At 32.3% G+C, this 144179-nt stretch overlaps 16 protein-coding genes across 20 annotated transcripts; 11 read left to right on the forward strand and 5 right to left on the reverse strand.

The window, feature by feature from the left end:
* The first annotated feature begins 10666 nt into the window (after window positions 1-10666).
* Window positions 10667-14377, forward strand: LOC126666796 (uncharacterized). The gene is made up of 5 exons (XM_050359669.2): window positions 10667-10924; window positions 12201-12357; window positions 12798-12848; window positions 13413-13505; window positions 13916-14377. Exons 1-5 carry the CDS (start codon window positions 10776-10778, stop codon window positions 13973-13975), a joined length of 510 nt encoding a protein of 169 aa, XP_050215626.1. The 5' UTR covers window positions 10667-10775; the 3' UTR covers window positions 13976-14377.
* A 613-nt stretch (window positions 14378-14990) lies between these two features.
* Window positions 14991-19573, forward strand: LOC126667204 (condensin complex subunit 2-like). Of its 2 annotated transcripts, XM_050360164.2 has the most exons (13): window positions 14992-15325; window positions 15811-15915; window positions 16095-16212; window positions 16561-16634; window positions 16713-16773; window positions 16857-17057; window positions 17141-17403; window positions 17513-17630; window positions 17704-17960; window positions 18112-18142; window positions 18340-18482; window positions 18825-18935; window positions 19178-19573. In XM_050360164.2, the coding sequence occupies exons 1-13, from the start codon at window positions 15089-15091 to the stop codon at window positions 19391-19393; spliced, it is 1935 nt and encodes a 644-aa protein (XP_050216121.1). In that variant the 5' UTR covers window positions 14992-15088; the 3' UTR covers window positions 19394-19573. The 2 variants fall into 2 exon arrangements, 1 of the variants encoding a protein (XP_050216121.1); XR_007638116.2 differs by lacking the exon at window positions 18112-18142 and having other exon boundaries at window positions 14991-15325; window positions 19178-19270.
* A 14025-nt stretch (window positions 19574-33598) lies between these two features.
* On the reverse strand, window positions 33599-37669 carry LOC126666723 (ribonuclease 3-like protein 2). Of its 3 annotated transcripts, none has more exons than XM_050359580.2 (5): window positions 37041-37669; window positions 36755-36907; window positions 36084-36463; window positions 35100-35296; window positions 33599-33925 (listed from the first exon to the last, which is right to left on the reverse strand). In XM_050359580.2, the coding sequence occupies exons 1-4, from the start codon at window positions 37455-37457 to the stop codon at window positions 35122-35124; spliced, it is 1125 nt and encodes a 374-aa protein (XP_050215537.1). In that variant the 5' UTR covers window positions 37458-37669; the 3' UTR covers window positions 33599-33925; window positions 35100-35121. The 3 variants fall into 3 exon arrangements, with proteins under 3 accessions (XP_050215537.1, XP_050215536.1, XP_050215535.1); XM_050359579.2 differs by lacking the exon at window positions 33599-33925 and adding an exon at window positions 34027-34331; XM_050359578.1 differs by lacking the exon at window positions 33599-33925 and having other exon boundaries at window positions 34760-35296.
* A 4375-nt stretch (window positions 37670-42044) lies between these two features.
* LOC126670364 (uncharacterized) lies at window positions 42045-48527 on the reverse strand. Of its 2 annotated transcripts, none has more exons than XM_050364073.2 (10): window positions 48265-48527; window positions 46641-46712; window positions 46146-46235; window positions 45734-45776; window positions 45454-45560; window positions 45261-45356; window positions 44146-44336; window positions 43923-43992; window positions 42389-42490; window positions 42045-42276 (listed from the first exon to the last, which is right to left on the reverse strand). In XM_050364073.2, exons 1-10 carry the CDS (start codon window positions 48454-48456, stop codon window positions 42241-42243), a joined length of 999 nt encoding a protein of 332 aa, XP_050220030.1. In that variant the 5' UTR covers window positions 48457-48527; the 3' UTR covers window positions 42045-42240. The 2 variants fall into 2 exon arrangements, with proteins under 2 accessions (XP_050220030.1, XP_050220031.1); XM_050364074.2 differs by lacking the exon at window positions 46641-46712 and adding an exon at window positions 46757-46828 and having other exon boundaries at window positions 48265-48526.
* Window positions 48528-49518: 991 nt separating this feature from the next.
* Window positions 49519-60701, reverse strand: LOC126669365 (1,4-alpha-glucan-branching enzyme 3, chloroplastic/amyloplastic). The gene is made up of 21 exons (XM_050362817.2): window positions 60268-60701; window positions 59743-59814; window positions 59492-59556; window positions 58537-59220; window positions 57817-57989; window positions 57640-57729; window positions 57156-57231; window positions 56483-56590; window positions 55507-55597; window positions 54912-55013; window positions 54015-54117; window positions 53004-53141; window positions 52793-52864; window positions 52560-52664; window positions 52182-52259; window positions 51951-52061; window positions 51533-51613; window positions 50917-51021; window positions 50343-50428; window positions 50186-50240; window positions 49519-49842 (listed from the first exon to the last, which is right to left on the reverse strand). The coding sequence occupies exons 1-21, from the start codon at window positions 60576-60578 to the stop codon at window positions 49810-49812; spliced, it is 2739 nt and encodes a 912-aa protein (XP_050218774.1). The 5' UTR covers window positions 60579-60701; the 3' UTR covers window positions 49519-49809.
* Window positions 60702-61837: 1136 nt separating this feature from the next.
* Window positions 61838-64715, reverse strand: LOC126670443 (uncharacterized). Its single transcript, XM_050364176.2, has 7 exons — window positions 64426-64715; window positions 64263-64329; window positions 63557-63603; window positions 63271-63358; window positions 62663-62796; window positions 62374-62472; window positions 61838-62011 (listed from the first exon to the last, which is right to left on the reverse strand). Exons 1-7 carry the CDS (start codon window positions 64645-64647, stop codon window positions 61931-61933), a joined length of 738 nt encoding a protein of 245 aa, XP_050220133.1. The 5' UTR covers window positions 64648-64715; the 3' UTR covers window positions 61838-61930.
* An 8907-nt stretch (window positions 64716-73622) lies between these two features.
* Window positions 73623-76098, forward strand: LOC126669662 (cytochrome b561 and DOMON domain-containing protein At3g25290-like). Its single transcript, XM_050363185.2, has 3 exons — window positions 73623-74355; window positions 75276-75530; window positions 75608-76098. The coding sequence occupies exons 1-3, from the start codon at window positions 73666-73668 to the stop codon at window positions 75926-75928; spliced, it is 1266 nt and encodes a 421-aa protein (XP_050219142.1). The 5' UTR covers window positions 73623-73665; the 3' UTR covers window positions 75929-76098.
* A 5835-nt stretch (window positions 76099-81933) lies between these two features.
* On the forward strand, window positions 81934-82606 carry LOC126670474 (stigma-specific STIG1-like protein 4). Its single transcript, XM_050364213.2, has one exon. The coding sequence runs from the start codon at window positions 81959-81961 to the stop codon at window positions 82505-82507; it is 549 nt and encodes a 182-aa protein (XP_050220170.1). The 5' UTR covers window positions 81934-81958; the 3' UTR covers window positions 82508-82606.
* Window positions 82607-104498: 21892 nt separating this feature from the next.
* On the forward strand, window positions 104499-108111 carry LOC126668118 (uncharacterized). Its single transcript, XM_050361334.1, has 4 exons — window positions 104499-106759; window positions 106829-107146; window positions 107230-107329; window positions 107407-108111. The coding sequence occupies exons 1-4, from the start codon at window positions 104499-104501 to the stop codon at window positions 108109-108111; spliced, it is 3384 nt and encodes a 1127-aa protein (XP_050217291.1).
* Window positions 108112-108266: 155 nt separating this feature from the next.
* On the forward strand, window positions 108267-110156 carry LOC126668119 (uncharacterized). The gene is made up of 5 exons (XM_050361335.1): window positions 108267-108508; window positions 108581-108725; window positions 108805-109098; window positions 109172-109279; window positions 109570-110156. Exons 1-5 carry the CDS (start codon window positions 108267-108269, stop codon window positions 110035-110037), a joined length of 1257 nt encoding a protein of 418 aa, XP_050217292.1. The 3' UTR covers window positions 110038-110156.
* A 7087-nt stretch (window positions 110157-117243) lies between these two features.
* Window positions 117244-117907, forward strand: LOC126669659 (stigma-specific STIG1-like protein 1). The gene has a single exon (XM_050363182.1). The coding sequence runs from the start codon at window positions 117302-117304 to the stop codon at window positions 117812-117814; it is 513 nt and encodes a 170-aa protein (XP_050219139.1). The 5' UTR covers window positions 117244-117301; the 3' UTR covers window positions 117815-117907.
* Window positions 117908-124627: 6720 nt separating this feature from the next.
* LOC126669660 (stigma-specific STIG1-like protein 1) lies at window positions 124628-125331 on the forward strand. Its single transcript, XM_050363183.2, has one exon. The coding sequence runs from the start codon at window positions 124684-124686 to the stop codon at window positions 125176-125178; it is 495 nt and encodes a 164-aa protein (XP_050219140.2). The 5' UTR covers window positions 124628-124683; the 3' UTR covers window positions 125179-125331.
* Window positions 125332-127861: 2530 nt separating this feature from the next.
* On the forward strand, window positions 127862-128476 carry LOC126669661 (stigma-specific STIG1-like protein 1). Its single transcript, XM_050363184.2, has one exon. It carries the CDS (start codon window positions 127959-127961, stop codon window positions 128442-128444), a length of 486 nt encoding a protein of 161 aa, XP_050219141.1. The 5' UTR covers window positions 127862-127958; the 3' UTR covers window positions 128445-128476.
* A 3675-nt stretch (window positions 128477-132151) lies between these two features.
* On the forward strand, window positions 132152-132734 carry LOC130015047 (stigma-specific STIG1-like protein 1). The gene has a single exon (XM_056104461.1). It carries the CDS (start codon window positions 132213-132215, stop codon window positions 132693-132695), a length of 483 nt encoding a protein of 160 aa, XP_055960436.1. The 5' UTR covers window positions 132152-132212; the 3' UTR covers window positions 132696-132734.
* Window positions 132735-135117: 2383 nt separating this feature from the next.
* Window positions 135118-135648, forward strand: LOC126670741 (stigma-specific STIG1-like protein 1). Its single transcript, XM_050364558.2, has one exon. The coding sequence runs from the start codon at window positions 135172-135174 to the stop codon at window positions 135646-135648; it is 477 nt and encodes a 158-aa protein (XP_050220515.1). The 5' UTR covers window positions 135118-135171.
* Window positions 135649-141236: 5588 nt separating this feature from the next.
* On the reverse strand, window positions 141237-141982 carry LOC126667377 (stigma-specific STIG1-like protein 1). The gene has a single exon (XM_050360333.2). It carries the CDS (start codon window positions 141912-141914, stop codon window positions 141456-141458), a length of 459 nt encoding a protein of 152 aa, XP_050216290.2. The 5' UTR covers window positions 141915-141982; the 3' UTR covers window positions 141237-141455.
* Between the last annotated feature and the right edge of the window lie 2197 nt (window positions 141983-144179).

A 144179-nucleotide genomic window follows, 5' to 3' on the forward strand; every position in this document is an offset into this window, starting at 1 on the left:
TTGACTATTGTTGATAATTGTACCAGATACACCTGGGTTTTTCTCATGAAATACAAGTCTGAAGTTAGACCAATTCTGCAGAATTTTGTTACTTATTGTCAGAATCACTTTGATAAAAGTATAAAAACCTTAAGGTCTGATAATGGGACTGAGTTCATATGGCCTGAGTTTTATCAGAAACATGGGATTTTACATCAGACAAGCTGCACATATACTCCTCAACAAAACAGCACTGTGGAAAGAAAACATCAGCACATCCTCAATATGGCCAGGGCCATCAGGTTCCACTCCTCTTTGCCTTTATCTTTTTGGGGATATTGTGTTTTACATGCTGTATATTTGATTAATAGAACACCTTCACCTATTATATCAGATAAATCCCCTTTTCAGATGCTATACAGTAAAATACCTTCATTGAGTCACATCAAAGTTTTTGGCTGTTTGTGCTTTGTTGGAACTAATGATATTCATAGAGGAAAGTTTGATAAAAGAGCTACCAAATGTGTTTTTTTAGGTATACCACCTAACACAAAAGGTTATATTGTGTACTGCTTAGATGATAAAAAAGTTTCCATATCCAGGAATGTTGTTTTCTATGAAACAGTTTTTCCTTTTATCCAACAGACATCCAATTCCACCATCTCAGAGGAGTCCTTTTCTATGGATTACTCTCTTTTACCTGTTTCTTCAACACCACAATCTAGTCCATGGACTGCACCATCCTCACCAATTTCACACCAGTCTTTTGAGATATTTCAGGCCCATGACTTTCCTGAACTCAGAAGATCAACTAGAACAAAAAATCCACCTTCTCATCTTAAAGACTACCACTGTACCTTACCCTCATCTCTATCTCAACAAATCACATCCCCTCATTCTATATCTACTGTTTTATCTTACAGTAATCTATCACCTTCCCATAAACATTTTGTTTTCAACCTCACCACAATTACAGAACCAAAAACATATAAAGAAGCAGTTACACAACCATGTTGGCAAGAGGCCATGAAAACAGAAATTCAAGCCCTTGAATCAAACCATACCTGGACTCTCACAGATTTACCTTCAGATAAGAAACCTATTGGCTGTAAATGGGTTTATAAGGTTAAATATCATTCCAATGGAACAGTTGAGAGATGTAAAGCTAGATTGGTGGCAAAAGGATATACACAACAAGAGGGACTGGATTTCATGGATACATTTTCTCCAGTGGCTAAAATGACCACTGTGAGAACACTGTTAGCTCTTGCAGCAACAAACAACTGGCACTTGCATCAACTGGATATTAATAATGCTTTTTTGCATGGTGATCTTCATGAAACAGTTTACATGCTTCCTCCTCCAGGTTTTGAGGTTCCTCATAAAACTCAGGTATGCAAACTACAGAAATCCTTGTATGGATTAAAACAAGCTAGCAGAAATTGGAATGCAAAGTTAACAGCAGCTTTGCTCTCCAAAGGTTTCCAACAGGCTCATTCAGATCCTTCTTTATTTGTTAAGAAAACAGACTCCACATTTATTGCTTTACTAATTTATGTGGATGATGTTATTCTAGCAAGTGACTCCATTTCTGAGATTTCTTCCATCAAGTCCTATCTACATACTGAGTTTAGTATTAAAGATCTTGGATTATTGAAATATTTCCTGGGTTTAGAAGTGGCTAGATCTACAACAGGCATTCATCTTTCACAGAGGAAATACACCTTGGACTTACTATCAGATTCATGATTTTTGGAGTCCAAGCCTGTTCCTACTCCAATGATCACATCTAAGAAGCTAGCAAAGGATGCAAATGATCTTTTACCAGACAATACCATTTACAGACAACTTGTTGGTAAATTGCTCTACCTATGCACTACAAGGCCTGATTTGTCTTATGCCATTCAGCAACTATCACAGTTTCTTGATTGCCCTACCAATGCACATTTGCTGGCTGTGCATAGAGTATTGAGATATATCAAGGGAGCACCTGGCAAAGGATTGTTTTTTCCAGCCAGTTCAGATTTCAAACTCAAAGCATTCTCAGATGCTGATTGGGCCACTTGTCCTGATTCAAGAAAATCCATTTCTGGTTTCTGCATTTATCTTGGTGACTCATTAGTTTCCTGGAGATCTAAGAAGCAGTCAACCATATCCAGATCCAGTACTGAGGCAGAGTATAGAGCTTTGGCTTCCTTGACTTGTGAGTTACAGTGGTTTTCATTCCTTCTCAAAGACTTACATCAGTCTTTCAAGTTTCCTGCTACTGTTTACTGTGATAGCAACTCAGCAATCCAGCTTGCTCACAATCCAGTATTCCATGAGAGATCCAAGCACATTGAAATTGATTGCCACATCATTCGTGACAAGATTCTTTCTGGATTACTTCATTTGTCTCTTCTGCTGTTCAACTTGCAGACTGCTTTACTAAAGCATTACCTCCTACTGTTTTTCATCTTGCTGTTTCCAAGCTGGGCATCAGTGATATCTATGCTCCAGCTTGAGGGGGGGTAACACAGGTTACCTTGCTTTACAAGGTTTTCAGTTTCAGCTTTGGATTCTTTCTTCTGCATGTGATTGGTTGATCTTTGCTCTCTTCTGATTGGCTGTTGCATATGTCACAAGGATTCAATCAACTTCAGATTCCTCTCCTCAGCTCCTGATTGGTTGTTTTACTCACGTGAACATGATGTTCTCAGCTAATATAATTCTTTGTGTAAACACACTTTAGGTGTGTGTTAATACAGCTAAGCATGAGCTGTATCTTTGTATTAGTATAAATAGCAATGAGCTGTGCTCTTAAGTTGTAATCAAGATATTTCTGATTCAATATAATATCTTCTTCTTCTCTAAGATTCTGATAATTACATAGGTGGTGGGGGGGGGGGGGGGAATGTCTCAGAGTAATTTGCTCTTAATAAAGTAAATTATTCTAAAATCTCCTACAGTCTAATAATTTTATAATTTTTTTTTTAATTTACTTGACTAACACTAAAAATGGATAAAGGAACTTAATTGTTGGCGGAAATAAAAATAGAGAATCAAATCGTTTGAATTTTTAAACAAGATGAAAGTGTGCATTATAACATATAAGGAATCTCAGACCGATTTGCTCTTTAATTAATGTATACATTAAAAGTATAAGATCTATCTTTTAATAAAAATGTAAAGGACCTATATGTATCTTTTAGTAAATATTTTTGTGTTGTATATTATTATTGGGAATTCTGATTGTTAAGCTACTTATTTATGTTGGAAAAATGCTAAAAAAAACAAAAACAAAAGTCTCAATTTCACATTGTCCTGGAGCCCGTGGGACTGGCAATTAAACAAAACATAAAACAAGATCAAATTAAGGACACGACAAAAGGAAATTTCCTCATATGATAATAAAAAAATGAATCTTGCAATTTACATTGTGGATGCAATAATTAATACTTTTGAAATTTAAGGTACTTGTCAAGTCTTAATTGCCAAAGTCATTGTCTTCTTGATTGCGAAAAACAACCGTTTATATATGTAAATTCAAGTTCCTATAAGTATTAAGCAACTACTACAAACAAATAAGAAAAATTAATTGAAAGAATTTCAAAATTAGTGTTGATAGTAAATGAGACATCTAGTCATAGACTAACCTCAATTTTATGTCTAAATTGTGATTAGGTAATGTACGGGTTGGTAGGGGTGAGCAAAAATCAAATCAAATCGCAAAAAGAATCGAACTAAAATTGAGGATACTAGTTAAAGTGGTTAAAATTGTTGGGTTTATCTTATAATTTGAAATAAACTTGTCATTTTTAATTTTATTAATCAATTAAATTTACAAACTCTCTTAATTTAGGTCAACTAACTCCAAAATTGTATACTTTAAGCGGTGATATATTTGAACTCGAGACACAAATTTGGAAGTGATGTATTTGATCCAAAACACAAGTTTTGGAATCTATTAACCCAAAACAATTAAGATGTTTTTAACTTTAAGATAAAAGTTTTAAGGCCGGATTGATCTTTTGTTTAATATATTATTCTATTAAATATTAAATAAATTTGAATATAAAATATGAAAATTTAAAATATACATGGTTTGATCTGTCTCAAATAGTACTAATTTACTAATCCAACAAATAAGGCTGATTTGATATTATAATAAATTAACAAACTCAATTAGATAAATTATTTTTCTTTTGTAATTAAAGTTGAGCTGTTATATATTATTACATTAAATGTTTATAAATTATAAATATTTTAATTATTTATTCATCTAAAATACAATATAAATGAAAATTATAAATGATAAATGATGATTATATTAGTTTGACCACAAAAAGTGGAAGGCAAAAAAGAAACCCCGAACATTAGTTTTTTGTGAAACAAATTAAATTTCTAAATACATCATTGCCACAATATGAAAAACTAGGATTATGATACTTAAAATGAGTACTACTCTTGTTGATACAAAAAAAAAAATAAAGTTCGTATAATTCGTTGCTTCCTGTCAAAAAATTATTTTATTTTTATATTTTCAAATCTCTCAAACGCTAAAAATACAAATGATTCCTCTAAAAACTTCTAAATTTGAAATTTGCCAAAGCCTTCTATTGACAATAAAAACTCATAATATCTTCCGGCACAGTCCAAGCTGCCACCTTGATCTTTTGAGGTAAAAATTTGGAAGTTAAAGAATAGTGCATGATAATATAATTTTCAAATTCCATCATAGAGCAATAAGAACAAAGAAGTTGATCCTCCATTATTAACCTTCTTAGAAAGTAACCAAACAAAAAATTGGGTGATACAGAAGTATTTCTGCTTCCATAAATCAACAAGGGCCAATCTTCACGTCGATTAGGCACAGACATACATGCCTAACTTGTTGCTGAATATACATTTCCAGAACTGATCGAGTAGAATTCATCTTCATGAGTTGGTCGAAAAGAAAGATCGTTTAGTTGATCGCGGATTCGAAGTCTCCGACGCCAACTTAATTGGGTGATACAGACCGAAGAAACAGCAACAGAATCTTCCAATCTCCCTTGTTAATTCAAATCCAGATTAAAAAGAGTCATACGAGAAATCAAAAGAGGTTGAACTTGATTTCGCAACCAAATATCCCTCCAAAACCAAACTGTCTTTCCATTGCCCACTTCATATTTAACATTTGAAAGAAACATATTCCAGCTCTCATTATTTGTAACACATACTTTACGAATGCGACGCCATAAAAATTGTAATTTCCAGTTGTTTGGATTAACTAAATCATGCCAATAAAATAATCCGGAACTGTCACTAACAACCGAGAACCATAATAAATTTTCATCATAAGTCATCGATTTTCAAATCCATTTATATAGAAGACTTTGGATTCTTAAACTTAAAAAGGATATGTTTAAACCACCAAAGCGAGTAGAAAAACATAACGTATTCCAAGCTATCTTATAAAGATCTTTAGATCCCATAGCACTATTTTAAAAAATTCGCCTATTTTACTTTCCACTATATATCAATAACAGTATAACACACACCGCAACAACAAAACTGGACATGGAATAAACATGTAAACTACAGAGAACCGATTTGATTAAAATTACTCGACATGCGGAAGATAAAAGATTATCATTCAAAGGGCCAGTTGATTTGAAAAAAATTTAACCAGTAGAGAAAAATTTATCTAGTTAAAGATACCTTCTAGTAAGGGGCATTCCGAGATAAGTAAATGGGAGTGTTTTAATTTTACAATGCAAAATATTTACAGTTGAGACCAAATCCACATTTTGCACATTTAATCCGATAAGAGAACTTTTATGAAAGTTGATTTGCAACCCAGAAATAATCTCAAAGCAACAAAGGATTCTATACAAATTTCTCACCATTTTCAAATCAATTGGAAGGAGTAACAATTATCGTCGGCTACCTGTAACAACGAGATGGTTTCATGAAAACCATTAATATCAATTCCTTCGACAAGACCCAAATCTTTAGCCCTGTCAATTAAACATTTGAAAGCCTCCGCAGCTATAATAAAAAGCATAGGCGAGAGTGGATTACTTTGCCTAATATATTTTTTCATAAAATAATTATTAGAAGGGCTGTCATTTAATCATATTAATAATTTTATTTTTTAAAATCAAAACCAGTTATAATTTTAAGTTTGATTTGTTGAATTGAAAAATTTAATTTGTTTGATTTGTTTTTACAATATGACAATAAAATCAGACGCGAATTTAATTTTTTAGAATGTGAGATTTAAACTGTAAAAGAATGGAACTAATTACATAAAAATATAAACTTAACAATTATATAAAAAAAGAGAATATTAAAAAGGAAATATTTGAAGGGGCAGTGTCCCTTCAACCTCGAGGCCTGGTAACGCCCCCGAATAGAATGCGTCAGTAACACTGCACTCGTAGGACAAGAGGTGTGATATAGAAACCCTAGCTTATCCAATATACACCTTATCCAGAAAAATAAAAATACGTTATTTCATTCTTATCAATTATATTTTGTAATATTAATAATCTGAAATATCCACATGCTAAATCTGCCTCGGTGATTCTATCTTTTTGCATTTATTTTTGGTTTTGTTTTTATGTGTTTGTTGCATGATGATTTTCTGTGGGTCAAATTATTAAATATTGTACTCATTTGTTCCTTTCCTTGGTTAGCGTTCTTTTCATTTTTATATTAAAGAAAAGGTACGTGTCGTTTTACTGTTCATTCAATTATTTCAAAAAATAAATACCTAATGCCTTAAAACATTTCTTTTCAATCCGACCTCTACGTTGAAAATCAATCAATTTTCATTTTAATTATAGCCTAAAGTAAAAAATTGTCCTTTTTTCATTTGACAAAAATTCAAAAAAAATCTTTAAATTGACCATTTTTGTATTAAATTAACTTTTTATAATAAATTGACAATTTTTGAAGATTTTTTTTTGAACTCTTGTCAAATAAATATAGTTTAATTTTATGTTTTAAGGTACAATTGAAATGAAAAAATTACAAAATAGGATAAACTTAACAAATTTTCAGCGACAGTGTAGGATTGAAAAGAGAACGAAAGGTTGGAATTTTTTTAAGACATTAACAAAAAAATAAATACATATCTTTTTAAACTTATTTATAGAAATACTGTAAAATTTTATAAATTATTCTAACGTTTTTAATATTTTAATTTTAATTTAGTTTTTTGTTATAAAAATAATGTATTTGAAAATATATTTAGAACACACGGAAAAATCCGCCGGAATCGAACGACCAGCCGCCGAAATTAGCAGTCTGCACATCAACACGTGGTCAACACATGCTATGCGCATTGTTGACCAATAGACTGTTAATTTTCGTTAATTTTTATGAATGAATGTTTTTAAATGTTTTTTATGTGTATGTTGAATGCTCTCTTTGGTATTTTTTTATTTTTCAGTGTATTTTCAGTGTTTATAATGTATTTTTGGTGTTCAAATAATTTTTTGGTTTGTGGCATTTTGGTATTTTTTTTTGTATGTTTTAGTGTTTTTTGATGTATTCTTTACGGTGTTTAAAGGATACATATGAAAGAATTGCAACTTCCCAAGGTCGAGGAAAGAAGCAAATTCGGGAAAAAACGTGCAAAGGAAGTTCTTGACGTGCAAAATGAAGTCATGCAACATGGTGAACAATTTCTCTAAAGGTTAAAACATGAATATCTACTGCATAACGTGGAAAGTTAGAATCAAGAGGTTAAAAACTGTTTCTAGAGGTTGGTTTAGACAACTATAATCCAGGTCAATTAAGAATCTACTCGCCGAGTTGTGATTCACAACTTTATTTGCTCTATAAGCATAAGAAGAGCAATTTTTTCTTCTTAAATCTTGTTTTGGTTTTCTATTGGCTATTGATCTTGTAACCATAAAAATATACAAAATGTCGCATAAATACGCAAAAGGTTGAGGCAAAAAAAACTAGAAAATAAATACAATCTACTTTTAACATTCTAATTCTCGATTACTTAGCATAATTCGGAATATTTGTTATAAGGTTTACCAAATCTATAGTCGCTTGTTCGAAGTTAAGTTCAAACGATTGCAATTGGAATTTATTTCCTGACACGTCCGCAATTCGCAATTCACTATTCCTTTCTTGCTAAAATTAAAAAAAATGCCAAACAATTATTAATTAATCTTTAGTTTAACTTTTAGTTAAATATTAAATAATATTAAATAGTTAAAAATATTAATATATTAATTTAATATTATTTGAGCATTATTAAATATATTAAATGATAAAAATGTATATGTATTTAAAAATATAATATAAGTGTAAAGTGATAAATGCTTAAATATAGCAGCGTTGAATGTGAAAATAATAATAATATTTTTTCGTAATAATATAGTGTAACGGATTGAAGTAAAAATAGAGTAATGCTATATAACCCTCCTTTTTAACCCACTTTCTTTAACCCACCTTATGTGGCAGAAAAAGAGTGGATGAATTAAAAGTTGGAATTTAAGATATACACTTTTGCAGGTGGATTTGACGAATTAAATGCTGCCACGTAAGGAGGGACAATGAAGGTGGTACAAAATGTTGGGTTAAATAGCATTTTCCATAAAAATTTTTGTAGAAAACTTAAAGCAATGTGGATTTTACGCTATTTATAGATTTTGGGTTGGATTTTCTTACAAAGGCGGATCTATATGGACCTCAAAATATAACACACACACATATGTATATATAAAGAATTTAAAGTTAACCAAAATTACTTTTGATTTAGTTTTAGTTTATTTTTCGATATTAACATAGTGAAAAAACATTAAAAATACACTAAAAAACACAAAAAAATACCAAAAAACATCAAGAAATATTAAAATACACCTAATAAATACTTAAACATATCCATACATAACAGTCAACAACGTTGACAGTGAACAAACCACGCGTCGGTCATATGTTAACTGTGTTTTGACCATCTGTTGACTGTCGTTGACCGCCACCGGTTGGCATTTCCCAGTCAAATTTTAGCGCCCGGTCACCGGTCTCCAGCAATATATTTTTGATTTTTTAGTGTTTTTTTAAATGCGATATGTTTATAAATAAAAATTGAAAATAAATTTAAAATGTTCAAGTGGTAAAGTATGAAGTGTAATGTTTAAAAGTTTAGAATATTTTTAAAATATTTGTTTTTTAAAAAGTAAATAATATTTTTTTTTAATAATTTTATATTAATCAAACCCTAAATTAATTTTATATTTCTACTCTGATTTTGGCATATTGCTTTTAAAACTAAAATCGACATATCGGACAAATAGTTTTTGACATCTGTTTTATTACAACTTAAGTTGAATTATCTGCACTTCAAAACTATTTCTATCAACATTACTTTTAAAGAGTTTGGGCTTCTTGGCTCAAAAATATGCAGAAGTCAATATCTATTTAATTGTTATGACTATGAACCAATAACCCAAATTAATTACTTGAATCGAATTATAATGACGACTGAAATAATGTATAGCCCGAAAATGAAGTACAGAACAACGCCCTTCATCAGTTGATGCTGTTGTTTTAAGCAACCTTGATAAATGTCATGGAGAGGAAAAACTAAATTTTAACCTAGTAGATTCACTTGGTTAATTAATGAAATCAAATTTATATATAGATATTATAGGTTTAATTAACAAGCAACGTTGATATAATAAAATGTAATTGCATCTGTAGTTGTATGCTAGATGGGTAAATCATATGACCAACACTTATGTGATTGTATTAATTGCATTTGGAGTATTATGAAATTGTAAAAAGGTTCAAAAATGGCTTTAATATTTGTCAAATTAATCCTTCAAGGTCTTTTATTGATAAAAACTTTAAATTAAGGATCAGTTGACACTTTTTTCTTTTCATCTTTTTCTCTTCTCCGACCACTACCTTGTCACTGCTGCCATCCTTCCACCACCTCCGGAGTGTCTCATATGTTCAGATTTTCGTAAGTCGATAATAAGGTCAGCTAGCTGCTTTTCCAATGAGATGAGCCTTCGCATATGTGAAGCCTTGTTAGCTCCACCCGTTTGATCCTGCTGCTCCAACTCCTTCCAGATGTCTTTTTGGTTTACTTCAGCAGCTTGGATTTCAAACGAAGGATTTGAAAAACCTGAGCTACTGGCAGTGGCTCAGAAGCTTCCGACACCGGGAGGAGGGCTTGCTGCGCCTCCATCGAATCGACTTTATCCTCCTCAAACTCGCAAGCTGCGACGATGATGATAGGAATTGAAATGCTACTAATACTAAAGCTATTGAAAATTAGAGCACTATTTCTGCAAGTGTCTCTTTGCTCCTATTCCTCTTATTCCTACTCCCGGACCTATCTCTATTCGCCATAGGTCAGTTTATTTTTTTCTTTCAACTTGTTTAATTTTAAATATTATTTAGTTATTGGTTAAAAGAAAAAAGAGGTGAAAAAATATTAAAATAATAATAAATATTTTATACATTAAATTTAATTTGAACCTTTTCATATAATGTTATGAGAGACACATTAACAATTAACGGTTGTTTTTAACGGTGTTGGACGAAAGAGTTTAATAATTAAGTTTTAAAATTAAAGAGGGTTTAATTGTTCCAAAAATTAGTTTAAGGGTTTATCTTCTTTTGTATAAATTATGAGGTTTGTTTTGTACCTTTTGCCATTAAAAAAAGAGGAAAAGATCTAAACTCGAGTCTTCGAAGTTGGAGCTACGGAAGATAAACCTTAAACGAAACTAAACTCTTTATTACTTGCTTTCACTTCTCTTTGCAAACGAAGTAAAAAGCTCAATTATTTTCTTTCAATGGACGAAGTAATGACAACCGTTGATGCATCCTCCAGCTTTCAATTCTCATCATCATCTCAACCGTCCATTGTTCCCTCCAATACCCCTCTGCTCTCTGCTTTCCTTGCCTTTGCCCTCGCCCAGTTTCTTAAGCTCTTCACCACCTGGTAATGCTCTCTAATTTTTAAATTTCTGTTAGTAAAATTTACTGGGTTTTGATTGGTTACTTGATTACTGTAACAAACACTAGAATTTTGCTCTTGGGTAGTTGAATTTTAATAGTTGTAATGCTTATTTATGTATGCAATGCTAGAATAACAAACAAAACTCATTCTAGAGCTGTTTTTGAATGGCATTAATGTGTTTTAAGTTTGGAATATTAAGAGCCTGTTTGGTTCAGCTGTTTCTTATAGCTGGTGGCTGTTAGCTGATAGCTGTTAGCTGTTGGCTGGTAGCTGATAGCTGATAGACCATTAGTGTTTGGTGAGATTTAATTAGCTGTAGCTGTTTATCTATAAAATGACCGTAAAGGGCATAATTTTTGTTTTTATATATTAAATTATGAATATATTATATCATATATTATTTAATAAAAGTATTAATAATTATTTTTTTTATAAGAAGCAATATTTAGTTTAAACTTATTTAGATATTTTTTTTTATAAATCTGTAATAAATTTTTCAAAAAGTTATTAAATTATATTTATTTTAATATAAATAAAATAATTTTATGTACTTTATAAATGATTAGAGTATTTAAAAATAATTTAAATAATTTTATATATAAAAAAAAAGGATATATTCTAGTAAGGGTAGTTTTGTCTAAATAATGAAACAGCTATCAGCTGTTGGCAAAAAACTCCAAAATGGAGCTTTTCAAACAGCAACTGTTGGAGGTTCAAAAAGCTCCAAAAAGCTCTGAAACATTTCTCACCAAACACTTTGATGGAGCTTTTTGAAAAGCAAAATCAAAAAGCTCCACCAAAAAGCTGAACCAAACACCCCCTAAATGTTTAGTTTTATTTTTAGGTTTAAGTTTGTTCATGTTAAAAGATGGTACCACTGAAAGAATGTTTGCATTCAATTGAAGGGGGAAAAAACTAATCTTTTAGAGTGGAAACCTAGTGAAATACCAATAGTAAATGATCAAGACGGGTACTTGATGCTCAATCGAAGGGCGATTGGTGTTGAAAAATCAGTTTATCATCTATTTTATAAATTAAAATCTCATGTTCTTTGTAGAATGTAGATAATAATTTGGATACTTTACGATTTTAAGGTTTGTAGTTTTATGATATTATTAGCTAATGTTGTGGACAAAAAGTAAATGGTTTAAGTAATGTCATTGTCGACTTTACAAAAGAAAACGAGAATCATGTTTGTTAACTGTTTCATCTTTGTGCATCTGTGCTTTTCCGGGTAATGATCCTTGATAATGTGTAGGTTTAAGGAGAAAAGATGGGATTCTAGAAGGATGCTGAGATCAGGTGGAATGCCGTCATCACATGCAGCAACTGTGACTGCTCTTGCTTTAGCTATTGGTCTACAAGAAGGAACTGGAACAACGAGTTTTGCTATTGCGCTGGTTTTGGCATGTGTTGTAAGTATTTGTTAACCAGGTCTATTTCAGTCATATTTGTCGGCAACTTGGCATGCTTAATTATGCTGAAGTTCATGGTCTTCTTCCGGTGTTTTTCGTCTTTATCTCTATCTACTACGCTCTACATAATGTAGCTTATTCAACTAGAATTTCATTGATGGCGTGGTATTTGGTAACAAAGACATACATCAATACTATTTCAAAGTTATCTGTATCTCCTGGAATTGTAAAAGCATAATGGTTCTTTCTCTGCTTCAACATTCATGTACTTAACAACGCTCAAACAAGTTATTCTTACTACACGAATTGCTATTCTTCCATAAGTGGGATGCTATGTAGTAGTCTTAATTAGTTATTGTCTGTTACATCTGCTGACTGCCTCAGTGTCGTCTATAATTTATCTGCACTCAATTTTACTGGGTAACATGTGCTCTTTGCAGGTTATGTATGATGCCACTGGTGTTAGACTTCATGCTGGTCGCCAAGCTGAAGTAAGACTATTTACTGTTAATTTAATTCGTTGAATACTTAAAATTTTCATGAATTAATCGAAATCGTTGCCAAATCTAGTGAACTTTTATAATGAAATAGAGAATAATGTGAAGAATTTTCTATTCCCATCCGACGACAATTACGACAAAATAATAAACAAACGGCTTATGGTGTTCATGTTTTTGTTAACGGGAACATATACTTTATATCCTGACTTTTCTGTGATATCCCGACAAGTGAAAAAGACAGTGTATAACATACTATCCTGAATTGCTCTGCATCCAATGCTGCACACTTGGGGACTGCTTATGAGTGCATAACATTTTATGGTTCATCCTACCTATAATTACTTACAAGTTCACTCTACTTTTTGCTTGAACATGATACTTTTGTCTCAATTTTGTTTTCATGCCGTGAAGTGGAGCATTTAGTCAGTGCTAAATTGTACATTTGCTATGGTTACTATTTTCATAGCTATATGTGTGATTGTGATGAAGACTGTTACATGCTCAGTCGTCAGTAGTATATTTCCTTAACTAACTTTTATGCATTGGTTATTGCAGCTTTTAAATCAAATTGTATGTGAGTTACCTCCCGAGCATCCTGTCTCCAGTGTCAGACCTCTTCGAGATTCACTAGGTCACACTCCACTTCAGGTCTGTACAATTCCGCTTACCTTAATCCCTGGTCTTAAATCATCGCTTTTCCTTCTAGTAACTGGCTTAGAGACATATTCTGCTGTGGGCTGATGTCTTACTTTAACGGGGCAGACTGATTAATTTTAGCGATAAGTTCCAACTTTCAAGCTTGTTCATAGGAATCAGATGACGCTTACACTGTTGTCATTTTGCATTACCCTTTGTTTGGTTCAATTTTACTCTAAAATTCATTTTATTTGCTTAGCAATTCATTTAATAAATCATTTATTATAGACATGCCTAATTCTACAAGAGCTAAAAAATAGAGTTACTAAATGAATTTTTAAGCAAACCGAACGCAACTATATTCATTTATAAACATAAAATTTTATTCAATTCATTAGAACTATGTTACTGGTGCTGTTTAGGTTGCTGCTGGTGCTGTGCTGGGGTTCGCTATAGCAGTTCTTATGAGAAGTTCCACGTAGGGGGATTATAAGCTAACAATGCCTCTCTGGTCTGGCTAGTCAACACTTAACAGACCCCTTCTCCTCCGGCAAAGCATATCGACTCCATAGAAACAGCAAATTATCTGCTTCTACACTGCGGGGGGCTACTAATTGTAATTATTTTCCCGGGTCTTAACTGGTACGCAGGATAAACCAGCTACCTTCTGTGAATAGATTTAGCCTTGCTTAGTTATCAGATTTCTAATTATTTTTCAGTATGAGCCGTTGTAGTACAATGAGCTTGTTAGTGGTTAATTCTTGCTTGAGAATTTGTAAGTTAACAATGTTTCATTGGCACATATGAGTTCTTTTAATCTTGTATGTTTTAGCTTTATGTGGATTTTAACAGATTGCTGAAATTGTTATGTTTTACAATGTAAATAGTTCCAAGATATTGTCACGTTCTTGACTAAATTGTTCAGGCGGTGTACTATTTATTCTTAATTTTACAATTTTTTTTAAAAATTTAATTTTTTATCAATTACAATAAATCTTTTTAATTTTTATAATTACGTCCAATTTAAAAAGTTTTTTTACAATTGTATCTAATTTCTTTTTAATTCAAATCTTTGTATCTTATATCAATTACGATCAAATTTTAAAAATATTAAATCTATAAAGAGTAACCATGAAAGTTTGGTTGCAATTGATAAAAAAACACAAAGATCTGAATTTAAAAAATTAAATTTAAAATTTTGAATATAATTACAAAAAATTCTTTTAAATTAAATATGATTATAGCAATTAAAAATTTATTGTAATTGATAAAAAATACAAAAATTTAAATTTAAAAAATAGTTTTGCCATGAATAATTGTTTTCTTTTGAAACTGGCTAAAATTAATTCTCTCCATTCAAAATAATAATAATAATAAAAAAAAATTCTCTCCAAAAAAATTCAAACATTTCCACTTAGCTCATTTGCAGTTTGCCTCATGGCACTCGACGACATCAAGCTTGATGTCGTTTTACAAATTTTGAGTTAGCTTGCAGAATAAGCTTCCACTGCCACAAATAGTTAAGCATCATAACATAACCTTCAAAGAGACAAAATCCGTTCCCTCTCAAAATTCAAAATCATCAAACACTTCTTATGAGAGCAACACCACCACCACCGGTGGCAATGGCATCGACGGCGGCTAGTCATTTCCTTTTAGGCTCAAACAATGACCAACTTGAACACGCTCAAGAACCTGCTGCTGCACGCGCCGCTGCTCTCCGCCATGACGCCGCCACATTTGCCTCTCCTCCTCCTCGTGATCCTACCTGTCTTAGCCAAGATCAAATAATGGAGCTGTTTCAAAAATGCATCAAACTTGCCAGTGAAAATGTAATTTTTTTTATATTTTTTTAAAGTTAATTAATTTGTTGTTGTTCTTATATTATATGTACAAAAAAAACTTGGACTATTACCATCCTTAAAATGCATGCCTTTTTCTAAATTTTTTTACATAAAAGTGCAAAACTTTTGAACTACATGACCTAAAAAATGCAGCCTTTTTTGAGTTACATTACCCTAAAAAAGTGTAAGCTTTTTGAGCTGTATTGCTTAAAATAGGAATGCAAACTGTTAATTAAGTATTTAGTATTCCACTAACGAGCATTAGCTCAAATGATATAAGCGCTGAGTAGCAAATTCCTAAAGAAAAAGTATTTAGTATTTTATAGTAATACAAAAAAATGCAATTATTTTGAGTTACATTTATGCCCTTAAAATTTTAAACCTTTTGAGTAACATAACATTGCGTAAAAATGCAAATGTTTTTGGAGTTTGATTGTGTTGCTTTGCTTCAATATGTTTAAATGTGAATGTAGAAAATAAATGAGAAGAATACGTGGGAACTGAAGCTAATAGATCATCTTGGTGAGATTAGTAAAGTTGAAAGAGGAGGAGTTGATGCTGAGCCTAATTTCCAAAAGGTTAGTTTTTTTTTTTTTTTTTTTGAAAATTCAATTAATTGACATTGGAAAGATTTTCATATGTATAGTTATTCTGTTGTTTCTTTGTTAAAACTTTTTAGCATGTTTTGTTTTTGAAGAGTTAGCATGATTTTGATGATTAATAATCTCTTATACAATGAGTGAGGCATGTATTGCAGGCAAGCTGTATACTGGAAGCAGGTGTTAGAATATACTCTGTGAGAGTGGATTCAGTGCATTCACATGCTTATAAGCTTCTTGCCAGGATCAATCGAGCTGGTCTACAAGATTCTGAAAGTAACAATTCTATGTTTTTTTGGTTCTATTCTATATGCTAAAAAATATGCTGTTCGCTTGTGATTTAACGTTCCTTTCAACTTGAGAATATATACCAGAATGTTAATGGAACAGAATACTGGCCAAACTAACAGTCTATGCTGAAGTATGATTGGAAAAGGGTAGTACTGACTTTAAGAAAATGTCTGCTTCCTCTCTGTTATTACAGAACTTGCATTTTGATTCTATTTATGTTTTGAATTAGCCTGTTGATAAATAGTCTGCTATATCGGAATTTTATATACTTGGCATGTTTTATATTGTTGGAATTGTATCCCTTCACTGTTCCAACTTGGTGCATTGGTGTAGAACCTAATATAGAGAGTGAGATTGTCAACAGTCAGCAAGATGAAAGTCAATCTAAAGAAGAATCTGAAAAGAATGTAAATATCATAATATTAGTTTTTCTTCTTGGAGAATTATGCATACATATATAAATATCATACAATTTGTTTATGCAGATTTCGCCATTATCAACATTGGAATACTCACTTGAAGCTCTAAATATGAAGAAGTTTGATTGTAAGTGCATCTCTTCCGCCGTCCTTTGTACATTTCATTTGCTATTCCTTGTCTTTCTTGTAATATATCTCTTGGTTTTCCAGTTGCATTTGCAGCGGATCCTCTGTATCATTGGACACATGCACAATATGACGAAAGTGGAGCCAAGGGCCTTCTTTTGAATAACCTTGGAGTATATGGTGGATGCCAGGTGCTTTTTGATTCTTTTGAAGTGCCAGGGAAGTGCCATTCATGTTCCCACCAAAATGATATCTCAGATGAGATTGATATCTCATTTGCCAAAGGTGTTTGACATTTCGAATAAGGCATTCTTTTTTGATTTATTTATTATGAAGAAAAGTTATAATTGTATGCTGGTACTTTGCAGATTCAATTGAGCACATGATGATGAACATGATGAAAGAAAATGAAATTTCTCCAACTCTTAAGGACATTCTTTGTTATCTTGATGGGGATAATCAAAGATCCTCCGAGATTCTTAATGCATATGAGAAGTCTGATGCTACAACTGATGGGATTGATACTAGTAAAGTTGAAATGGATAATTTTTCATGGACATCCAATCTTGTTGACGAGATGAACATTTTTGAAGAGACATTATGTTGCGATTCTTCTTCAAGTCATTCTGAGGTGCCTCTTTGCTTTGACTTGTAGAATACATGCTTTATGTTGTACTTAACTGAAGGAGGAACTAAGAATTAACAAATGCCACTTATTCAGTTTTGGTGTGATTTTTTAGTTTATTGTAGATCAAGGTCTTGAAAATGTTTCCATGTTTCTGCTTCGAGAATTCGGTATCAATTCAAAGAAAAACATATGGGCAGGTCCTGATCACTGGAAAATTCGGAAGTGCAAGAGTAAGTCTTAGCAAAGACAACAGCAAAGCTATTTTGGTTTGCACTTCTACTTAGTGTGGCATCCTGTCTGTAGGTAGAGAAGATGTTCCTGTTGCAGAAAGTGGATCAACATTCAAAACTAAGAGACAGAAGAACCAAAATCAAGCAGAGGTGGATGTTGTTTTCAGGATATCATCAGAGGAGGAACCAGTTGATATATTTGCTCCACCAAAAAGTCTAAAGAATTTACTTCTACCGGAAAACCGAGCCCCACTTAGCACCACTCTTCCAGAGGATTGCCATTATGAACCTCTGAATCTTTTGAAGCTGTTTCTCCTTCCTAATGTCCTGGTAACATGAGAATCTTATTATTACTCTTAAAGAGTGTTTTTCCTCATTGCGCTTTTTTTAACAACTTATAATATTGTCTCTATATTCAACTTGTAAGATCTGTTGATGTTCTTGAAAATTTTCAATAACTAATAACTTTTTCCCCTTCTAGTGTCTAGGAAAGAAAAGAAGGGAACTACAAGGTATGAATGGGGACTTATGTTCTGATTTCTGTTCTAGGATTTATTTTGGTATATCTACGAGCTTAGTTTAATTCTTAATAGGATAATATTGACACTTCAAAAATGTAATGGATTTTGTAGCCAAATTAACTAACTCCAATTCTAATTTCAGTTTTCTAACTTTTATTGGCTGATTATCTTCATTTTGTGTTTGTTAGGCAGTATCTGTCAGCGACAAAGCAATGACTTTGATGCAGCATTCTCATCATGGGACAATGAGAGTGTCCTTAGCAGTCAACAAAATGATAGATACTTTCAAGTTGTGGAAGAAACCGATGAAGCTGTTTCTAAACCTAGCCAGGTTGGTTTTGTTTCAAGTTTATTTTTCTTGTTGCTGTAAAATTATGGTTCAAATCAAATTAAAATACCGTTTTCAGAAACATCAATACGTTCGGATGAGTATGCTCAATTTGTCTGTGTAGCATTGCACGTGAAATTTACTTTTTGATGCTTTTATGAAAGAAGAACAGTGGCAGGTGGTTATGCAATAGAAATAGCAGGTGGCTTATTCTCTTGACGAGATCTTTTTAGTTACTTGCGGAAGATATTCTTCATATGATTTGTTGGATCAAAGATTTAGAGTTAAGCTGAAATTTAAATGTTATACAAAGTCAATGACTAAATGTTTGTTCTTAACTTTCAGGTGGGTAAAATTGAAGTTCAGTATGAAAATACTATTAAACAAGTTGATGTACATGCATTGAAACAAACACTTTGGGATCGCATACAAGAATCTAGTGAAGCACCTGAAACAGTGAGCATACTGTCATATTTCGGAACTTTTTGTCTAATACTTATATATTTTTGTTTTGCCATTGAGTTAAGAGCATTTTGTACAAACCCAGGTTCTTGACTTCGTAGGATTAAAATTTAAGAGGCTCAGTACCTTCATTACAATTGGCTACTTATAACTTCTTAATATGCTCTAAAAGCTGATAATAAAAAGTTATTTTGTCAAGTTTGGCTTCATGAATGCAATTTTTTTATTTGCTGAAGGGTCGTCCAGACATTGTATCGTTCAAACATGTCCTGGCAGCTTTTCCTGATGAATGTCGATCTACAACAACAGCGGATGTTTCACTACACTTGTGGTTCTTTTGCCTTTTGCATTTAGCCAATGAGCATGGATTAACCATCCAGGATTGTCCCAGTTTGGATGATCTCACAATACATCTTCCTTCTGTGTGGCAGAATGCGGAAGGAATGGCATAGTTTTTGTCGTAAACGAAGATCCTTGGTAAGTTATCAAAAGTAAGCTCTTTCTGCGGATATTTTTGACATTTTGAGCCACTCAATACTGATTAATTTAACACCTATTTTGTATGTTGTACCCACACACAACCTTGTTCCACAGTTTTGTGTATATATTTAATATATCAGGATACAAATGTTTTGTTTCAATGCGAAAAAGTAGAGTTCGACAACTTTCCATGCGGCATAGTATTGCTAGGTTCCATTTTAACAATTTAATGTTGACCGGAAGCAGGGATGTATATAAACCGAATAACTGAACCAAACCAAACCAATTCTTTATGACATCTACTGGTGTAATGTGTAAATAGAGCTCATGACATCATGTGATGCATTCAGGTTGTAGAGTTTGGTTAGAATATTAATAGCGTGTGGAATAGTAGCAATATTAGAGCAGTACATTATTGATTCTTCATCTACTGGAAAATGACCACCAACTGAAAAGATTAGCAATTTGTAAGAAGCGTGATGCTGTAATGCCAAGTTGTAGAAAAACTCTACCAAGGGTTCTCAATTCTTCACCAACCCATTTACTTTTACGTCACCTGTTCAAAACATTATAGTTAGCTACTTGTGCCTTAATGAAAAAGAGAAAAAGGTCATTTTAGTCTATGAATTTATATATTGCAATCAATTAGGTCTAATTTTATCCATTAAGATAAAATAGATCCATTAATTTATAATTTTTTTAGGTTAAAGGAATTCAAATTTTCCTATTATTGTACTTCGATTTAGATCTATTTGCCAACATTTTATAAAATTTTGGGGTATTTACTTTTTATTGATTATTAGATCGATTTAATTTCGCTATATAAATTTATGGATTGAAATGATTGTTCTCTCTTATTGAAAATGGTATGAGTAGGTAGAAGTGTCTAATAACCGAACTAAATCAAAAATCTAAACCAAACTAAAAAAGTAAATTTGGTTCGATTAAAGCTATAGATTTATTTTTTTTGATTGAAATTTCAGTTAAGTTTTAGTACAATCTAAATAAAAAAAAAATTCAAACCGGACGAATGGGTTCAATTCGATTCGGTTTGAAATTTTTTCTATCTCTACAATGCTGATTCGATTCAGTTTAAACTGTACGCGCACCATTATGAGTAGGTAGTCAGCTGCATCATCTGATAAGCAAGGTTAAATGTATTTCACTACTAGTTTGTATACATGTATAGAAACAAAAATATGGAACGTACATTACATGAAAATGGTTGATTTTTAATTTAAAGTGAGGTAACCTTTGGAGGATAAAATATTTGTTTTAAAGGATAAAAGCGAATATTGGACTACAAAGAAGGAAAGTTGCATACGTGGGTTGCTTGGTGAATATTTTATTAGGCAAATAAAAGAGATTTTAGGAATCTATAGCTCTTTTTTTTTAAATAATGGCTTAAGTCATATGCTTGATCTTGCCTCCATTATAGATCATTTATCCAATTATGTGACCCCTCTGATTTGTGGGTCATTGTGTTTTGTGACTGAAGATTATTAATTTAATTTCTTATAAAGGGTGTGAAAAAAAAGAAAAAGAAAAAAGGGTGGCAACAAAATGGATAGACTTGAAATTTGCCCCAAAGAGTTGTCAAATCTTATACTTGGCCTTAGAGTGACTACAAAAAAGTGAAAAGGGAACTTGTGCTTACCATTTTCTTTTTATTGACCCACTTTTCTTTTGGTCATAAATCAAAACAAAAACAAATTAAAATGGAGAAGTTTAATCTCCAAAATTAATAGATAAAGCATTATGAAATTGAAGAACTCATAGAGGCACGAAGAGAGAAAGAGGGCTATGTTGACGGGTCATTATGAAAAGAGCCCATACGGTTTCTTTTGGTCAAAAATTAAATTTCATTGATCGAAAAATAATATGTATAAATATAAAATGACTCCTTAACACTGACTCCTCAGCACTAATAAATAAATTATTTTATAATTAAATGATAAAAACTACAAAACAGTCATCTATAAAAATATTTTTAACAACAGAATCGGCCATCCAATTAAATTCTAATTTTTAAAAATTAAAAAAATAGATCAAGAATGCATGTGTAAATACCGATCGAAATTGAAAAATCAAACTGAATTGAAAAATTTAATTTGATTTTTACTTAAATATTATTATAGAATAATTTTGATGTTTGAATCTGTTTGATTTTAGACATAAAGAATCGGGCTTCTCATAAAACTACCTTAAAAACATTAAAGTTTATAAAAATACCAATAATTAGTTCTATTCATATCATTCGTATCTGAAAAAATAAAAACGTATAAAAAATATAAAGTCACCCTAAACCGACCCATATCAACCCAAAATGATTACCGATCACTTTTGTCCACCGTTACTGCCTTCGACCAGACGCCGCCTCCGGTCGACTTCCCTCCGACCACCACGACTCCCCACCTACGGTCTTCGAGGTTTCTGCCAACCCCAATCAACCGGCACTGTCCGAACACGGCCAACCGCCCTTCGCCCACCACGATTCCCCACCTACGATTGCTGGTGGTTTCTGCCGGTCCTCATCAACCGACGCTCCCCCACCACCAACCACCGACCACCATCTCCATTGACGATCCCCGGCGGAAATCGCCAGGGACCTTCGGCTACCATCAAATATCGCTTCTCCATTGTTCTGTAAATTTTTTTATATGAATCTAGTTCATCATGTACGATTATAAATTAGCCATTACACATTTGACCGTAACATAATTAATAAAAGTTCTAAAAAATTCATGTGATTGTATATATATCTGGCTTGTCTATTTTTTAGACGCGATTTAGGTTATATGGTTGGTAATTTTAGGCCAATTGTAAGGAAAATAATGAAACAAATGTGGAGAAGAACGAAAGCCCCTGGAGATGAAAGGCCAAATATACATTGATTAGGACCACTTAAGCATTACTTAGAGCAAGTATGTCATTTTAGAGGTTTGGCAGGAAATATTGTTCAGGTTGATTTAGGACCCACATCAGATGTGTTTTGAAAGAGTTAAGTGTAATTAAGCATTAAGTGAGAAATAGACCAGAGTTAGTTGTTCAAAGATTAGCCAAAAATGGTGAAAGTTAAAAAAGAAATAATATGCTTTCACCGACCTTATCGACCACTGTCCAATTATGTATTAGTGGTCGCATGTTCTCTTGTCTCCAACCACTGTCTTCTTCTGAGCTTATGTCATCAAATTTGACACTATTTATATTATATACTTTGGTGATACTCAAATAGAATTTGATTATTGTTGCATGCTCGGGCTAGTTGCCCGAGACAGTAACGATAGGAGATTATTCTATTGGATTAAATCGAAATATATTATATATGGGGAGGTAAATGTTGAAGATTGAAGAGTCAAAACAATATATGCAGAAAATGTAAATATTAATATAGATAATTTTAAAAGTTGAGGGGCCAAAGCCCCCAACCCGCCTCCCTCTAACTCTGTCATTGGTTGCAGAACAAGAATTTTATACCACCTCGAATTTTAATCGCTTGATAGTTCAAATTTATTTTTTTTACCCTAAATTGACTATGAATTTTATTTTATTTTTGAAAATTTTCAACGGCAGTCTGTAATTAGCTAGAACTTATCCCGATCTTTTAATAAACACGTCGCTGACCGGAGCGGAACTAAAGAACAGAATAAATGGTCAATTTTACCGTCAGTCACCAATTATTATAACTAGTGCCAAATCAAGTTTATATCTATTGTAATCGCTTGCTGTTATTTTTCAATTTTTTTTCTCTTTTTATTCTATCGCCTTCTATGTACTTCTACTTTCTGGTTTTGTGACTAGTTAGATTTTTTGATTATTTTTTAATTATAGAGACAAATTAATTTTATTTATTTATAATTATGACAAACCAATAGAAATGTCCATGAAAATAATTTGAAAGTCTTGTTCGTCAATTCTTTACGAGTCAGATAATTATATCGAGCAATAAATGAAAAATAGCCATCTAATTTATGAAATTATTCAAGTCTTTAATTAATTAATATGATAAACTAGTCCATAATTAAAAAAAATATAAAAAATATAAAATTTTAAAATTATCTATTTAATTTTGTAATAATACATATGTTATTATAATAATACTTTTAACTTATTATAATCTTGAATATAATTATTTGGACTCTTAAAAATTGATGGATCATAATGTTTAAAATTATTTAAAAAAATATTTATGCAATTTTGGTAAGATAAAATTGTTTTGTCAATTTTAAATATAAGTAAATTACTAAATATTTTGATCTTAATTTTTATTATTAATTAGCTTCAATCACTTTAGATTGGATAACTTTTTTGGATTAAGTGACTCATAATCGATAAGAATTTTTTAAATGGGTTACAGCTAAAAAATTCTTTATGTGATATGTGCTATGATTGTGACTAATGTGCTATATTCACAATTTTGTTTTTCATAAAGATAATGGTTAATCAAATTTTGCTTAGATACAAACCGGATAATTTAAACCGCTTCAAAAAGCATTTGTAAAAAGGTATGCATTCACTTGGAATCGGTCCTTATATTTTAACTTATATCATGGCTACTTTTGCATGCAATAGACACAAGAATATGCTCATTATTTAGAATAGGCTTAATAGCTTAAAACATCATAAATTTTAGCATGTTTTGTAAATTTGATACAAATTTTCAATTTTGATAAATTAATACACGAATTTGCATGAAATAGGACTGTTCCGGTGTTCACTTTAGCATTTTTCTGACAGAAAATTACTTGATATCTAAAATTATAAAAAATTAAAAGTTGGTCTCCAAATTTTTCGAAATTAAATATTCATGTTAAATTTACAAAATACGTTAAAATTTGTGATTTTTTTTAAAGCTATTAAGCCTTTAGAATATATATGTATAAATATATAATCTAATAATCAATCGTAATAAAATATTTTAGATCAATCAGCAATTTTTAATTTGAAGTATTAGATATACATGTAACTGCATTAAAATTTAATAGAAATAATTTGTCATAATTTATAAATTCAGATTAACTGAGACTCTATATAATATCTGAATATGATAGTTCTACCAAAAAAAGAAAACCTAGCCATATATTTGGAGTAGGCTGGCCTAATTAAGGATTTGATAATTCAATGACGAATGAAAATGAAATTTACTGTTCGAATGTCACAATTAAAAACATACATAGACAGCACATAAGATTGATCAAAAAGCTTCATTAACGAAGCTTTTGAAGAGAAAGATTTTTAACCTTTGTAAGAAGAATTAATTTCACGATTTTACACTACAAGAAATTCAGTATTTGGTAGTAAATACTTCTGCAGCTAATTTTTTTATTGTTAAAAAATATTTTGTAGCAATAATTTTGAAGTTGCTGCTGTCATTGGTTAAATTATAGCAGTATTTTATAGCAAATTTTATTACCAATTACATGATGCAATTTTTTTTATTGTTATATGTTAATAGTAACAATTTTAATACTATCAGCAGCAAAAATATTTGTTGCTAATTTTAATATTTTTTGTAGTGTTAGTAAAATTTCATCCAACACTTGTAGAAAAAAATTGATCGCTACGAAGTTTGTCACGCTGGAAAGTTAAAACCAGCACCCTTTCCGATTGCAATAATCTAGTCTAAAGTGCAGTATTTATATTTTTCATTTCTTTAATAATTGGTTTTAATTTGTGGTGGAACTAAAAGGACAAGTTGGACGATCTTTCAAACTAGCAGTTACTAATTATTTTTAGTTGTTATTTTATCCCTTTTAATATTTTTTTAATCATTTTATCTCGTTTTTACTTTTCATGTCAATAACTGTTTTTTTTTCTTGTCCTCTCGATATTTTTTGATTCCATCTCCATATAAAATAAAAAAAAAATCTAGTTTTGCTTTTTGTTAATAGGATATTCACTTTTCTTTCAATTATTTTATGAATAAAATTACATTAAAATGCCACAAGAAGTGGGAAAAGCGCAACTCCATTATTCAAGAGTTTACGCGCACAATAAGAGCGACAAATACTTTTTTAATTTTACAAATTTAATTAGATGTACTCCCTCCGTCCCATTTTAGAAGTCCCATTTGACTTTACACACAGATTAAGAAAACATTAATTATTCTTGTCTTTTCATGTTTTTTCATGTTTTGCCCCTATTAATGATAGTGGAATTTTCCATAAAACTCTTTTAAGATAAATAAAATAAGGGTAAAATGGGGTATTTAATGGAAAACTATTCTAAAAATAGTAATGAGACTTTTTAAATGGGACATCTCAAAATAGAATATGGGACTTCTTAAACGAGACGGAGCGAGTACTTTTTTTGACAGATAAAGATCAAATACATCCATCCATCCATCAATTTTGGCACATTACAGTTTGCATCCATTATCTCAACTCTACACACTCTATAAATATCTGTCCTTAGTACCTCAACTCTTAACTACTACAAACTCTCTCCAACTCTTCAATCTCAAAAAAACCAAGCAACAAATTTCTCTTCAAAATCAAGAAAACAAAGAAGCTGCAATGAACAAATTCAAGAAATCTCAAATTCTAATGCTAACTCTTTTAGCAGCACTTCTCTTCGTAACTCCACTTTTATCTTCTACCTTGAGACCCAAGTATCTCTATTTCATCATTAATCTTCTAATTATAGCTCTCGGTGCTGAAGCCGGCCTTCTTTCCGCAGCTTTTTCGCAGCCCTTAGACTATTATGATCACAAAAAACATCAAGATCATTATCAATCATCGCCTTCTGATCATCATCAGCCGCCGTTGAAAGTCGGAAAAACTAGGGTTGTTGAAAAATCTGCATCTGAAAAGATTGTTGTAAGCCCTAAAGAAGTGGAGAAGGTTAAGAAATGCCCTTCAATGCCTAGCCTTTTCTTTATAGGAAACGGCGACGTAGAAGTAGCCGATCATCATCAGGATTTAGTTCAAGAACATGAACAACTTAAAGAACAAGAAGAAGAAATAATTGGTGAAATTAGTGGGCAAGAATTGTACACTAAAGCTGAGACATTTATAGGTAATTTCTACAAGCAGTTGAAGATGCAAAGAGAAGATTCTTGGAAGAAAATTCATGGGTTTTATCAGAAAGCATTTTAATAAGCACATGCATGCATTAAATGATTAATTAATTACTATATTATATAATTATATATGTATATAATTAAGATCATGTGATTTGATCAACATAGAATAATTTCATTGGTTTAGGTGGTTTTAAGTGACGGGTAGTTCACATAGAGCTAGAGAATGAAAGGGAACAACCATAGCATATTTGATTCATGGGTTTCTTACTTTATGTTATATTATTTATCAGATGTTTTTGTACATTTAATGTGATGATCATTAATTAGTCTTTGGCAATTCAACAAATTTTCATGTGTTGGATGTCAAGGAAATTAGATCTTCATATATGTAAATATTATTTGGATCATTACATAATAATTAATTATAAGTGATTAGAATATTCATGTGTTGTTTTTGTTCTTTATTTTATAACTTGCTATGAGGAACAAAAGTTTATTATTGATGAATTTATGTTCATTTCACACATACAAATTTACGATGATAAATGTCTTGAATTACAATTTCAATAAATTTTAACGGATATAAATATAATTTCTTAGCGATAACTTCAAATAAATGAGGTTATGCTTTTGAAAGTCTAATCAAAACCTAATTAATAAGAAAAATATATAAAAAATGTATTTATGTTTGAATTTTATGTAGTTTTATCAGAAGCAGACTAAATTGAGGCAAAATAGAGAAAGTGATAACAATAAGTGATAATTACTAGCTAGTATAACTCATAATTTTAGGTCATATTTACTAGTTCATATAGAAATAAAAAATGAATTAATTATATTATGATTTTTATATATTTAATTGTAATTTTAACTTTGTTAGTGTCATCAAAGAATTTATTTGATACAAATAAAGTTCAATTTAGCATCTCAAATTATTTACTATAACTAAGTCTAAAATTTAATACATTTATACTATTTAATGACTACAATTTTTAATAATTTAACAATTTAAAAGTTAACTAAAATAATATTATATTGGTGCAATATCTGTAGAAATAATTATTTTAATCGGTAACTAACCATAAACAAATAAATAATGATTAACAAAATCAATTACAAAATTATTACACATGATAATGAAACTAAATCCTATAATTAATTTAGTACTTTGTTGAAATATATTACAACTATATGTTTATACATAAACTTGTATTTAATAACTAAAAATAAAATAATTAATTTAAAAATATTATATTTGAATTCAGTATAAGATGTGATTTTTTTGTTTATTGGATTAATATTGCATATTTGTTTCAATTTTGGAATAATTGATATTATAATGAAATTTAGAGACTAAATTAAACTTTATTTTGATCAATACAATGTTTTGATGACATCATTTAACATAAAGGGAAAACAATTACATAATTTTAAAATTAGGTGGAAGATAATTCATTTTTAAAAATATTTTATGAAATAGTAATCATCTCTAATTTCAGGATGTTATAATACATATACATAACAATATTAAAGCAAAATGATTTTTCTGTCAAATATAATTTTAAAAAATTGGATAATCTAATCCATTAACTTTTTAAATTAGAACAAATATATTTTGAACGTGTTTAGTTCAACGTAAATTACTTACGTGAATTTACTTAATCGGTCCAGTTAGAAAATAAAACTCCACAAATTTAATTAAATTGAAATTTAAATATGATTGTTCTAATTTATAAAATTGAAAAATCAGACTGTCTAACTTTTAAAAGATATATTTAATAAAATGACTAAAATTATGAACATCTTTTCCTAATAATAGGAATAAGGTAAAACCTATATTAAGGTCTTTATACTTTTTATTTTTTAATTTCGTGTCTCAGAATCCTTTTTTTTGTTTGGTCTTTATACTTTTGAAAACAATTTTACGAAGTCTTTATTAATAAAGTGGTGAAATGTGGTGAACTCGCAGGGACCAAGTTTTTTGAAAATAGAAAGATTAAGTAAAAAATTTTAAAGAATTCATAAAACTGTTTTCGAAGGTATAAGGACTATATATAAAAATAAAAACATTTTAAAAAAATACAGACCTTAAAATAGGTTAAGCTTAATAGAAATAATAATTAAGAAGTTAGCTTTAACTTTCAAATGAAAGAAATATATAGCCTTAATTCGTATCATATAATGCAACATCTAAGTGTAGTAAATAATGGATACGTCTCGTAGCCAAATAAGGTAGCTACCTCATATCACTAGCTATTCAATAATGTAAGATCGTAAGAAGCTTGTTTCCTTGTCGTCGGTCCTGCCTAGCTACTAGTTTATACGTAAGAACTTGCTAAGCACATTTCAATAGAATTTATTTTCATGGCAATTAATCTATTATTATCTGAGGTATAATTAGCTATAGGATATATGATTGGAAACGGAAGTGATACGAGTGTGTATGCGGAATTGGAGATTTTGAAAAAATTAGATCGAAAAGTTGGATATATAGTGAAAGTTTTGTATTTCTGTCTAGGTGTCCGTTTTAGACGATTTTTACATCTAGTTTTATTGGAAACGGACCAACGATCGATCTACATTTCGTTCACGATGTCTGTCAGTTTTGGACCAAACTCAATTTCAAAATTGTAATTTATTTTTATACTAATTTCAATGATTTTTGCCTATAAGTTTTTTAATCCAGATTACAGTTTTATTATTTTTGGTATTTCACTGTAATTCTAAGATTTTTAGACACTTTTTGAATATTAAAGAATTGTATATTACTTTTAATTCAATTTTAGTATCCAACTGAATTTATAATTATTTGAATATATGTAATTTTTAAAATTCATTTGAGTCAATAAATTTTAAAAGTTATAAATTGGGCATTTAATAATAAATTTATATATTTATCATTACTTTCACTGCATCAAAGAATAGATTGCGTAATTAGACAATATAATAAAAAAAACAAAGTGGAAAAAATGAAAGAGTACTAGTACTAAGTAGAAGGACAGGAGGCGGCCACCCCGGCTGCTCCGCCCATGGCCCCATTTTATGGATCGCTCCACCCTTATGTTATGTGCAATTATCAGAATTTTATTAATTTTTCTTTGCTAATTAACAAGAGTTATTTAACCCAATAGATTTTTTTTTATTAAAGATGAAAATTTTCATTTTATTAATAATAATAAAAATTACAGAAACAGTTTCTCAAGTTGATGCATAATACATGATGTTCTCATATAAAGGTTGTGTTATCTTAGTAGCCAGTTGAGTGGGGTGAATTTCTAGGAATGTTCTTTGGACCGTTTGTTTTAAACTTTTTCTATGTTTCCCTTCTTTTGTTATAAAAGTTGAATCCCTTTATGTCTCATCACTCTTTTTGGTGGCTATAGATTATCAATAATAAAAGCAACAGTCACATTAAGAAAAAGAAAAATAAAAGAAAAGAGTAGAAATATTTTCCCTTTTCTTTTTTCCATTATTAAATAATAAAATTCCAGTTGTGTGAGGGTCCATTTTGGTGAGGCTGCTTGCAATTTGATATCCATATCTTATTTAAAAATATTTTATGCTTCACTTTGAGATATATAATATATTCCTCTCTCTTTTTTTTCTCATGCCATGTCACATTTCATAGTCACAAATCAAAGACAAATTCATGTTTTTTTTTTGGGAAAGTTCACTTGGAGATAGATGTTTATCAATTTGTATCACTATGATGCATGCAATGATCTTTTTGTTTAATTTCCCAATTTGCCTCTTTTGCTTGGTATATAATACATCATACCATGTGATTCAAAATGGACCTACATTTACCTCAAATTATTGTAACTTGATGAGAAATTATTTAGATTTTTGCATATGGTTAAATCTTTATGAACCCTTGTTATAAGAAGACCAAATTACCTTGAAATCTCTAAGTTATATTATAATTAACAGTTTGGTATCTATTGTTTTAAAAGTCTATTTAATGGTCTCTCAGTTTTAATTACATTAACTAAGAGAGCCTTCCGTTAATTTGAGGGACTAAATCGTTTAACGTAACTAAACTTAGAGACCAAATCGTTTAAAATTGAGGTACCAAATCGTTTAATAAAATTAAAAGTGAAGGACCAAACCGTTCACGAAATTAAAAATGGGGTATCAAATTGTTTGAAAGTAAATGTCAAAATTAACGTAGGAGCCTAATAGTTAACGGAATTAAATCTGAGGAACTATTAAGTAGATTTTTAAAATAAAAAAATATCAAGCTACTAATTATGATATATCTCCAAATAATATGCTCTTATAATAAATACTATATCTCAATGTGTGATAAGACCCTTGCTAATTATATAAGCTCAGAGCTCTTCAACTGTATTATTTTTGTTGAAAATTTTCACAAATTACAAACAATGACTAAAGCTATATTTGCTTAAACTACATAGTTGTTTTTTTTATAGCTATAAACATAAAATGCTAATAATATTTTATTATTATAAATATTAAATCAATTTTTTTAATTTAATTTAATTTAATTTTCACTCAGATGGATTTATTCAAAATAAAATAAAAATATTGAAAAAATTAATTTAAATAATTTTATGTTACCATTGACATTGGTGCATGACTTCACGCACTACCACATTAACAGTTATGTCGATGGGGCAGCACAATAACACTTACAAGTCAATATTCATGTGGCAATCATGCACCATTGATATCACCATTACCGGCGTATGTCTAACACGCACCACCACAATAACAGTTACGTCGGTGTGTATGATAATACTTGCAACATTGTCAGCATGTGGCAGTCACGCTCCACTGATATCACTATCGGCGGCATATGTCTACCACACATTGGTAGTAGTAGATATAATATATAGCTTATAGAATTATTTCTACCCTTAAAATCTCTATATTTAAATTTTAAAATATTTTTCTTATAAAATAATAAAATAATTATATTTTTTTTAAATAGTTTATATTTAGTTAACAAACAATGACAAATTTATAGCTATTTATATAATTCTTTTAAAATATACTTTATTTTTTTTTAAATTCAACTCGATTTCTAAAAAAAGTTAACTAGATATAGTATATTGTAGTTTAGTTCTATTTAAAAATTCTACAATTCCATATTTTTCTCATATTACTTGATTTTGAATCAGACAAAATTATTTTGAACTAAATAATAATATATTTAATTTAAATTATTTGTTGAATTGAAGCATAAAAACATTTAACTAATTTGTTAATATTTTTAAAAATACTTATTTTAAAACTTATTTAAGAAAATGAAATTGGTTATAAAAATATTATGATTTAATAAGCAATTAACAATGATTTTGAGAATCTATTTAATTTTTTAATAATTAACAAATTTATTTTGAAAGAAAAATAAATTTATGGGTCAAATTAAATTTTATTTTTAACAATCAAACTCTTTAATTAAGTCAAATAATTGAGTTAACTAACTAATATAATGAAATAGTAATGAATTTTATCAAACTATAAAGAGAAAATAATTGACTTTTTAGAAAGGGTTATTGTCATAATATATCTCCACCTTTAGCATTTTTTTTTTCGATTTAAGCACTATCTATAAAACGTCTCACCTTGCATCCTAACCTTTTCAAACTTTTCGTCCTATAGGGTGTAAATGAACCGAGTCAAGCTGAATTTTGAAGTATTCATGTTTGACTCGTTTAGCGAATAAGGTGTTCATGTTCAGTTTATGTCAGTCGAGCTTTGAACAAAGTGTTCATGTTCGATTCTTTACATTTTATAGTGTTCATGTTTAGTTCGTGTTCAACTCGTGTTCGTTTGTTTAACCGCTAAACGAACGAGCTCACGAACAAGCTAACTTGATAAGCTCGTGAACAAGCTCGTTCACAAACAAGCTCGCGAACGAGCTCGATAAGTATCAAACGAGCTCATTCACGAGCCCGTTCGTTTAGCGGCTAAACGAACACGAGCTCAACTTGTGTAACCATTAAACGAACGAACACGAATATAAGTTGAATAAATTAAAAACAATACCTAAAAATGAAGAAAAGAGTGAGAGTTTGAGTGAGAGGCGGCACATTAGATTTAGGGTTACTAGTTTTAATTTTAGACTTTTAAATTTTAGTATATCAATTTTACTTTTAGGGTTACGAGTTTTTAACTTTTCTTATATCAAAACTACATAGTTTTGATAGAATATACCAAAACTACGTAGTTTTCTTTACTCTATGTAATTTTGAAGATTATTTAAGATAATTATGTAAATTAATTTAACTATGATTTAGCTCGCGAACACCTAATCGAGTATAAAAATGAGCTTGTTCGCGAACTATATACAAGCTCGTTCACGAACTTGTTCACGAACTCTTATTCGAGCTTTTTCACGAACTACTAATCGAGCTGTTCGTGAACGTAAACGAGCCGAACACCATTATGTTCATGTTCGGCTCGTTTTATTACTGAACATAAAATCAAGCTCAAACTCGATTCGTTTAGAATACGAACGAACACGAACCGAGCTCTTATCGAGCTGCTCGGTTCGTTTTACCGCCCTAAACCCAATGATCGTTTATTCGTGACTTTTCCGCAAAAATGATGTCTTTTTGACCATTTGAATGTCCAAAACGATATCATATAAGGCACTTAAACTATATGTGCCACAGAATAAAAGATTTGGATATACGGTGCTACGTTTTTTTAATTGCGCTTAAATCCAGAAAATGCAAAAACGACAAAAGGTGAAGATATATTATTGACAACGACCCCTTTAAAAATGGTATCAGATTTAATAATTAGATACTCATAGGGGTGAGCATCGGTCGGTTCGGTTCGGTTCGGTTGGAAATTTTTCGGTTTTTTCGGTTTTCGGTTTGGAAAATTCTCAAACCGAACCGAACCGAACTTTTAGTTTGGAGGTGAAAAAACCGAACCGAACCAAACCGAAAATTTCGGTTCGGTACGGTTCGGTTCGGTTAAAACCGAATTTCACCACTTTTTATTTTTTAAAATTTTTTTATATTAAAATTAATTGAAATATTAAATAATTAGAGTATAATAAACTTCCATATATGTTTAAATAACAATTATTAACTTATATATCAACAATAATTAAGATATAAATACAAAAAACATATAAATATAAGTATATATGTATATTATTTTTAAAAAATATATATATTTTATATTAAAGTTCGGTTAATTCGGTTTTTCGGTCGGTTCGGTTTTCAAAACACCCAAACCAAACCGAACACCGAACACCAAACTTTACCTAGAGTAGAAACCGAACCAAACCGTTTTCACCGAAAAACCGAACCAAACATCAAAATTCGGTTCGGTTCGGTTCGGTTTTTCGGTTTGGTTCGGTTCTTGCTCACCCCTAGATACTCATGTCAAAGGTGAAATAATGTTGCAAATATGACAAACTTTGACCTTCATGTCCCAAACTTTATGTTAGAGGAGTTCTGTGCTGAAAAGAAATTTCCACCAGTTGCTCTAAAACCTTCAATTTAAAAGCTGTTTCAGTCGGACAATTATTTTAGGCTACTCTATTGAACTGTAAAATACTTAAGATTGATTTTCTAAACTACTATAGGCAAATGATTTAATTAATCACATCCCTCTCTTAGGAATTTTATTTTTTTGGTGCAGGGTTCATGAAGTTTCTTAAACGGATTTCAATTATAATACAACAACTTTAAACCTTTCACGCTCAGACTAGTTCTAGTTCTTGATGAACCAATCTTATATCTAGCTCTGCAGATTATCAAACTCTCCATACATACAATCAGAAGAACAGAGTTCTAAATCAATTTCCTCTGGTTTATCATATTTAGAAGCTGGTAGCTCATATGACATTCCAGTACGAAAAACATGGCGTAGATCGCCCTAGTGAAAACAAATTCCACCTGAAAATATTACAGATCAATATGCTTCCAGGGATGTAATAAGAAGATTAATGTGACAAGGTTCAGGGACATTCTTGTTGACTATGTTGCAAAAAAAACTTATTTGAGTTCTACATTTCAATATTTTATATCAGTTTCCGACGACATTTCTGACACTCCAAAAAGTAAAAAAATGTTGTTTAGCCATTTTATATTTCAGCATTTCCCGTATCGATATTTCTATTTCCATATATAGTACTCAGAAACTAATTTAATGATAAAGCGAATACATAGATCAAAAACGGCATAAGAACTCATTTTGTAGTTTCTTAATTATATTGTTTGTAAAAATTATATTCTTCCATTCTTAAACTCAAAAAATTTGAATACCAGTGGCCTTTACTTACCAAAATTCAAAAACTGTGCCACATAGTTATTGGATAATGTAATGCAGAATAACTAACTCTTTATAATTAGTGCTTTGTTTTTACAACTTCAAACCTTAATTGCAGGAAGAGAACATATAGATATAATTAGTACATGAAGTTGGCTTCTAGTACAAACACATATCAATTCTCATGCCAAACAGGTCTCGACTAACCGACAAATTCAAGAACTATGCTCTCTAAAATCACTGGCCAATGTGACCATAAAAAAGGAAATGCAACCTGCGGAATCTAAGGACTAAGCATGCGTTGCAGCTCAATATGAAAATGAAACAGCCTAGGGAAAAAAGAAATCAATCCAAAAAAAAAGCAGAGCCTAAAATAAATAGGTACAGAAGCCTACCGGGTTATTGCGGATAACTGAATCATAGATAATTTGATTCTTGCAAAGCTCGTATCATTAGTGAAGCTGCAGAGTTTTCTGCGTCTTTTATTCTCATTTTTTCATCACCCATCATGTAAAGCACGCCATCTCCCGTTGCAATTTGAACCGAGCATTCAAATTTCTTCTCATGCGGAAGACCTTTGTCTTTCTCAATGCTGCATGTTAAAGAAAAGGTGACCGATGTTGAATTTTGATATTTAAAAGACGTATAGAAAGAGCTTGCTGTTTGTACATAGCACAAGTGACTAGCATATAAAACAAGATTATGACGAAGAAAATAATGAGTCAACTTAGCAATAGCATATCTTCACAAATTTTTCTTATCTAACCAGACTACCAGAGTAGCAACATCCCTTCAACATTAATATTGCTATAAACTCGGAAAAATAAGGCGTAATTCATGTTACCAGTCCTTCATCCATCCTTAACTATGTTGCATGGAAACTTGTCGAGTCCTACGTTTTTGTGTTTCGTTTCCATTTTCAGAAACACGTCTAAAATTCCAAGACTTCATATTGATAACATATTCTTCTAAAAAATGTTATTCCGTTTCGTGTTTTACGTTTTTCAGCCTTCTACAATCCCTGAACTCTCTTAGTTTCTATAGTCTCTGCCCGCTTGAGTCTGTTCCAGCAGCAGGCCTCCTCCCGTACAAAAAAGAAAGGTTGAGAATCTCAAGGCCTCACTTATTTACCAAATTACTCTTGCCTAAATTTCACGACTCATTGAACCTAGTAAAGCATATCGTAAGGTCATTAATAGGTCACGGAGAATTGTTTATTGTGGAAAAAAGACACTTAAGGTTGATATCAAAACAGACTGAATTGTGTCTTTTCTTTTTCTGGGCCTTGTGGAAGGCAGAGAACTCAAATAGGTGACTTAAAACATAGTGCATCAAACTTGCAAGAAAATTGAAGCCGGTCGACGAATAGAAATACATACCAGTAGGTCGGTTTGGACCATTTATTCTTGCCACAGAGTTCATGTAACTTACGCTTAGCTTCTTCAATCTCAAATGGTCCCCCGATGCTTTTCAAGGCATCATCAAAATGACCAACATTAGAAGCCAACAAATGAGATAGCTTGTGCAAAGCTCCCTTGGCAGCATTTATCTTCGCATTATCTTTTTGCTCCGAAGAACCAGAGGCTATAAAACGACCATCAACATAAACACTAGCAATACTTTTCACTCCTTTTTTCCAGTGTATGATGTCAACTTCCTTCCCTTGTTTATGACAAACCTCAAATAGCATAGTCACTGGTTGCGGCTGTTGCCGCAAGTCTTCTGGCGTAACAATCGGCTCAAAAAGACTCCTAATTATCTAAAATACGCACAAAGATAACAACAATTACAATCCCTTAATCTAATCACCATATAGCTTAAAAGGTAACAATCTAAGATTGAAAAAAGAAATTAACCACAATCTATGTTGCACGAAAACGAAAAAAACACTGAAACGAAAAATGCGCGAAACAATATTTTTATAAAAATAGGTTACAAATATAAATTTTCCGAGTTTCAAAAAACGAATTGCCGAAAACGTATAACTCGATTCTTGCACATAATACACAGCTCAATTTAGACAAATATACATCTATATAATTATACGCACCACCCATAGTCTTTGAAGATCAAAACCAACATCAACATAAACAGCAGCAGCCACAGACTCCACAATATCAGCAAGAACCTTCGGAGCTTTCACCGCACCGCCATGAGCAACTGCATCATCTTCTTGACTAACAGCATCACTAAACTCTCTAATCTACATTTCAAAGCAAAATTAATCAACTTCATAAACTAATAACATGTAAAATTATCAAAAAGAACACCCCATTTGTTGCATGATCTTAATTATTTCCTTCAAGAATCGAACAAAATCATTAAAAAAACAGAACCTTGTCATCAAGATTAGTGACAGAATGCTTCAAGAACCCAAAAAGCTGATGTTTTAGAGCGACACGGGCGAGTTTCTCAGTGCTGATATTAGCAGCACGCAACAGAGAGAGCTGACCAGGATCCAGACTAGGGAAAGCAAGAAAAACATAGTTGGTGAATGCATGTCCTAAAGCTGAGTCACCCAGAAACTCAAGCCGCTGGTAATTCAAAACAGAGTCAGTACAAGAGGAGTGCGTTAAAGCTTCTTCTAATAATTTCTTGTTTTTAAAGCTGTAGTTCAAGATTTTTTCTACTGCATGTATAGACGCCTCCATTGCACTGTTCTTGTTTCTTGATGGAGGAGGTGGCTCAGCGGTGGAGATGGCGGTGGAGGTGACGGAGGCGGTGGGGAGGTGGTGGTGGTGGTGGTGGTACATGGGATCATGAAGATTTGGGTTGAAGATATTGATTGGGAGTGTGACTGTTAGTAATTAATAATGGAATTGTTTGCTTAAAGCTGCTAGCTTACCTGACATGCCATGAAGAACAGAGGTGGTATTAAGTAAAGTTTAAAGATGCGGTTTAATTTGAATAAATTTCATTAACTATTTGCGGAACAGAGTTGCGGTTTTTGTGGGCGTTCATATTTTGAGTGTCATCTAAATAAGGAATTTTTTTTATTTCGAAAAACAATTAAGGATGTTTTTTTTAACAAATATGGAAAATTAAAAGGATTATTTTTAAATATCTATTTTTGGAAAAATATTTACAATATTTTGATTTACACGCTATTTATTTTTTTAATTTATTTATAAAAATATCCAATATATGGAAGCGTTGTCTCATTTTAGTTTAAATTTTTACATAACTCCTCTTTTTTTCTCTCTTTTCTCTAAAAGTTCTCTCTCTTTTCTCTAAAAGTTCTCTCTTCTTTTTTTTTGTTTAATTTTCAGTTTGTCTCCTTCGGTTATTTTTCTGTCCGTCTTTTCCGTTTGCTTTTCCGTTTGTCTACTTCAGATGGATTTCTCGTCGTTTCCGATCGTTTTTCCGTTCGTCTTTTCCATTCGCGCTAGTCCGTTCGTCTCTTCCGTTCGCGCTATGAATTTCTCGACTCTTTTTAGATTTGTGTCACTTTTTAAGTTTTTTGTAATAATTTAAATATTTTATAAATAAATTATTATAAATTTATAATTTTTTGTTTATAAAAGTGTTCTATTATTAATATAATTATTTATTTTGTCTTTTTTTATTCATAAATTTATTTATTGCTACTGATTTTGTAAAGAAAAAATTAATTTATGGTGCATTTGTAGGAATTTTATAATATATTTACGTTTTAGTATATTTTTGGTGTTTTATAGTGTATTTTTGGTGTTTTTGGGAATTTTGGTGTATTTCTGTCATTTTTAGTATATCTATGGTGCATTTACCGTGTTTGTGTATTTGTGTTTTCATGGTATAGAATATAAAAACACTATAAAATGTCATAAATACACTATAAATACACTATATAAACACTACATATACACTAATCTTACACTATAAAAATACCATAAAAACACTATATATACACTATAAAAAAAAAATCAGGAAACAAATCTATAAAAAAAAGAATAAATTATTAAAAACTGAAAAATAGGACTGTGCAATCGGTCAATTCGGTCGACCGAATCAAAAAAACCGAAAACCAAAATTGAAAATCGAAAAAGGTATTTTTTTTATAAATAAAAATAGTCAGCAAAGAAAAGTCAAAAATTGATAGGCAAAAATGTAAATAAGTTACCGAAATATGTATTTTATAAAATTACCACAAAATTAGAAATGGATTTAAGAATTTTAAATTTATTATAAATATGATAGGTGTAATCACTGATTTAAGAGCTGGACCTGGCGGTGGACTGCAAATTGATAGGTCGTGGCTTCGATTTTCCACAAGCACTTCTCTTTTTCAATTATTAAAAAGAAAAAAGCTGGATCATACGGTTCAATCATTGACCACAAATTGGAAATCAGGTTATTTCGGTTCTTGAATAAAAATTGATTTTATGTTCAACTTATAAAGATCATAAAAAACTACAAAATAAATAAAGAATATTTAAGCGATTAAACGTAAATCCATCTGATTTCTTAGTTAGTTACGAAATGTAGTGAAGAAACTCGGTATATATAAATATTTGATACAAAGAGAGTATATTTTTAAAATTTTAGGTAAATTATTACTCCCTCCGTCCCAATAGAGTTGTCTACTTTGTCTTTATCACACAGTTTAAGAAAAGCAATTATTGCTTATGGATTTTGTAAAAATTTTCTTACTTTTCTTGTCATACTCCTATTTAATATAGGATCCATTTACAATTTACTTTTAATTTATTCATTAGTGGATTTTAAATAGGAATAATATAGTAAAATTGAGTGTAAAAGTTAGTTATCTTTTGAAAATAGACAAGAGTTTTGGGATAAAAGTATTTTTTAAAGTGGACAACTCTATTAGGACGGAGGGAGTACATTATTTGGTTATTTAGTAAAATTTCTATTTATATAAAATATGGAATTTTTTTTCCAGAAATAGACCTACTCTACTTGTTAACAATGTTAGTGGGACTTTATTTATATATTTATTTTTAGTTTAGCACACTACCTGCAGAGGCCTGGATCGACCCAGAACCTCTGAAGAATGCTATAAGAGTTTTGCCAAACAGAACATAACTTTTTTTGTAACTTTTTATTATTACAAAAATATCCATTTGAAAAATATTTTATTATAAAATTAAATTTAACGAAAAGCATGTTATCTGTTCCATAATAGATCATCGAATTTAATTTTTGAATTTTTCTAAAGTTTTTATAAAATATACTCCCTCCGTCTTAATAGAGTTGTCCACTTTACCTTTATTACACAGTTTAACAAAAACAATTATTATTTATAGATTTTTTTTAAAATTTGCCTTACTTTTCTTATCATACCCTCATTTAATATAGTGTCCACTTGTAATTTATCTTCAATTTATGCATTTGTGAATTTTAAATAAGGATAATATAAGAAAACTGGGTGTAAAAGTTGTAACTTTTAGAAAGTGGATAAGAGTTTTGGAACAAATTTTCTTTTCTTTCAAAGTGGACAATTTTATTGACGGAAAGAGTAACTGTTTTATATATGATTCAATAAAATTAAATGAATTAAAAAGAATAAAATTTATTTATAACTGTACTATAGGTGAAATATGGAGTGTACATGTTTATTTTCATCACCCAAGATTGACTTTCCCAAACAATATGTGAAATAAATTTGTCGGAGAAACGCAACTGTCCTTCAGTTTATGTCGGAAACGTGCAAATTCTCCACGAGTTTATGCGTATGTATCTTACTCTTTCCGTCCATTTTTAGTTGTCGTTTTAGACTAGATTGTTAAGATTAAAAAAGTGATTCTTTTATCTTAAATTATAAACATAAATACTAATATAATTCTATTTATAAATTTCACTATTAAAAATTTAATTTTAAAAATAGAGTTACTAACCTACTATTGAATGATTTAGTTTTGAAAATTAAACTAACATTTAATGAAATGATTTAATAAGAAGATCAAATTTGGAATATTATTATAAAAATTACATAGAAATCCTAAAGTGACAACTATTGATGGACAAAAATATTTGCCTAAAACGATAAATAAAAATGGACAGAGGGAGTAATAAAAACATTTTATTCCTAAAAAAAATTATTCCTTAATCCGTCCGTACTAATAAAATTATCCACTTTAATTTTACTGTTTCAAAAAAAGTATATTATTCTATAAAATATTTATAAAAATAATGGCACTGAAAAATATATCTTTTAGGTATTGAAAAAATATCTAATAGAAACACTGAATTAAAAAAGACAAAGAGCAAGTTAAGATTAAACAAATTTACTTTTTGTTTATTTTTAAATTGTTTTTCGGTATTAGTATAAAAAATATACAGAAAGACGCTAAAATAACACAAATAGAACTTTTAAAGTGACACGTAATAAATACTTAAAAAACAGCATGCGAAACAATTAATAAAATCAAAAATATCAAAAAATACACTGAAAATACACCTACAAAACACGAAAAAAAAACACTTAAAAAAACTCTAAACATAACAGTTTTTTTTAAAAGACGGTAAAATTAAAAATAGTGAAAATACAGTGGAAATACTCCCAGAAATCACTAAAAATACGCTTGAAATACACCTAAAAAACTTATAAAATACTCATACATTACAATCAACAAAGTTAAAAGCCCACTAGTTAACATTGAACATGTCATGTGTGAACCACCCTCTTTGTTGACCAAAAAATTGCTAGCCAAATTTCGGAAACCGGTTACCGGACTCCGACATGTATTTTTAATATTTTTTACCCTCTCACCATGCTGAGTCACATGTAGCACCTTGAAAAGCACTGAGGAGCCACTTACATTTTTTTTTTATAAAAAAGAAAGTAAAAATTAAAAAATATTTAAATAGTCAATTATGAAATGTAGTTTTTAAAACTTTAAAGTATTGTTATAAATAAGTTTTAAAAGATGGTGAATAATATACTATACTCCAATTTTTTTAATTATATACTTATTTAATATTATCAACATCTTTAATCAGATTGATAAATTTATCCTTAAAAACAGAATATGACAATCTGATCCATCAACTTTATAACAATAATAAATATATTCAATTTTCATTTTAAATTTATTTTTAAACAAGTAACTCTCATTTTAAATTCTCATAACCTTTTCCAAATAGAAATAAAAGATCAACAGTATAAAATAATCACTCATAAAGATAAAATTAAGTCAACAATAAAAATGAATTTAAAATCAAATTATCACAAATTGTAAAATTAACCAAACAAATTATCACTATCTTGTTTTATAAAATATTATTATTAATCAAACTGGTAAGCCAATTTTGACACAAATATTTTTTTCTATTAATTTCAAAATACAAGTAAATATAGAGAAAACATTAAGAACATGATTCCTCAAAAAAAAAAAAAAACATTAAGAACATGAAAAACCTCCACATAAACAGCTTTAGCTATTTCTATTTATTACAGAAGAAGAACCGCATAATAAGAATAAATATAACATAAAACATAAAACATTGAAATTTTCCTTTTCCCCCATTTTTGATACTACTAAAATTTCTTCTGTAACAAACCTATAGTTACATTAAGCAGAAGATTTGACATGAGAATTAATAGTAAGACAACGAGTCATCGGTCTTTGTCACCTATGTAGCCAAATAGCAACAAACAGTCATTAGAAGAATTGCAACGAACAAAACAATGAACATGATCAGAAGAAACTCGAATGATTTTATCTTATTATAGTTCAGTTCAAACCAGCAAATGCTCAAATGATGCCCCAGCTTGAAGCCCTGCCACCCGACTCACTCCGACGTTGTGAAGTAATTGCTGCAGCCATCGCCTTGTTGTTGGATCTTCCTGCAACAATTACAAATTTAAAACAAACAAATTAATTAAGCATTACGATGACAGTTTCCGCCCTTACCAAATCATGAAATGATATATATACAAATTAATTTGATACTTTGAAATGTTAAACGAGTTTCAAACATTGTTAAAGCTTGTCAATGATACCAATTATTCAAATAAACTGATATTGCAAGGGCTCTCCCTATAGAAACCTCAAAGGCTGAGAAACAATCACCACCTTAAAAGAGTGGGAATTACTTGGATACTTTGCATTGAAGTCCCTCGACTTACTTCGTACTCCCATTATAGTGGCTTTTGATATGTAAATTGTAATAATAAAATTCCTCAACTTTGATTTTACTGAACCAAAATTTCGCGTCATTATCCATTTCCGTTAATTTTAGATAATGTTACATGGACAATAGAAATTATTTTAAACCCACATAACATCATTTCACATATCAAGACCATGTGGCGCCACATCAACGCTACGTCGGATGTGACCCACCTAATCTTAATATGTGACATGACGTTATGTGAATTAAAATTATAATTTCATCATCCATGTGAGCGTCCAGCTAATCATCACATGATATAAATTAACAAATATGGAGCCAAACTGAAAAAAAAAAAAAAGAATTATGATGGAGAAAAGGAAGTCGAGGAACCCAAATGACTGTTCCCTCAAAACAAATTTTCACATAGTAATATATCTGCATGAAATTCAAATCAGTTTCATGCTTGTTCATATATATATATGCACCATTATTATAGCATGAAATTCATAAAACTGGTTTATAATTCCTAAATTCCAATCAAAAATTAAAAAGCATTTTGCCAAATAAGGCAAAATGATTTATTATATCCATAATTTTGACAATTTTTTCAAATATATCCCTAAAATATAATTTGGACATTCTTGTCCGCCAATTTATGAATTGGGACAAATATATCCAAGCCCCAAATTATACCTATTTTTATAATTTATTTTTATAAGTTTTTGATTCCATAAATGATTATTTTACACAATTGATCTTTACTTTCAGTTTAAAAATGATAATTTTGGTTTAGAATGAGGATTAAATGCCTGAAATAGATTTAGATAGGGGGCTGGATATATTTGTCCCAATTTGCAAAATTGACAGACCAGAATCCAAATTATTTTTTAGTAAAATATATTTGACAAATGGTCAAAGTTGTGGATCTAAAAAGCATTTTGCCAAATAAAAACTAGCTAAAAAACGTAGCATATCAGCATCAATAAGCATAAACCTGCAGTATAAAAACTTGTAGACTCCTAACATTCTAAGCAATCAATATCACTATAATCCCACAGGATATAACAGTTCATTTGATTGGCTAAACATCCTACTAGCCCTTTGGCATATTATATGGAGTAGTTTACAGTTTTGACAACACAAATTGCACAAACAGTACTTACACGAAGGCAACTATTGAAGGTGTTGTCTCTTAGCATATCTGGCAAGCAACTCCGTAATGCATCACAAGCCCTGGACTCCAAACATACAGGACATACATCAGGTGAATGGGAGCTATATTATACAACAAACTATAAACAAAAAAACTATATAAACAAAAGAAGGATAAGATGAGGATATATGGCAGATTTCTTGGAGCAACCAATGATTTGGCGGAACAACTACCTTGCATTATCTGACAGACGAAGATAACATCTAATAATATGTTTCAGCAACCGAGACGATGGTTGTTCAGCAAGTGCACCAACCATGTTCCCTAGAACTCGACCCACAGCAAAAAACCGTTCTGCTGTAGTGCAAATATAATCCAAGCCAACATCATCCAACAAAATCTTTTGCACTATAAATGTTGCAACCTGGTGTCAGAAAAATCTTTTGTTAGTCAAAGCAGACTAACAGGGAAAGAAAACAAAACTAGACCTATCTTCTAGTGTTTGCAACCTTGCATTTTAAACATCACATTTCATTGTTATTCCATGATTTTAAAAGGTCAAAATAAATGCTTCTAGCAGACCAACATATTGTCGGTTCAGTCAAGAAGAATGTAATTATTTCCTTGACAATAGTCCTCCATTTACATAAGTAGTAAGCTAAATTTCACAAGGTTCACTTCCTTAAGATCTACATCAGCAAAGTAGATATCCAGTAAAAAACACTAATCACGTAAATTAAATTAACTTCAGCTAGATGGCCTCTATGACATGTTATTCCAGTCGGCCAAACAAAAATTACAATGTGAATAGTTTACAAAATTTAGTTTTCGGCTCAGATAACTAAATCAAGAATATAAACCTGCACATTTAACAATGGTCTAGTAATGATTGAAAAAGAATTATATGTCAATTGAGGTTGTTTGATAAGTTCGGCGATTTTTTATGGGTAAACGCGTAAGAGCTCATCTTTCTTACAAACAACACCAATTCTTGCAACCCACTATATATCTCTATACCATCTAAGACAGGTATAATTTATACATGAAAATATCAGCTAAATATAATTTTTTGAGCTATTTATATACAATTTAGAAAGTTCTATATAAATGGACAAAAGATAAGGTAATTGCTATGGATATCATAATAAAACATAATTTAAAAAAGAAACTATAACAGAGTCAAAAAAGTAATTGAGATAATCTTGCTGAAAATTCTTAGAGAGAAAAATTTAATATATTATGAAAAATGTAATGCATTTTGAAAGGAATAATAGAGCAACAAACATAACAGTGGCATCCAGCTGTGTGGGAAATGGAAAAACTCAAATAAGTAAACTCAACACTCAACTGTTTTCGACAATTCACTGCCCATCTCCATAGTACGCAGACACAATGGAATTATTTCAGTTGAAAGAAGGAAACTAATAACTTCAGTGTCATCAACCTATTAAAGTTTCAAAAATATCCAAGGTTAGTGACAGATTTATAGATCTAATTGACCATAGGATAAAAACTGAAGCAGGTAAGATAAGGATGAGTACCTTCACCAGGGCACCAATGACACCTAAACTGGTAAGCCTCAAGTACTCAAAAGGTCTTGACTTGCTTGTTGTATTAAGGAAAGGGTACAGATATAAAGGTATATGAGCTGAAATGAGAAAAATCAAATAGAAGAATAATCAATACCATATCAGTTAACCCATATCATCACCCTGAAGCTATTAGAAAATTATCCATCCCAAGAGCAAAAAGCAAATAGATAAATAAGTGAGTTTCTTTATCATTGTTGCGCTAATGAGTGAATGAGAACATGAATATTACCATTGAGGAACAGCATCCTTGTGTCCGGATGAGAGGCTACACACTGAAAAACAATGTAAATGAACACAGAAGATTACTAATGTTATTTGGACTCAGAAAAAATAGTAAAGAACTAATAGAAACACCTGGAACACTCAACCCCAAAGATTAAACTTGATCATGTGAGCTAGTGATATTACTCATAAGATTTTAGTAAGAACTCAGCTGTAAAATTGTTGACCCAAAGCAGTAACCATCTAGACATAATTGTTATTTTGTAGAAGGTAGAAAAGCTACATCATTTTATATTAAGATTACATTAAGAAAAATGTGATCAAAATAATATTACATTAAGAATAATGTCATCAATTGTGAAAATATCACATATGATTCTGAAATTTATAAAAGGTGAAAACAAAAGAAAATACTTCACCTGAAGAAGAGCGAGGGCATTGCAAACTCGATTTGATTGTGCGGGGGAAAGGTTTGGTGGTGATAAAACAGGGTAGATGGAAACTATCTCCTGCGAGAAAAAAAAGGTTTAATACTATAAAAAAACCCAATAAGGAAAACAACAATCAAGAGGTTTAACAATATTCATTTCACAGCAACAGTATTGCATTCAGCTATGAACCACACAATGTCATAAATGCAGTTGACAAGCTGAAAAATTACGCTGTGAAATCAAAAAATAAGACAAGAGCTACAATACTTTTAAACCATTGTTAGTTTCTAACTAAGCCTCATTTTCTCGTTCATCATGTTGAAAAAATAATTTTCTAATGATAGTGTTATTAATGTGTCTCTGAACACAGCCAAATAAATCAAGATGCAACTAAAAAACCCAATGGCTGACATCATTTCAAAAGTGAAGCATGGAAGTGAGTGAAACAAATAATAAGATTCAACACCAACTTCATTAGCATACCTGTAAAAGAGCAGCAATAGTACCAAACGAATGCCACAACAATGGAGCCAAATCTTGAAATAATTCTCTCTTCTAAAAAATAAAAACCAAAACAAACAAAAGTTTATTAGGCATACCTGTATGAGTGCAGCAATAGTACCAAAAGAATTCCACACGAAAGGGGCCAAATCTTGAAATAATTCCTTGTTCTAAAAAATAAAACCAAAAGCCGGTTTATAAATAAAGCAAACAAATGTTCAGCAGCTACTTGCATCCACTTAAAGAACAAAACATTGGAAAAAATTCATAAACTCATATTGACATATCAACTCACAGAAACCTAATACCTCAATTAAGTTTCTAATTGTTATTATATATGAAATTCACGTTTGGCCCTTTCCAGACATAATTGCATATATCCATTAAGGCATGGCACATTTAACTAGTGACACCAAACTTGTCTATGAGCCCAGTCTAAGCATAGAAGTTTCATCTTCTTGCAATAGTAGAAAGAAACTGAAAAAAAGTGGTAGCTCCTGTTCATTTTTAGATATATCACCTTAAAACTTCGCAAACCTCTAAACTCTCTTATTGAGCCTAAATTTTACCAAATGAACAAGATTCCAGATGTATGCCACATGTGATCAGATTGAATTTTTAAAAAACTTCTGAGATGAATAAATTTACACGGGAATAGAAGAAAATTTTGAGACCAGATAAAGCTTGTTAGCCAAGAAAGTTGTTAGTTACCAATGGAGGATTCCAAAGATGTTGCATATGTTTCTTTCAAAATCTTTTACGACTTACGAGTCAAATATTATTATATTAGTAGTAAGCAGCAGCATTAATCTATGCTAAATCCCTTAATTTGACAATGAACTTTTTGGGAGCCAGATGTCCACACTAGAACAGCCGACGCTAACAACAAAGTTAACACCAAGAGTAAAGACATTCATGCAAAGGCAGTAATCTCAACCATTCATACAACGCACCAACAAATGCACCGACATATTTCAGATAAGAGACCAAGTTACCTGTTTTAGACTCCAAATAGGTCGAATCAAACCAAAGCTATCTAAGTTAGTGAAAAAAAATGAATAAAACACTTATACACACACATATATCAGTCCCGTGACTAACAAACTACAAATTATGCAATGTAACCAACCAAATAGATCACCAAACAAAGACATTTACAAAAATGAACATAATGTATTTTTCAAAATTCTGATGCACAAAACTTTTAGGTACGGAACATATAGTATAAATCAAACAATCAAGCACAATTTTAACCTTGAAATGGCCAAACAAAGCATAGCCTTCACAGTTTAATTTCAAATACTGAAAATCAATAAAATTAATTCAATTATACACACATACATCAGTTCAAAACACACACATTAACAAAAAAATACATAAAATGTAATTTCTTCAATTTTCAGCGTTTAAACAAAATGAAATGAATCTAAATTTTCAAAATTCTGATGCACAATTTTTTTAGCTATAAAACATAGGAGCATAAAATCAAAACAATCAAGCACACTTTTAACCTAGAAATGGCCAAACAAAGCATTGCCTTTAATTTCAAATACTGAAAATCAATAAAATTAAATTCAATTAAACACGTAAATTTAAGTGCATATACCTTAGAGAGCTCAAGGAGAGCATTTTCACGAAGATCAGGATTACTTAGGTCAAGCACCAAATGCTCTGCCGAAGCCATCTTCCGGTCCTTATTCGCCGGAGCTCCACCGGCGATTTGCGCGGACGCGCTTGGTCCACCTCCTCCACCGATAAATTGGCCGTTCATTGACAGCGATTGAGGCAGATTCGCCATTGCCCTAAAAAAGAAATTTGTTTAGTTTCTACTAAGTTATCTTTGAGTTTCATTTAACACACTGTATTGCGATTTTTATATTTATGCAATAAAAGATTTAAAATATTTTGCCGTTTAAATTTAAAATTTAAAATATTTTTAGCTAAGATAACGGACACGTGCTTTGCATGCGCGTGGGGGTCTTTTTTGTTTTCGACACTTTACTCTTCGGTGCATATGTTTAAGCTACAACGTATGACTCCTCAGCGAGGACAAACATTGCAAATTTGCAATACATGGGGCTAAACCATTTTAACTTGCAATTTTTTTTTTTGGACAAATACAAGTGTGACCCTAATATTTATTATATTTGTCACTTAATCACTCAATGTACTTTTAATATCAAAAATAATAAATTAAATATTCTTTATGATGTGGCATTATAGTGCAAGTCATGCGGATTGTTTTGATATACCTTTTCTTTTGATTTGTTTTAGTAAAAAATCATATCTTTATTACAAGTAAAATTCAAATTATTTTGATAATATATTAATTTTAGCGAGGCTCGTACGATATGTCCATTACTAATTAATTTGGCTAAATATACATTTGCACCCCTTAATTTTAGAGTTTTGGTCACTTGCGCATCTAAACTTAGGCGATACTTATTTTGCCACCCAAACTTAATAATTTTTAAAATATTGAAAGAAATGATTCTGGATTAGGTTAGAATCATATATTAGGGCTAGTTTATACTTAGTTAACAGCATCATAGGAAGGGGGTTAAGTAGCTTGATTTCAAATTGTTAGGCGGATAAATGAGATCGAAAATTTAACAAGGGGCTAGTTATTCCAATATAGAGGCACATTTGTCCCTTTTAAATAGGAGTCACGCAGATTTGTTTCTCTGAAGATTAATAAGATAAAAAATTTACGTATACGAGTTTGAGTGTGCTGATTTAAAATGTGAATTTCAAAAACAACAACCATAGAGACATTATTCCTTTTATTCTTTAACAAATCAAACTATACCATAATAATGTACATAAAACATTCAAAAGATTATAATTATGACACAGTTGGTAGGATTTCAAAGCATTGATAAGTTGATATTACGTTCATTATGCTGACAAGCCAGAGTTCCTATCAAATAGGTATGGACAGGTAAAGAATACAGCAACTCCATTTGACGAAAAAGGCAACGGCTAGAGTGTTACACCGGCAAAGATGAACTGGTACTTCCAAGAGTTCAGAAGATTACCATACTCCCTTGAAATGATATAGCCGCCATGTGAGATAAACACACGAGTCATGACCGCTGGACATTAGCTTTCCATCTTTTACAGTCTGCCTAAGCAAACTAGTGCTTAGGGATCATATCCGTAATATGCGAGTTAGTTTGTAAACCTGCAGAAATTTGTATAAATTTGAATGCATATGAACATTGTGAAGAAAAGAAAACACGCCAAAGCCAAAATCTTGTTAGGTGGGCGTAAAAAGTTCCACTAATGGTTGCAAAGATACTTGTTGAGTCGTCCTTTTCAGTGTTCATTTCCACTTCAAACTCTGAAATTTTAATGTATTCTTATAAAATATATCGTTTTGCTGTTTTTCATTTGAGCATTTCCGTTTCGGTGCAGATGATGTTGGCTTAGACTAGAAATTTGATCCAAGTTGAGACATCCAGATTAGAGAACAGATCCTAGAAAAGTTGGGCCGACTTTAAAATTAAAGTAATCAAAATACCAACCTGCGCAGTTCTACTAGGCAAGGGCACTTCCAAGCAATATCGGTGGCTATCAACTCTGTGCAGACAGAAAGCTGAGATGAGATGCAGGTAAAAGAACAAAAAGAATATAGACAAAACAAAGTGCAGAAATCATTTTCTATTATGGAAAAGATGCCACCTTTTGCTGACGGTTCTTTGAATGTATTGGTCAGCCTTTACAATCCCTTGACCTCCATACTTCTTGTCATCGGTATTTAGTATGATCTGTGCCATCATTAATGACACTTAACTCGAGCACAGGATGTTTAAAAAAATAATGAGCCATGTGAAATCAGAGGAGCAGAAAATTCATCAAAAGTATATTGCATGAGCTGACACAAGCAAACCAAAGTGTACACATGGCTATAACCAACCAAGATCATATAAAGCCTCTACAGAAGTACCGAGCAGATGGAAAAAAAAACTCCAGTCCACCATGTAGCTGGGAAACTAATACATTGAAACGGGAAATGACGAAACAATATCTTTTACAAGAATAAATTAAAAACTATAAATATAGAGTTTCAGCCGGAAACAAAAATAAATCACTGAGACGAGGTATTCAAGAAGTTTTCATGCAGCATAGCTCTATGAGCCACTTTACTAGAATGATGACACTGCATTGCACAGAAGCCAACATGCTGCCAAACTAGCAGTATACATCTTACTAAAATTTGGATACAATCATAAAATGAAATCAGACTATGACTTACTTGATACTCTCCAGCTTCTTCTACGCCTACGCTGTATCTTTCATATGCATTGGTTGGATGAAAGTTGAAAATAAAGAGAAGAGGACCTCTCATATAAGATATTACCTGAAACAGAAAAGAATTTCTTTATGTTTAGTGCCTATACCGTTAGGCGTGCAAATTAAATGTAAGAAAATACAGTGAGGTAATTCCTAACAATCTGACCACAATACTCCCAGCACATGCACAAGAATTTCAGTCAGACACACACAGAGCGAGAAAGTGAGAGAGGGATGTGTCATCTATATGATGTTCTGAAACCAAACTACTGAACTGAATAACTTAGAAGTGATTTTTAGCAGATAGGCCACTACCGTGTTCTGTACATACACTTAGTTTGGACATTATGTATCTATACTGTCCAATTACCAATTTACGTACAAGTTCAAGCTGTTAGGTGAGACTCCAACAATAATTTTATCATTTCTAACATATATCGACACTGAAAAACATTTTGCTTGGAGTAAAGCCCACCACAGAGTTTGTTTTGTATCGATCATGTACTGACAACTAAAATCTACATGAATAAAAGCATTTTGTTCGGAGAAGTAATTAGATGCAAAAAGCACTACCATACCATGCTAGCATCATTGGCATGGTGTACGGCTGGTGATCTCCTTGAGAGCACCTTTTGATTTACATCCAAATTCATCAGATCCTGTAATTCAGGAAAAAGAGTTAATTCACTACCAAAGAAATCAAGGATTTGTCTTCATTCCAACAGAAAATGGTTTATAAAAATGATACAGTTAGCTTCACTATTAGAACATGCACAGTGCAAAACACTTGGGAAAACCACAAACCATTGAGGACTTTGTGAATACACTACATCACTGTGTCTACAATCAAAATGATAATCAAAATGGCAAAATGACCATTTCCATCATGTTCCAGAAACGATGCAATTTATTAGTCACTTCCAGGATAAATAGGCTTAGATCTTAACACCATTGTAACATAAAAAAGTTTGTTTAACATAACGTGATAAAGATAACCTTATCAAAGAAGAATAAATGGCGATGCACATCTTCTTTTTCCATCAGATCCCAACAACGGTTAGCAAGAGAATACGAGAAGTTGTTGCTCTGCATTGGGAACTCCACCCTCTAGCATAAATAGAGCATTTTAACTTAAAGGAATTGTAAAGAGCGATCATGAAAGACAGTAATCTAACCATAACTAGAAAAGATTCGAAAAGAAATACATAGAAAATAAAAGAACTTCACCTTAGGATGCCCAAATTCGTTACCCATGAAATTTAGGTAAGCATGGCCCCCAATTGTGAAAGTGATCATCCTGATCATCTAGCTCAAGATGAAAAAAAAAATTAACTCAGAGAGCACAGAAATAAATATAAATTATCAAGACTATTTCAGAAATAAACCTGAATTAGATTTCCCAACCATGAAATGCAACTAAAATTTTGTGTATATTTGTGAGAAAGAACTCGGGGAACATTTGAAAAGAAAAGTAAAGGAAATTGATTTTAGGGAAAACCCTTTAGAGTCGTCCAAAGTGGTTTTTCCTAATTTCAAATCCATAGTAGTAACAAGAGCTGCTTAAATTTTCAGAAATCATCAAGACCAAATGGGAACAATGCTTACTTTGTGCAGTGCACATCCCCCAAGCAATGATTCCTCTGAGGCAGAAGAGTGGTCCATAACTTCACCAAATAACATCTCCGCAAATGATTGCCCTCCAGAGATAGACTGATATGGACATAGTAATGGCACGATACAGATTTTAGGTAAACATGTAAATATTGGATTCTAAACAAATATTCTTTTCTGTTAAGAACAATTGTGCTCATTCTAAAGAGACTCAAGCAGGCAATTACTTGATTGTGATTTTCCGCATATAAAAGCATCTTATCAGCATTTCGTCTGTTGCCAACTAATGTGTCAACAATCTGCAGCATGGAGTAAATGTCATAAATGTACGAATAATGGATTATAATTTTTTTTGATAGGCGAATAAACAACTGGTTGGTAAAGAATTAACACACATACAAGATCCCATCTTCTGATGAGTCTTTATGAAAATCAGACCTTGCTCATGCTCCATTCGCTGTCTGGAGTATCTTTGAGAAGAGAAGACCACATCTCTGATGCAGATATATTGACATAATAGTCAAATCCCAATCCCCCTTGAGAAGTTGGATCGCAGAGTCCAGGATACAATGTCGCCTGAGCAGCAAAGGAACAAAAAAGTCATCAAAAGGCTCACAATTATTTCATTGTCCAAAATAAATAATTAACTAGAGCTACCGATTTTGCTAAATGACTACGAAGGCATTGAAGCATATTTACTAATTGCAATAAGAACATGTATACTTCATTGTGAAGTGAGCCAAATATGGGTAATGGTGCAGCCTTGATGAATAGAATGGTGATGCAGCACTTTGTCTATAATAGTTATAAAATTCAATAGGTGATGTAATTCAACTAGCTTCACGCCCAAGTAAATAGGTCAGCCATATCATCCTTTTAGGGCATTTGTACTTGCCCAGTGCAATGTATACCTGCTTGCCTAGCTTAAAATTGTGCAAAAGACTTTGTGCAAGCATAGATGATTAAGAAAGCAAAAAGTATGGATAAAGACTGCAAAACATGCAGTCACATTGCAACGAACTATAAATTAATACATCAACAATGTAATGGTATAAGAATCACAATGCAAAGCAAGACATTTAACACGTGAATTACAATTCCAATAAACAGACCGAATCTCAACCCCTCATTATGTAAACTTAGACAAAATATTACTAACTCCAGCTTGATATGGTAGAGAGCTACAAATATTTTAGTACCTAACAACTACTTTGAAAACTGTAGTATGTGCTGATAGTTGAAAGTGGGAACCATAGACTGATTTTTACTCCAGAAATATGGAATTATACTGCAGTTTGGAGTCGACTGCCAATTAAAGAATGATTTATATCATATGCAACCAGAGTGCCATACCAATGGAACATAGACAATATCATAATTCTATATGGCAAATCCATTACAAGAAAATAAAAAACAGCAAAAAAGAAATATGAAATCATAGTTACTGACATCTTCAGCAATTGTTATTATATTAGGATGAATGGTATGCAATAGCTCATTCGCCAATATGAGATACAAGAATGCATCTTTGTCTACATACTGATTACAGTACCTGCAACCAAATAGAAAATACCATTCAAATTAAATCTTTAGCAACAATCCATTGCTGACAACGCATAAAAATTGAGGGAAAAGAAAAGCAAGATTGTGTTTAGGACTTAATTTTTTTTTAATTGAACAGTGGAAGGTAGAGTGTGACCACTGACCAGAGAATCCTACATTAATTTAAATCTGCTCTGGTATTATTGCATATAGACTTTTGTTCCCTAAAATTACTCGACCTTCGCGTGTCTAGTGCAAATCTAAGACCACGATGCACTACTGCTTATGCATCCACTAATAGTGCACCATTGCATTGATTTGAGAAATTCTCGGGTATTTTTTACCACCCTAGACAATCATGTTGAGAGTGGCTAGTATTTACGGAGCTTGCAACTTTGTACACTTCAATCTCCTTGTTGTTATGAATCTAATTAACAGTTGGTGGGTGGGAGAAGGGCCTGGAGCGTTAAGCATACTTTTCAGTGTAAGCAATATAGTTAGCTCTGTAAACATATTTGTCAACTCTGTGAACCAATTTCTGACTTTTTTTTCCATGCTTGTGCGAGTACAGATATTTGAAAAATAAAACTCCCGTAGCATAGAGCATTAAAACAGGCAATTTAAGTTGAGTCTTTGAGCTACTCAGTAGATACAGAATTACATATGGTTGCCAGCTCATTTGATTAAGTTGTGTCCGAGATAAATTAGAATATTTCTTTTAGCCAATCAAATTTATGTGAATAGCTCATATAAATGAATATTCATGAAACCAAAAGTACTGAATTATGGGACAGGATTTCTTACTCATCTAAGTCGCCTGTAAACGAAGCAAAACCATTATGTGTGTACATCATTGATGAGAGTGAATGAAATTGAAAGCCATCTATTTGATATTCCACAACCCACCTGCTCAAATATCATCAACATAAGCAACCCCAAGAAAATGTACCCAAGAGTCAGACTAAGATCAACTACATCGTTTTCAAAGAATTGAATGAACATAATATAATATAAAGGGCTAATGTCATAAAAATTCACCAACTTTACACATTTTCTCATTTTAATCACGTAGTTTAAATTTTCTCATTTTCATGCACGAACTACCACTTTTTCTCAAATTATTGCACGGTGCCGAGGTGTCACGACTCCATTGGTGTAATTTGCTGAGGTGGAGGTCATTTTCCACCAATGAATGAGTGCCACCTCAGCACTGTGCATGAATTTGGGAAAAAGTGGTAGTTCGTGCATGAAAATGAGAAAATTTAAACTGCGTGATTAAAATGAGAAAACGTGTAAAGTTCGTGATTTTTTTTGACATTAACCCTAATATAAATGAGACTGAGCTTTCAGTTGGGTTAATAATGCATATTTCAAAAATTCAAACATTGATCATGCTTACCAGTTTAGATTTGAGAGCAAATAATGCAATACTTCACGATCCCCATACTTGAACATTCTAGTACCCCAATGTTTGTGATGACCGCGTTTACCTATACAAGCAAGTAAAGGAAAACAGTGTAGAATATTAGTAAAATTTGAAAATAGCTTCACCTGAACAGTTTGTAAAGTCAATATTATATATCTAAATGTTTCATCATATCAAAAGAAATCAATGTCGCATCACTGAGTATGACATCCTTAAATACTGGAAAATTAATATGCTGAGTCAAGTAAACTACTCTTTTGACAAAAAATTAAACTAGTTTGTCCTCTTAATTGTGTATTTGGTTTATGTGGAATCAGAATCCGATTCATACTCTAGCATTAGTCAAAATACACTAAAATATTTCTGAAAGGACAAAACACTCTGTCGACTGCCTGAACCATTTTCTCCTAAGAGCGTCTTTCTTCACACTTAAGGATCCTAAAAGAGAGAGTTCACTGATTTTGAAGTGATTTCCATTCCCTTTTCAGGTTCAAGGAATAGAATTTATCATCATTATGTTAACCTGTTCCTACGCAAATTACAGGTTGTTCAGATAAAAACCTCTCTTAAGCACCTCTCTCTCTCTCAGACACCCCAATGCTCATAGGCATGCAATTCCCAAGAAAACTGGTCATAAACACATATCACAAGGGCATCTGTAAGCAGCTATGTGTCCTTTCTCGTGTTTGCTCTTCCGTAACACACTTGAGGCTCAACACCTCTTTAATGAAACCTAGAAAACCTTGTTACGTAAATGGCATCCTTCTTGAAGTGTGTTCCTTATATAAATATTATAGAAAAACAGAGTGTTACATTCAGAATATTATATTTTCGTAGGTGAATTGAGATTCGTTTCACATAATAGCCGATAGAGTAGCTAGGAGGCAAGCAAAATCTGAGAAGTTAAACTCAAGGCATAAGGTTTGCTGATATTTTAAATAAATTTTACCAGTATGAAAGTAGCAATCGTTTGATCCATCAAAAAGTGAGAGTCCAACCATTTCATCAGCTGCTGAGTAGGAATGGACAATGTCTAAGAACACTAGCAGTCCTATTCCTGTAAAATAATAAAGCCAACTAAGTTAGCATAAGCCAAAATTAACAAATTAACATCAAATAGGATCAGACTGAGAAGACATATTTCTAATGCCAAAAAGTAATTACAAGAAAAAATCTCGAATAAATTTTGCAGTCAGGTTGGAAATTTAAACATTTCTTTTCATTTGCGTCTTTCAAGTGCCTTTCATTTCTTAATAAGACTTTCTTTCTTATTGAGAAGCTATTCTTTCCTTTAACTCCAGACTATAAAGAGAGTTCTTTTAACCCCCAAAACTATATCAAGAAAGTAGAGCAAAACTACCTAGACTCTCTTGATCCAGCCAAGCCCCTAAGTATAACTCAAAGCAATTATTTTCTGCTCATAGACTTCCTCCGCTATATTTCTAGGATCTTGAAACAAAGAGTATTTTAGTATACTAGAAAACATTGAATCGTGATGTTGCAATAAAAAATTGTTAAGTAAATATATCAGCCATAAGCTAATTAAAACAGATTGAAGTTATTCTTCTAGCATATCATAGATAAAATAAATGATGTTAAGAAATCATAAGAAGAATAAAAACCATGTGCTTCATCAACCAAGCGTTTGAAATCATCAGGAGTGCCAAATCGACTGCTAACAGCGAAAGGGTTGGTGACCTGCATTGCCAGAGAGATGCTTACTCATCTTCAAAAGATGTTAAAGAAATTTTTGGACACAAAAACCACATATTAAGAAATATAATATTAAACCAGTAGACCATCTGTAAAATAAGGCATCAAAACATTAGGCACATCAAAAATTTAAATACAATAAGATGGCCTCTGCCATCCATATTGAACACTGTTTACACTGTAAACCCACCCACCCCCACCCCACACACACACACACACCTCCTTACCCCCCTTAAGCTGATATATCACGCAGTATCTCCAATAGATATTGAGCCAGAAATTCTCTAATATTTCCATTAAATCAACTAAACTATGTATGGAATGTCTGAACCAGAAAAACTTACTAGATCAATGTTAAATACGATAAAAAATGACAACAAAAATTTGACTTACTCGATAGCCAATAGTGAAGTAATCTTTGTGCTCAACAACTCCAATCAACTGGATTGCATTATATCCAGCTTCCTTTACATGTGGAAGGACCTGTTACAAAAAAAACAATGCAGAACATAATGGAAGAAACTGGTTTAATAGGAAAATAAATTGATAAAGCCATAAACAAATAGCTACCTTCTCTATGAAGTCATTGAAAGAAGATATTTTTGGCTCTGAGCCACTAATTCCAACATGACACTCATATATACGCAAGGATTTTGGCTTTTTCGGGGAAGTGTTTTTCCATTTGTAAGCAAGTTCCGGTGGTGGTTCCCAGTGGATGGCAAAAGGTTGCTTCCCATCAGTGCCTGGAAATGAGTATCAAAGTTCCTGTAAACCAAGTAAATAGCCAGTATATAGCCCTAATTGACTGAAAAGTAACAATCTGCAAGATTATTCTTGATAAAGATAAGCAATAGATGACAAATACAAGAAAGCATCATAATCCTTGATGGAAGGGATGGGCGTATGTTTTGGAAAGCAGTCAAAGGTGGAGCCCAGGAAGATTGAAGACCAATGTTATTTCAGAAATCAGAGAATCATTGATCTTGAAGAGTAGTTTAATCGTGTTATGGAAAGATAGACATTGGTAGACAGACACACACACCAAGATGAAAGCATCATCAAAAATGTTTATTGGATGGAGGCGGCGATGGTGACAAAAGTGCACTGTGAATGCACATACAAGGAAATGATACAGATAAGTAAATATTGTTATTCATCACCATGCATTTACAGCAATTTGACATTTAAGAAAGGAAAGAGAGACAAAGTTGAAAGTTGCACTAAAAGAGTATCTGATGCTCAAAAAAATGTCAGAAAAGCAACAAATTGATTTCGCCATAAGTGCTTTACCTGGATCTACATAGGTAGCCCATGCAGGCACACGCTCTAGCGGACCATTGGGAGTGTTAAAATATACCCTATATTTACTTTCATGAGGAATTGTTGGCGCATACTTTTTCAACCAAGCTTTTCTTCCTTTGCGTGTCTCAAGCCAATATGGCAACGGGGCCTCCTTAGCACGAATTTTCTTTACCCACTCTGGGCTACTTATAATATTATATATGTCATATTCTTTTCCTTGATCAATCACATCTAATGGAGGCAAATTACTTGGGGGGTCATCTTTATGCTGTTCTTTCCATTGTCTATATCTTGTTTCTGCATCTGGCAAGGGTATTGCATTTAATTCTTCCTCAGTTTCAGGTCCATTAGGCCCAAACCATTGCTCATATAACTTTGCTGGCACCTTCAGTCGGTTTTTTATATATTCATCTTCTCCAGGTTCCCAGTAGTCATCATTTGCTTTCTGAAAGATTTCATCAATGCTAACACCACTGTCACCTTTATCATAGTCATCCACATAATTATACTGCTGAAAATAAAGTTCATCTTGTTCTTCTCCCTCTCTTAGTTTATCTTCAAGAATGATAAACCAGTATCCATAGTCATCATGGCCAAGGTGACCTTCTCTTGCATAGTTTTCGGTTGGTGACCACCCATTAGAGCCACAAACTAGTGCACAATAACGAGCACCTGTATTATATCCATCATACTTACTATTTACACGTGATTCACAAAAAAAAAGACGATAAATTAAAGAAATAAAAAAAGGAAGCTTGCAAAGGGAATAGATGAGAAGTGACGACAATATCCATTCATGATACTATTTACTGAAAACAAATCAGATATCACATCTACTATATCGATTCCCATTGAATCAGAAAGTTTAATGTGAATAAAAAAGTTCAATGCAGGCCTAAAATATGTTCATCAAATCGACAAAAGTGAGAGCATTATTTAAAACCTGGTGCCCATTCCATATAATCTGCCCGATGCTCTGGATGACGATGCAGACCCATCAATTCAAACCTAGATAAGAAAACCAAATAGCAACTATTTCAACTTATCTTAAAACAAAGCTTATAAAAAGAATTATTCTACCAACCATGGCATGGTCCAAGGATACATATAAATTCAAGCTAACCAAATGGAAATTTATTTTAAGCGTACAAAAATACACACATGGAAAAACATGAATGGTTTCAATGAACAAACCCATAAGCAATGTCTTTGATCATCAAATTCCTCTTGAAAAGTTCCTCTTTTAGATCCTTCATTGCTTTATGCCTGCATAGTTGCAACAATAACAAGATCACTAATCCTCATCATCCACTTCAACAAACCATCTCCCAAAACAGGGGGAAAAAAAAGAAACTATCTTTACACAAACCCTTTATTATTATTTTTGACCAGGACTCACTTTCCCGAACGTACCGAAGCCCAAGATCACTGTCAAACCCCGGGATGGGGACCGCCAGCAAGCCGATATACCTGGCAATTCTAGGATATAGTGGCCAGCTGACCAGTCCCAACCACTTCGTTTATTAAAAAGGGTGTAGCCGTATTTGAACCCGCGACCATGCCGCCCAGATGGCTTAGGCTTAGGCTTAGACCACTGGACCCAATATTATTATTATCATTTGCAAGCTCCTATATTTTCCTAAACTTTCTCTCACATCAAATATAACATATACTATGCACCCAATTGTTTTAATCTCAAATTTTATAAAAAGCTTGTACCTATCACGGATAAACTGAGCGAATTGTTTATGGGAAATGCCGAGTCGAGTAAGAAACCCAACTGGGTTGATTCCTTTCTCATCTTCTTCAGCTTCAGCTTTATGCTCATTGCTCCGTTTTTTAGACTGCTTTTGCTGACGAGGTTGTGGTGGTGGTGATTGGTTTGCGGCGCATTTTATCCTGGATATGAATTTACAGTTACCAAAATTGGTGGTTTGAGGTTTTGATTGGAAGGGGAGAAGATAAAGAGAATGGTTATCAATTGGGTGGAGAGAAACTGAGAATTTTGTTAAGAGAAGGTGAGAGTTCATCTCTGAGAACTGATGAAAACAGGGGAGTAGAGTGAAGTGAAGTGGAGGGGTTTTAGATAAGAGGTTTTTGAGCTGACTCGCTCTTTTTATTTTTAATTCAAATAACTACGAGTCAACTCGAGCATTTGTTTTTCCATTTTTTTTTTACAAGCTTTTATTATGAACAAAGGATTAGTCCACCCCTCAACTTGCACAAAATATCAAAAGAGTCATATTTAAACAAACCCTATCGAATAACCTCAATCTCCCATGGAGGACGGCGGTGGGTCCGAGGGCGGACAAGTGGGTGGTGGAGTGTCCGAGGGAGACGACAGCAATCCGAGTAAGGTGGCGATGAGGTTGGATACGTTTTAAATATTTTAAATTATTATTATTATTATTAATTTTTGGAGAAAGGGGTTTATTTGTTATATTTATAACAATAAATATTATTTAGAATACATGGTAAATATAAAAGATTTATTTTGAATTTTTTCAAAATGATAAGAGTTCAATTTGATATTTTAGGCGCTATTGAAAGTTTAAAATACGAGAAAGGGCAAAGTTGACGAAATTACAACGGCACAATGCTATTGAAAGAAAAAAAATCATAAGTCGATAGTTTTCAGTTTATTAGCTTAAAAAAGTCACAACTTAGCCTTTATAATTTATATTTAAGTAACAGAAAAATAATTTATACATCATCAAATATTAACTTAGAATGTTATTTTTCTATTGAAGTATGCCTTGGCTTAATTTGATATCTGTATATTATTTTTATTGTGTTAATATATAAATTTTAAATATTAATTAATGACGCGTGATTATAACTTTTAAATTTTAAAAAAAGTTAAGCTTTAAGTATATTCAGCTTTTAGTAAATAATTGAAGTAGTGCTTCAGTCGTTTATGTTCTCAATTGAAGTACTACACCGACAAGTTTTATATTTGTCAATCCAAAAACAAATTAGCAAATTCAAACTGGAGGTCGATGCAATTTTCAATGTTATTTTACATATTAATCTTGCATAATATTTTCTTTTTGTTGTCAAAATTGATATTGCACCAATATTCTAGAATTTGCAAACACTATTACAAATTTGGCCAAATAAAAGAAAATGAATAGATTATAAACACTACTAAAGCCAAAAAACATGTATTTGCAGCTCTAATGTGCTTTCAGTCAGCTTAGTTTTGTGTGAATTTGTATCAAGATTATGATGCTGTGCTCATTTATAAACTTGGTTTATGGAAAATGCTATAGAAAATACACAATACAAATGCCGTAATGTTGCTCGTTATATTAACCAATTCCAAATGAATCAGTTAATACATTTGCAATCAATTTATAGTACAACCACCACCATGAAGCCACTAGCTGGGTTGCTTCTTTGGGTACTCCCTTGGTCCAAATATGGTTGAACCAACTCTCACAATGGTGCTGCCCATTTCAATCTGCATACATCACAAACTTACTTTTCATTAGTTTCCTTTCCAATTATTAGACCAAGTAAGGTGAAAGTCTATTATTAGGGTTTGCATTTCGGTCGATTTGGTTGCCGAAACGACCAATATACAAAAATGAGTTTTCTTTTATCAAATTTTACCGCTGGATAGGTTACTACAAAAGTCGATTTTGTTTTTTCAAGATTTACCACTTGTATAAGATTCCCCGAATTGATAAGAACTAGGTTTCTGCATCTATGCTCTCATTCAAATCACAGTTTCAGTATGAATTGTAATATTATGAAATTTACGATACTGACAGTTGAATATCATAGAGCAATTAAAGTTAACAATGCAACATGTAAATTTACCGCTTGCTCAAAATCACCAGACATGCCCATCGATAGCTCACACTGGTCCTCTGCCATCCCAAGTGCCTTGCAAACCTCAAGTCTACAGTTAAATAGTATCTGTAGCATGAACAAATGTATAAGTGATATCACGGGCATTGACTGCTCAAAACACGGGAAAGATAAAAAAAGAAACAGAAGAGCATTTAGGATGCAGCATAAACCCCATTTTTTTTATAGTTCTTAATATCAAGTCTCAATTTTTGTGTAATGATGTAGTGTGCGTTCTGAAATTGGAGCAAGGGATTACCCTAAAGTTCTCTGGTGTTGATGTATAGTCCGGCATCCCTATTGTCATAAGGCCAGAAAATACCAAATTTGGGCAGCTCAGTTTAACATGTTCGGCAATGGTTACACAACCTGAAGGATCAACACCAGACTTCGCTGAAACAGTGCCATGAAGTCCAATCAGCAGATCAAGTTAGCAAATCAGATGAAGGGAACAGATACAGCTGAGTATCGAAAGAAGTGATCAAGGAGAAAAAGAAAAGAAAGAAATATTTCAACACATCATCTGTCTATATAAGCAGAATTATCCTGGCGGCTTGAGACATTCTCTGATACAGTAATAAACTGGAACAGGAAATCTTTTACCGGCCATTCTCTAAGAAAACAACTCCACTAAGTAACACATAGATAAGAGCAACTGTTAGGCAGTTATTTTGACGCTGTCAACAAAAACTATCTAATAGTCGACAAAGGAATTCCAGAAAAGTGGTTTCAACGTCAAATGCAGCCGAAATCAAAAAAATGATGATCTTTTTAGCAATTCAGATGCTTTCAAAAAATTGATAACGATGTCTCGTGTATCTAAATTGCTAACTGATTCTATGAATGGTAATTTATTAGTTTACCCACATGCTTCTCCACTGGTATTCACTTGGACCAAAACCTTCAAAGGGTTTCTTCCAAGGCCTGAAACCACTCGGTCAAGAATATTTGCCACCTGTAAATTACGACATAGGATCCGACATAAATTAGTATATTAACTCTGCCATTTTTGTCAAATAAAACATGTCAATTTGAGAACAGACAGTTAAGGTAAACAGATTGCATCACAAGTGAGTGAGTAATGAATCAGAAAAAAAAAAAGGCATTTGCTATGCATCGTATGGTCGTAACAGAGGATAGATAAAACTTTTACCTTCACATTATCCACACCCTGAACCATGGCTAGATTTGGAACTCCAGCTGCATTCAGAAATAAAACCTTAGTATCACAAGCCAGCAATAAACAAATTCTCAAAATAAAACAAGACCATAGGCGTCCCAAAATTAATTATATAGGATCATCCATTCACCAAACAGATTTAGATATTTCTCACAATAAAGAATGATCATAACCTAATGATACATTACATACATAACCTCCGTATTCTCAATTCAAAATGTATGACTAAAAACATCCTAAGCGCCAAAACGGACAAGGTATCAAAATCATTACGATAAACAGATCAAATGAGTTGATATACACAAATTACAAATGCCAAAGATGCCAAATCAAGCTAAAGCAAGTACTAACAAATTATACATACAATCACCCAGCATTCAATCATATCTAAAAGCTCTCAAAGAGAACACAAACATATGTTTTGCAGCATTCTGCTAGGCCGTGGGTTCAATTCCCACTCAAATTTAAAAGTACTTGAAGGGAACACAAACATATATTTTGCAGCATTCTGCTAGGCCGTAGGTTCAATTTCTCCCACAATTGCTCCCCGTCCAGGCGTCCCCAATGAGAAAAAAAAAAACATAAATTTTGCAACTTTTATTGCATAATATGAAACCTCCTATGAAATGAAACTTAACAAACCAAATTAAAAAAATTTAAAACTAAGAACAATTATTACCTAATAGAGTTTTAACTTTGTTGCTTTGCAAATGCCCGATAAATTGCCACTCTATATCTTCCGGCAGCTATACACATGCACACAATTTAATAAACAAATTATTAAATACAAAATATTTCGCTAATTAATTAAAAAAATTGAACCGTTTGATTCAATATAATACCTGAGGAGCTTTATCTATGATTTCTTGAACGTAATTTTCGCCGAAGCAACGGTGGCCGGCGTCGTAGACTTGGCGGATAAGTGATGCTGGTTTGGTTTTGGACACAGCCACGACTCTTATGGATTCCGGTTGTCTCCGGGCTCGCTCTGCAGCTTGGCGGACTCGGGCCATCACTGACCGGAGTGCCGTTACGGCTGCTCCCTCTATGGCCGGAGCAGCCATTGTTATCTGATAATTTTTTAGATAAGGCGGGATTAACTTATTTTTGGAAATTAATGTGAATATCAGAAATTATTTGGCCTCAAAAACACATGATTTTCTTTGTTAAAGAAAAATTTAAAAAATATCTAAATTAGAAAAATATTACAAAAATTAACTCCAAAATCAAGATTTGAAAGTCATAATCCAGCATGTCAGGATTTTTTATATTTTTACTTTTGCACTTTGCATTTTTAATCTAGAGGATTTCAAACTTTTGCAAACGGTTTTCAGGTAATTAATCTTAAAGATCACTGAATTTTTGAGTTTTTTCATTTCAGTCACTAAACTATTTTTTTTTCATTTTGATCACTGAACTTTCATTTTTTTTCATTTTGGTATTTTCCGGCCAAAAATGCTTAGGTGGCAGCCGGAATTAATTTTTTTTAACATGAAAAGTTGCTATATATGCATTATTTGATCCAAAAGGTCATTTTCAAAGTGAAATTATGTATGTGTAATAAATTTTTAAAGTAAAACTTGTAAAATCTGGATGTCCCATATCAACTTCCGGCTTCCACCTAAGCATTTTTGGCCTGAAATACCAAAATAAAAAAAAATGAAAGTTCAGCGATCGAAATAAAAAAAAATAGTTTAGTGACTGAAATGAAAAAATTCGAAAGTTCAGTAATCTTCAGGATCAATTACCCCGATTTTCAAGACATAATTTGACAATTGTCACGACCTGAAATCTTGAGTCGAGACCGGCGCTAGGGAATGGGAGTGGTTGCTCCGAAACCCGTAGCAAGCCTAAAAAAACACTATAAATTTTTCGCTTTGAAAATAGATATGTATGAAATATTTATTAAATAACTGATGAGACAAAACATCAGAGTTTAAATGCGCTTTAAAACATTTGTATACAATAAGACTATACTAATCTACTGCGGACAACTAGAACTTAAAACTTTCTTTACAGTCTTTACCAAAATAGACTTCCGAGAAATAAACATTCGGAAGCCTCCTTCAAAATCGGACCAGCTTTCCCTGAAAATGTTTGGAGGAGTGGGTCAGTATAAAACTGAGTGAGTTCATGCTGTTACAAATAAGTATTACATAAAGTGAAAACCGTTTTATATTTAAAATAACTTTATGTATTTTCGAAAACTTTTGAAAACATTTTAAAAACTATTGAAGCTTGAACTCACACTTAACATATTTTGACAAGACATTCCATATCAATAAAAGTCAACCATTCACCTTGACTTTTAAATCGAAAACACATTTCTCAATTTTATACATCTATCATTGATGGCAAAACTAACAGATGTAATATACACACATATTACTATGGGATCGATAGCATAGCTCACCGATCAACCATATTCACCTGACATCGATAGCACAACCAACCGATGTAACACACACAAATAAACTGACATTAATAGCACAGCCAACCGATGTAACACACACAAATAAACTGACATCGATAGCACAGCCAACCGATGTAACATACACATACACACACACACACACAATATTATGGGACCGATAGCACAGCCAACCGATCAACCATATTCACATGAGACCGATAGCACAGCCAACCGATCTAACACACACACACACACAATATTATGGGACCGATAGCACAGCCAACCGATCAACCATATTCACCTGAGACCGATAGCACAGCCAACCGATCAAACACACACACACACAATATTATGGGACCGATAGCACAGCCAACCGATCAACCATATTCACCTGAGACCGATAGCACAGCCAACCGATCAAACACACACACACACACACAATATTATGGGACCGATAGCACAGCCAACCGATCAACTATATTCACCTGAAATCGATAGCACAGCCAACCGATCTTTCCTAATCGCATGAGACCGATAGCACAGCCAACCGATCTTTCCTAATCGCCTGAGACCGATAGCACAGCCAACCGATCTTTCCTAATCGCCTGAGACCGATAGCACAGCCAACCGATCTTTCCTAATCGCCTGAGACCGATAGCACAGTCAACCGATCTTTCCTAATCGCCTGACATCGATAGCACAGCCAACCGATGTAACACACACATAAACTGACATCGATAGCGAAGCCAACCGATGTAACACACACAATCCTGACATCGATAGCGAAGCCAACCGATGTAACACACACAATCCTGACATCGATAGCGAAGCCAACCGATGTAACACACACACACAATCCTGACATCGATAGCGAAGCCAAACGATGTAACACACACACACAATCCTGACATCGATAGCGAAGCCAACCGATGTAACACACACACACACAATCCTGACATCGATAGCGAAGCCAACCGATGTAACACACACACACAATCCTGACATCGATAGCGAAGCCAACCGATGTAACACACACACACAATCCTGACATCGATAGCGAAGCCAACCGATGTAACACACACACACACAATCCTGACATCGATAGCAAAGCCAACCGATGTAACACACATTCAAGCATAAGCAAATGCATAAAAATTCTCAAAACTATGTGTGTACCTTTGTATATCAAAATAATATATACATATAGTATATACATAAAACATACATCCATACAAGGCATGTAAACATATAACACCGCAACACATATATCACGCAGTATGTTAAAATATGAGACTTTACGAATACCGAAATGTAAAAACATGTACTCACTGAAACCGTTTAACTACGGTATTACTCTGCCAATGCTCCTTTATACAACTCCGTTAATTCCTTTGGTCCTCCGACCAGATAGCTCGACAACTTGTCGAATCTAGTTAGGATCAAAATATTAATTCGCTTAATTAATAAAATCCTAACTCTAGAATTAACTCTATACCATCTTAATTTAATTTAATTAATTAATTCCAACTCCCAAATAATTTCTTATTTAATAAGGCTATATTTTTATTCATGCAATTTTTCTTTACTTATCTCTTTTTACACATAAAACCATTTTTTAGAAATATTCATTTAAATATTTCACTTTTCATGAATATACTTTAATATATAAAATATATTTCTTTATATAGAATAATACTTTCCACTTCAAGGTTAAAATACCAAAATACCCTCAAACTTTTTAAAATTGACCATTTAGGTCCTTTCGTAAATCAATAAATTTCAAAATCGATAAAATCATTTTATCTCAGATTATTAACTTACACAATCTGGAATCTTTGGCTATCATACCATGAAACCCCTTAATTTTGGAAAAAGTACAATTTAACCCAAAAACTCTAGTTTTCGGCAAAAACATCCAAATCTTTCCAAAAATCATCAAGATCATTTAAAATTCTTAAAATCATTCTACATCAGATTATATACATTTATAATCTGGAATTTTGGTTAAAATAATGGTTGGTCCTTCATTTTTACAAAAGTTACATTTTAACCCCTAAACTTTAAATTTTGACAATCAAGTTCAAATCTAACCAAATTCAGTAAATCATCAAATCTCAAACTCAGAATCCCAATTATGGTTCGATCACTCCGGTCACCAAGTTCCGGTCACCGGATTCCGGTCACCGGATTCCGGTCAAACTCCGATGAGCTTTAAAAACCGTTAAAACGTTCAAAAATCATTTTTACACAATTTTAATCACCCAAAAATCAACCAATACATATTTTAATTTAAAATTTTTAAAACAGCAGCCCCTAAATCAAAATAAATTATTTTCTATAGTTTTGATAATTTTTTAAATCATTTAAATCATCAAAACCGAACTCGATTTAAACAACCTTCAAAATTCATCAATTAAACATTTTAATTCCATAAATATTTAACATATAATTTATTAGATAACAACATCAGCCCAGAAATATAAATCAAATCAATTTTTCATATTTTTAACAATTTTAAGCATTTAAAACACTTAAAAACTGAAACCCATCTATAATTAATAATACCCACAATTTTTAATATTTTTAATCCATAAAAATCAACCTTTTAAAACATATATAAAAATAATATTTAACATCAGCCCATAACTTAAAATTAATTTAATTTTTCATATATAAAAATTAATTCAAACCGAATATATCAAAGAGAAAATAACAAGAAAAACCATAATTTGACTTCTTTTTTCGCATAATACCAGACTTTCTAATTTCTTTTCATTACTACCACTTTTTATGATTTCTTTTCATCACTGCCACTTTTTATGATTTCTTTTCATCTACTATCATTTTCTTCTTCTGTAATAGAGAAACATGTGTCCCTACATGATCTCTTTTATTTTTATTCAAATTATTAACCTTCTTCTCTACAAAACACGCGTCTCTTTATTATCATTTTCAGAAATACAAACAAGAATCTCCATGAACGGAGGCAACAACTCTGAACGCAGACCAGCGGTAAGCTTTTTTCTCTCTAGACCGGCGGTAGCAACTAGCAGCTTCTGCTCTCCAAGCATATTTAATTATATTGTAAATTGTAAAGGGCGAGTATGAAGTTATATTTACCTAATTTTTTGCATATATTACTTTTTTTAAAATATAGTCTAAATCTCGTAATTAAAAAATAGATACATCTCTGACACACATTTAATATATATGCGGTACATATCTGATACATGTCCGATACATATTTGATACATCGCCGCTGCATATTTGATACTTTTCCGAAACTCTGATACATATTTGTTACATCTCCGATATATTTTTGATAAATATTTGATCATTCAATTTTTTATATACATCTTTTTGAGTTTATTATATATATATATATTTTATACATATTTGATAAATTTCCGATACATATTTGATCGTTCGAACCATTTTTTTTTTGTTTTTTATACATATTGTTTTTACTTTTATTGTATATATTTTTTATACATATTTTATACATCTTTGAGACGTATCAAAAATTATATATATTGAAGATGTATTTATTAAGTACATTTAAAAATATATCTATCATGTATAAATTATGTATCATCGATATATCTAATACGTACATTTGAAAATTTACATTTAAAATAGTAATTATACATCTTTGATACACATTATATACAACTCACAAAACAAAAATGTATCTACTATGCATAAATTATGTAGTAAAAAAATGTATCTATCATGTATAAACTATGTATCAACGATGTATATATAAAGTACATTAAAAAAATGTATCTATCATGTATAATTTATGTATTAAAGATGTATAAATATAAAAACAAAACGATCGAATTGGTCGATTGATTCAATTACATCGATAAAAATAAAAGATAACAATCAAAAAATTTAATAAATTTGGTTAATTAAACTTTTATTTTACTATATCTAATTCACTTTTTTGATTCAAGATTTTGGAAAAGGAGAAATTACCCATATACGCGTTGTTAAACTATTTATTTGTTAAAATAATAAATCAATAATTATCTAATATATTTGAGATGAATCGGAAATGTATCTGAAATGAATCAAAAATATATCTGAAATGTATCATACTCTATCCACTCTAGAATATCTACGTTTAATTTCATATAACTTCTTTTAGCAATTTTTAAAACGTTAGGGGCATATTTGAACCAACCATATTCCCGCATAGTTGAATCAACCGACAAATTCGATAGGTTCATTTATATATTTATACATTTTCTGATACATATTTTAAACATGATAGATACATTTTTAAAATGTACTTTATAGATACATCATGATATATATTTATACATGATAGATACATCATCATATATAATTATACATGACATAAAAAATAAAAAAATTATAAAAATTATATTTTTTGTGTATTTATGTATTTTGTAAATTTAATAAATTTAAGTTTTTAAAATTAAAAGTAATATTATTATCAAAATTTATGTTATATAAATGAATTATTTAGGCATATGGTGTGTGTGTGTATGAGAAAAGGGGACCACGTGGTAAGAGAAAGAGAAAGAGAAATACATGAGAGAGAAAAAGATAAAAAAAAGAGAGAAAAAGGAGGGACCACGTGATAAGAAAGAGAGAGAAAGAGAGGAAGAGGACACATGAAAGAGAAAAAGGGACCACGTGGGAAAGAGAAAGAAGAACCACATGTCTTCTTCTTATTGGGATGGCATGAATGTAAACTTTTGGTGTTTTGTGATATGAATGTAAAATAAATGAGGTAAATGGCAATTAGTGTAATTGGAGTCCAATTTTTGGCATTTTTGTTGTTTTCTCTATATCAAAACTATACACAAAAACCGAATTAAACACAATTAAACCGCAAATTTCAACAACTAAAACACATACTTTAAACTTATTAAACATCAGAAAATAAACACAAAGATTTGAGCTAGCAATTATACCTTGATCCTACATGCAATTGTAGATTAGTAATTAGCGGGTGATTTCCAACGTTTTTCGTTGAGGAATTATTGAGAAATAACAAATAAATAATATAGCTAAGGATAAATGGTGAGTTGAGAGCATTCAACAATGGAGGTAAAAGAAATTTGCTGGAAATGAAGTGGGGAAGAAGACTTAGGATATTTATTCGTCTAGGCAAAATTACAAGTTTGCCCTTGTGGCAATTTCGTAAATAAAAATAATTTTTGCAATATTCGAAATTAAACTTTCTCAATAATTTTCGAATAGTATTTCATGAATAATAACCTCCAAATTATTATCTCGGGATGTCTATTTTATTTTATAATGAATTTTCTTTATTAATTATGCAGTCCAATTGCAGTCTGGCTAAAATATACTTTTTCGTCCAAAAATTCTCAAATTTATTCCTTGGACTCCAAATATATAAATAAGCTTACTCGATTATTTAAATTCTCAATTTGAACTTAAATAATACGTTTTCTTAGTCCTAGCTACCTAAATCCTGACGAACCCAGCAGTTCGATTTGAGCTGCATTGTTCTTTAAATTTCTGCACTGTTTCTCATTCAAATTTTATGAAATAAAATTCATAAAATCGAAGAGGACGTCGATAGCTTCGATTTGACATATAGATCATCGAATTCTGATGTCGGAATAGGAAGATATGAATTTTGGAAGTTAGTCATTCCAAAATTGTCATACTATTATACTTATCCAAAATAATTTCTTATGATTCCAATATTTTTATAGGCTTCCCTAAATATTTAAATTCTCCATTTAAATTTAAATATCAATTCTTATAATCCCGATCGTCCAAATTACGACATATAGCTTAATTTAATAATTCAAAATTCCGGATTATTACAACAATGGTTCTTAAAAATAATTTATAAGAAAATTTCAAACGGTTTTAAAAAAAATTTAAAACTCAATTTTTACAACTTTTTTTTTAAGTTTATACAATATATTCAAACCGTGTACAAAGATTTTAAATAATTTACAAAGAATTGAAACAGTTTCAAATAGTTTACAAAAATTTTGACAATTTACAAAAGTTTCCAATAATAAAAAAAAACGGTTTCAAACAAGTTCAAAAAGTTTCCGAAACACAGTTTAGTAATTTTTTTTAGTTTATATAATGGTTTCAAACAATTTATAAAAATTTCAAACAATTTAAAATGATCTCAAAACAATTTTGTTATTTGCTTCAATCTTTATCAATTGCATATTTAGTTTGTTAGTTGCAAGTACGGTTTTGTATTTAATTGTTGATTGATGCTTTAGTTATTAAACAAATTTTCATCTCGTTTTGTTAAACAAATTAAGATTTGTAAGAAAATTATTCTCACTTAGTCCACTATTTTCCTGTGTTCAACAACTCGGACTTTTAGTCCAATTATATTACAAGTTGTTAATTTTATCAACAACCTTCCAACAAAGGGCATTTGATAACTACTTGTTAACGTAAAGAGACTAACTAAAGAATGAAAATACGCTAGAGACAAAGTAAAAAAAAAATAGAAAGTATAAGGATTTGAAGATGAATTCTACCATAAAATAATAATTATTATAAAATTAGAAATTTGTCATCTATTATAGCAATATGTATTGAAGTAAAAATTTAAAATTTAAAATTTAAAATATATGTTATATTTTATGCTAAAAATAGTAGTATAAAATACAGTGAAGATGCTTTCAGTTTTCCTTTTTATTTTTCATAAAAGAAGAAAAAGAAGCAAGATTAAAGAAACTCTTGTTTGTTGGGTAAAGAATAAAATGAAGACACAACACAAACACAAGAACCACGAGTTACGGATATTCCTGTAAAGTGATTTACACTTCAAATTAATATTTTACAGTTTGAGATGGAATAATTTATATTTATGGTGTATATATATACACTACACATATTGAACAGTGAAATTATGCATTTCTTGTTTCCAACTCTTTTTCTTCAACCAACTGTCGGGTTGCTTTACCTCAAGTTTGGGACCCTTTTTTATCCTAATCGAATTTCTCATCACTTAAAGTTTATTCAAATAATTTTTAATTCTTTTACATATTTATTATTAAAAACATATTTACAGATTGCACATGAATTTTTAAATAAAATTAAACTAAATAACAAGTATAACACTCACACTAACTACTAACTGTTGATCATGTCTTCGTTTAAATGCAAAACCCAATTGAGTGTAAATAAATAAAATCAAAATATATATCATATTCGAATCTAAAATATAAAAATGACTTTTTTTTTATTAGTAACTGATGGAAATTCAGTTTCACATAATAATATTATAAACCGAGTACTATGAGTTTCGACCGGCGAAACAAACTGTAAGACTAGCCGAGAATTGATAATTATCAATTCTCGGCGAGTCTTACAAGTCAAAGAAAAATAAGTTGGAACCAAGTTAGACCGAGTTCTATTGGGAGTCGCCCACATAAACAGTCATTTGATATACTCTAGAAAAGCTGACAAACTTATTAAAAAAATAATGTTTATACACTGAAATAGAATATTTTAAAAAGTTTAAACACCACGTACTAGTATAATTTTTCCCTAACTAAACAATTACAAGGACCTTTATTTGATCAAAATCATAAATATATAGTATTGATCTCATAATTATAATAAGAAAAAGCTGAAACTCAATTTTAAATACAACAAACATTAATTCAATGCCTAAAAAATAATGTCTTCCACTCCCATCTTCACCATACTCTTATTTTTCTTAGCCTTTTTAGTTACTACTGCCCATTTCAATACATGCAGCGAGCCTTTCTTTTTGTTCGTAACCCACCAAAAAAAACTCACATTCTGCAAAAAACTCACCACTCTCGGCGCCGAATTCGGCTGGTCAATCAACAAAACCGACGACGACCACCACCGCATCGACATGATCTTCGGCGCTAAACTCAACCGCGAGTCAGGGTGGCTAGCCTGGGGCGTCAACCCAGACAAAATGCCGCAAATGGTCGGAACCAGAGCTATCATCGGTATCAGACATGAAAATGGGTCGTCATTCACTAACACTTACAATATCACAAGCGATACGAAGTTAAAGTGCAAGCTAACGCCGACGGAGTTATTTGCTTCCGACGATGGCGGTGGTGATCGGAATGAAGTGAAGTTTCGAAACGTATCAATGGAATATTTTGGTGATTTGAGCTATTTTACGATACAGGCGAGTGTTGTTCTTCCGGTTGCGGCGTATAATGTTACTAGGGTGAACCATGTTTGGCAAGTTGGGTATGAACTAGACGGGGTTAATCCGAAGAACCATCCGACTGCTCTTCAGAATGATGATAGTTCTGAGACGATTAATCTTACTACTGAGAATGAGGCTCGCCATGTCGGCGAACACCGCCGATTCTTGCGAATGGTAATTCGACTTTACCCTACACATTTATATATGGTTTTTGCGACTATTTTTTCGAGCCAGGAACCTGATTTATTGCTTTTAGGGTTAATATAAATAAAACTTTACGTGTTTTGCAATTCTAATACGAATTTTAAATGGCATACATGAACCATTATTTTTTTAAAACTCGGAATACCGAATAATGTTTTGATAGTAAATAACGATGTTGGCTCCAGATTTTGATATTTATATTATCTTTTCTTATTAAAAATTTATTCGGTGTTTTAATTGTTAAAAATTGATAGTTCGTGTTTGATATTGTACAAATTTAAAATTCATATAGTACTTGCAAAAAAACTCTAAAACTCATGATTCAGTTTACAATTAATTTGTTTATTAATCTTAATTTGAGATATTATATAGGTACAAATTTAACCGCATCTAATTTCTTAGAGCATCTACAACCCAACTCTATTATAGAGTATGACTTTACCATATAAAATAAATCAACTCTAAGTTAACTCCATAAACCTGTTATATTTTACAATCTTAGCCTTTTTACTCTATATGTAGAGTTTTACTATTCATTTCTTTATAAGAATTAGTTTGTATTTTTTAAAATTTACAAATAATTTTTTAGCCCATTAACATTAATTTACACAATTGCATCATATAGCAAAAAAATGTATTCAAATGTTATAGTTCTATAATTTAATATTTTAAAATCTGCATATATTATAAATTAATCACATCGAATATCAAACAAACAACAATATTTTAATAAATAAGACAAACGATAATATTTTAATAATAATAATAATAGAATTATAACATTTATTATTTTGTTTCCAATTTCACCATTGATCTAATAATTTTGAATATAATTTCAGTGTGAGTAGTGTTCAATGAATTTAGTTTTTTTTTCTTCAATAAAATGGCAGGTACATGGTATTGTTAACATTATGGGATGGGGATTTTTCATGCCTATTGGTGTAATAATAGCAAGATACTCAAAATATCCATTGGGAATAAAAAAGAGATGGTTTGGGCTTCATGTCTCCTGCCAAATGATAGGATACATTCTTGGAACTACTGGCTGGGTCATCGGCCTGTCCCTTGGAACTGCTTCCAAGTTCTATATCTTTAGAACTCACCGCCTTTATGCCATGTTCATTTTCTCTTTCACAACCTTACAAGTAAGTTGCATGCTTAATTTTCTCTTGTTAAATGAATAATATTGCATGAATAATAATATTATATGAATTAATTACAGATGTTAGCGTTACGCTTAAAACCGGAGAAAAACGACGAGTATAGGAAGCATTGGAACATGTATCATCATTTTCTGGGGTATGCATTGCTTGGTGTGATCTCAATAAATATATTCAACGGAATTGACATATTGAAACCAGACATGACATGGAAATGGATTTACACTGGAATTCTTATAGCCTTTGCAGCCATTGTTGCAGCTCTTGAGATCTTTACTTGGACCAAATTTAAAACTTCTGTTAAACCAACTGCTCCTGCACCACAACAAGGACCTGGTTCTACTACTACTACTCTATGCCCTCCATCAAAGAGAAATTGTTAGGTGAACCAAGTCCACCACGTAGGATTATGAACCATCCATTTAATACGTGTTAGGGACAAAATCATTCTTTAGTTTTATTTATTTTTTAATAGTTCCTTTTCTTTACATACCTTGCTTCTTTTTCTCCATATTTTTGTTGATGGGTAATTGATTAATGGGGTTATTGTACTTTGCACTTATGTCAAATTGGTTAATTTTATTTTAATATGTTTCAATTTGGATATCAAAGTACAATTTTAGTGACATTTGGAGGTTTTAAGTGATTTTTGGCCAAATTATACGTATAGCCAACCAATTTTTGATTATTTATGTCAAACTATATCTTATATTTTATGTATACATATAATAAACCAAAAAATCAACTTATTCTTCCGTAATTAAAAAATTATTCTTGTTGAAGTAAATTAGTCATGAAAAATAAAATAAATCAAAATACGGTAATAAAAATATAAAACAAGAATAGAGAATGGCTCCCAAAATCAATCACTTCTGTTTTTTGGTTATTTTTCTGCTTTGATTAAATGTTTATTGTAATTCTGGAAGCAACTTTTGAATGTAGATTTTTTTTTTTATTCTGTTCTCTTTTCATATGAATCATATCCAATAAGTTAGCATTATTCTTCCTTCTTTTGTTTTTACTGTCTTTGATTATCTGAGCAAGAAAGGAATAATCATGAACTAGCGTATAATGGAAAATGAGTAGACATACATCATTTATGGACTAAGACTATCGCATTCACGTTATTAAAATGATGACAATCTTATAAATTCGTTTGCTACTTATTTACACATTTGAATAGTAATATTATAAAATTGTCATCATTTTAATGACGTGTTATAATGTGATAAACTTAATCCACAGATGACTTGGTGAACTAAGTCTACTTAAAAATTCTCTAGACATGGTATAATGTTTTTGAGAATTTAATTACATCGTTAAATAGAATTTCCAAATTCGAGTTTCTTTTTTTTTCATTACTCATTTTAATAAAAGAGTTAACAAAAGTAATGATGTTGCTAGACATAAAACTAAATTGTTGACAAATACAAAAATAAAAGATCATATTATTTAATTTTCAAATAAGAGGGACGAGAATATAAATTATATGGAAGATTTTAAAATAATTTGCTTTAAAATATATTGCACCTCTTGAAATTCATTTGCAAATTCTATTAGTTTTATCATAATTTGAAATAATAATAACTAATTCTATGGAATAGGGATATAGAATTTAAAATAAATTTAACCGACAAACAAATACAGTAAAAATTCAAACGAGTTCCTTAAAGAATATGAAATTCGTTCGAACCAAAGACACTCTTAATAAAAAAAGTTCTACGAGTGAATTTGAAAATTGAAATACCCGAATCTCAAACTCTAAGAAAATCATGAAAGATGCCTACAATTAATAATGTGGCTGAACCAATAGTGTGATACTCAATGATGAAAAACAATCTAGGTAACTTGCCCTTCCATAGTATCAATGATCTCTTAAGACCTCAACCTAGCTAACACTGACAATATTGTAGTGAAATATAAGAATAAAATCGACCCCCACACTCTATAAAGCGAATGAAAATGAAAGTGATAGTTCATGTAATTGATATGAAGGCCACAAATTTTATAATTTATAGATCTGATATGGATTCTTATAGAGTTCTAGCTTACCAATAGTGCTGCCTCTCTGGCTAGCTTAAATTTATCCAGCAATGTGCCACGGCCTCTTGATAGTGATTTATGCCATTCACATTTGATAGTCTTGACTCTTGAAAGTATTTGCTTTTAAGTTTTACTTAAATTTATAAACAAAGGATCATTTCACCCCCCAAACTTGGCATGAAAGATCAAAAACATTAGGGGTATATTTGCAGCTTTCCAAACTATAAGGGTATAAATAATTCTGAGCTAATCCCTAAATTTTTAAAAGTTAGTCTTTTGACACCATTAAAACTATTTATAGACTTCAATAATTAAAATTCAACATTTATGAATAAATTAGTACTCCAGAGAGGTAGCACACTTAGAATTTTTGTTACATTAATATAGGGGTGTGCAGAAACCGAATCGACCGAATTAAATTGACCGAATTAGACCGAAATATGAATTCAATTCGGTAATTATGACCAAAACGGTGCGGTTTGGGTTGTGGTAGTGAAAAAATTCGGTGTTTGATAAATGATTTGGTTTCGGTTTGTTCAGAACCGATTTAACCGAAAAACCGAGATACAAAACGACGTCGTTTTGTATCTCAGTTTTCATACGTGCAAGAAGCTTCCAGAGCTCTGCACGTATGAGAAAACCCTATACAAAACGGTGTGTTTTGTATAGGGTATATAAGATTTGTTAATTTTACAAACCCTAAAATTTCATTCTCTCTCAGCGCCTCTCTTTTTCACTTCTCTCTCTGATTCTCTCTAACCTCTCTCCTCTTCATTTCTCTCTCGACTGAAACCCTAACCCTAACTCAGCCTCATTCTCACAGTTACTCTTTGCACTCATCATGACTCAGACTCACTTCATCATCATACACACATCAATTAAACTGTAGTTTGATCGCTGCTCTTCTGGATCCTTTGATTTGAAGTTATGAATCACTGAAGCTTTATCTCAATAGCTTTCTGTGTTTTGTAAAAGAAAACGACGTGCCTTTCTTTTGTTATTATTAACGATCTGTTAATTATCAGTCCAAATACATATATTGGTGAGTGTTTCTGTGTTTGTGCTTGAAAGTGTTCTTTTTTTTCATTTTCTGTTTTGTTTAATATGTAAAACTAATGGGTATGTTTGATTCTTGTATGTTGCCTGCATCTAATGGACATGTCATCTCATCTGTGTTTTTGAGACTGGTTTTGTGTTGATAACATCAGATCCAAAAGAAAGAGGTGATTATTCTGAACTTTTTTTAGTTAGTTCTTCATTTTGATGATTCTGAAATTTTGTTAGTTAGTGTTATTGATACACTTTTTTTGTGTTTAATCTCTGTTTGAGAATAAAGTGGTGATCCTGGACCCTGGTGGAAGCTGTTGACCAGTACAACAGACCTGCTTCTTTGGCCTTTGCAGTTGCAGATCATTCGATGGCAGCAAACTCAATGGTAAGACAATCTTCCTAACTTCTTTACTTCTTAACTTCTTCTTTTTTTTAACTTGTTGGATATGTACTAATGTTCTCTTGTTTTTAATTTTGTAGATGCCAACAGTTGAAGAAGTTGGGACTGGTGGGAGCAATATTGCTCCCACTGGGACTCCCAATGCTCCTGTTGATGTGCCATTGGTGGAAGAGGGTTCAACAATCCCTCTTCCTGTGCCTGCTGCTGCTCATGCTCCTGCTGAGGCCACTGGGGTAAGGAAAAGAAAACCCATGGTTACTAGATCACCTGTTTGGGAACATTACGAGCGTGTGTATGATGAATGTGGTAGAGTCATGAGTGCTAAGTGTCTTTACTGTGCTAGAGTTTATCAATGTCATAGCAAATTGAATGGTACTTCTACTTTGAGAGCCCATATGCTTGCATGTCTTAAAAATCCTCATGCTAAACATACTAGGCAGACATTGTTAACTTTAACTCCTGTTGCCCCTGTTTGTAATGCTGGTGATGATAATGATAACAGAGTAAATGTTGGGTCATGGAAATTCTGTCAAGAAGTTATTAGGGAAGCTTTAGCCTATATGATAATTGTGGATGAGTTGCCTCTAAGGTTTGTGGAAGGGGTTGGGTTTAAAAAATTGATGTTAGCTGCATGTCCTAGGTTTAAAATACCTAGTAGGTGGACTGTAACTAGGGACTGTTTCAAAATGTATGAGGAACAAAGATTGAAACTGAAACTTTTCTTAAAGAATCATAGTCAAAGGGTTAGTATAACCACTGACACATGGACTAGCATCCAGAGAATTAACTATATGTGTGTTACTTGTCATTGGCTTGATGACCTTTGGGTTTTGCACAAATGTATAATTGCTTTTATGCCTGTTAGTGGACACAAGGGAGAATACATTTCTAAGTCCCTTGAAAATTGCTTGGTGGACTGGGGACTTAAAAATGTATTCTCTATCACAATGGATAATGCCAGTAGTAATGACACTGCTGTGTCTGCTTTTAAAAAGAAATTGAATCAATGGGGCACTGGTGTTGCTAAGGGTAAGTATTTGCACATGAGATGCATTGCTCATATCTTGAATCTTGTTGTCAGTGATGGTTTGAAATATACTTCTGTTTTTATAACTTTTTTTTTTAAATATACTTCTGTTTTAGTTAGTACAATTTTCAATTTCAATAATGAGAAGTTGCCTTTCAATCTTAAAACAGCTTCTCCTTTCATGTCCATTTTGTTGCCTGGACTTCAACTGAAAGTGATGAAAGAGTGACTGTGTACATACAACACAGAGAGACTATGCAATTTGTTTGAACTTGGAACTTTGGAAGCAGCTTCTTTTAATTGCTTTCATTGAATCATTTTTTTGATTATTTGAACTGTGTAATTTTTGAACAGTTCAATTGTTTTGTATATTGCTACTTTCTGATTCAGGAGGGAATTTTTGTATATTTGTATTAATAGTTGTGTACTATTAATAGGGGAAAACTTGTAATTAATTTAAGGGTGGGGGTATAGATCATTTCATACATTTTAAGTATGTAAATTTGTAATATTTTACATTTTGCTGTCTTTACAATATGTTTTATGTCTATTTATTAAAGGCCCATGATAAGGCCCAAACCGAAATACCGAACCGACACCGAACCGAACCGACCGACCATTTTCGGTTAAAAACCAATCGGTTTTCAATTTAATATAATGCAATTTGGTTTCAAATATGTCTTAATTCGAAATAGTCGGTTTTCAATTTTTAGGAACCGAACCGAACCGAACCGACCGACGCACACCCCTACATTAATATGGACTACTTTAAATTTAGATAGTGCAGAAATACATGAATGATAAATGCTTTGACTGATATAGACAAAAAAGGTCGGTAATGAAGAGATTTTATTTCACTGTGTCTATTTTTTCATATTTAGGTTTGCAACTTGACAAGTGGTCTCAAAGAAGGAAGCATTTAAATCTAGCAGATAGCCAGATATACATGAATGATTAAATACTTTGACTAAACTAAGCAAATTAGTCTGACATTCACAACAAATGATGTAATTTCTAATTTCTAATATGGTGTTTTTATTTGAAAATTAAATAATAATTATCTTATTATTTTTAGTATTAATCAATTAAATCAAAAAAAAACTAGCTTAGAATTTACTGATCAAAAAAAATATTTTGGAGGGTGACAATTTGGCCATTGTGCAAAATGCCTCAAAAAGATAACATTCTCTTTGACAATAATTATAATTTATTTCATGATATTATAAAATGCTTTATCTTGAAATTGGAATTTAATTCATATGTTCCGTGAAGGGAATAGATGTACGGATATGCTATATATGTAATTTTAGTCACCGATATCCGTTAGAATGTCACATTTTCGATGAACCACCAAACTCGAACTTGGTGGGTGTTGCGTTTGCTCGAACGTGTAGTAGTTAATTGGCATATATAAGCAACAATTGTAATAATATAAAAAAAATTGGGTAATGAAAAACTAATGAGAGATTTCATTTTACTGCGTCTATTTTTTTTCAAATTTAATTATGCAACTTGACAAGTGGTCTCAAAGGATGAAGCATTTTGAATGTCAACTCCCTTTCAATTCTTTCCAATTAGGTCCATACCCATATCAAACTCCCCAAAAAGTCTTCGCAACCTTTTTTTGATTGTGAATTTTCTGTTATCCTTTTCGCACTGCTTTCTGTATTTTATTCAAGAATTGACTCATTTCAGTCCTAACATAAAGAAATATTATAGTACTCGGCTGTACGTTGAAGATAGACTTACTCTATATTTAGTGGAACATCACATGCAAAATTATATCTCCAAATTTCTCTATAAATACTAAATATTTTTTACTCTCTTCTTCATCCATTACCTCTCCCATTCTTTTAACTCAACACAATATTACAATAATTTTCTGATCCAAAAATGAAGTTACTAAACATTTTCTTGGTTCTTGTTCTTGTAACGCCTCTAGTCTTGAGTGTTTCTGCATTACCACAAGAACAAGAACAAGAAGTACAAGAAAATAGTAACGATCAAGAAGTACAAGAAAATATTAATAATCAAGAACTCGAAGTACTCGAAAATATTAATGATAAACAACAAGAAGGTGATGAGTATCATGAATTGCTGACCGAACAATCTTCCGATGATGAAGTTAGTTCGGAACATAAATCTGGTCGCGTTCTATATCAAAGGAGATTCTGGAGACCTCGTCGTGTACAATGTAACAAATACCCTTGGATTTGCCATGCATGGGGCAGTCCGGGGCCACATTGCTGCAACAAAAAGTGCGTAAATGTGTTGGCGGATCGCATGAACTGTGGAGCTTGCGGAAATAAATGCAAATATAATCAGACTTGCTGTAATGGAAAATGTGTTAATCCATATTTCAGTCGAGGGCATTGTGGAGGATGCAATAATAGGTGCAAAGTTGGAGGATTTTGTGCTTTTGGTCTTTGCAATTATGCATAGTTTTGTTTTTTGATTTATGCGATATTAATTAATTTCTTCTCAAGTTGAAGAAATTAATTAATTTACAAGTTTTGTTAGATCATATGTCAAGTAATTGAAAGATAAATACACACCAGTTTTCTTTTTTCATGATCCTTTTGTTCTGATAATAACAATTGGGTTCTTTTCTTTTTTTGTTATAATTAATTACTTAATTCAATTCGAACAAATTTTAGCCTTAAGTTAATTAAGACAACAAGCATTTTTCTTTTGAAAAATAGTATTTTATATCCAAAACGGCGTCGTTTTAATGTAAAACGGTGCCGTTTTACATTCAAAACGGTGCTTGCAAATTTTTGAAAGTTCATGTACTTTTTTACCAAAATTAAAAGATTATATTAAATACTAAAAACAAGCGAAAGTTTGTGATTTTTGATGCATTTAAGCCTTTAAAAAACATAAATTAATATCATATTTTAAAAGTATTAAACATTTATGAAGATATCCCAAGTACAAAAAAAAAATCCCAATGATACTCGATTTGTCTTTTTTTATTATTTTATTTATTCAAGCAATTTTAATAAAAGATAATATATACTTCTTATTGACTTTATATTTTTTTTGAATCCATCAAATTTCATTAAATAAAATTTGAAACAGTTACGTTTGTAAAAAAATTAAAAGCTAAATCTGATGACCTGACATGTAACAGACAACATGCTGTCTGATTCACAAATTTACTTACGAAAATAAAAAATAAATTATCAACTGTTTTGCTAAATAAGTGTAGTCTTCGATCAAACTCCCTCATCAACCGCAAATTGATTTTTTATAACAAAAACTACAATCGTGATATTCTATTCAACACTAATCATATCAAACAAGAGATAATCAATCTAATATCATGAGCTGAGGATGTTATACATCCTCACACTAGTTTCCTGCATATCCATCAATCTGTCAAGTCAAAATAAGGTAGAAAAGAGGAAGATAAGAAAAGGTAAAGTGTGTAAAATGTGTGTAAAACAACAAAAATACGGTTAAGGCAAATGGGTTAAACTAAGGGGAAATGGGTAGGCTATTTAAAGTGGTCTAAAGAATGGGTTATCCTAATTGCCATTTATCACTTTCAAATTATTCAACCTACAATGCAATTTTACTGTGGACGCAAGGCAAGTTCTAGAAAATCAACATGTATCGACTCACACCACAATAAAATGAGACATAAAAAATATGCTCGATAAGCCTCAAAAATCTCACAAAACTGGGTAAACACAAGGTGATTTAAAATACAAACCTGTTTAATTGCTCAAAATTTCAGAATTTACACAAGTGCTTCTGTCAAGATTGTCATGCCAAAATTCACAAAATTCAGAAGAAAGAACATATTTTTCAAAGTGCAAAATTTCACCTCAGTCCTATTAATTCATGCTGGTTAACTAAGCAGAAGTTATTTAACTGTCATTCTCACAATGTTGTTCTAACACAAAAGCAAAAATTAACCAACTCATTAAATAGGGGGAACGAAAACACTAAAATTCCAACAATGCTGACATAGCATCAATCATGGCATAAGCGACAAAATGACAAAGCAAAGCGGTAAGTGCAAGTAGCATAACATCCAACATAACATAGCATAAATACACCCCACGGGTTCACCACATAAAACTAAACACACTCCTAAATAAAAACAAAAACAAACACCAAGCTAAAAAGAATATAAAACATAATGTTTTCCCCACCCTTACATTATTTCATGCATTGTCCCCAATGCAATGAAATAAAAATAAAACATAACTGAATCATAAAAATGTAAAGGGTGAAAGGAAGGATACCCTTGGGATTGCCTCCCAAGCGCGCTTTAGTTAGAGTCCAAAACTAGACTCTTCGCGTAAGGTTGTTAAAAATACAACCTAACATGAGGAAGCCGTCTTGGTAGCATCTTCTCCCTCTTTTCTTTTGTTGGCTCCTTCAAATAAAAATCAGGTGATACAGAGTATGCATTGTCTCTATAATAAAGGACAAGAAGAGTGTTAAGGATATGCATATGTTTGATATTATTTCCATCATACTTGGAATCAAACCCTTCTAAGAATGGATCCTTGTAATCAAAGGTTTTGTTGATTTCCTCATAGAGTACTGTAATACCAAATTTCTCCCCACGTTTATCATTGAAGCTGATAGAAAAAGTAAGTGGGTCGGTAACTGAAGCTTCAAGTTCACTACTCTCACACTGTTCTTCCTCGTACTCTGAAGACACCTTTGTGGAATGATGTTCCACTAATGTCTTATCACTTACCAACTCCAACTCCATGTCCATGGCTTGTTCTTTTGGATTTACCTTAGTAGTGTGGATGGTAAACACCCTTGCTTTCGAGTCTGCAGTGCTTGGGCCATCTGCTGATTCTGCAACTCAAGATTGTGGATAGTGGCAGCATGATTCCTCAATGTTTCCTGAGTCTCATCATCATTCTTCATCATCATCTCCATCATTTTATCAAACTTGCTATGGAGAGATTCTTCCTGCTCTCTCTGCTGTTCAGTCTCATATGAATACTGTAGTTCATCGCCAAAGTTGAAATTAGAGTTCCACTGGTCTTGAAATGTTTGGAAGTTCCCCCAATTGTTGTTCCACCCATAATTTTGATGGTTGTCCCACCCAAGATTGTATATGTTGGAATAAGGATCACTAGCTTGACCTTGACCACCCACAAAGTTGACATGTTCATTTGAAGTTGGATAAAGTATTGGACATTCAGCCTCAGTGTGGTAGAAACTCCCACAAACAACGCAATTCTGATTCCAAGCCATTACACGTCTTTAAAAACAGTACACCATGGAAAAGGTACCTGAAGATAAATCGACAAATACCCACGGCGTAAAACAAGAAAATAAAAAAATAAATCAAACCGAGCTATCCTAACTTAGATGTTAAAGATATGCTTTCCCCGGCAACGGCGCCAAAAACTTGTTGGCAAAATACTGCAAGCGTACAGTGTCAACTCGTAATACAGACTGTGAAGTCCGGATATCGTACCCATGTAATACCCCAAAATATTTTAAGATAATTATGTCGTGCCGCGTGTCGTGATTCCGATAAATTAAATTAAGAAGAATTCAATTTAATTATATCGGGAAATTTGAATAAATTTTAATAAGTCAGTTAGCGGGATTTGGGATTTAACTTCAAAAAATTAATATAAAGTAATTTATAAATCCCGTAAGAAATTTTATTTCGCCAAAGTCCGCGAAATAATTTATAGTATTTGTGGTAAAAGTTTCAAGTCAATCGGAGACCGTTTAAAATTTGGACGCGAATAGGTTTTGGACTGAATTGAAACTTTTGAAAAGTTTCAAGGACCAAAGTGCAAATTAGCCAGATTATATATATATTTTCCTTCAGATGAAGGAACCATCCAGACTTCATCTCCTTTCCATTTCTTTCGATCATAAACGGCGATAACGTACGTTTCCGTCGCTCGATTCCGTTTCTCGTCCATTTTCGACGTTTAATAACTCGAATTGATCGTATTCACGAGGCGAATCACGGTAAGCTTGGCGTTTTACCGTTTCGTTGATTATATTTTGAGTTATATCGATTCAAAGTTTTATGCCACGAAACGATTTTATCGTTTTATTGATTATTAGATTCGATTATAGCGTTTAGAGTTTAGAATTAGTGTTTTTGGCACGTTTACGCTTCGTTTGGATGTCGGATCGTTGAAAGCATGTCGGAATCGGGTCCAGGGTTGAAAAACCCGTATTGTGCGTAGCACAGCTTAGCTGTGCGAACGCACAGCACCCTGTGCGTTCGCACAGGTGCTGTGCGAACGCACAGCAAGACTGTGCGATCGCACAGTCTGAACAGACTGTGCGAACGCACAGTCTGCTGTGCGAACGCACAGTGGGACGTGCTCTCGCACAGCAGTTCGCCCGGCCGTTTTACTTCCAAATCTTACCCCATTTCGCGTAGGATTGTCAGAATCGATTAGTTATCGATTAACTTGAATAGTTAACCTAATGAGGTTAAACGTGAATAGATTTTGAAGTGGTATACGGTCCGTAAACGAGTTTGATATCGTTTATCGGAATATACGTGAGAAGCACGATGATTAATGAAAGAAAAACGTATTGAATCTCGAGTCTAGAGTCAATCTTAGAATAGGATTCTGATGTGAGTCAAATGTTTTGAAATTTGTTTTAGATCCAGCAAGGCAAGAAGGAGCTGGACCAGGAGTTCGGGAAGCTTGACGTTCTAAAGCCCCGACGTATTTTTGGATAAGCGTTTTCAGTAAGTTTATACGATTTGCTTTTAAAGTATTTAAGCAATTATTTTATATTGCTTTGTATTTGAATTTCATGTTTAGTTTGCGAATTCTTTTTATGAATTGCATATGTCTGATTTGAAACCAGTATTGATCCGATGGAACGTGCTACCTATTGGGCGACAATTGGACTGTGTGATCACCAGTTTTGATATAACTCAGCTGGGAGCTGATGATGAATATGAAATTTACGATTGGGTTATGATTTAGATACGCAGAGTGAACTCGGCTACGGTGTAGCCTGGAAGTCCCCGTATCTAGTGGCTGGGCCACCAGCGAGTTGGACTCGCAATTGATAATTATGATTGGGTTGATAGATTGATTATTAGTATGTTTGAGGATTAAGGTTTCAATCGGATCCTGTACTTGGCTGCATATAATTGATTACGATTTTATGTTTTATTTGAATACTTATTAGTAAATGTATGAACTCACTCAGTATATCCCAATATACTGACCCCTCACAGATTTCCTTTCAGGATAAAGACGCTTTGAAGCAACGGACTTCTATCCTACTTCCAGAAGTCTGTATTTTTGAGTATGTAAAGAAACAGTACTTTACTCTTAGAGCTGCAGTAGATAAGTATTTTGTCAGTCAGCTTGTAATATATAGTTTTCTGTAAATATAACTTTAACGTTTTAAAGTTTTAAACGCTTTACGCCTGCTGCGTTATTTATATTGTGATTGCCAGAGGGTATGTGTGCCTGGCATGTGTGTTTCTGCATGACACGTGTTTATTTACGTCATGCATGACATTTATATTTGCGAAAAATTATTTTACGTTTTTAGGCTTGCTACGGGTTTCGGAGCAACCACTCCCATTCCCTAGCGCCGGTCTCGACCCTGAGATTGGGTCGTGACAAAGTTGGTATCAGAGCATGGTCCAGTTACCATTGCTTATGTTAGAAGAGTGATTGATTTTCATAGGATTCTACTGCAGCACATAGGACTCGAGTCTTGTCTTTGTTACGTATTCGTTTGATTTTCAAACTTTCAGCTTTCCCTCTAGGATGTGAGTCTGTTATACGTGTGTGTTCGCATGTGACGAGATGCGTGTTTAATACGGTATGTGTTTGCGATAGTATGCGATTTTGTGGCTAAGTAACGCTGTTTGTCTTGGTCAGGATGTCTGACCAACGACAAGAAGTAGAGCGAGCTGCCGTTGCAGCACGAAATGTTATAGAAGGGGCGCATGACGTCCATCCAGAAGCTCAAGATGAGTCTTCTGTTCACGGAGGAGGAGGTGGCCAAGAGGCCCAGGCGCAGGCACCTGGAGTGCAAGCGCAAGCCCAGCAACCTAATGTTGTGGGTTTTGATCTGAATCAGTTCCTTACGGGAATTGCGGCTATGCAAGCCAATCAGGCTGAGGTGCAGAATATGCATCGTGAGCAACTACAGCAGCAACAGTTGCGTAACGTGGCTTTCACCGATCGAGATATCGTTTTGGCTTATATGCGCCTCAAGCCAACTAAGTTTGACAGTACAGGTGATGCTCTCGATTTCCTCGAAGAAGTAGAACGTAATGCTCGACGCCTACAAGCCAATGAGAGACAGACCATCATTATGGTGGAAATGTCATTGAAAGGACCTGCGAAAGATTGGTTTCAGCAGCATATTCAGCCAACCATGGATACTATGACCTGGGCTGAATTCGTGAACCATTTTAGGGAATACTTTTTACCTTATGCGGTGACAGAAAGTTATCGTAGTCAGTGGTTGACCCTGAGTAGAGGCAATCGGTCTGTGCAGGAGTATGTGACGGAGTTCACTAGAGTGAGTAGGTTTGCACCAGACCTGACTACAGACCCAGTTAGAGTGAACTCAAGATTTGTAGAGGGTCTAGGAGCTGAATTTGTGAGTCTAACGTCTGATATCGGAAGAACCCTAGTGCAACTGATTGATAGCGCTAGGCAAATGGAAATTTCTCTGATCCGTTTTGGGATACCAATGTTGTACCTGTGAGAGATAATACGTTTCGTAGCGTACAGAGCGCACCTACCCGATCATATGCTGGGAATTATTCTCGACCTCCATCACGTCAGCAGAGAAATAAGAGAGCTCGATATGGAACTAGAGTCAGTACTTCAGGCACTGGATTTAGTGCCAGATCGATGAGTGACATGGGAGGCGGAGTTCCTATATGTCTGAACTGTAATAGGAGGCACTATGGCGCGTGTTACACTGCTAATGGAGCATGTTTTAACTGTGGTCAACGGGGCCATTTTGCTAGAGATTGTCCGAGGCAGATGCCTCAGGGTTCGATGACTACTGTAGTACAACCTTCTTATCAGCAGCAGAGGACTGCACAGCAAACAGCATCAGGATACGATCAGACAGGAAGTACCTTTACTGGCCAGAGAGGCCGTGGTTATGCAAATCGAGGAGGAAGAAATGGCGGAGGACGCGGTACTGGTCAGACTTCGCAGGCTGGCGGGAGTCAGGCCAGAGTCTTTGCACTGAATCCTCAGGACTCAGGCTTCCAATGCGGTGGTGCAAGGTACCTTTTCTATCGCTTCTCAAGACGCTCTAATTTTATTTGATCCGGGCGCTACGCATTCGTTTGTTTCACCTAGTTTTGCTAGTAAGTTAGGAGTGCAACCAGCGTACCTTAGGAACCCTTTATCTGTAGCTACCCCAGTTGGCGAGAGTGTGGAAGTTAGTATCGTTTATCCGTCCTGTCCTGTGAAAGTTCAAGGACGAGATTTGTTAGTTGACTTAATTTTACTCGAAGTATTAGCTTTTGATGTCATATTAGGAATGGATTGGCTATCTCAGCACTATGCCAATGTGGATTGCCGGAAGAAGACGGTAACGTTTAACACGCCTGGAATTGAAGCAGTTTCAATTCAGGGTGATAGAATGGAATCTTCTGCAAGTATTATTTCAGCTATTAAAGCTTGTAGTATGTTGAAGAAGGGATGTCAAGGATTTTTAGCGATAGTACGAGACATGGAGAAGAAAAGTATAAATTTAAGTGACGTGCCAGTTGTGTCAGAATATGCAGACGTTTTTCCAGAGGAATTACCTGGAATACCCCCAGATCGCGAGATTGAGTTCTGTATCGAATTGGCTCCTGGCACGAAGCCGATATCGATACTACCTTATCGAATGGCGCCAGCAGAGCTCAAGGAACTTAAGGATCAGCTAGAAGAGTTGTTTGATCGTGGTTTCATCAGACCGAGTGTATCCCCATGGGGTGCACCAGTGCTATTCATGAAAAAGAAGGATGGATCGCTTCGATTATGTATTGATTATCGACAGCTGAACAAGGTAACGATCAAGAATAAGTATCCGTTACCTAGGATCGACGATTTGTTCGACCAGTTACAAGGAGCGAAATACTTTTCCAAGATTGATCTGAGATCAGGTTATCATCAGCTAAAGATTCGCGATGATGATGTTCAGAAGACTGCTTTCCGAACTCGATACGGACATTATGAATTCCTTGTTATGTCATTCGGATTGACGAACGCCCCAGCAGCCTTCATGGATTTGATGAATAGAATATTCAAACCGTACTTGGATCAGTTCGTGATCGTGTTCATCGACGACATTTTGATCTATTCACGTTCAGAAGAAGAGCACGCTCAACATCTGCGGATAGTACTACAGAAGCTAAGAGAGCATCAGCTTTACGCCAAATTCTCTAAATGTGAATTTTGGCTAACGGAAGTGGCTTTCTTAGGTCATGTGGTTTCACAAAGCGGCATTAAGGTTGACCCAAAGAAGATCGAAGCTGTGATAGAATGGAAGCGGCCTGAATCTGTTACGGAAGTTAGAAGTTTCCTTGGTCTAGCAGGATATTATAGACGATTCGTACAGGACTTTTCGAAGATCGCTGTACCATTGACGAAGTTAACTCAGAAAAACGCGAAATTCAACTGGACGGACCAGTGTGAACTCAGTTTTCTGAAACTGAAAGAGTGTCTGACGACGGCACCAGTTTTAGCGTTACCAGAAGGAACGGAAGGATTCACAGTTTACTGTGACGCGTCAAGAGTTGGGCTAGGATGTGTTCTTATGCAACACGGTCGAGTGATTGCATACGCTTCGCGACAGCTCAAGAAGCACGAAACGAACTATCCCACGCATGATCTAGAGCTAGCAGCGGTGATTTTTGCGTTAAAGATCTGGAGACATTATTTATACGGCGCTACGTGCGAGATCTTTACAGATCATAAGAGCCTCAAGTACATTTTTGACCAACGAGAGTTAAACCTCAGACAGCGGAGATGGATGGAACTACTGAAAGATTACGACTGCACGATACAATACCATCCAGGCAAGGCCAACGTAGTGGCGGATGCCTTAAGCAGGAAGTCGGCAGGAAGTCTCGCGCATATTACTACGACATGGCGGAGGCCATTAATCAACGAGATACATACGATGTTTAGCCAAGGGGTTGAGTTTGAGATCTCATCTCTCGGAAACCTAATGGCTCAGTTAACGATACGATCGACGTTGATAGATCAGATCAAAGAGTTGCAAGCAGACGATCCTCAGTTGAAGCATGTTATTGAAGAAGTTCAACAAGAAAAGAGTCAAGATTTCAGTATCGTCGACGGAATGTTGAAATATGGTAATCGAATGTGCGTTCCAGACGTGGAAGACTTAAGACAGAAGATCATGGAAGAGACTCATGGAACGAGGTATAGCGTTCATCCTGGTTCTACGAAGATGTACCATGACATCAAATCAACGTATTGGTGGAGCGGAATGAAGAAAGATATCGCAGAGTTCGTGGCAAAATGCCCGACTTGTCAACAAGTCAAGTTGGAGCATCAGCGGCCTTACGGATTTCTTCAGCCATTACCCATTCCGGAGTGGAAGTGGGAGCAAATTACGATGGATTTCGTAATCGGATTACCCAAGACGCAGAAAGGTTTTGATTCTATTTGGGTAATCGTGGATCGTTTAACGAAGTCAGCGCACTTCATTCCTATCAAGACGACTTATTCTGCAACAAAGTTAGCGGAGATTTATATCGCTAAGATTGTGAGCCTACACGGAGTTCCCGTGTCAATCGTTTCCGACAGAGGTTCCGTATTTACCTCTCATTTCTGGAAGAGCTTACAAGACACGCTGGGAACGCGATTGAATTTCAGCACTGCGTTTCACCCTCAGACAGACGGTCAGTCTGAACGGACGATTCAAACGTTAGAAGATATGCTTCGATTATGTGTATTAGACTTTGGAGGTAGTTGGGATACGTACCTACCTCTAGTCGAGTTTGCCTACAACAACAGCTATCATTCAAGCATTGAGATGGCTCCTTACGAAGCATTATACGGGCGAAAATGTCGTTCCCCTATCTGTTGGGACGAAGTCGGTGAACGAAAGCTCACCGGAGCAGAGATCATCCAGATTACGTCAGAAAAAGTACCATTGATAAAGCAACGTTTGACTACTGCTTCCAGTCGACAGAAGAGTTACGCGGACCCCAAGAGGAAGGATATCGAATTTCAGCTCGGAGATTACGTGTTTCTCAAAGTATCACCGATGAAGGGAGTAATTCGTTTCGGAAAGAAGGGCAAATTGGCTCCGAGATATGTCGGACCATATCAGATCGTAGAACGTATAGGCTCAGTTGCCTATAAGCTGAACTTGCCACAGGAGATGTCGCAAGTTCATCCGGTCTTTCATATTTCCATGCTTCGGAAATATGTACCAGATCCTTCTCAAATAATTCAACCACAAGTGGTGGACGTGAGCGAGGAACTAACATATGAAGAACGACCAGTGCAGATTGTCGACACACAGATACGACAATTGCGAACGAAGAGAATCCCAATGGTGAAAGTTCTTTGGAGAAGTCAATCTGTAGAAGAGTGCACGTGGGAGACAGAAGAGGATATGAGGCAGAAGTACCCATATCTATTCACTCAAGGTACGTGGGTAAACGTTAAATTCGAGGACGAATTTATTTTAAGGGGGGGTGAATGTAATACCCCAAAATATTTTAAGATAATTATGTCGTGCCGCGTGTCGTGATTCCGATAAATTAAATTAAGAAGAATTTAATTTAATTATATCGGGAAATTTGAATAAATTTTAATAAGTCAGTTAGCGGGATTTGGGATTTAACTTCAAAAAATTAATATAAAGTAATTTATAAATCCCGTAAGAAATTTTATTTCGCCAAAGTCCGCGAAATAATTTATAGTATTTGTGGTAAAAGTTTCAAGTCAATCGGAGACCGTTTAAAATTTGGACGCGAATAGGTTTTGGACTGAATTGAAACTTTTGAAAAGTTTCAAGGACCAAAGTGCAAATTAGCCAGATTATATATATATTTTCCTTCAGATGAAGGAACCATCCAGACTTCATCTCCTTTCCATTTCTTTCGATCATAAACGGCGATAACGTACGTTTCCGTCGCTCGATTCCGTTTCTCGTCCATTTTCGACGTTTAATAACTCGAATTGATCGTATTCACGAGGCGAATCACGGTAAGCTTGGCGTTTTACCGTTTCGTTGATTATATTTTGAGTTATATCGATTCAAAGTTTTATGCCACGAAACGATTTTATCGTTTTATTGATTATTGGATTCGATTATAGCGTTTAGAGTTTAGAATTAGTGTTTTTGGCACGTTTACGCTTCGTTTGGATGTCGGATCGTTGAAAGCATGTCGGAATCGGGTCCGGGGTTGAAAAACCCGTACTGTGCGTAGCACAACTTAGCTGTGCGAACGCACAGCACCCTGTGCGTTCGCACAGGTGCTGTGCGAACGCACAGCAAGACTGTGCGATCGCACAGTCTGAACAGACTGTGCGAACGCACAGTCAACTGTGCGAACGCACAGTCTGCTGTGCGAACGCACAGTGGGACGTGCTCTCGCACAGCAGTTCGCCCGACCGTTTTACTTCCAAATCTTACCCCATTTCGCGTAGGATTGTCAGAATCGATTAGTTATCGATTAACTTGAATAGTTAACCTAATGAGGTTAAACGTGAATAGATTTTGAAGTGGTATACGGTCCGTAAACGAGTTTGATATCGTTTATCGGAATATACGTGAGAAGCACGATGATTAATGAAAGAAAAACGTATTGAATCTCAAGTCTAGAGTCAATCTTAGAATAGGATTCTGATGTGAGTCAAATGTTTTGAAATTTGTTTTAGATCCAGCAAGGCAAGAAGGAGCTGGACCAGGAGTTCGGGAAGCTTGACGTTCTAAAGCCCCGACGTATTTTTGGATAAGCGTTTTCAGTAAGTTTATACGATTTGCTTTTAAAGTATTTAAGCAATTATTTTATATTGCTTTGTATTTGAATTTCATGTTTAGTTTGCGAATTCTTTTTATGAATTGCATATGTCTGATTTGAAACCAGTATTGATCCGATGGAACGTGCTACCTATTGGGCGACAATTGGACTGTGTGATCACCAGTTTTGATATAACTCAGCTGGGAGCTGATGATGAATATGAAATTTACGATTGGGTTATGATTTAGATACGCAGAGTGAACTCGGCTACGGTGTAGCCTGGAAGTCCCCGTATCTAGTGGCTGGGCCACCAGCGAGTTGGACTCGCAATTGATAATTATGATTGGGTTGATAGATTGATTATTAGTATGTTTGAGGATTAAGGTTTCAATCGGATCCTGTACTTGGCTGCATATAATTGATTACGATTTTATGTTTTATTTGAATACTTATTAGTAAATGTATGAACTCACTCAGTATATCCCAATATACTGACCCCTCACAGATTTCCTTTCAGGATAAAGACGCTTTGAAGCAACGGACTTCTATCCTACTTCCAGAAGTCTGTATTTTTGAGTATGTAAAGAAACAGTACTTTACTCTTAGAGCTGCAGTAGATAAGTATTTTGTCAGTCAGCTTGTAATATATAGTTTTCTGTAAATATAACTTTAACGTTTTAAAGTTTTAAACGCTTTACGCCTGCTGCGTTATTTATATTGTGATTGCCAGAGGGTATGTGTGCCTGGCATGTGTGTTTCTGCATGACACGTGTTTATTTACGTCATGCATGACATTTATATTTGCGAAAAATTATTTTACGTTTTTAGGCTTGCTACGGGTTTCGGAGCAACCACTCCCATTTCCTAGCGCCGGTCTCGACCCTGAGATTGGGTCGTGACAACCCACAAGGAAAGCTACTAAAGACAACCAATTAGGAGACTCGATTCGGATAGTTAGCAAGATAATTTGAATGATGTAATTAAACTAAATAGACTAAATAAACTAAAAACAATAATAATAACTAAAATAGACTAAAACTTGAATTTAATAAGCTGAAATTAAACTAAGAAGAAACTATATGAGAAGGAAATCAGGAATTATTAACTATACTTATGTTATTCAATAAATTGGTTATGGATTTAGTTGTTTTAACTGCAGTTCAGGCTATTCTAAACCACCTATATCGCTCTCTCAAGTCGCTACAGGCAAAAACGCACACACAACAACTAATAGGCAAATCACTCACTCTCGTGTTAATAATCAACCTAATTAATTAATCAAATGGCGTTTATTAAGCAAACCCTAAGAACACGTAATCGTCAATTCACTCTCACATAATTAATTCCTACATTGTTAATTGTTATAGTCTATCTCAATTTAGCTCTCTCGAGTCAAAACCAAAACACAAGGCAATAGTCTAGTTGATCAGATTAAACTAAGCATTAAGAACACAATTAACATGCAATTTGAACAATAATCCATAAACCCAATTCAATTAAATAAGCATAATTTAGTTAATAATCCCCAATTAAAGGTTTAGCTACTCATTATCGAAGATAATTCAACAATAAGATCAATAGAATTCATAATGGAAAAGATAAGAATGATATAGATCTCTCTAAAATAATCGTACCTTAGTCGTAATAGATTCCACAATAATAATGAAGAATAATCCAGAAAATTCAATAGAAAACGATGAACGAAACTCAAAATAAGCTAATCTAATGTTTAGGTCTAATACAATGATAAGCCAACCCTAATTATGATGTAAAAAGTGCTATTTATATGTTTTCCGCCTCAGCTACTGACTTTAGGTCGAGTTTTAATGAAAACCCAAAAGCGTCCTTGAACACTACTAGAAATCAGCAGATTGGCGACGGAATTTAGCGACGGACTCAAATTCCGTCGCTAATTACAGAATTAACGACGGATTTGCCGACGGATTTGAAACCCGTCGGCAAATCCTGCCAAATGAAAGGCGGGAAGCTTCCCGCCTTTCTTTTACGACGGATTAGCGACGGATTAGTGAGTCCGTCGCTAAAGTTAGCGACAGATTCAACAATCCGTCGCTAATACATGTGACTAAGTAAAACTCAACGTTTTGCTCAGTCTAGAGTAGCGACGGATTATTGAGTCCGTCGCTAAATTTCATGAGAAACCCCGAACGCTGCGTTTGGGCTCCAAGTTAGCGACGGATGTATCAATCCGTCGCTAAACGCTTGGAGCCCAAACGCAGCGTTTCATTTATTATTGACATTAGCGACGGACCAGACGGTCCGTCGCTAATGTCAATAATAAACCTAACGCGCAGAACCCTTCTTCCCATTTCTCTTCTTCCTTTAATTTTTTTTCCGCCGGTTCCTTCCTCTGTTCAGCCGTCCGCCTGACGCCGTTTCCTCCCTCCGTTCAGCCGTCCGCCTTCCTCCTTCCTCCCTTCGCCTTCCTCCTTCCTCCCTTCGCCGTCTGTTGTTCTCTCATCCATTGCCGTCCGTTCTCCTCCCTCCGTTCAGCCTGACGCCGCCGGCTCCGTCTCCGCCGCCTGCCGCTGGTCTCCACTTTAGAGGTAAGTTATTATTTATTTATTTAAACTATTTACAGATTTAATTTTAGGTTTAAATTAGGTTTTTAAATTAGGTTTATTAATATTAGATTTAAATAAGGTTTATTTAATTTTTACAGATTTAATATTAGGTTTAAATTAGGGTTTTAGGATTATTTATTTGTTAATTATTGTTTAATAAAATTAGATTGAAATTATATTACTATTGTTAGTTAGGATTTAATAAAATTAGGTTGAAATTAGGTTAATTTTTAATTAGATATTATTTAAATTAGTTTAATTGTATATTTGATGAGATTATAATATTAGGTTAGATTTTAATTAGGTTAATTTTAATTAGATAATATTTAAATTAGTTTAATTGAATATATTGGATTAGATTATAATATTAGGTTAAATTTCAATTTCGATAATTTTAAATGAAATATATTTTAATTAGTTTAAACGGTATATTGGATTAGATTAGACTATTAGGTTAGATTTTAATTAGGTTCAATTGAAATTGTTTGTATTCAATTTTTAATAATTTGATACCTTATTAATAATGTTTTGTTTATTTTAATATTTGATTAAATTAGTTAAATTGTTGAATGGTAGGTTAAAAAAATTATAATTTTGATTTAATACTGTTTTGGTTATTTTGGGATACGTACTGTTTGTCTGCAGGCTTTCCCTGAAAAATGGGTGATGCTCATTTTTAGGGGAAATGCTGCCGGATTTTCGTTAAAAATATAATAACACTTAGAATATTGGAAAAAAAACGTATCTTGATAAAGTATTAATTTGTATTGTTATGATAATCTGATCCAAAACTATTAATGTAGGTTTGTTTCTGACGATTGTTGATAGCCGCCGATCATATCTCCTATTTATTGCGGTTCTGCTCTTCAACAAGTAAGTGTTATGTTGGCGAAAACCGCAAGTGTACGGTGTCGCAACTAGTAATACTCGGTAAGACCGAGGTCGAATCCCACAAGGATGAGAGGTTTAAAGTGAGCGAAGTCGATCTTGAAATTCAATTCGGAAAGCAATAGATAAGGTAGAGGATTTGGAATTTGAACAATTAAAACATTAACTAAAGTAAACACAATTACGAAACAATTTAACTAGCAAAAAGCAATAAGCAAGCGATTGAATGATAAAGGTAAACTATGGATAACGAGCTTGAGGGTTGATACTACGATTAACCAATTACTATCAAGGGGTCGGACTATGGCTTCTAAACGCGAACCGAGTTTTTTCTAAATCGCAACTCCCGCTCTCTCGAGCCTCAAAGAGTTACAAAACCACAACTAACTAAGCTTAACCTACTCTCGTAGCACTAAACGCAATTAGAGGCAATTAGCAATTAAACACAACTCATAGGTCACCTAATTACTAACCCACTCTCATGGTGTTACTAATTAAGCATCTAATTAATTAATTCCAATTAATAAACCCTCTCTCAAGGTGAAAATTAATCTAGCAACAAATACTAGGTGATCAATCTAGAATAGGCATTAAGCAATTAATTAGAACACACAAGTCAAACCCTAACCCAATCTAGCAATTATTTCAACCATCATATCAACCCCCAAACAAGGGGGTTTAGCCAATCATACTAAACATCACATTAACTACTAAATAAAGAGAAATAAAAGATAAGAAATACTTACTTAGAAGAATAAGATTGAATTTAAGCACTTGCATTCAAAGATAAATCTTGTTCTTACAAAGCAATAAAAGCTTCCAAGCACCAATAATGGTAGAACTATGGAGGCACAAAACCCTAAACTATTCTACTAAAAGATGACTAAAAGTGTGTAGAGAATAATTGTTTTTGCATCATACCCTAATTTGAAACATAAAGTAGTACTTATAGTATTCTCAAAAAGGGAAATAAAAACATCCTACAAAAGAGTGTTGGGCCAAAAGAGAAAGTGTGCATAAGCCTTGTCCTTTTCTTCAGATTTTCGATTCTAACTTTAAGCCTTTGCACGAATCGTGCAAACCAACTTAACATGGGTGCACGGATCGTGCAATATCTCTGGGAACAATCTGCTTCTGCTCTACTTATGCACGATTCGTGCAAGGTGTTGCACGATTCGTGCAACCCTCAGACTCCACAACCTTGAACTTCAAAACTTCATAACTCGGTGTAGAAATGTCCAAATGAGTTGGTTCTTGAACCATTGGAAAGCTTAGGATGTCTACTTTAACTCTTATGGAGAACACAAACTCATTAGAGACCTCTAACCGATCCAAATTGGTCAAATAGTGCAGAGGGGTCAACTTTTCAGAATTGCAAATGAGCTTTCGCCTCTCTTTCGTCGACTTTTCCATCTTTTGCACCAAAATGCTTCCGCAATGCTCCCAAGTATCTGAAATACTAAAACATGCAATAAGGCATTCAGAATACCATAAAAACATGACAAAACATAATAAAAGCATGCGGAAACGACACTCTAAATAGGAGTAAAATACTCCTATCAAACCTCCTCACACTAAATCTTTGCTTGTCCCCAAGCAAGAAATGAACTAAAGTAAAATACGATGTTAACTAATCATGGCGACCTTGAACAAGCATCAACAAACGAACTCCCAATCAACAATGACTCAAATGCAATCGTCTAATATCAACAACCGCTAATGATGCAAACAAATGATGAATGCAATTACAATGACATACTTCAATGGCAATTAGACTACACTTGCATTGGCTAAGGTTCTTGTTGAACAAATCAAGTCACTAAGATCATCTATGGGACATGCATGACTTGGTCAAGTGAGGGAAATCATGGCATAACAAACATAGGCATCAATAAAAGCATTTTAATTCTCACAAGATTCACTCTAACACACAAGTGTTTGGGTGCACAAATTTAGGCTCATGAATACGCTAATTCACCATAGGCTTGCTCTTAGTCCGATTCTCCACTACTTAGTTCGGTAATCAATCACTATCATATGGGCTTTTATTCGGGTTGTAACTTGTCTAGGGGTTAAGGGGTAGGTAAAGAGGGATAATTTGGCTACAAAAATTGACTTGACAACTAGATCATTGATCATATTATTTGTCTAACTTGGGATTTTCTTGCACAATTGAACTTCATCTTCATTTTCATGCCTTTTATTCAACTTTTCCTTTTGCTCTTTTTCTTGATCTTTCTTTATTCTTTCTTTGTTTTGCTTTTCTTTCTTTTCTTTAGGCATAAGTTTACTTCTTTTGCTCATGTTTTTCCTATTCTTCAAGCTAGACAAACTTCTTAATAATTATGAGTCATTCAAGTCACATTTTTGGGGTATTTTAAAGGGGTGGATTGTTGAAAGGATAGTGTGTCAAAATGTGTTGGAAATTCAAAGAAATTGGTCTAAGGCTCAAAGGGGTGATCTAGTGGTAAGGGTAGGCTATTTAAGTGGTCTTAAGAAAAATGTTGATCCTAATGCCATACTCATTTAGCAATAGACACTCAACTATATAGTCTTAAATGGACACCGAGCAAGTTCTAGGAATGTAGTTACACAACACACAAGAAATGCATTTATGGCTCAATCATTTTTAGAAAAGAATGTGGTGTTATGCAATTTCTTGGTTCCTATGTTCTCATGCCAATCATGCCCACTTTTGTTCACAAATGACACAAAATTTTCAAAAATGGCACATCATGCATCCATATCTCAAAACAACTATCATGCTCACAATTGTTTTCACCAAAGAACATTTTCACCCAATTCCCATCAAACATGTCATATGAATAGCATTTCATTAAGCAAGCATCACTAGAAGTTGTCTAAACTAGAAAACGCATTCATGCCATTATTGACCGGGAGATGTCAAGAGTTGATAAATTTCCAAAATTTGCCAACAATCACAAACATCCATTTCATTCACTAACAAGCTTAGAACAAAGATTTAGCGGAGGCGACTCGACAACGAAACCACTAAAACAACAAATAAACAAACTAAAGCATAAAACAAGATAAATTTCAACTAAACGACATACAATTGACTAACCCTCCTCACACTATTTCAAACTTAGTCCCTAAGTAAGAAATATAAAAACAAAATTGTATGAGTTGAGTTAGAGAAATGCAAATCTTGTTTAGTCGAACGCCGGAGGTTCCACAGATGGTGTAGGGTGGTGGCCGGAATTTGACTTGAAGAAGAAGAAGTGTAGAGATGGCTTGAATTTGAAGGCTTGAGATGGAGCCACCTCATCTCTCCAAGTGAAATGTGTTTCTTTTTAATGGGCTTAGATCATGCCACCATTACCATCCAAGTGCCTTAATGATGGACCAATAGGAAACTTTCAATTCCCCCTCTTTAAGTTGAATTGCACGGATCGAGACATGCTTGGTCTTTGTGTTGCTCGATCCGTGCACAAAGCTGAAAAGCATTCTGCTTCCTATTTTAGTGGTGCACGATCCGTGCAACTGAACTTAAAGGGCTTGCACGGATCGTGCAATGCACAGATTGGGGGATTCTGAATTTCTTCTTTTTCGCAACTCTCCTACACACCACAATCAAAACACACCGGCGTTATCTTGAACAAAAAAAAACATAGAAATTAAACACATAAAAACATGAAATTAAAAGCTAACAACATAAGACTAAAGCTAAGAAATCTAACCTCTCGGGATTGCCTCCCGAGCGCGCTTTAATTGGAGTCCAAAGCTAGACTCTTCGCGTAAGATTGTTAAAAATACAACCTAACATGCGGAAGTCGTCTTGGTAGCATCTTCTCCCTTTTTTGCCTTGTTGGCTCCTTCAAATAAAGCTCATGTGATATGAAGTATGCTTGTACTCTAAAATAATGAACATGAGGAGCATGAAGCATCTTCATATACTTGGTATTATTTCCGTCATACTCGGAATCAAACCCCTCTAAGAATGGATCTTTATAATCAAAGGATTTGTTGAATTCCTCGTAGAGTACCGTAATACCAAATTTCTCCTCACATTCGTCATTTATGCTCTTGGAACAAGTAAGGGGCTTGGAAATTGGAGCTTCAAGTTCAACATCCTCACACTTTTCTCTTTCAATCTCTATGTGAACCTTTGTGGGAGGATGTTCTACTGAAGCACCGTCATCTTTCAAATCTATGGCCATAGAATGTTGTGTTGGAGTAGCTTCAATTTCGGCTAGTAATCCTTCTTGGTTTATCTCTTGCAAATCACTAGCTAACCGAACAACTTGTATCTCTAGGTTATGAAGATGTGTAGATTGCATTTCATGATGTACCTCCATTTTATCTAACAACTCCATGATCTTGTCGATTTTAGTAGATTCATCAATTATTTCATCTTGTTGAAAACCATGTGATTGTTGTGGTTCATTGCCAAAATTGAAATTGAGGTCCCATTGGTTTTGATGTGGGTGATAGCTTGAATCGAAGTTCAAGTTTTCATTGAAGTTCTCCCAATTGTTGTCCCAACCATAGTTCGGAGGGTTATGCCACCCCGGATCATACATGTCGGAATAAGGGTCACTAGCTTGCCATTGATCACCCACATAATTGATATGGTCATTCCAATTTGAATAGAGTGTAGGACACACGGCTCCGGTATGACTAAAATCCCCACAAATCTCACAATTTGGATCCCAAGCCATTACTCTTGCCCAAATATATTCACCATAAAAATAATATTGAAGATAAACCAACAACTACACAAATTTCCTGCACAATCACACAAACAAGAACACCAAGCGTAAACCACGAAAAAGAAAAAAAAATGAACAATTAAATAAAAAACAGAAAATAAGGCTAACTCGACCGAATTTCAAAATACTTTCAATCAATTAAACGCAACCTCATCCCCGGCAACGGCGCCAAAAACTTGTTGGCGAAAACCGCAAGTGTACGGTGTCGCAACTAGTAATACTCGGTAAGACCGAGGTCGAATCCCACAAGGATGAGAGGTTTAAAGTGAGCGAAGTCGATCTTGAAATTCAATTCGGAAAGCAATAGATAAGGTAGAGGATTTGGAATTTGAACAATTAAAACATTAACTAAAGTAAACACAATTACGAAACAATTTAACTAGCAAAAAGCAATAAGCAAGCGATTGAATGATAAAGGTAAACTATGGATAACGAGCTTGAGGGTTGATACTACGATTAACCAATTACTATCAAGGGGTCGGACTATGGCTTCTAAACGCGAACCGAGTTTTTTCTAAATCGCAACTCCCGCTCTCTCGAGCCTCAAAGAGTTACAAAACCACAACTAACTAAGCTTAACCTACTCTCGTAGCACTAAACGCAATTAGAGGCAATTAGCAATTAAACACAACTCATAGGTCACCTAATTACTAACCCACTCTCATGGTGTTACTAATTAAGCATCTAATTAATTAATTCCAATTAATAAACCCTCTCTCAAGGTGAAAATTAATCTAGCAACAAATACTAGGTGATCAATCTAGAATAGGCATTAAGCAATTAATTAGAACACACAAGTCAAACCCTAACCCAATCTAGCAATTATTTCAACCATCATATCAACCCCCAAACAAGGGGGTTTAGCCAATCATACTAAACATCACATTAACTACTAAATAAAGAGAAATAAAAGATAAGAAATACTTACTTAGAAGAATAAGATTGAATTTAAGCACTTGCATTCAAAGATAAATCTTGTTCTTACAAAGCAATAAAAGCTTCCAAGCACCAATAATGGTAGAACTATGGAGGCACAAAACCCTAAACTATTCTACTAAAAGATGACTAAAAGTGTGTAGAGAATAATTGTTTTTGCATCATACCCTAATTTGAAACATAAAGTAGTACTTATAGTATTCTCAAAAAGGGAAATAAAAACATCCTACAAAAGAGTGTTGGGCCAAAAGAGAAAGTGTGCATAAGCCTTGTCCTTTTCTTCAGATTTTCGATTCTAACTTTAAGCCTTTGCACGAATCGTGCAAACCAACTTAACATGGGTGCACGGATCGTGCAATATCTCTGGGAACAATCTGCTTCTGCTCTACTTATGCACGATTCGTGCAAGGTGTTGCACGATTCGTGCAACCCTCAGACTCCACAACCTTGAACTTCAAAACTTCATAACTCGGTGTAGAAATGTCCAAATGAGTTGGTTCTTGAACCATTGGAAAGCTTAGGATGTCTACTTTAACTCTTATGGAGAACACAAACTCATTAGAGACCTCTAACCGATCCAAATTGGTCAAATAGTGCAGAGGGGTCAACTTTTCAGAATTGCAAATGAGCTTTCGCCTCTCTTTCGTCGACTTTTCCATCTTTTGCACCAAAATGCTTCCGCAATGCTCCCAAGTATCTGAAATACTAAAACATGCAATAAGGCATTCAGAATACCATAAAAACATGACAAAACATAATAAAAGCATGCGGAAACGACACTCTAAATAGGAGTAAAATACTCCTATCATGTTACTGCATTTTTGTATTTCATTTTAATTAGTTAGAGTAAATTGAATAACTGTGCAATTTAATTAACAAAGATTTTATTCACACCGAATAAAATCTTACCTAGCCGTAGAAACCCGTCCCGTGTGTTCAAGAGATTGAACGACGCGGGATTGTACGTGTGTACAGTTCGTAAAACTGCCGTCGTCTGCGTAATTTGATCACGAAAAAACATATATGTATGGATATGGTATAAAAATATTCGGTAGTTTTCTGGCGTATGTTCTCCGGGTGGCTATTTAATATAGGCTGTGTAACGCTTATTCCTTACGGAATATATAATTAGCGTTACACACCCTATATTATGTAATGCACCTGGGGAACGACGCCGGAAGGCTGCCGAATATTTTTTCCGTATTCATGCATATATCGTGATCGAATTATGGGGCGCCAGTTTTGCGAATGGGATAGGACCCTACCCTTTTAGCAGTCAATTACATTGACTTTGCTACATTGAGCTTATGAACCAGTACCTAATTGTACGTCCTCCAGAAATGAACCCAGACCGCAGTTGGATGTATACGAGACATGACAGAGGCTTCCTGCTGCCTGATTTTTTCCCTAATCTTGAAGAGTTCGTGAATTTTGCTGTACAACATCCCGAGTGTATGAGTGGGGAAGAGATAAAATGCCCATGTTCTAGGACAAAATGTAGAAATACAAATTTTCGAGATGTCGAAGTTGTGAAACTACATGTCTTGCAGTCTGGGTTTGTTCCAGATTACTATGTCTGGATTCACCACGGTGAGGTGAATGTCCCTCCTGTAGTTCAGCAGCCGGCTAATGAATACGATTACTATAATGCGGGAGGGGGAGATTTAAACTATGGCCAGAGAATGGTTATTGATGCTGCTGGTCCCGAAGTTTTTGAGGAAGAGACCCCGAATGACGAAGCTCGGAAGTTTTTTGATATGATGAGTGCGGCAGAAGAAGAAATATGGCCCGGAAATAGCAAACACTCACCCCTGTCCGCATCTGTTGAAATTTTGGATATTAAGTGTCGACATCAGGGGTCGATATCTTTGATTGATGACACCTGCCGTTTAATACAAGAACTGCTTCCAGAGAACAACAAAATGCCGAAAAATTTTGCTAATATCAAGAAGCTGGTGAAAGGTCTCGGGTTGCCGGTCGAGGTTATTGATTGCTGTTTCCACAACTGTATGATTTACTGGGGGGCAGACGAGGATTTAACCCACTGTAAAGTTTGCACATTTCCTCGGTGGAAACCTGTAACGAAAAGCAATTCGGCCAAAAGAAGGGCTAACGTTCCGTACAAAAAAATGTTTTATTTCCCTTTAACTCCGAGGCTGCAAAGATTGTACGCTTCCAAAGCCACAGCTAAACATATGACATGGCACGCTGAACATGAAATGGAAGACGAGAAGATGTGTCATCCTTCTGACTCTCCGGCTTGGAAACGGTTCAGTGAGTTGCATACAGATTTTGCTGACGAAACAAGAAATATCAGGCTAGGCTTATGTACTGACGGGTTTCAACCATTTGGTAGTTTTGGGAAAAATTATTCTTCCTGGCCAGTTATTGTGACGCCGTATAATCTGCCTCCTGGCATGTGCATGAAGGATGAGTTTATGTTTCTAACAATACTTGTCCCGGGACCCGGTAATCCAAAAAACCATATGGATATTTTCCTGCAGCCATTAATAGCGGAGTTGAATCAGTTGTGGGAATCTGGAATCCGGACATATGACATTCAAAAACGGCAGAATTTTCAAATGAGGGCGGCGCTTATGTGGACAATTAATGACTTTCCCGCTTATTCAATGTTGTCCGGTTGGAGCACATCAGGAAGATTGGCATGTCCGCATTGTATGGAAAATACTGAGGCTTTCACGTTGCCCGAGAGTGGAAAACAATCGTGGTTTGATTGCCACAGAAAGTTTTTACCTACAGGTCACCATTTCCGTCGGAATGTTACCGAATTCCGAAAAGGCAAACAAGTTAGACATCAATTTGGAGGTGTGAGGACTGGAGATGAAGTGTTAGCAGAGGTGGACGGTTTGGGGTTTAAGAGGGCCTATGAGAATGATGCTAAGGCTACGAATGATGAACTATCTAAAGGCCGTGGCTGGAACCGAAAAAGTATATTTTGGGATTTACCGTATTGGAGGACAAATGTGATCCGGCATAATCTCGATGTCATGCATATTGAGAAAAATGTATTTGACAACGTTTTCAATACCGTGCTCAATGTACCTGGTAAGACGAAAGATACGGCAAAATCTCGGGCAGAGTTGAATAAAATTTGTGATCGTCCTGGCCTGGCACAAGATGAGGAAACTGGTAGATATCCAAAGGCTTTGTATGCTTTGGACAGAGATTTAAAAAAGATTTTGTTAGAATGGATTCAAAAGTTAAAGTTTCCAGATGGTTACGTGTCCAACTTGTCTAGGTGCGTTGATTTAAACAGTTTAAAGATGATGGGCATGAAAAGTCATGATTGTCATGTCTTCATGCAACGACTTTTGCCAATTGCTCTTCGGGAGCTTCTTCCGGCAGAAGTGTGGGAGCCTTTAACAGAGTTGAGTATATTCTTCAGAGAGTTAACCGCCACATCGCTGAAAAAGGCAGATCTTCAGAGATTAGAGCTTGATATCCCGAAGATACTGTGCAAGTTGGAACGTATATTTCCGCCGAGTTTTTTTGATTCGATGGAACATCTCCCCGTACACCTTCCATACGAAGCTATGATGGCAGGACCTGTTCAGTATCGTTGGATGTATCCGTTTGAAAGGTGATATATTTAAAGTTCTATTTCGTCAACCGATAATTAGGTAAATTAACTAATTATATGATTATGCAGATACCTGAGAAAACTCAAAAATAAGGTTTCGAATAAAGGCAGAGTGGAAGGAAGCATTAGCAGCGGATATCTACTGGAGGAAACAGCAAAATTTGCATCTTTTTATTTCAAGGATGGTGATCCGATGGTACCATGTCGGATGCAAAGAAATGAAGTTTGCGAAATGGACGTTGATGATGATTTCGACAGATTAAATATTTTCAAACCAAAAGGGCGACCTGTAGGTGCTTGTCGGAACAGATATCTGGATGATGCTGAATATGTTGCTGCCCGAAGCTACATCCTTTTGAATTGCCCTGAAATCGAACCTTACAGAGAGTAAGTCTTAATATACAAATTTAAGTTCAGTATTGAAGAATTTGATACAAATTGTATTAATTCGCTCGTATTCTTGTGAAAAGAGTTTTTGAAGGTGAGTTGTATGAATTCAACCCCGAAATTACACAGACCGAAGTTGTAGTCAAATTGGAGAGGGAATTCGCCTTTTGGTTCGAGCAATATGTAAGTATTAATGTTGTTTTACCGTCGTAGTTGTATATTATATTATCGTGTTGATCCGTATAATAATTGTGCTACAGGTGAAAGACCCAACTGTCAGTACCAATCCCTATATTCTAAGTCTTGCAAAGGGACCGCTTAGATCGGTCAAAACATTCAAGGGGTACTGTGTGAACGGGTTTAAATTCAATACTGAAGAATATGGGGAGGATCGGGTCACAATGAATAGCGGAGTCTGTGTAAAAGGATCACTCTACGGTCCAGCTGAAAGCGACTTTTATGGAGTGTTGACTGACATTATTGAGTTAGAGTATCCAGCTCTACCAATAAAGAGGACGGTTTTATTTAAATGTAATTGGTTTGATCCTACAAAAACGGTTGGTATGTTAGTCCATCCTCGGTATAACATAGTGGATGTTAATCACAGAAGGAGATACAACAAATATGAACCTTTCATTTTAGCTGAACAGTCCGACCAAGTACATTACTTACCTTATCCTAGCAAAAAGCGGGACAAGAAAGATTGGTGGGCAGTATGCAAGATAAAAGCTCGCTCTGAGCTAGACATGCCTGAAACAACTGTTCCAGCTTTCCAAGATGATAGTGCAGAACATCCGCTCGATGTCATAACGAATGACGACCCGACGAATTTAGTTGATCCGAATGGCGAGGCGGACGAGGCTGCACTACACAACCCTCCAATAGTAGATACGGAAGATGATTATCCACCATCCTCATCAGACAATGATGACATTGGAGCGGAAGATGATATAGAAATTGCATGATTTGTTTTAATGTTATTTCTGTAGAATTTTGACTTTTATTTACGTTTGTTGATGTAGTAACTTTATTTTGTTAAAAAATTATGTGTTATGGTTTTTATAATAGATGTGATTATTTTTTTCTTGTCGAATATTGTTTTGTAATTTGTTTTGCAGATATGAGAGGTTCAGGTTCTTCTTCTGCCGGCCGAGGCCGGGGTAGGGACACTGGTCAGGGACGTGGACGTGGACGTGGACGTGGCGACCCAGAGCAGGATCCACTTGAGAGCTCGGATCCAGGGGCTGAGCAGCAGGTGCTGGCGGGTAGACCCGCACCGCGGAGAGCGGCGAGACAGCCGCAGGACCAGCCGCCAGCTACGGACGAGACTGGGAGGATTAGAGTTACACCTGATGCTGGAAGGTATGATTGACAACTTTTTTTTAACAAATATTATTTCAAAAATGTGAAAACTGACGTTTTTGTAACATACAGAGAAAGGTTACTAGATAGCAGGAACGACAGCGGGAGCGCATCGAGGGCGATCTTGCCCATTTTCCGATCTAGCTGGTTCCCTGAGGGTTCCTCGTGGAAGAAGCTGACAGCAGAGCATAAGGACTTCTACTTCGAGGAGTTCAAGGTTGTTAAATTAAAATTTTAAATATATGTTTTACTGTCTTTTTGATTTCTAATTGTTTTTATTAATTAATGGTTTGCAGAAGGGTTTTTGCTGGGACTCCACCCACCCTGAGGACCTGATTAGAGGGGTCTTCTACCGACATGCGGCTAATCGGTACAAAGATACTCTCCACAACATGAAGCCAGATAAAAAAGAGGGCAGTGTCAGTGCTGATACTTGGGCGTCGTGGAAGCGAGACTGGGATACTGCTGAGGCTAAGAAGAAGTCTGAGGTAGCACGAGCTAATCGGCTGAGTGAGCCGTCCGGAGCTGGCACCGGACCGGTTCGACATACCGCAGGATCGAGATCGGCTACGAGGCATAAGACAGTTATGGTAAGGTTTTAATATTACTAATCGTTATATATTCTAATTATCTACTAATTAACTTTTTCATTTCATATGATAGACTGAGGAGCTCGGTCGAGAGCCAACTTTAGCTGAGTTGCATGTACGGTTGCACCTGACCAAGGCTGATCGGACTGTCTTCGTTGACAAGAGATCAAAGGATAAAAACGTAAGTTTATTTTAACCTTAAGTGACTGCTTACTATGATATAAATATAACTTTATATAGTGAGTTGTTTATAGGATGTTTACGTGTTTGTTGTGGGTGTTGTGATTGCTATTTCGTATTGTTGAACAGAGTTGTCTGTAGTTGTTGCAGGATGTCCCTGAAAAATGGGTGATGATCTAATTTTAGAGAAAATGCTGCCGAATTTTAGTTAGAAATGTAGGTTTAAAGTAATATTTGTGAAGTATTTTTATAAAGTTTTACTAAACTATAAATTTGTATTTTTATTCTCAGGACCGTTTCCAGGCAGAGCTTGCTGCAGCGACCCAGTCTCAGGCGGCTGGAGAAGGGAGTTCGTCGACTCCAGAGCCGATCGACGAGAACGAGCTGTTTTTGTCTCTCGAGGCAATCAAGAAGCAGCGAGTCTACGGTATTGGTTCGGCTTCAGCATCCTACATCGGCCAGAGCAGCCGATTGCGCCGCGGCGGATCATCCCAGTCACAGCAGCAGGCGGTCGTTAGTGAGGAGATCGAGCAGCGCATTGCTAGAGAGGTTGAGGAGCGACTCGAGCAGCGGATGCGTACTGTGGAGGCGGGTTTTGAAGAGCGGGTCGAGCAGCGGATCCGTACTGTGGAGGCGGGTTTCGACGAGCGGATCCGTACTGAGCTTGCGCGACTGATGACTACACTCCCACCGGAGTTACGACCGCAGTTTCCCCCACCTCCACCTCCACCGGCTGACGACACTACTAGTTTGGAGTAGTATAGTATTTGGACTTGGATTTTTATACTACAGTTTGCATATTTTGACTTATTTAGTATTTATCGAATTGTATACTTTTTTACCGTTTATTTATATATAACGGTTTCGGTTTATGTTTATTTGTTGTTGTCTATCGTGTATGTCTGTGATTAGTTAACGGGTCTATTAAAAAACAGGGAAATTCAAAAAATGCCGAAAAACGGGAATTTTCTGCCGAAAAAATAAAAAATTAGCGACCACATATGAGCTTTTAGCGACGGATTTTCCGTCGCTATATTCCTCAAAAAAAATAAAATTGGACTAATTAGCGACGGAAAGTCCGTCGCTAATTAGTCCAATTTAGCGACTACAATTAGCGACGGATTATTCCGTCGCTACTTTAGCGACGGAATAATCCGTCGATAATGTGTCGGTATTTGGTCGGCTAGCCCGACCAAAATACCGACTGAACAAGGTCATATTACCGACGGAAATTCCGTCGGTAATTTAGCGACAGTTCTCTTTTTTGGGTCGCTAAATGATTAGCGACCCAAAATTTACCGACGGATTTTTTCCGTCGGTAATCCGTCGCTAACCTTATGTAGCGACGGATTTTAGCCAATCAGCGACGGAAATTTCCGTCGCTGATTGGCAAATTTCTTGTAGTGGAATTTGGTGGAGATCGGTGACATGTCGGGGCATTTTGTCCAATTTTCGTGAATTTTTACCGTCTCGTGCGCCCGCATACATGTCTCGTGCGCCCGCATAGTATGCGCCTGCATACAAGGTTTATGCGCCCGCATACACTGCTTCTGCTGCACACCATCAACTTAAAAATGTCATAACTCGATGTAGAAACGTCGGAATGAGTCGATTCTTGATTCTATGGAAAGCTTAGGATGTCTACTTTATTTCTTATGAAGAACACAAAGTCAATTGAAGTCTCTAAGTATTCCAAAATCTTCAATCAATGAACATGGGTCAATTTCACAAGTAGAAACTTGTGCTGTCGACGCCTATTTTCATCGGATCTTCGCACAACTTTCCTCTAAACTTCAATTATAATCCCAATGGCTTTCAAATGGCTTGATTATCATGAAGAACTCCCACATTATGCCTGAAATACTCAAACACAAAAATGAGTACAAAGAAGCTCAAAACCAACGTCAAATGCATAATATATGACATATAAAACACATAGAATATAGGAGTATTTCTACTCCTATCACCCGACAAACTCTTCATAAAAAAAGAGATAACAAACCTTTTACAAAAAAAGACAATAAATCTTTCACAAATAAAAAAAAATAAGATTTTCAAATAAAAATAAAAATAATGAAATATAATATTAAAAAAATTAATAAACTATTACAGTTCTGTAATACCCCAAAATATTTAAGTATTTAATTGGACCACGTGTCTAGTTTTGAGTCGCCAGAGTGACGATAACGGAAAGTCTTCCGATAAAAATAAAATAAATAAGTTTTAGTAGATCGGTTTTGAAAGAGATTATAGCAAAGACTTAACATTATATTTCAGTTCTAAAGTTGGAATTGAAATTAGAAAAGAAAAATGTCAAGAAAAGCTCGAAATGAGGTACAGGGACTAAAGTGGTAATTTAGCCACTATGACTTAAAATGGAAATTATTTCGCCAAGGTCCGCGAAATGTTTTATAGTATATGTGGTAAAAGTTTCGGGTCAATCGGAGACCTTTTAAAATTTGGACGCGGATACGTTTTGGGCTAAATTGTAACTTTTGAAAAAGTTCAAGGGCCAAAATGTAAATTAGCCAAATAAATCTCGATAATAGTAATTAAAAGATTATTGACGGGAAATAATAATTATAGATTAGTATTATTTATTTGGATATAAATAATACGTAAGTAATTGAGTTAAAAGAATAATTTAACCGTTTGGTTAAATTAGAAAGTTTAAAAGAGAATTGGTTTAAGTTAAATAAATGAGGGATTAAAAGGGACAATTAACCATCATATATATATATATATATATATATATTCATTCCTTAAGAATAAGGAAAAGAAAGGATCAGAAGAGGGAGAAGGAAGGTTACAGAGGGATTTGACGATCCCTTTCGATCCGTCGCGGTTTCGCCGTTTCTCGTCCAAATCGCGAGTTCTTTATATCGATTCGTCCAGAATTCGATTCTCTGTCATCGTTAAGCTTTAAATCGAGGTAAACTTGACGTTTTTATTGTGAGAATTAGTAAATTAGGGTTATTTCGTTTAAACGAATTAAACGAATTGTAATCGCGTTTCTATACTCGTTTTTGGTGAGATATAGATTGGATTATATGTTAAAATGAAGCGTAAGCATGTCGGGAGTGTCGAAAAGCGGCGCAGCGCCCGGAAAATGACTTTTCCGGGGGCTGTCAAGGGTGTGCGTTCGCACACATTGAGTGTGCGATCGCACACTCCTTGAATTTTGGGGTGTGCGTTCGCACACTCATTGTGTGCGTTCGCACACTACCCAAATGTTGCCAGATTCAGAAACCCTACGGTCAGTTTATAGATTTGCGTCTTAGGAACGCCTCTGTCCAATTTTATCTCGATCCAACGGTTCAATTGGGAGAGATCGTCGTTTTACTAAACAGTGTCAGTGCGCAGGCAGCACCTGCGCATTGTCCTGAAAACTACTTGAAACTTCATCGGAATGAAACTAAACCCTAAAGTTTGAAGGTATCATACGTATTGGAATACGACTAAGAGATATAACAAGTATCTCGACTAAGTATTAGAATACGATCAAGGTTAAAAGTCGTATTTGAACTACGATTATATTAACCTAAGTTTATAACTTAGGGTTTTGATATTAAGCCCACGTTTATGGATTAAACGTATAGGTAACTCGACTAAGTAACTGACGTATCGACGAGCTACCAAGCCATTGGACCGGAGTGGTTACGTGAGTGGACAATGCATGGAGCTTACGCTTGCGGGATTATAATAATGCAGTTTTGGATAGCGGTCACTGTGAGTGGCAATTTACTTTTGCGTATTATTATAAAAGTTATTTTCTTATATTATGAGTATTGATATTAAATATCTCGTATCTATATGATTTGCTCGTATAAGCTGTTTTGTTTGATAGATTTGATTATATGAATGTTGTTGTATTCGTTGTTTTGGAGATAAGTGTCTAATGTGCGGTCCGAAGAGACCAACTACCTATTGGGTGTCAATAGGCTATATGATTATTGGTGAGTCAGTCTAGAGTACTTGACTTTATGATTAAGAATTAATATATGTCTATGCATAATATATTATGAATTTGATACGAGAGTGAACTCGGCTACGGTGTAGTCTGGAAGTCCCCGTATCTAGTGGGCTGGGCCCACCAGTGGCTGGGCCACCAGTGAGTTGGACTCACACTTTATGATTTCGATACGAGTGAGCACTCGGCTACGGTGTAGTCTGGAAGTCCCCGTATCTAGTGAGTTGGACTCACATCTTTGAAATTAATAATGTTGCATATATCATAAATTTATATATGTAATAAGCGTGTGACGCTATATTTTGATAATACTATAAGTAACTTGCAAACTCACTCAGTATTTTCCCAAATACTGACCCCTCACTCTGATGTTTGCAGGTAGGCAGAGTCGGATCAGACAAACCATCTCCACTGTGCCAGAAGTCAGTGGACTTGCACAAGTATGAGTTTCTAAAGCTGCAGTAGTCAGTAGGTGTCAGTACTAGATAAACTTTTTGACTTCAAACAGTATTTTTATATTGTAAACTTTAATATGATATTTTAATATCTATAAGTGTATTATCCGAAAGGGTTTTCCTGGAAATGTTTTAATACGTATTATGTATTATACTTTTATTTGCGAAAAATTATTAGTGGTTTTAGGCTTGCTACGGGTTTTGGAGCTACCACTCCCATTCCCTAGCGCCGGTCTCGGCTCAATAATTTGGGTCGTGACAAGTTCTTAATCGATTTTATTTTTATTGCTGAAAAATATCTCCAATTTATCTTTAATTCTTGATTAACAAAAAATAAAATTGTATTTTTGTTTCGTTGATAAAAATTAATCTATTAAGAAAAAATAAAAAAGAATAGTTTGCTAATATTTTATAAAATTAAAATAATATAAAAGAAAAGATGGTTACCGTTTATGATAAAATTAAACTATTGACGGAAGTCGAAGAAAAAATAAAAAAAAATTATACGTCTAGAGCTTTTTTTAAGAGAGAATGAATGAACCAATATGCAATTTTTAGTATTTCAAATTTTGAGGTCTAGTATATTGTACATAAATATTTTCTATGAACACCTATACACAATATGTGCGTTTTAATATGTGCATTTTGAAATTACAATTTTAATGTCAACTTATGAAATTTAGACTAGCAGATGCAATAAATATATGTCAATTTCAATATAGAATTATCCAAAATAGACCAAACAATATCTATCAACAATTGCTAACACATATCTATCCTTTTATCCAATTCTACAACTTGATTAGTGGTGGAAAAGGGAAAGCCATTACTATCAAAACCTTTTTTTCGTATTCAACAACAGATAATATTATTATATTTTCAAAATAAAATTCATGTATGCAGGCTATTACTCAAACTTGTTATCGGCTATCCAGAGTCTTATGGCTAAGGATTGGGAACTGAAAGTGAACCATATCTACAGAGAAGCAAACTTTGCAGCCGACTATCTTGCCGCGTTGAGTGATGAAAGTGTCTTGGGGCTGATCTCGCATGATAGTCCATCAAACAGTCTCCTTTTCCAGGATTACACATGACTTGTATGGCATTTCGTATAATCGGAATGTCTAGTTCTCTGTTTCTTTAGGCTTTGCCTCTTTCTCCTGTACTAAAAAAAAAAACGGACCCGGACTAAAATTCGATTTCAATAGATCGAGACAATTCAGAACGAAAATAACTAAAGCTACATATTTTTTTATATCTAACCATACATATCTATATCTATATCTATACTATATATAAAAGCGCGGATGAGGGGGGGGGCAAATTTAATGAATAATCCTTTTCAGTTTACTATTAAATAAAGGTTTTATAGTCATTAACTAATTAGTTGTTTAATTAATCACTATTGTAATTAAAGTCCTAATTTGAATAGGTAGCTAAATTATCTCCAATTTAATTTTTAGTATATAAAAAATAACTAAATTGTCTTCAAATTAGTAGGAATACCTATATTTTAGTTTGACTGAACTACAAAATTAAAATACTGTATTTGGTCAATATATTATTATTTAAATTTCCATCTTATTATTTTAAAAATATTATTAATAAAATTAAGTTAATTATGGTTATTATGGGGACAAACAAATTTACTGAATAATCTTTTTCAGTTTACTACTAAATAAAAGTTTTATAGTCGTTAACTAATTAGTTATTTAATTAATTACTATTGTAATTAAAGTTCTAATTAGAATAGGTAGTTAAATTATCTCCAATTTACTTTTTAGTATGTAAAAAATAACTAATTGTCTCCAAATTAATAGGAATACCTATCTTTTAGTTAACTACAAAATTAAAATACTGTATTTGGTCAATATAATATTATTTAAATTTCATCTTATTATTTTTAAAGATATTATTAATAAAAATAAGTTAATTATTTAATTATGATTATTATAAAAACAAAAGAAGAATAAATTCAGTATGGAAAAAAATTTAATAACCGAATATATTGTATTTACTTTTACAAAAATTCTTAATTAATTTAATATTAATTATAAATAAAAAAATTGATATAATTATAATAAATTTACTAATATGTTCATTGACGAGTAACGTTACGAGTCACGTGCATAGCACGTAATGCGAAATTAGTTATTAAAACAACAGACAATACTAATTATAAGAAAAAGCTAAATACAACTATATTTTAATTATACTTTGCACATCATATTGTCCATCAATATCTTTTAAATTTGTATATTAGTCTAAGGCTTAGTATATATGTATATGTATGCAATGTAATAATAATTCACATAAAATATATAATTAGTAGTATTTTATTGAATTGAATTTTAGTTTTAACATTATTATTATTTCCAACTCTTTCTCTCTCTTTGTTAATTTCCTGCTTGTTTATCATAGTATTCTGGTATGAGAACGCGTTGACCTTTGAAATTTAACGAACAAAATCTTTATAGCACACACTTTGGGATCCGATCGCATAAAAGAGTCAAAAAGAGTAGCCAAAGTGTTTCTTTATGAAACCTAAGCCTTTTTTTTCTTGAAAAACATGGACATAGTGGTTTGAAAGAGGGAAACAACTTTCCTTGTTATTGTGCCGTTTATTCGGTTTAATTATAATCGAACTAAAATAAGTCAATTTTTTCAATAAAAGTAAACTAAAGTTTTATGGAATTATAATTTTTTTTAAACCGATTCAAATCAAACTACTAAGTTAAATGTTTTAGTTCGATTTGATTATTTCAGTTTATTTTGTCTTAAAGTTTAATTATTTAAATAGCAATTTGCCCCCTCAACTTGTAAACAATGAGCAATTAACATATAAATTAATTATGTGGGCAAATTAGTTATGAATTTGCATATTATGGGCAAGTAGCCCTATTTTGACAATTTGTCCACTAAATTTGTAAGTTATTTGTTCCTCAATTGGCAATTTATCTATCAAATTTTAAGCTAATTTTTCAAAATAGGGCTAATTGTAAATAATCAGCAAGTTCATGATTAATTTGTCCACACAAATAATTTATATGTTAATTGTCCATTGCTTACAAGTTGAGGGGAAAAATTGCTACTTAAGTTATTGTTTAATTGAAATTTTTATATTTAAAACTTAACCAAATCAAAAAAATTTAATATTTTATCAAACTAAATCCAATCTAATCATACCAAATTTAATGAATCCATTAAGTTATTGGGTTTGGCTCTATTTTTGCGTTTCCCTAGTCGTCGATATTAAATTAAAGCATGTGATTAGTAGAGGAAGAAGCACTTTCAAGAACAATCATATTTAATGTTTTTTTGTTCACATGTACTTTGCCCATTCTATTTTGTTCACTATTTTATTTCAAAAATGGCCAACTTTTTCTTCCTTTTTTTCTTCATTTACTAGTAATCACCACTACTAATTAAAATAATTTATAGTGGAAAAACACTTAAACACATGTTCCATTTCTCCACCAAAATCCCTATAAATACTTCATTTGCACTGCCACTCTTCTTCATTCACAAATTATCAAATAAGCTTTATCTCATATTCTCTTCTACTCATTTTTGATCCAAGAAAAAAAAACTCATATCTATGAAACTACTAAATATTTTCTTGATTCTTGTTCTTATAATGTCTCTACTCCTTTCTGTTGCTTCATTACCCCTCGAACAAGAACAACAAGAAAATCAAGATCATGATCATGATCATGATCAAGATCAAGTTCAAGATCAAGATCAAGAAGAAGATATCAACAATGACTTGGCCGAACAATCTTCCGATGAGGAATTTAGTTCTGAACGTATTTTTGGTCGCATTCTTACTCAAAAGAAAATTAAGAAAACTCGTCGTATGAGATGCAACAAGTTCCCTAGGGTTTGCCATGCAAAGGGAAGCCCAGGGCCTCATTGCTGCAAGAAGAAGTGCGTAAATGTGTTGAATGATCGCATGAATTGTGGAGCATGTGGGAAGAAGTGCAAATACAATCAGAGTTGCTGTAATGGAAAATGTGTTAATCCATTTTTCAGCAGGAATCATTGCGGAGGCTGCAATAATAGGTGTAACAAAGGACAATTTTGTGCTTTTGGACTTTGCAATTATGCTTAGTTAGAGTTATATTGTGCTGATGCTGAATATCTAATTCTTTATTATATAATGAGATACAAATTCTTTTGTATGCAGTTGAAGCATATAGATATACATTGTATAATTAGTTTTTGTTTTTGGAAATATACACATTGTACAATTAGTTAATAATGCCAATTGAGCATACAATTTTTATTCATCAATTTATACTAAATTTTAGAGTTCTTTTTATATTTACTACTATACTTTTTAATATTCATCTATGATGTGTTTGGTTCAAATTAGTTTAATAAAATATTATTTGTATATCAATATTGATTGTATTTGATTTATTTTTTTAGAAAATGTATAACTCATTTTTTGAAGTTTATTTTTAAAGAATAGTTATATTAGTAATAAGACATTAAAGTATAATAAAAGAGTTATAACTAAAAACGCTTTGAGGTTAGATCAAACTAGATAAATGCTTATGACCTTTGAGAAATAAAAATTTACCTTAAGATATTCAATCAAATATACTACTATCTTCCTCGTCAGCTAACTAAAATTTAGTTAAAGAATTTAACTATCAAAAATAAAATTTAAGTTGATTCTTGAACTTAATTTTTTAATAAAATCATAAAAAATAATATAAAACATGAAGAATACTATGTAAATATTCATCAAACTATTAATTATATATAATAGATACAGTAGATTAATACATAAATTAATAAAAAAATTAAAATAACTCTAAATATGTTTATCTTAAAAGTTCAAATATTTCTTCAAAAATCACAAGAAATTTCATCGATTGAGCCTTTCAGAACCAAAAAGGTAACATGAAAAATAAATAAGGATGACTGACCAAGTCTATAATTGTGTTTACTAGACTTTAAAACCATTAGTAAAAAGAATAGAAGATAATAAGAGAGCTAGGATTTTTTTATTACAGACAGTAGAAAAAAGAGAGACGTGAGACGAGAAGTGAGAGCATTAGAAAGTTAGACTTTCTGATTATAGAGTGTGTGAGTGTTGTCGGTGTGGAGTGAAAATTAGGGTTAGGAAAATTTAAAAGGAATATTTATACTAACTCTATTTATACCACTTTAATAATATTTTCGATTCGATTTGATTCGATTTTTCGGTTCGAATCGGTTTTTGCTCACCCCTAATTCCACCTAGACCTAGCCTATCTATCTTCTCTTCTATAAACTCAAGCAGTTGTACTTATTGTTTGGGAGTAATTTTTAGCCATCCACCATCTAAATCTCTTAAATTTTACAATTAATTAATAAATAATTCTTACTATATATCATTTATTTTAGTGATTGTTTCCAGATTTTCTATTATATGCATAATACTCTTCTCCAAATATGAAGCTTCTATAAAATATCGTCTCAAAATCATCCACAATTGATAGATCACCGAATCTGAAATATTCTTGCGGTTCGTTTGAGAGCTTAATTTATATAATGTGAAATTTTTAAAACTTACAAAATCAAAATAATATATTAACATAGTGATTAGTGACATATAAACTATCAAATTTATTGCTTTCTCTTATAATGTTAAAAACTTACTATTTAATAATTAATTTAAAAATAAAGATCTAAATTTATTAATATTATTTAATAATATGTGTGTTTTATATTTTTGGTTTTTTTTTGGTTCGGTACAATTCTGTAAGGTTATCGATATAAATTTGTACCAAAGATATAAAATCGTACAAAATAAAATTTCAATACATTGAGGGTTATAAAAGTCTGTAGGTGTTTTTGATTCAGTTTTTAGCTTGAGTTTAGGATTATTCAGGACACGTGTACATTCCAAATTCTATATTTTTTTTTCTTCTTTTGTAGCATATAGTCTTTAGTTTAATTAATTTTTTATATATAAATATTTCATTTTAATTTTAAATAAATTTATTTAACAATTTTTTTGATATAAAAATATAATAAATTCTTTAAATTTTTTAAAATTATTAAATATATCATTAAGTAAATTAAATGTATTAATATTTATTAACTAATAAATTTAATAAAATTAATTAGAACTATACCATAATTGAGACTTATACTAGAGGAGTAAGATTCAAATAGCATTCAACAATAAGTACTTTAGTACATGCATGTTCTAAGTCCTTGTCTTTCTTTGTTAATTTCGGGCTTGTTTATCATTGTATTCAAGAATGAGAACGCGTTGACCATTGTAACTTAATTTAAAAAAAAATTATAGCACACACCTCGGGATTAGATCGTATAAAAGAGTCAAAAAGAGTAGCAAAAGAGTTTTTTTTTTTATTCTAAATATATAAACCTAAGCCTTCTTTTTCTTGCTACGCCCTCCTTTATTAAATTCTTGAAGTGGTTTGAAAGAGGGAAACATTATTGCGCCGTTCATTTGAACCGAACTTTTACCTTTTTAATGAAAATAAACTAAATCAAATTAATAAATTAAATTGATTTTTTAGTTTGATTTGATTATTATCATTTGGTTTGCACAAAATTTTAACTAAAATTTTTATATCCAATATCAAATCAAATCAAAAAATCTGATATTTTTTTAAAAAAAATTAAGAGTAAATTACACTGAAGTCTCTGAAATATACTATAATTTACAGTTTGGTATCTCTTATTTCAAAAGTCTACTTAATGGTTTTTTTAATTTCAATTCCATTAACTGAGAGATCCTTTTGTTAATTTGGAGCACCAAATCGTTTAGCGGAATTGAAATTGAGGTAACAAATCGTTAAAAATGTAGAAGAAACAAATCGTTTAATAAAATTAGAAGTGAGGGACCAAATCGTTCACGAAATTATAGGTGGCATACCAAATCGTTTGAAAGTAAGTATCGCGAGGAATTAACAGAGGTGTCTAATAGTTAAAGGAATTAAAATTGAGAGACCATTAAATAAAATTTTAAAATAAAAAATATCAAACTGTTAATTTGTCACGACCCGAATTCCACCCTAATCCAAGTCACGACCGGCGCTAGGGAATGGGAATGTTTGTTCCGAAACCCGTAGCAAGCCTAGAACCTCTAGAAATTTTTCGCAAATATTATCAAAAGATCGCACCTCGCGTACGATCTGTTTTCAGAAAATACCGTTAAAACTTTTCTCTTTTAACAAAACACATTTCTGAAAACACACATATAGGCGAAATCTGGTTTTCAGAAGTACTGGTTGGATAACCTCGTTATCTCAACCCTCGCTTCCTTCTGAAAACCTGGCGTGGTGATTACTGGAAAGCCAGGGACTTATCTTTCGCTTGCCTTAACACACAGGAATCCCTGTTCCAGACCACACGCCACCGTTAATATGTTTAATAAAATAATGCGGACACCTCTGCGTCTCGCAACGGTGGTATTAAACATATTAAAACACACAGCGGACCGGTTACACATAGCCGGCGTATTTAAAACATACTGTTTTTGACCCTCACAAAAACACACGAGGCCGACTCGGTAACTAGATATAATATACCACTAAGCAGCCACCCAGAAGGTATACACATGCACTAGATCCTATCAGATTATCTAACAAAGGACTAGTGACACGGCTGCTAGCACATTACACTTATACTATTGCAGCATACTAAGAGTACAAAATCCTATGTACATTACCGAAGAAGAGCTTTCCTGAAGAAGGGATGTGGAAGCTCGACTGACCTCAAAGCTCGTTGCCTGAAAATTGGGAAACAACAACGGGGTCAGAAATATAATTATTTCTGAGTGAGTAAACAGTTTACAGATAAATACCAAAATCGCATTATATATATAAAACAGTTATATATAAAATATGACCAATTACGTCGATCCATATGAAACCCTAGTTCACAAATGTCCTAACAGACACACTCATCTTACGAGCTTATGAACAACAGAATAAAGACCGTGAACTGAATCACTGCCGTCCAATTCTGTATCTCTGGTACCTGGACCGTAATCAGAAACTGCCTTCGCGGCTTATTCCGCGACCGTAACTGTATTAATGTCGTCTCAGGGTTTACCCGTGAAGTCAGGGCATCTACTTTCCCAATGACTTACACGACATGCATACCTCTATACCTCGACAGAAGTACATCTAAATATCGGTGTTGGTGATCACGTAACCCTATTGCTGCCCAATAGGTAGCTCGTTCCAATGGACCTTTCTTGGCTATTTTATACTAGTGCGATTTATGGATTTAAAACAATTGAATAATGATATTCAAAAGTAAACACGTAAACTCACAGTACTGCTAAGTTACTACTTAGCACCGCCGTATGTGTGACAGACTCCCTAGAGTCCTGGTCTGACTGCTGGACAGCTAGTCGGATCAAACATACAAATAACACAAGACAATACATCAATACTCATTTCTGGTATAAACATCTAGGTCCTGAAACCTAGGTTTAATCTAACATATAACACATAGCACGTATGGTCCTTTTCTTTTTAAAAACCATTTGAATCGTTTTCACCTTAAGAAAACGTTTAGACTTCACTCTAGAAGTCATTTTAGGTATAACAATACCTAATTAAAATCATTTACTAGCATCGACTTGATTGCCAAAGCCATTCACAGTCGACTACTAATTATTTAGCAACATCGTTTGCTAAATCTTTTAAACCGGTTAAACGTCGACTTTAACTCTTTTAAAGTCCTTTTTAAACGTTTAACTTTACTTTTAAAATCATATTTTAAAAGTCTTTAGCTTAGGTTTAAAAACTCTTTTCACTTTCTTTCAAAAGAAGTTTTCGTTTTTAAACGTTTTAGTTCGACGAAACTACGTTAAACAGATAGGGCAAAAAGCCCCAAAAGAATTTCCCCCTTCAGCGTCGGCCTGGTGCACGTCCGTGCTCCTTGGGTGCACGTTCGTGCACCCCTAGCTAGTGCACGATCGTGCACCATTGTGCACGGTCGTGCACCCTGTATGGTGCACGTTCGTGCACCTCCAGATTGGTGCACGTTCGTGCACCTTATGTGCACGTCCGTGCACCAACGTGCACAGCCCCGGGGAAATTCGATTCTCGGGGCATTCCGACGTGTTTCAATTTCATTTTTCCGCTCCTAACACGTATACACAATCCAATATATCCAAATTCACATTCGAATCGTAAAAATAATAGGTATACGTTCGATTCGATACGGTAACCGTTTATAAACGAATATATATTCGAAATATATCGAAATATATCAAAATAAACGTTCAATACAAGATTAGTACCTCGATTACTTGAGTAATCGTCGAAAAAACGGAGTTAGAATCGAGAAACGGACGAAACGGATTGAAGCCCTAATGTTTGTCGTCGCCACTGGAGCTAAGCAGCTCAATATCATTTGCTTAAATGAAGCAAATGAATTCGTGGGTTATAATCTGAACCCAAATCACATATATATAATAATGGTTAAAGTGCGTTTCAGTACTAGCTCAATCATGCACTTTAAACCAACTTCTAAACTAGTCGTCCGTAGTCCAAACGGAAATGACTTTTGAATTTCGTGAAAATTTACCCAAAAATCCTATGAAATATAATAAGAATAAAAATATAATTTTTATTCTCATCCGACTTATATTTTATCTTTAATAAATTTCTAAAGATTTATTAGGTCCAAATCTGTCCCACTTGATTAAACTTTCTACGTCCAAATTTCATGAAATTTTGACGATAGCTTCGTCAAATTATTTCGCGAATAATGACACCAAAATTATTCGTTCGGGACTTATATATTATTTTATTTCAATTTGGACTAGCGAATAATACTTAATTAGTTTATAATTAAAACTAATTAAAATAATAAATTCAGGGGCTAAACAATACCTTTTCCAAACTTGATCCCCACATCACACCGCCTCATTCATCCTTTTCTTTCTTATTTATTTTGTTTTAAATTTTAATATATATATATTTATATTTATATATATATATTAACTTATTTTCTTTAATAACTCGTTGAGACTTCTGAGTTTCGACATTTTAAATTTCGGGGTTTTATCTGAAATATTAAACTCTCCGATAAGAGTGGTATATTGATATATTAATTATCAATATATTTTTATCTTACGACTCCAGTCGTATTTCTTATTCGATTAGTCCCGTTCATATCCCTTTATTAAAATTTAAATACCCGATTTAAATTTTAAACTTCTATTATTACGATATATTTTTAGGGATACTTATAAATTAAATTTACGCTTAAATTTAATTTACGTATTCCCAGCTAATAAAATCCTTACACGTGGCTTATAAAAATACGGGGTATTATATAATTATAATTATACCTTAGAGACCTGAACAAATAAATTTTCTCTAATTAAACAGAACCAAATTGAATTTATCAGAAATATTGGTGTGAGTAATTGATTTTATATAGGTGAGAATATGACAACTCCACATGTTTATGAGAGTGTCTAGGTTCAACCATGACCTAATAACTAGAACTAGTTTATAGGTGGTTGAACTTTTACACATATAAATTTATTTATATTTGATTTTTTATTTGAGATTATCTTTAACAGAATTAAATCTATTGATCCGATCTAGTACTATTTTTGCATACCCCTTAGTCGTCTATGTTAGATTGGAAGCATGTAAAAAGTAGAGAAAGAAGCATTTGCAATAAGAATCATATTTTAATGTATTTTTGTTCACATGTGCTTTTGCCCATTCCATCTTGTTCACTATTGTATTTCAAGAATGGCCAACTTTTTCTTTCTACTTTTCTTCATTTACTAGTAATCAGCACTACTAATTAAAATAATTTATAGTGGAAGAACACTGAACACATGTTCAATTTCCCCACCAAAATCCCTATAAATACTTCATTTGCACTGCCGCTCTTCCTCATTCACAAATTATCAAATTAGCTCTATCTCATTCTCTTTTACTCATTCTTCATCCAAAAATTTAAAAACTTATATCTATGAAGATACTAAATGTTTTCTTGATTCTTGTTCTTGTAATGGCTCTACTTCTTTCTGTTGCTTCATTACCACTCGAACAAGAACAAGAACAAGATCAAGATAACGACTTAACTGAACAATCGTCTGATGAAGATATCGATAACGACTTGACTGAGCAATCTTCGGATGAAGAATTTAGTTCCGAACATGTTTCCGGTCGCATTCTTGCTCAAAAGAAAATTAAAAAAACTCGTCGTATGAGATGCAACAAGTTCCCTAGGGTTTGCCATGCAAAGGGAAGCCCAGGGCCTCATTGCTGCAAGAAGAAGTGCGTAAATGTGTTGAATGATCGGATGAACTGTGGAGCATGTGGGAAGAAGTGCAAATACAATCAGAGTTGTTGTAATGGAAAATGTGTTAATCCATTTTTCAGCAGGAATCATTGCGGAGGCTGCAACAATAAGTGTAACAAAGGACAATTTTGTGTTTTTGGACTCTGCAATTATGCTAATTAGAACTTAAGTGTGGTCATGCTGAATATTGAGTATTGTTATTGTGCTTTTGGATTCTTTATTCAAATTCTTTTGTATGTAGTAGAAGCTTATGCAAATTTAAGCCAATTGAGTATACAATTGTATTTTCGATGATAATGAGTATACAATTTTTATTCATCAATTTATAATAAGTAATGTACTTATTATTATTATTATTATTATTATTATTAATGATATTTACTTATAGCAGTGGATTTATGAATCATTAATAAAAATATAAAGTCAAAAAAATTCCTTGTGAGCAAAATAAATATCGTAAGGCGGGTAAAATCAGTATTTTAACAACAGAACTGGCATATATATCAGTTTTGACGTTGGCGATTGACCCGGTTTAGTACAATAGACACTCTAATAGTTAATATTCAATAAATTAATAATTCTAATAATTAATAGAAAATTGAGGGAACCAACTTCGTTCCACGTCGGATAATTAATAATTCTATTATTTAATTAACAAAATTTATAATATATTCGATAGAAATATTAATTATTAGAGAGATTTTTTTAAAAAAATATATAACAATTTATAATTTATTTGGAGCAACACTAACCTAATTCATAAGGTGGAAACTGAAATACTTTCAAATTCTGATTTTTTTTCGTTTGAGAAAATTTTAAGGGAAGATATTAGATGAACAAATAAAAGCAAGTGGAGCATCTCTAATACAAAAAGATATTAAAAAATATTTTATTTCATGAATACAGTTTCTTGATAATTATTTTTGAGTTCAATATCAGGTAATTTGTTTTTTTGCATATAACACATTTTTCTTAAATTTTATTTAATCAATTTTTATTTTATATTGGATATTTAAAAAAAATTATATCTAACATATAAAAATAATTATAATCTATTTTTTTAATAATTTATATTATATATCTTTTTTAACTTTATGTAATTTTAATTTTATGTAACTTCAAGTTTATGTAATTTTTATTTTTTTTAATTTTTATATACCTTTTATTTTTATGTAATTGTAAAGTAGCCGTTGTAAAATTTTATTCGTTATAATATTTTTTAAAAATAATTTATAATTCATACGTAATTATTTATACATAATTTAAATACTTAATTGATTTAAGTAAATTTTAAAAAAATTAACATGTACAATTAATATATGATATACATGGAGAACGTTTTTGAATTTTTTTCAAATGAAAAAGACGTCAATTTAATATTTCAGTATACAATTGAAACGACAAAATACGAAAAAGGGTAAAATTGACAAATTTTCAACGTCAGGGTAGGATTGAAAAGGGGCTATAAGGTCGGAGTTTTTTTAAAGTATTAGGCCTAAATGTTTTAATACTCCAATTCATTAAAAAAAAACATCATTATCTTTGTACTTATATTGTAATTAAAATGACCAAATGAACATTCTCATAAATTTTTGAGTTATATAAAATACTAATCTAATATTTAAAATTTATTTTTAATAGATAATTTTTATTAGTTTCCAACACAAGTAAAGTATGTTTACTAAATGAGTTTCTCATGAGTTTCAAATTTAAATTAAATATTTACTTGATTTTTAAACATTATTATTAATGAATAATTGTCATTTTTTTAATTTGAATAAATTATTTATTTAATTTTTAAAAGTCAATAAATAGATAATTTTTATTAATTTTTAGTTTATATAAATAATCTATTAATTGTTTTTGTTTATAAAAGTTATCATCAAAATTTAAATAAAATTTCAATTAACTTTGTGAACTTTGAAGTTTTTTTTTAATATATAAAAAATTAATTTTTATTAGATTAATACATCTCAATATACTCAAATTAAGATATATTTAAATTATAACTGTTAATAATATGTAAGTAACTGTAGACATCTAAATTTATTAATTTTAAACCAGAATTTATATAAAAATGAAAATTTTAAAAATAATATAATGGGCTACTGTGAGGGTATACGAATAGCAGTAAAATAATTTAATTAAAGGATCACCACTAAGTTGGCAACCATCCACTCCCCATTAACATCGTATATTATTTATAAGAAGATATATACTACATACCAAGTTTTGTTCAAAAATGACTGTGCCTAATTGAGCCTACATTAATAACAAATTTTTTTGACTAATTATAATTGAGTTCTGGTTACAATTATGAAAACAAGGTAGCTCAAAATAATCAACAATATGTTAGATTTGGTTCAAAAATGCCAATGTGCCTAATTGAGCCAGCATTAATAACAAAATCTTTTGACTATTTATAATTGTATTCTAATTCTAATTAGTAAATAGAAGGTAGCTCAAATAACTCAATGGTTAAAAAGTTAATTTGTTGATTATTAATAAGAAAAAACTAGAGAGGTGAAAGTTTGACTTGTGTTCTTTCTTTGACTTGTGTTCTTAATGTCTATTATTGCCCATATTTCTAATGTAATGTTAGACCAATGCTGGGGAAGAAGCATTTATAATCTATTTTATTCAAGAATTTGAACGCGTAGACCACAACAAAAAGAATAAAATCTTTGCTACTTTATATATAATATTAGTCATTAGTAGTTGAACATGGACTGATTAATAAATTAAGTATACAAAAACACATGCTTAATTACTTGATTTGCATTCTTAAATTCTCTATAAAACCTTCACTTGTTCTTCTCCATCCATCCACAGCATAATTAACAAACTCTTCTTTCTTTCATTGATCATTTCAATTCTTAAACTAAAGTTAAACTCATTTGTTCTTCTTTCTTGAATTGTACACTTACGATCACAAAACAAAAATGAAATTACTAAATATTTTCTTGATTCTTGTTCTTGTTTCATCTCTATTAGTACTTTCTATTTCCGCATTACCACATGAGCAAGAAGAACAAGACGAACAAGACGAACAACAAGAAGATCTCGATTATGAGTTAACCGAACAATCTAATGACGATGAAATAAATGAAGTTAGCTCCGAACATGAATTTGGTCGCGTTCTTTATCAAAGGAAACTCCGAAAACCTCGACGTGTACAATGTAATAAGTATCCTACGATTTGCCATGCCAAGGGCAGTCCAGGGCCTCATTGCTGTAAAAAGAAGTGTGTAAATGTGTTGACTGATCGCATGAACTGTGGAGCTTGTGGGAAGAAATGCAAATACAATCAGATTTGCTGTAATGGCAAATGTGTGAATCCATCTTTCAGTAGAGGGCATTGTGGAGGCTGCAATAATAGGTGCAAAAATGGAGGGTTCTGTGCTTTTGGTCTTTGCAATTATGCATAGATCATTAAATGTTGATGATGAAGATTTAATTAATTTTTTAATTGATGAAATTCATATTCTTTTTTATATATATCTAATATCTATATAATAAAACTGGGTTTTCTATGTACAGTAACTTTGTCTTCCATTTATGTCCCTACAATTTCCCCCTTATTTTCAGGTCAATGCCCCTGCCCGCAACAAGCTAAAACGTTGATTTATTTGTTTATAGAAACAGCAATATAAAGGCCATCTTTTCTAATTTAAATTCAACAAAAACTCATTATATTTTACAAGTTTCAGGGTATGTATTTTACTTTTTCCATTAAATGTGGTATGTGAGTCAAATAATATTATAGATAATTACTAAAGACACCAAAAGAAAAGACAATTCATTTGTGATAATTTATTGATAAAATGAAAATATAAAAATAATCTTAATAGTTTTAAATAAAAATTAAATTATGATTTTTAAGTAAATATTTTTAATTTAATTGAATAATTAAATTAATTTTATTTTCTATTAGCTTATTACTGTTTTTTATAAAAATACTTATATTTGTATAAGATATTAAAAATGAATGATGGGTTATATTATATTTGTTACATGAATATTTCTTAAAAAATGAAGATACATTTTTAACACTTTAGTATTGACAATAGATCTCAAAAGATATATAAAAGTAATAAATTTTAAAAATTTCGTTTCATATCAGAGTAATATACTATTATATTTACACTAATATTATTAATGTTCATTTATTATCATTAATAATTTGAAATTAACAGTCAATATTATAGTTCAATAATTATAATTTGTTATTATTATTACAATATAAATTTTTTATGGTTCTTAGAATGTATGTATAGTAGAGCTCACAATTTGTGTCATCTTATCATAAAGGTGTCGTGTACCCATTTTAAAACAGATGAAATTTTCCAATTCAAACACAACCCGTTTAACTAACTGTGTCAAAATATCGAACCCAAACACAACCTGCTAATTAAACGGGTTATCACATATATAACTGTCTAACCAATTTATTAAAACAGGATATAACAGATCGCATGTTTAACACGTTTTATTAATAACATGTTTAACCAATTTAACACATTTTTAAATTAAATGAGCACAATTAAATAACAATTCTCCAAAATAAACATAAATTTTAATAGAAAATTAACAATTAATAAATTATATGCGTTATATAAATATATTTGTTCACATTTAATAATTTAATTAATTAATATAATTTATAATGTGTCTTAACATGTTTTAGACGGGTTATGTGAGTTTAACATATTTAACATGCTATTCCGTGTCATAAACGGATTGACCCATTTATGATCCGAACAAATATAAACTCAACACGAATCCACTTAATTTCGTATCATGTCATGTCGTATAAACGGGTAGTGTCGAAAATTGGTAGCTAATGTATAGTTATACGAAACTTATGTAGTGGTGTGAATATGTTAAATTTGAGAGTGAGACCTAGCAAAATAATTGAATTTATTCCTTATTTTGCAATTTTTAACAGTAAATTATTATATTAATATTTATTTTTACACAATAACATGCTACAATGCCTATAATTGGATTCTATATTCTGATTTTATGTTCATCAATGCTGCATCTCACCTAGCATTTCTGCAAGGCTATATTTTTAGCTTGGCATTTTACTATTTCCTCCCAAAAGGTTAAAAAAAACTAAAATCTATTGAACATGTTTCACTTTTTATATTTTATTATATTTAGAATACTTCCTTTTGAACTTTATCAAAACATGCCTTTATTTATAATACTGTTTTTGTACTTTAATTAGGAGTGTTTATTTAAAATATAATTAAATATGTATTACTTGCATGTTGTTTTGTTTCGTGTTTCTGTTTTAGTTATGAAAATAGTTTTCCGAAGCAACGCGAGGGTTTCGTACTAGTTAGATATAATAAAGAGTTTACATACAGTTGTCTGCAAAATTGTAAGGCAAATTCTTGATAAAGTAGTATTAGCTCTTGATAGGAAGTATTCATTATTTTAATTAGTATCAATTTTGATAATCAAATGGATTTCTTTTTTTATTATTTTATCTGATCGATAAAAAGTTTAAATTTTTTTGATTTTTTTACATGTCTATTCAAAAAAATTAAATTCACCAATCTGGTTCACAATTAAAATTCGAGAACAATCGGCCTTAAAATGCATGTGAGTTGGTAAGGATTTCCTCTAGCATAAATAAGATTGTTGTTTTAAAGTTCAAACTATATATGCTCATGTATATATTCGTTTAAAACTTGAAACTAGAGATTTGTATTTCGAAAAGGGCCTATCTAACTTGAGTGAGTATTAATCTGAATGTAATAAGTTTAAAGGTGATGTGATATGATTGAGACCCATTAAACACACTGCATCACGCACCTTTTACTAGAAAAAAAAAATCAACAACAATTTTAATCCAATTCTAAATGAGGTTTAATGGTATCAAAAAAACCCTGATTTTTTCGACTTTTTTCCAATTTAATTAGCCGAACCTTTCAAAGTATACAAACCTATCTCGATTTTATCAATTCACTGCAATTATATAAAATTTTGCAAAATCGATTTACCAGTACCTACATGGCATGCCAAGCTCGTAAGAACGCAGAATTGCAATCTATCCCAACAAACCGGCAATGGCCTATGGTTCAGAAAAGCCAAATATATTCGACTTTTTATAAGTTTGTTCAAAATTGTTAAAGCTTGCAAATCTATCTCAATTTAATAATTTCGCTGAAAATTTATTTAATTTTTAATTGTTGGAAACAAGACGTGATAATATACAAATTCTAGCATGTTTATAATTTGTTCAATCAATTAATTAAATAAATTTCTCGTTTCATTATAGTACTATTGGAAGCACGAGATATTATAGAAATAACGCTTAATCACACAAAAAATCCTATTTTTTCGATTTTTTCATTTATGGCCACATTTTTTAAAATCTTTAATTTTAGCCTATTTTTCTTTCAATTTTCACTTTCAATTGTAGCCAATTGTCTAAATTGGAACGGAAAAAAAATTCAAATAAACCTCTCATTTTATTTCATTTTTAAAATTTATTATGATACAAATGAAAATTGAAATAATATGAAGTTATATAAACGACATATTTGAATTTTTTTTCACTTCAATTTGGACAAATGGCTACAATTGAAAGTAAAAATTGAAAAGTTGACTAAAATTGAAGTGGAAAAAATATTTTTAAATTGAACTAAATCAAACTAGTCGGTTTAATTTTTTCAATTTGATTTGGTTATTCAAAACCAAAACAAATCAAAAATAAGATATTTATAATATCAAACTAAAGCGAACCAGATTTATAGGTTTGATTTAATTATTATTTCGTTTGGTTCTTTTTTTTATAAACTCCCCTGCAATAGTCTATGTTGGACTAAAGCATATTTTGGTAGAGAAAAAAGCATTTACAATAACAATCATGTTTTAATGTTTCTTTTTATTTTTCCGCTTAACATATGCTTTTGCTCATTTCTTCTCGTTCACTATTTTATTCAATTATGACTAACTTTTTCTTGCTTACCTTCCTTTATTGTTCTTCATTTACTAGTAATCAGCACTACTCATTAAACTAATATATAGTGGAAGAGCACATGTAATTTGCCCACCAAAACTCCTATAAATACTTCATTTGCATTGCCATTCTTCTTCATCTACAGATTATCAAATTATAGCTAGCTTTTTTTCATTCTCTTTTACTCATTCTTGATCAAAGAGAAAAAAAAATCATATCTATGAAACTACTAAATATTTTCTTGATTCTTGTTCTTGTAATGGCTCTACTCCTTTCTGTTGCTTCATTACCCCTCGAACAAGAAAAACAAGAAAATCAAGATCATGATCAAGATCAAGAAGAAGATATCGACAATGACTTGGCCGAACAATCTTCCGATGAAGAATTTAGTTCCGAACATGTTTTTGGTCGCATGCTTGCTCAAAAGAAAACTAAAAGAACTCGTCGTATGAGATGCAACAAGTTCCCTAGGGTTTGCCATGCAAAGGGAAGCCCAGGGCCTCATTGTTGCAAGAAGAAGTGCGTAAATGTGTTGAATGATCGCATGAACTGTGGATCATGTGGTAAGAAATGCAAATACAATCAGAGTTGTTGTAATGGCAAATGTGTTAATCCATTTTTCAGCAGGAATCATTGCGGAGGCTGCAACAATAGGTGTAACAAAGGACAATTTTGTGCTTTTGGACTTTGCAATTATGCTTAGTAGAACTTAAGTGTGCTGATGCTGAATATCTAATTCTTTATTGATGTGAGATACAAATTCTTTTGTGTGTAGTAGAACCATATGAATATGTATGAACTAATAGTAATACAATTTTTATTCATCAATTTGTTAAAAGTAATGGAATTATTATTATTATTATTATTATTATTATTATTAGATCTATACAGTTTTAATAAGGCGGCTAAAAAATAAATAAAGTGATATATACAAGGGTGGATAAAAAAAATTCCATATTGATAAAAAAAAAATAGATTGGGATTCTCTCAAGTTCATTTTGAACTTGAGGGGGTCATGTTATCGATTTACACCGTTCATTACAAAATGAACAGTGTGAACCAAAAAAATATAAATTTAGTCAAATTAGTTTATACCGTTCATTTTATAATAAACGGTGTATGTCGCGAACATGACCCCCTCAAGTTGAATTGAACTTGAGGAAATCCCAATCCAAAAAAAATCCATACGGTCAAAATAAAAAACATTGGATGGGTAAAATCAGTGTCGTAGCTATTAGTTTCGAGTTTGGCAGTTGACCTGGTTGAGTAGCATTAAAAAAATTAAACATGACTTGTATGGTTCCTGACCTAGCCGTTGGTGTAATTAACTGATTTAATTGCCAGTCGAATAACCAGTTTAATCGCCAATTCAGTTCGATTTTTTTGATTTAATTTGGTTGGATCAAAGTTTTAGTTTTTGGATTAATTGGAGCGAATAATTGATTGGTTCCCGGATCAATCAATCGAACCAAAATAACCGTACGTATTATTTATATTTATAATATTATATTTGTAACTTCCTTGTAAAAATTAAAGTAGTTTTTGTAACTTTTTAGGATTTAGTTAGTTATTGCCCCAAAAATTGCATACTAATTACAAATTAGTATTTTTATTTTGTTATATATTTTAATAATTAATTCTAATGAAATTCCGTTATTTCGGTTAACTGAAATAACCGACCAAACTGAAATAATAGTTCGGTTCGGTTTTAATATAGTTCGGCTTCAGTTCGGTTATAAAATTTTCAAATATTTTGGATTCGTTAATTTGTTTAGCAGTTCGGTTTAGTTGCCATACCGATCGATGCATACCCCTAAAACCTTTTTAGTAGTCTATTTGGACGTATTCCCCCACTGTCGTGATCGAATGAGAATAGATAAGTGGTTTTCGAAGATATGACACTAAAAGTTGTAAAGCAGGTCGTCTTTTATATCGAGCCATTGAAGCAGCGCGTCGGGAAAGTTGGCAAACCAGAAATCAGGATGAACAGCCCTAATTGGAACATCGATATCTTTAAAAATCCTGACTCTTTTTGCTCGCTTGAGCTTGTATTGTAGCCTTAGGTGTGAATAACCTCTTTCGTCACTTTTCGTTGCTTTTTAATAATATGCTTATTCATAAAAATATAATACAAATATTAGCTCGTATTACATTGTTGACTGTGTTTTCAAATGAATATGCTCGTATCTGTATTATTGACTGATCTATTTATGCATTTCCAAAAACTTAATTATTGTGAACTATTTAAATCAACATTAATTAAGTTGGCTAACATCCATTCCCCGTTTACATCATATCATTTATAAGGAGATATATACTAGTCCTATATACTAAATTTTTATTAAAAATGACAATGTGCCTGATTGAGCCAACGTTAATAACAAAATCTTTTGCCTAATTAAAATTGAATTCTGGCTAGAGTTATTAAAACAAGTTAGCTCAAATAATTAAATAGAACAATAAAAAATATTCATTTTGTTGATTTATTTTTTGATATACCATGAGGTGTTCTGAACGGATTCCAGTTATGAAACGGCACCCTTAAATTTTCCACATTCAGACTAATCTTCACTCGAGCCTGTTAGGTTTTTTGCGGGAGGTAAAATTTTAACTCCAAATTTGAAACGGCTATATACATGAGTACAGTTCGAACCCACGACCTCATTTAAATCAGGAGAGCTATTATACCAACTTATCAGCGTCTAGAGTTTCATTTTGTTGATTATTAATAAGAAAAATAATGGAGATGTGAGAGTTTGACTTGTGTTTTTAATGTACCATTATTGCCATTACAGTGTGGAAAAGTGCTTTTACATATATCTATGTTAGACTAACCTTGTTTAGGAAAAAAGCATTTGCACTATAATCTATTTTATTCAAGTATTTGAACACGTACACAACAACATAAGGAATAAAATCTCTACAACTTTTTGTATAATATTGGTCATTAGTAGTTGATCATGGACTAAGTAATAAATTAAGTATAAAAACACATATTTAATTATTTGATTTGCATTCCTAAAATTTTCTATAAAACCTTCACTTACATTGCCTGTCTTCTCCATCGATCCACTTCCTAAATAATTAGCCAACTCTTCTTTCTTTTATTGATTATTTCTCTTGAATTAAGGCCAAACTCATTTTTTCCTCCTTTTGAATAACACACACAATCACAAAAAATGAAGTTATTAAAGATTTTCTTGATTCTTGTAATTTTTATGTCTTTATTATTAGTCCTTTCTATTTCTGCATTACCACATAAACAAGAAGAACAAGACGAACAACAAGATCTCAGTTATGAGTTAACCGAACAATCTAATGATGATGAAATAAATGAAGTTAGTTCTGAACATCAATTTGGCCGCGTTCTTTATCAAAAGAAATTCCGAAAACCTCGTCGTGTACGATGTAATAAGTACCCTACAATTTGCCATGCCAAGGGCAGTCCAGGGCCTCATTGCTGTAAAAAAAAGTGTGTAAATGTGTTGACTGATCGCGTTAACTGTGGAGCTTGTGGAAAGAAATGCAAATATAATCAGATTTGCTGTAATGGCAACTGTGTTAATCCATCTTTCAGTAGAGGGCATTGTGGAGGTTGCAATAATAGGTGCAAAAATGGAGGGTTTTGTGCTTTTGGTCTTTGCAATTATGCGTAAAACTAGGTCGATGCCCGCGCGTTGCGCGGGTGCGATTGAATAGTTTTATAATTTTTAAAATATTTATTTTTTATTTATAAATTTCTCTGAATTTTTAATTTGTATTAAATTAATTAATTTAACATTTTAAATTAATTAAATTCTTATAATTTTAATATATAATTTAGTTAATTTTAGTGACTATCCATTAAAAAATCGTATTTATTAAATTATAAATATTATTTATAATATAATTCTTCAAATTTCTAGCAATAGATTGTTTTAAATTATATAAATTAAATTTTAATTGGTTTAAATTTAAATTAAATTTAAAAAATACATTTTGTTTTGCAACATATAAATATCAATTATATATTAAAATTCTTTAAATTTTATAACTTATTATTATAAATTTAAATAAAACTTTTCAAATTTATAAAATAAATTAATAATTAATTAATATTTTTCATATTTTTATCATATAATAATATAAAATTATTTCATATCTCATAATTAAATTTCTAATATAGTATTATGTTTTATAGTTTTTTTTTGTAATAAAGTTATTGTTATGTATTCTTAATTTATTTATTAATTTATAATAATTATACAATAAAATTTATTGATTGGTTTTAAAAAAATCATTTGTATAACTTAAAACAAATTAAATTATTAAACTTATTAATAATAATTAAATATTTAATTTATTAATATGATATAATATTACTATTAATTATTGATTAAATTCTACAAAAATTATACATATAAAATAACTAATAATTATTATTATTACATTAAAACTATAAACTTTGTCGTTACGTTTTTTAAAACTTATTACTAAAAATTTTAAAAGCTCTTTATAAATTAATAATGGTATGTATAACACATTATAATTTTTATATTTAAATTTTATGTTTAATCTTTAATATTTTTAAAAAACTGTATTTTGATAAAATCAAATATTCAGACTTTATCTCTTTAATTTGGATGTGTTTGTATTTTCTTATAATATTAGTTGGTTTTGACATTTTAACTATTACATCGAACACTCCTAGTAATCTATACTATAAGCTATCATTGTAGTACAATTACAAACACAAACATAGTGTATACTCTTAATATATTTATATTTAAGATAAATTATTGTCATATAAAATGCTAATAATATTTAATAAATTAATATAAAAATTATTTTTATACTATTTTAGAGATAATGGTAGCATATTAATTTTTTATTTATAAAGACATCAAAAATTACATTCATATAAAATTTAATTATTCCTGTACTTTTTATAGTTTATGATATGAACATATATATTATTTAATCATGCTTAATAAAAAAATTAAAGATCAATTTATATTTATACATTTATAAATGGACATACTTTTATCTTTTTTTTTAAAGATCTAAAACACGAATATTGGCCTCAATTCACATGATATCTCTATATATTCAATTTCTATAAAAATGACAAATACAAAAAATATAATAAGAAAAGGTATTAAAAATATGAGAATTAATGACATAACTTTTTACCACTATAATATATCAAATTCTATAAAAATAAGTTACATCATAGATATTCACGATCTTAATATAATAAAAAAACTTATGAAAAATTTGAACAATAGAGGATTACCGGAAACACATACCATGATAGTAGTCAACAAATCGCATCTTTCCGAAAGAAAAATTCATCTATGGCGTGGTCTATTACGTGAGCAAAGAGTAAGAGACACACATATATATAGTGGTTATTTATCATCTATTCAATGTGAAAACTCTTAAGATTTTATAACTTATAAACATAAATAAAAACTTTTTAAATTTTATAATCATTGAATTGTAATTAATTAAATTAAACTTTAAAAACTTTTTCGTATTCTTAACATATAATAACATATTAACAAAATAAATTTCAAAATTTAAGTTTTTAGTTTAAATAACATTATATTAGATAAATGTAATGTTCAATAAAATGTATTCTAAAATTGTTTATTAATTTAATATATTGATTGATTTAAAAGAAACTATTTCTATAACATGCAATAATTTAAATTATTAAACTTTTTAATATTATTAAAATATACTTTTTTTTTATATTTCATAACATATAATATTAATATTTTATGGATTAGAATTTGTAAAAACAACATCTAAACAATATAAATATATTAAAACTTTTAAAAATTTAAATCATAAATTTTTAAATATTGTTGGTTATGTTTTTACAAAATTCTTTATATAATATTAATTATAAAAATTAATTAGACATTTAAACTTTTCAATTCATAACTATTAGACTTTTAGAATTCTATAAGTTTTAACTTTTAATATTTTATAACTTCTAATTAATGAAATAATAGATAAACTTTAAATAAAAAATTATCACTTGCCAATTTATAGCCAATCCACTTTTTAAAATATACTTAATTTTTAAATTGAAGCTCAAGATTATAGTTTTTGATGATTAAATTTTACAAAATTCTTTATATTATATTAATTATTAAATTTATAATATATTAAAACTTTTCAATTCATAACCATTAAACTTTTAAAATTCTATAAGGTTTAACTTTTTATATTTTGTAACTTCTATATATTAATAAAACTTTTCAATTCATAACCATTAAACTTTTAAAATTTTATAAGTTTTAACTTGTCATATTTTATAACTTCTATATATTAATATTAATTAATGGAATAATTAAAATATTTAAATAAAAAATTGCCACTTGACAAATTGTAGCTAATCCACTTGTCAAAATATGCTTAATGCTAATTAGAAGTTCAAGATTATAATATAGTATAGATATAGATTAAATGTTAATGCTGAAAATTTAATTTAATTTTTTGAATGATAAAATGCATATTCCATACAGTTTGTCTGCAAGATTGTAAGGCAAATTCTTGGTAACTTGTAAGTTGTATTAGTTCTGGATCGGAAGCTTTCATTATTTTAGCATCAATATTGATAATTAAAAGGATTACTATTTTTTATTTTGGTTTTGATCTAATTTATAAAAAGAGTTAGATTTTTTGCATGTCTATCCAAAAGATTTAAACTCGCCAATTTGGTTCACTTTTAAAAGTTGACTGTAATTTTAGTCCATTTTTAAAATTCGGCCCATAGTATTAAAAAGTCAAACTTTTTACTTTTTGCAGGTTTAATCAAACCTTTATAATACCTGTAAACGTATTTTGATTCATCAATTAGCGCAATTTAATTCTTTTTTTTTTGCCAAATCGCAATTTAATTCAATCTTCCAAAATCAATTTGTTTGTGCTTACGTGGGCCATCTTAATGATCAGCTACGGCGCATTGCCTTTTCGATCCTGAATATTTTTGAAACAACATATTACGATTTGAGCCGTTAATTGAGACATTTTAAAAGTTGAAGCATGATGAAAACTTTTGTTAAACGTTTGACTGTTTACAATTATTTATGGCTCTTTTTATAAAATTGATTAACAAAATTGATTTTATAAAAATATAACATGTTACAAATGAAAAAAAACTGTCTCATTTAGTATTTTAGTTTGATTTGATTTTTTTAGTTTTGTTTGTATCAAAAATTATACTACTTTAGCTCATTGAAATTTTATGAAAAATAATATTGAACTATCATGAACAAGAAATAAAGAAAATAAAAAGGCCATTTAAGTTGAAGGCAAAAGAACACACAGACATGTGAAAACAAACCAGTTTTCTTATGAGAAACTATTGGCTTTACAGAAATTTGCATGTGAAATTAAGCGATTTACATGGAAAACTAAATGGTCTTTGTTTTCTAATTCAAGTTTAAGCCACAAATATTATACTTAAAAACTTAATTTTCTTTTTGTGCAAATTAAGTTGGCGGGGTTTATGAGAAATTATCTTCACTTTCACTATATGTTGCAAAACAATGCTTTTAATCATTGAACATTTTATAATTGATCAATGGAAAAGGCTGGGCTGGCTTTCTTGTCAAACAACAACCTATACCGTAGGGGCAAAACTAGGAGACATGGTTATAATTAATTAGAAATTACATAAAGTAAGTTCGATTCATTACATGATACGCATCATTAATAATTTATATATGTATATTTCTTATAGGGGTTAATTGAAAAAAAAAATGATTAGGAGTATTTCAATTCTTGTAATATTTTATTTTAATGATCAAATTTTAATTCGTTTTATATTGACCGTTAAATTTAAGTTTTATTTCAGTAGGAGCCAAAATTTGCATGTGGCAGTTATATTCTGCTTATTTTATCAAATGGCAGTCAGATTTTGCTTATTTTTCGTAAAATTTTATCATATATCATAAATTCATTTCAATTAGAAATTTTGGGCCAAAAACTCTTTATTTTTAATAGATTAATTACTTGACAGTAATTTTTTCTTTTCACCTTTATTGTGCTTATTACCAGTTTGTTTTTTTTTGTCAAAATTGGTAATCGACTCTTAAGAGTCTTAATTGTTAATTTGTTAGTTGTGGAGGTGTGGTTCGAACCCACGACCTCTTAATACACTTAAAAGTGCCTTAACTATCCAAGTTAGGCCCATATTGATGCTTATTACCATTTCAGTTTTGCAGAAATATTTTTTTTTGTCTAATATGGTAATCGATTATTTAGAGTCTCAATTGTTAGTTTGTTAGTTACCGAGACGTGATTCGAACCCACAACCTCTTAATATATTTAGAGATATCTTAGCTATCCAAACTAGATTCACATTGGCTTTTGCAGAAATGTTGATTGTGTAAAATTGAGTGTGCAAAATTGAGTCAATAATATCAAATTTGGAATTTTATTTCAGTAAATCACTATGGTAGACTAAATATGTCAGAACTCAAAAGCGCCATATTAATGTAATTTTTAAAATTTAGCAATTAATTTAGTCAAAAAATATGTCAGACACAAATGTAAAATGTTTATAAGGGTTCAAACACCAATATTAATTATTCATAAAAAAAATTCGCATGAAATTTGAGATATCGTGTGCACGAGCTGAAATATTTATATACTGCTAGATTCTTAACTCTAGGGTATATGTTTCAAAGGTGTAATCTAAAAAATCAAATGTGTGTGTTTTTTTTTTCTATTTTCACTATATTAAAAAATTGCGAAAAGTAATAATTTTAGAAATTCTGAAACATTTCACTTTAAATTATATCAAGGGAAAAGGGTCATTTATGCCCTTAAAATTTGACTCGAGGATCAAATAAGCCCCTAACGTCCGAAAAGGTTCAAATAATGCCCTTACCGTCTTAAAAAATGAATAACCAGGTCCCCTGTTTTTGACAACCAGGCCACCAAGATCTCATTTATAAGTTAAAATCGGGGTATGGTTGCTCACTTTTTAGGACATTAGGGGTATATTTGAACTTTTCCGGACGTTAGGGGATCACTTGATCCTATAGGCAAACCTTAGAGCATAAATGATTATTTTTCCTTATATCAAATTCATAAATATACAATTGCATAATTAAACACGAACAAAGAAGGAAACCAATTCTAGGTTAAGTAGAAAAATTAATTTTTCCATTGCACGAATCAATGTATATATATAAAAATCTCTCTCTCACTCTAAAACTCTAAAAATTGTATCAAACAATAGACAAAGGGATACATATTACACATTAAGTAGTACTTTTTAACAGAATTACATATAAATATACAAATCCTTGAGGATTCATGTAAATATTGTTCAATTAAAAATTAAATAAACTGTATATTTTTTTTATATAAATCATTTGATAAATTTTAACCACTGTATATAATTTCTCATGTGGTTTTCTTTTATTGTATTATGAATCATAAAAAATAGATTATTTATTTATGCGTAATTGCACATTCCAAATACGCAATAGTCTCCGTCTTTGCACCGATTATCGCAAGCTCCGCAATGTCTCTTGTCGAGAGATAAATATACACATTTCCCTCCGCAACAAGTTTGCGTATGCAGGCACTTATTTTTGCATGCACCGCAATTTTTATCATCATTAGACAGATCCATGCACTTGTTGTTACAGCAAGTGTAATTCTTACCTCCCAAAAGATAGCATTTTTCTTCATCTTTATGGCAATGGTCAGCTGCATTAGGGTTTTTCTCTTCAGCAAGGAAACGACTCAGTCGTTTTGATGGCTTCAGCTTCAAGTTATCTTCTTCCGTTTCCAACTCTTTTGACAATGTGCTCGAATGTTTCTCTTCGACGTTGCCGATGCTTCTCATGGTTAGAGTAATGGAGAACGCCATTGTTATGGCTATAAGGAAGATAATCTTGATTAGCTTCATATTGGTGAGTTGATTAGGTTTTGGAGTTTAAAGAAATATTGTAGAGATGGAGAGAGAAGGAGAAAGGTTTAAAGGTTTGGAGTGAGAGAGATTTGGGAAGAAGATGGGATTTATAGTGAAAATATAAAAGGGTTGACGCGGGAGAAGTGGTAAAAGTTAGGGTTCATACATTGGAATATGTGCTACGAAGAGTGTGGTTTAATTTTATTTTTTTAGGGTTTACTTTTATTTGTGTTCTAATTTTATAATTATACACCAAGGACAATGGTGCCCCTGCCCCATTGCATTTAATTTGGTTTAAGATCAATAAGAACTTGTGAATATACAGTAGAGAATTTCTTGACTTTTTTTTTGTATATTTGATTTTAAAAATTGATAGCAATTCTAATCTAATTTCAACTATTAGTACTCGTTTAGCATATGACATGCAGCATTTTAAAAATTAACTTTCAGAAGTCATATGTGTAGATTTATAAAAATAAAATAATAGTTCAAGAGATATTTTATTTATTTAATTTACCATTGAAAATGATAAAGTATTATATATTAGATTGAACAATTAGTGAAATTAGAGTAAAATTATTATTAACCTCTTAAATTGGATAGAAATTTTAAAAATTATTGGACTTGAAATAAGATATTAGTATTAATGTTCTTTTAGGATTTGAAGTTAATTTTGTTTATCTTTGAGAAAATTTGTTGAATAAACCAAAAAAAAATTCATAAAAAAAAAAATTATTATGTAGCTCCTCACATTTGATATAATTTTGTACTTTAATCTCTCCTGTTTGAAAATTAAACTATATGGCCCTCATTTTTTTTCCGTCAACAGTTTAGTCTCCATCCATTTTTAGTTATAGTCAATGACGCTAAAGTATTTAGGAGTAAATTGATTTTCAAACTTGAGGACGAAATCGTTGACAAAAACAAAAGTGAGGGATGAAATTGTTGAAAAAAATAAAAGTGGGAGAACATATAGTTTCATTGACTTCCTTTACTAACATCCAAAATGGAATGGAGGATTAAATCATTGACAAAAACAAAAGTGAGAAGCTATATCGTTCTATTTTTAAATAAGAGGGACTCAACTGTGAATTTTATTAAATGTGAGGGGTGTTGTAGTAATTTGATAAAAAAAAATGAACAAAGGGCGAAAATGACTTTCCTCTACTACTTCTAAGGGCTCATGAACAAAACAATGATTTGACTTGAAGAGATTTCGGCATGCTGCAAGGAGAAGCAAAGTAAGAGTGTGTTCATTTTAGAAATATTAAGAGCAAACCATACCATCCTCCTAAACATCCTGCTAAGCCATCTTATTAATAGTGCTTCGTCGGCCTCAAAAATAATTTTATAATATTCCATTTTTATACAATTTAAAATGCAAAATCATATTTTGTTTTATTAACTTATTAACTCTCATTCATTTAATATCACAGCCTTAATAGTATATTTAAGCTAATTAACCTATTCTTAGATCAGTGGTGTAGCCATGCACTTGATGGTTAAGGGAGACATTTGTCCCTCTTAATTTTAAAGAAATATAAAAAAAGTTAAATAATTTTTTAATTTTTATCCTGTAATTTAAAAAAGTATTACATATTAATTCTCTTTTTTTGTGAATATGTTTGTATATAAAATGTCACAATAAGTGACAAAAACTTTGCTACTCAAAATTTACGCACAATAAGTGCAATTTTGAAAACAACAAAAGCACACAATCACGAAAAGAAAATACGGCTGGAGTTCGGAAGAAATTTGTCCTTGAATAAGATAATGACCTATTATGAAACCCGTCATGTCTCTCTCTTCCCTCAACCATAACCCTAACCCTAAACCACCTATTTATAACCACCGTACTCCGACCACCTGACACCCTTCACCTAACCAACAAACTATCCCCCATCATGCACCGGTTTTCTACTTTCAGAACTACCCTGATTCTTGGAATTATCTTAATTTAAAGCAGGCGTTTTTAAAGTTTGGAGTAGCGGGTATGGCTTCCAAATGACATGAATATCATGCAAAACTCTCACATTATGCCTGAAATGCTCATACACAAAAATGAGTACAAAGAAGCTCAAAACCAAACGTCAAATGCACATATATGACATATAAAACACATAAAATATAGGAGTATTTCTACTCCTATCAGTAGCGGGTAGGGTTACGTCAGCAAGAAAACATAATATCAGGAACAAGCGATTTGACTTTTTCAGACCTAACCTAGAAGAACATCTATGCATAGTTAAGGCTTGTTTGAAT

This window comes from Mercurialis annua, linkage group LG2 (assembly GCF_937616625.2).
Source record: "Mercurialis annua linkage group LG2, ddMerAnnu1.2, whole genome shotgun sequence".
Classification (NCBI taxonomy): Eukaryota; Viridiplantae; Streptophyta; class Magnoliopsida; order Malpighiales; family Euphorbiaceae; genus Mercurialis; species Mercurialis annua.

Bases quoted from the DNA above. Each gene is read 5' to 3' on its own strand.
- LOC126666723 (XM_050359580.2), bottom strand. From the start codon at position 37,457: ATGTACCACCACCACCACCACCACCTCCCCACCGCCTCCGTCACCTCC. The intron at 36,908-37,040 runs GTTCTGTTTTTT...TTTGAAATGTAG, and splicing joins TCACTAATCTTGATGACAAG to ATTAGAGAGTTTAGTGATGC. The intron at 36,464-36,754 runs GTGCGTATAATT...TGCGTATTTTAG, and splicing joins ATCTTCAAAGACTATGGGTG to ATAATTAGGAGTCTTTTTGA.
- LOC130015047 (XM_056104461.1), top strand. From the start codon at position 132,213: ATGAAACTACTAAATATTTTCTTGATTCTTGTTCTTGTAATGGCTCTA.
- LOC126668118 (XM_050361334.1), top strand. From the start codon at position 104,499: ATGAACCCAGACCGCAGTTGGATGTATACGAGACATGACAGAGGCTTC. The intron at 107,147-107,229 runs GTAAGTCTTAAT...TCTTGTGAAAAG, and splicing joins GAAATCGAACCTTACAGAGA to AGTTTTTGAAGGTGAGTTGT. The intron at 107,330-107,406 runs GTAAGTATTAAT...ATTGTGCTACAG, and splicing joins CCTTTTGGTTCGAGCAATAT to GTGAAAGACCCAACTGTCAG.
- LOC126670474 (XM_050364213.2), top strand. From the start codon at position 81,959: ATGAAGTTACTAAACATTTTCTTGGTTCTTGTTCTTGTAACGCCTCTA.
- LOC126666796 (XM_050359669.2), top strand. From the start codon at position 10,776: ATGGACGAAGTAATGACAACCGTTGATGCATCCTCCAGCTTTCAATTC. The intron at 12,849-13,412 runs GTAAGACTATTT...TGGTTATTGCAG, and splicing joins ATGCTGGTCGCCAAGCTGAA to CTTTTAAATCAAATTGTATG. The intron at 13,506-13,915 runs GTCTGTACAATT...GGTGCTGTTTAG, and splicing joins TAGGTCACACTCCACTTCAG to GTTGCTGCTGGTGCTGTGCT.
- LOC126670443 (XM_050364176.2), bottom strand. From the start codon at position 64,647: ATGGCTGCTCCGGCCATAGAGGGAGCAGCCGTAACGGCACTCCGGTCA. The intron at 62,797-63,270 runs GTGGGTAAACTA...GCACTGTTTCAG, and splicing joins GAATACCAGTGGAGAAGCAT to CGAAGTCTGGTGTTGATCCT. The intron at 62,012-62,373 runs GTAAATTTACAT...TGATGTATGCAG, and splicing joins CTGGTGATTTTGAGCAAGCG to ATTGAAATGGGCAGCACCAT.
- LOC126669660 (XM_050363183.2), top strand. From the start codon at position 124,684: ATGAAGATACTAAATGTTTTCTTGATTCTTGTTCTTGTAATGGCTCTA.
- LOC126667204 (XM_050360164.2), top strand. From the start codon at position 15,089: ATGAGAGCAACACCACCACCACCGGTGGCAATGGCATCGACGGCGGCT. The intron at 18,143-18,339 runs GTATGAATGGGG...TGTGTTTGTTAG, and splicing joins GAAAAGAAGGGAACTACAAG to GCAGTATCTGTCAGCGACAA. The intron at 18,483-18,824 runs GTTGGTTTTGTT...CTTAACTTTCAG, and splicing joins CTGTTTCTAAACCTAGCCAG to GTGGGTAAAATTGAAGTTCA.
- LOC126670364 (XM_050364073.2), bottom strand. From the start codon at position 48,456: ATGGCGAATCTGCCTCAATCGCTGTCAATGAACGGCCAATTTATCGGT. The intron at 46,236-46,640 runs GTATGCTAATGA...TTTTTCTCGCAG, and splicing joins CTATTGCTGCTCTTTTACAG to GAGATAGTTTCCATCTACCC. The intron at 43,993-44,145 runs GTAGTTGTTCCG...TTTGGAGTCCAG, and splicing joins CGTCTGTCAGATAATGCAAG to GGCTTGTGATGCATTACGGA.
- LOC126669661 (XM_050363184.2), top strand. From the start codon at position 127,959: ATGAAATTACTAAATATTTTCTTGATTCTTGTTCTTGTTTCATCTCTA.
- LOC126668119 (XM_050361335.1), top strand. From the start codon at position 108,267: ATGAGAGGTTCAGGTTCTTCTTCTGCCGGCCGAGGCCGGGGTAGGGAC. The intron at 108,509-108,580 runs GTATGATTGACA...TGTAACATACAG, and splicing joins GTTACACCTGATGCTGGAAG to AGAAAGGTTACTAGATAGCA. The intron at 109,099-109,171 runs GTAAGGTTTTAA...TTCATATGATAG, and splicing joins CGAGGCATAAGACAGTTATG to ACTGAGGAGCTCGGTCGAGA.
- LOC126669662 (XM_050363185.2), top strand. From the start codon at position 73,666: ATGTCTTCCACTCCCATCTTCACCATACTCTTATTTTTCTTAGCCTTT. The intron at 74,356-75,275 runs GTAATTCGACTT...ATAAAATGGCAG, and splicing joins ACCGCCGATTCTTGCGAATG to GTACATGGTATTGTTAACAT. The intron at 75,531-75,607 runs GTAAGTTGCATG...AATTAATTACAG, and splicing joins TCTCTTTCACAACCTTACAA to ATGTTAGCGTTACGCTTAAA.
- LOC126667377 (XM_050360333.2), bottom strand. From the start codon at position 141,914: ATGAAGCTAATCAAGATTATCTTCCTTATAGCCATAACAATGGCGTTC.
- LOC126669365 (XM_050362817.2), bottom strand. From the start codon at position 60,578: ATGAACTCTCACCTTCTCTTAACAAAATTCTCAGTTTCTCTCCACCCA. The intron at 52,865-53,003 runs GTCTGATTTTCA...TCCATGCTGCAG, and splicing joins GCGAATGGAGCATGAGCAAG to ATTGTTGACACATTAGTTGG. The intron at 50,429-50,916 runs GTAAGTCATAGT...ATGATGGCACAG, and splicing joins AAGAAGCTGGAGAGTATCAA to ATCATACTAAATACCGATGA.
- LOC126669659 (XM_050363182.1), top strand. From the start codon at position 117,302: ATGAAACTACTAAATATTTTCTTGATTCTTGTTCTTATAATGTCTCTA.
- LOC126670741 (XM_050364558.2), top strand. From the start codon at position 135,172: ATGAAGTTATTAAAGATTTTCTTGATTCTTGTAATTTTTATGTCTTTA.